Source organism: Pseudopipra pipra, chromosome 16, assembly GCF_036250125.1.
Source record: "Pseudopipra pipra isolate bDixPip1 chromosome 16, bDixPip1.hap1, whole genome shotgun sequence".
NCBI classification, from domain to species: Eukaryota; Metazoa; Chordata; class Aves; order Passeriformes; family Pipridae; genus Pseudopipra; species Pseudopipra pipra.
This window is the reverse complement of record NC_087564.1, coordinates 6,547,715-6,666,480: the sequence shown is the minus strand read 5'-3', so window position 1 is coordinate 6,666,480 and position 118,766 is coordinate 6,547,715. Positions and strand designations below refer to the sequence as shown.

The 118,766-nt window shown below is 40.6% G+C and overlaps 4 protein-coding genes and 2 long non-coding RNA genes across 17 annotated transcripts; 3 read left to right on the top strand and 3 right to left on the bottom strand.

The window, feature by feature from the left end:
- Positions 1–9,008: 9,008 nt before the first annotated feature.
- On the top strand, positions 9,009–35,545 carry ZC3H7A (zinc finger CCCH-type containing 7A). Of its 4 annotated transcripts, none has more exons than XM_064672824.1 (23): positions 9,101–9,220; positions 14,236–14,339; positions 15,526–15,565; positions 16,341–16,538; positions 17,046–17,204; positions 18,877–18,957; positions 19,041–19,082; positions 19,903–19,930; positions 20,449–20,729; positions 22,377–22,584; positions 23,482–23,546; positions 24,283–24,475; positions 26,100–26,261; positions 26,834–27,030; positions 27,262–27,359; positions 28,360–28,541; positions 29,101–29,177; positions 29,698–29,831; positions 30,212–30,317; positions 30,762–30,870; positions 31,705–31,838; positions 32,188–32,351; positions 33,507–35,545. In XM_064672824.1, exons 2-23 carry the CDS (start codon positions 14,272–14,274, stop codon positions 33,694–33,696), a joined length of 2,916 nt encoding a protein of 971 aa, XP_064528894.1. In that variant the 5' UTR covers positions 9,101–9,220; positions 14,236–14,271; the 3' UTR covers positions 33,697–35,545. The 4 variants fall into 4 exon arrangements, 3 of the variants coding, with proteins under 3 accessions (XP_064528891.1, XP_064528894.1, XP_064528892.1); XM_064672822.1 differs by lacking the exon at positions 9,101–9,220 and adding an exon at positions 9,520–9,876; XR_010434683.1 differs by lacking the exon at positions 14,236–14,339 and having other exon boundaries at positions 9,009–9,220; positions 31,689–31,838.
- Positions 35,546–35,816: 271 nt separating this feature from the next.
- TXNDC11 (thioredoxin domain containing 11) lies at positions 35,817–63,379 on the top strand. Of its 4 annotated transcripts, XM_064672828.1 has the most exons (13): positions 35,817–36,048; positions 39,969–40,043; positions 40,332–40,548; positions 41,250–41,347; positions 43,256–43,385; positions 49,788–49,881; positions 51,065–51,177; positions 52,385–52,585; positions 54,845–55,628; positions 58,133–58,278; positions 58,983–59,092; positions 60,447–60,527; positions 62,160–63,379. In XM_064672828.1, exons 1-13 carry the CDS (start codon positions 35,900–35,902, stop codon positions 62,785–62,787), a joined length of 2,826 nt encoding a protein of 941 aa, XP_064528898.1. In that variant the 5' UTR covers positions 35,817–35,899; the 3' UTR covers positions 62,788–63,379. The 4 variants fall into 4 exon arrangements, with proteins under 4 accessions (XP_064528898.1, XP_064528895.1, XP_064528896.1 ...); XM_064672825.1 differs by lacking the exon at positions 39,969–40,043 and having other exon boundaries at positions 35,818–36,048; XM_064672826.1 differs by lacking the exons at positions 35,817–36,048; positions 39,969–40,043 and adding an exon at positions 36,056–36,321.
- SNN (stannin) lies at positions 62,809–71,429 on the bottom strand. 2 transcript variants are annotated; one of them, XM_064672853.1, is made up of 3 exons: positions 71,284–71,429; positions 70,317–70,443; positions 62,809–65,531 (listed from the first exon to the last, which is right to left on the bottom strand). In XM_064672853.1, exon 3 carries the CDS (start codon positions 65,453–65,455, stop codon positions 65,192–65,194), a length of 264 nt encoding a protein of 87 aa, XP_064528923.1. In that variant the 5' UTR covers positions 65,456–65,531; positions 70,317–70,443; positions 71,284–71,429; the 3' UTR covers positions 62,809–65,191. The 2 variants fall into 2 exon arrangements, with proteins under 2 accessions (XP_064528923.1, XP_064528924.1); XM_064672854.1 differs by lacking the exon at positions 71,284–71,429 and adding an exon at positions 70,585–70,781.
- A 12,460-nt stretch (positions 71,430–83,889) lies between these two features.
- Positions 83,890–116,092, top strand: LITAF (lipopolysaccharide induced TNF factor). Of its 5 annotated transcripts, none has more exons than XM_064672847.1 (4): positions 83,890–83,914; positions 114,796–114,978; positions 115,379–115,535; positions 115,859–116,092. In XM_064672847.1, the coding sequence occupies exons 1-4, from the start codon at positions 83,905–83,907 to the stop codon at positions 115,965–115,967; spliced, it is 459 nt and encodes a 152-aa protein (XP_064528917.1). In that variant the 5' UTR covers positions 83,890–83,904; the 3' UTR covers positions 115,968–116,092. The 5 variants fall into 5 exon arrangements, with proteins under 5 accessions (XP_064528917.1, XP_064528919.1, XP_064528918.1 ...); XM_064672849.1 differs by lacking the exon at positions 83,890–83,914 and adding an exon at positions 102,515–102,577; XM_064672848.1 differs by lacking the exon at positions 83,890–83,914 and adding an exon at positions 106,602–106,724.
- Positions 89,704–93,656, bottom strand: LOC135423043 (uncharacterized). Its single transcript, XR_010434689.1, has 2 exons — positions 92,936–93,656; positions 89,704–90,635 (listed from the first exon to the last, which is right to left on the bottom strand). It is a non-coding gene; the product is annotated as an uncharacterized LOC135423043 (long non-coding RNA).
- On the bottom strand, positions 99,655–106,809 carry LOC135423044 (uncharacterized). The gene is made up of 4 exons (XR_010434690.1): positions 106,409–106,809; positions 101,568–103,493; positions 100,259–100,871; positions 99,655–99,716 (listed from the first exon to the last, which is right to left on the bottom strand). It is a non-coding gene; the product is annotated as an uncharacterized LOC135423044 (long non-coding RNA).
- Positions 116,093–118,766: the final 2,674 nt, after the last annotated feature.

Here is a 118,766-nt window from a genome sequence, read left to right as displayed (position 1 = left end):
GGGACAGCCTAACTAGGAGAGGATTTATTTAGAAGTGGTTGAGTTACAGTAAGATGGGACTATGCACATTTGAAGCGGGTCATATTTTTATAGTAAAAATAAAACTAATAAAGACAATTTTTTTCCCCTCAGAAAAAAGGTGGGTTATTAATTACAATATTTTTTTACTGGTAATGATTTGGAGAGCCTGTGAGAAAAGGAAGAAATGGCAGTAAGCTCAATACTTAAAATGTTTCAATTGACAGCCAGAGAAGGTTTAGTCTTGAGAAAACATAAATGAAGTGTAAACAATCCTTATTACAGGTTGGGATCTGACCTCAGTTAAACCAGTACATTCCTACTATCTCTAAAAGGTAACACAAAAAAATGTATAAAACTATCTAATATCTGAGATTCAGCACTCTGCAGAAGAAAACTACATTTTTATGTAAAAGAATAATCAGTGCAACAGCTGCACAAGTATAAAAACTTCAAGTTCCATTTTACAAATTTAAATAATGAGACCCAGGATAACTCTATGCAAAAGCCAGGGAAGCTCTATACAAAGTCAGTGGCAAGGTGGAGATTTGAATTTGGAAGAGCTGAGCTGCTTGCCATTTTCTGTGCTATAAAGTGTTATAAAGTGTGCTCGTGCTTATCCTCTCAGCAACAACAGTGCTGGAGTTTTAAAGAAAGGCTGACATGCCCAAACTACACGTATACAGAAAAACCTCAGGAAGAAGGCAACATTTCCTTTTAAAATTGCTTCTAACAATGCCTCAGTATAATTACACAGGCTCCAGACTGAGGTTTGGAAGAATGTTAACTCTCCTGTCAATTAAAAACCTCCTTTTGTATCCAGCCAGTGGGTGGGGTGCCACATTTTAGAGTACAGTGTTCAAGTCAAAACCCCAAAACCTCCATCCAAGGTTTGGTTTGAGTCCTGCAGCATAAACACAAACCACATGGTGTTAGAAACACAAAAATGGATTTATAAAACCGATTTTAAAAGCAGGAAATGAGTGAAAAGCTGATTGGAGCAAAGTGTGAGAAACAGCAGGACTCTGCCTGTTGTAGCAACTTCTACATTAATGGCAGTGCAATTCTGTTGCAATTGCAGTTGTTTCCTAAAATCATAACTCCATGTGCCCATATCCTCCCTGCAATACCTGTGTGCACTGGGATTGTTGTGAAAGGTCTTGCTGCTCCATCAGTGCCTTTATCTGTAATGGCCACTGTAAACTGCCTGCTCTGCTGGATTCTGTTCTGTCCTTCAGAACTGGAACTCCACAAAACCAAGGAGATTGTGTTAGTCTGTTAGTCCACTGTCATGGAACTCCCATCACTGCTGGAATTGCCCATGTTTGTAGGAGTACTTTGTGTACACCCAGATGCTGACAATGCAGCTCACAGCTGCAGTTATGTCAGCACTACTAAATTAGGCAGTAGTAACAGTAGTTCACGCTTGCTTCCCAGAATTCTTGAGCTGTGTGCTTACTGGGGAATACTGGCTCTTTCAGGGAAGAAGAAAATGTGCTTTCCTTATTTTTAGATATATTAATTTCTTCAGAATAATTCTCTGTGGAATCACTGACTCCCAACGATTGTGTTCCTTATATAGCAACTTCAGTGATAAATCAATCAAAGCCCTAAAATGTTACAATTTTATTATTTTAGAGTAAAACTTTTATAATTTCAGAGTTAGAACTCGAATACCAATGTATAATTCTTTAAAGAAAATACTCTCTTAGGGTGTCTGTGGCAGCATTCATGGGGGCATGGAATGGTTTGGGTTGGAAGGAACCTTAAAGATCATGTAGTTCCAAGCCCCCTGCCATGGGAAGGGACACCTTCCACTAGACCAGGTTGCTCAGAGCCCCATTAAAAGCATTCTCATGTTTTTCTGCTCTACTTCTATGAGTTCCTTAAAATGCTGATCCATCTTTTTTGACAAACAACAATTAAAAATCCTGTTTATCCTTTTTGTATTTTAAAACACTTTGTTGCCCACGAAAAGTCAAGAACTGAAATGAAGTTTGCCAGGAAGGAATGAAATGTGAATTCTACAAAGAAATTTTATCTGGAAAAGTGTGTAGGTGTTTTTGGAGGGTGGGAAAACTCTTTTCTCCCCTGGTCTCTGAAAAAGATGTATTTTAAATCCTGTATTTCACTAATGATTGTAAAGAAAACAAAAAACCCTCTCATCAGTTTGATGCTCAGCAATATGAAAACAGAAGTAAGCTACATCAAATGCATCAGTTAACTTCATTCACCTTTGTTTTTCTGTCGAAAGTTTTTTCTTTGAAAGACCCTAGTCAAGTCTGGCCGCTCCTTATTTAAAGTTTCATTTAAATTCAGAGTTATCCAATGTATGTATAAAATTGTTAGTTTTGTAACATGACTTTTGTTTCACTACATTTTAGGAGACATTATTCAAAATAATTTTTGTTTTCAGTATTTTCTCCAACACGAAGTAGAATGAGAGAAAGCAAAAAGTAAACACTACTGTAATGGACTGGAAATTCCAATTCCTTGCAGTGTGTCAGAGGTGAATCTGAAGAATTCCTTAAGTCTATTTTTATACTCAGCTTGAAAATACTGTGCCATTTTTGCTAGTGCTTGTAAACCTGAGTTTTGGATGAGTTCTTGACCTTTTGGAATAAGTATGACAGTTAAGATAAGCTGATGAATAAATGCTTATCCTGTTTGCAGGAATTAGGGTATTGGTCTCACACTGCTCTGTGTGAAGGGCCTGAGCTGCCCCTAATGTACATGGAGAGAGCTGAGAATTCCTAAGAGCCAATATGATGATCGGGGGATTTCTGTTTTAGCCACGTGGATATGATGAAGCAAGGCAGAGAGGTGTTAACATTTGGCCCCTTTGACCTAAGACTGCAGGGAAGCAGACTCAGAGCTGATGTGCTAATAGCTTTCAGGATATGAGAGATACAGTTTAGAGGCTTTGAAGATGTTTAACCTACTTAGCTCACCTACGAAAAGAATAATCTGATTGCCAGCTTCAGGAGGATTGTAAGCCACTTTAGCAGTCCTCTGCAAAACTTGCTTCAGAGAGATCATTCCTGCTACAAGCAATCCAACTCACCAAGTGTGTGATTTAGCACTTCATTTTGGCTCAAAATCCACATGTAGAGTGCTCTGGTTCACTTCACAGAGCCTCCTCAGAGCGTGGGATTCCTTTGGGGAAGGAGACAGGAAGGTGTGCTCCAACCACAGTGTTCCCCTGTGTGTTCAGACCAAAGCTGTTCCCCTGCAATGTGCTTTGTGCTGAGTATCTGACACCCACACAACGTTTGCCTTACAAAGGGGTGTCACTGGGATGGGTCTGCCTGCACACATCCACAGGCACAAGCGTGTCAGCACACACCTTCCTCCCGCCTCTCTCCTGGGCAACGTGGACTAAACACATGCTCCTAAAAGTCACACTAAGTTGCTTTTTACATGACTAAGAGACTGAGACCTCCTAGATCTTGGCAAAGCTAAAAAAAAAGGTTTTTTGCTATTCTGGCAGGAGACTCCGTATGTAGAGAGATATTCCTTTGCTCTGCTGTGTTATTTGCCAAAGCACAATTCCTTAACTGAATTAGATTACCAGCTGTTCTGCCCTCCCCCATCTTCTTTATGGGCAGGTTCAGACCTCGTGTATAACCTGTGATAGAAAAGAGATCAATTCACTTTACCCATATTCCATCATGATTGAATAACACACTTCCTGAGATTCATGCTGCCAAGGGATGCAGTAACATTCTCTATCTTCCAAAGGAAGTCATCAGACACACCTCAAGTTGCTAAATTAGTCAGTGCAGGCACAGTTACAGAAAAGCAAATGATAAAATTGAGACCTGATGTAAACAGCTGAAGCTCATGATAATGGGTTAGCTGGTGACAACAGTGATGTAAATATTCTATTAGCAAACAGGTCAGAAAATGGGTGTAATTTTCCTGAGCTTAATCTACAAGGGCTGTTTACTACATACAAATAAAACAGCACTTCTGAGAAAATGGAATAGAATAAAATAATCCAATAGCATAGAGCATAGATTGCTACATTTAATCCTTCTTAACCACAATAAATAATAAGGAAAAAAAGATTATTTTTTAAAGGACAGGAAAAGTTCTAGTATTTTTATTTTAGAGAAACTGTAAAGACTAACACAACATTAACAAATTAAAAGTGTCTCAGAAAGAAGAGAGTTGACAAACTAATAACTAATGATGTGCTTTCCTTGAATCCCTGAAGCATCTTGGTATATGTAAATCAGTATCTCATTTTTCAAGATAGATCCTGCACCCTCAGAAAGTGTCCTTAGCTCACTGGGCATGAAATGAAGTGCTGCCCACTCTCTTTTTTTTCTTCTTCTGGCTAACAGATGATCTCTCACCCATTTGAAAAATGATTATTTTTCTGTTCACACCCTCATCAGACCAGTCAGCCATGACTTTGTCACATTGTGGCGTGTTTTACTCATGATTCCCCTCTGAGGCTGCCCTGAGGCACGAAGCTCACGCTCGTGGTGGCTGGCAGGAACACATTCCAGCTCGCCCCACGTGGCTTCTGTGTGCTCCAGCACTGCGCTGAGATGGCTTGGCTTCTTTTTTTGTTTCATTTAAGAAATCCTTTCTAGTTTCGCACCTTCCAGCCCACAGGAATCGTTGTTCCCACCGCTGTGGGCCGGGTCAGACTCCCCCCGGGGGGACTCTGGCCCTCTGCTGCTGTTACAGCGTGACTGCTGCTGGGGGAAAATCCCCTTGGCCTGGGAGAGAATCCACGGGGAGGCCTTACAGGATATTCTCTGTTGTAAAGACCCGCGGGTGTTTCACTGGCTTCCACGATTTCCAACAAAATTTTAACAGGGAAGAAATCTTCAACTAACCTTAAAAACGCTCAGTAGTTTCCCAAGGAAACTTGAGAAAGGTTCAGAGGTAACATGGAGCTCATACCATAAAAGTTACAGTTTAACTTGCCCCTGGCTGTTCTCAAACACTGCTGCCCCTCCGCCACTGTCACTCTCTCAGCTCTAGCACGAACCACGCCTCTGCCCCGGCAAGAATTGCATGCAAAAAGCAAATTACCTCTATCTAAAACATGGTTGTTGGAGTGACAGGTCACAAACACAGCTTTGCAACGTGCCACTTGTGTTGCAGGAAGATATTGTTATGCTGTTTAGCTTAAGTCTGAGGGTAACTAAATTACAATATATAGATGTTTAAGAAAGAATAAACAAAAAAAGTCAAAAAAACCCCACCAAACCCCTCTTTATTTATATAATGATGTGTTGTCCATTATAGGATGTTCTGTTCTTACGTGGCTTTCAAAAAAAAAAATACAGATGTAGTTGCTGTTAAAAAAAAAATCATCCTATTTTCAAGGCTCAAGCCCATAATTTGACTAGAAAGTGCTGGAAATTACAGTGTACAATTTCATCAGCATTTGCAAAGGAAAAGCTTTTGCTGTTTCAGTGCTGCAGTGGGTCAGGGTTTTCAACAGCATGGTATGCACATGACAGAACAAATAAAACACCACAGGGAGCATAACTTCTATGAAATACTCGATGTTTTATCACAGAGATATTAAGAATCCATCCCTACCATGAAAAAAGCAGAGCCAAAAGCTAATATTGGCCATACCTTTGGTGGGAATCCTCCTCCATACGCTACCCAGCTACAAAAATGTGCCACAGAGCTTCCTGTTCTGGCCAGAGCAATGCTCCCTCACCTCTGGGGATCCTCAGCAAAATAAGGGTGTCAGGTAGTGGCAGCAAACTGAACAATAATAGTGTGGGCCCCCCCCTGCAAAACAACAAAAAAACCCCCACCAAATTGACTTTTAGAAATTATTACATTAAGATATATTCAATCTACATATGACTCTTCAAAATAAACAGCAGTATTTTGGTTAAGTCAATTGCCTTTGGAAGGGAATTGTTCATAATCTGACTTAGTTCAGTTTAGTTTTGCAGGTTTCTCTTCTCTTAAAGATCTAACATGGCTCAACTCTTTTGTTAATCCAAGTCAATGCTCCCTTTGCCTTCACCAAAGGAGTTCTCTATTTCACACTCCAGTTTTGTATAAAGCTCTGTCTTGGTGAAGTATTTATAGAACTCATGTGTACATTCCTTGTTATGAACCATTTCCTTGGGTAGCAGTGAAAACATATGTTCATGTCTGACCAAAACTGACTGTTTTTACAGAAGTTAAAAAAAAAAACAAAACAAAACAGAACAAAACATTTTTTGAAATTTCCTGTTTTAATTGTTCAAGGAGGTTTTTTTCCTTCCCTAAATGTATGCAGAGTTGGAATAACCATATATTCCATATGTAGTTACATTCCATAACCACTGTTTAAGGAAAAAGAGCATTGTCTTCATCCTTATGTATATTATAGAACTCTGGGTCTGGGAAAGATCAAGAACTTGATTCAAATGAAAAAAAACCACACACACACTCAAAAAAAACCCATCAGCAAAACCAAAACAGTTTTGAAGGGAGTACATTCCTGGAATTATGTCCACACATAAATAACTTATTCACGTCAGAAATTCCAGTGAACTTTAATCCTCATGTCAGCAAGTGTCGCATGATAAGGATTTCAGATGCTGCAGATAAAGAAAAAACTGAAAAAACTTTGTCTTCTGTTCATCTGGAACTATCATTCACAGCTATATAATTCTCTTGATCAGTGAGGTTTTGTTTCCTCTCCAAAAATTTGTTTAGAGTTCAAGACAAGTCCCTATGCTTGTTTGGCTTCATAAGCTTATTCAAGATTTCATAAGGATGTAAAAAAAAGAAGTCAGGAGTTTGCTCAACAACTTCCTAATTCTAACACAAAATTTACTTTGTTTTCTGAGAGTTCGATGGGCAGGGTATTTGTATAGACATTTTAGTAATTTAACTTTACCTGATGTGATTTTCAGGCTCACATTTGCAGTCTGTATTACATCTGAAGCATTCCCTAAGCAGTCAGCCCATCAGCAGAGCTCCCAACAGGCCATCCTCTTCAGGTGAATGGGATGCAGCCAATCCAAACAGCAGGCTTAGGAAAATCAGCAACATGATTTATGTAATACCTATAAATCAAATACCTATAAATCAAAAGGATTAACATCGTGCTACTACCAGCCAAAGGATTTTTCCTCAGTAGTGGTTTGCTGTTCTGGATGAAAATGATCATAGTGCTTGCTTTCTTAAGCTGCTTAGTGTTCAAACAACTGTAATTTGGAATTGGATAAGCCTTTCTCCCATTTTTATGGTGCATTTCATGGTTTATGATCTGCGGATGAAACTGTTCTTCCACGCCTGATCTTTTTTACTCTGTTTTTCTCATGTCCCTTTAGATCCTGCAGTAAGCAAAGGCCCAATTTCACACTGAGTCCTGTGGATCTTTTAAATGCCATTCTATCGACTTTAGCATTAACTATTTAACATCCAACTGCTACGATTGACTTGTCACGCTTAGTCTCTAGAATTGACCTGGCTGAGATCAGTGGGAGGTAACTCACCCTTTGGAGCTGGGAAAAGCCTCAAGGCAGAGTTTCAACAATTTATATTTACAGTCTCTCCACACTAATTAGGCTAGAACAGTGTTTAATACATTAATGTATTAATACGTTTAATAATTAATGTTTCATGCCACACCAGGTCAAGGAACTTTCCATCAGCATAACTTCAGCTGATAAGCTACAATTTGCCTGCATTCCTTCCAGTCATGATTAGTGGTATTTTAATTGTATAATATACTTGTTAAAACCTCCAAAGTTTTTCTCTCTGCAGTCCTACCACACAGGCCACACCAGTTACCACAGTATTTCTGGGACAAATGTATAAGGCTGGTCAGCTGCACTACTGACATTGTCATCACTAATGCTGCTGGAAAAAAGGAAATGCAATCACAGAATAGCCTAATTTGGAAGGGACTCACAAGGATCATTGAGTCCAACTCTTAGCCCTGCACAGGACACCCCAAAATCCCACCATGTGCCTGAGAGCGTTGTCCTAACACTTCCTGAGCTCTGTCAGGCTTGGTGTGTGACCGCTGCCCTGGGGAGCCCGTTCAGTGCCCGACCACCCTCTGGGGGAAGAACTTTTTCCTAATATCCAACCTAAACCTCCCCTGGCACAGCTTCGTGCCCTTTCCTCGAGTGCTGTCACTGGTCTCCACAGAGCAGAGCTCAGTGCCTGCCCCTCGTGAGGGAGCTGCAGACCACGGTGAGGTCCGACCTCAGTCTCTTCCCGGCTGGACAACCCGGGTGCCCTCAGCCGCTTCTTGCGGGGCTTTTCCTCCAGACCCTTCACCATGTTCATTGTCAGAACACCAACTGCGTCCACTGCCAGAGAACGGGAAACCCGACCCCTCTCATTCGGGAGAGCACTGCAGGGAGCTGCAAAGCGGCCGTTCCGTGGGCGCGGTGTGTGGGACACGCTGCCCGACCAGGGAAGGTGGTTATTGGGGGTCCCAGGGAAGGTGTCCCCGCCCGCACCTGCCGCTGAGAAGGGAATGACAGCACAGCGTCCCTTCTGCCGCCTGCTCGCTGAGGGGCTGTTACCGGGCAAAAGCGTTTTCATACACGTATTTTGTGAGTTCCAACATAAGGTTTTCGATGTCCCGGGCTCACAAACGCCCCTCACCGCTGAGCTCAGCCCTGGCCAGCCCTCAGCGCCCAGGGCTCCGCCCCCGCTCAGGGCCCCGCCCCCTCCGCCAGCTGCGTTACGTCACTGGGCGGGACGGCTCCCGCCAGCGCGCTGCCCATGTGAGGCGGCTTCCGGGAGAGTCAACAGGAGCCTTAAAGGGCCGCAGCGCCCCGCTGCCCGGAGCGGCGCCCCCGGCCGACGGGGGCTCGTTCGTCTTGCTGTCTGCACACCCGCCGGCACGGCACCGCCCGCACGGAGCGCCCTGAGGCGCTCTCCGGCCCGCTGGGGGCAAAGGGGCGGGGGGGCGGGGCCACAGGCAACCAGCCAATCAGCAGCAAAGCGCTTCCCAGCCGGCACCAATCAGAGGCGCCGATCCCCAAAGCGCGCGCGGAGGGCCAATGGGAAGCCCGCGCTGGCCGAGCCCAGGCCGGGCCCCCCTGGGCTGCACCCGCGGCCTCCCGCCAGCAGGGGGCGCGCGGGGACGGCGGCGGCGCGGGGGAGGCGCTCCCGCCGCTCTCGCCGTTCCCGCCGCCGCCGCTGTCGCGACCGCCCCGCCCGCCCCGCCTCCCGCTGCGCTGCCGCGGCCTCACAGCAGGTACGGGCGGGGGGACACACGGACACACACCTCACATACAGGCACCGCTGCCCTCGCGGGACTCTCCGCCCCGGCGAGCGCGCGGCCCCGCGCCGGGCGGGGGGAGCCGCTCCCGCCCGCCCCGTGCCCGCGGTGCCGCCGCGCCCCGCCGAGGTGCGGCCGCGGGTCGGGCCGTGTGTCCCCCCGGGCGGGGCCCGGGCCGGGCGGGCCCCGGGAGGGCCCCGCGGCGAACAAAGGCGGCGGGCGGGCCCCGTGCCCCGGGGGGAGCGAGACCGGCGGGGCGGGAGCGCTCCTGTTGCTCCGGGGCTGGAACCGACCCCGGCGGGGCCGAGCGCTGACAGCGGCCGGGCCCGGCCCGTGCCCGCGGCCCCCCGCGATGGCATCGTGCGGGTTTGGGCGCTAAAGCAGCAGCGCGGTGATTTCTGTCCCCCCCCGGGCCGGGGCAGCCGTGCCCCGCGCTCGGTGCTCGGGCGGCCCGGGGGGTTCTGGTGCGGAAAGTCAGAACGGTATTGCAGGAAGTGGAAAAAAAGGCCAAACCAAACCAACCCCAGAAACAAAACAGGCAGCGAAACTCAATTATTGTCGATTGCGGTCGTCAGAGTTGGTTAGCAAAGGTCATCTCGGTGTAAATCCTGGGGGTGGATCTGGATTTGTTGGTAAGATGCTCCTTCTTCGGCTTGTTTTTTGGATCTGTTCTGTATTAAAATATCTGAAGGAACTGTAAACCGAAGTCTTCCAGCCCTGCTCCTTAATTTTCCTGCTGGGGAAATGAAGTGACTTCACAAAGCGTCTTTGTTCTCTCTTGTTTCTTACGTGAATTTAAGAAAAAATGTAGCAAAGCAGTGAAAATTGAAAGCAAACCTCGAACAGTATCTTATTATTTTGTGGGTAGGGAGCGAGTGGGAGGAGATGCAACTAAATACTGAATGTAAATAAAGAGCGGGGAATGAATAGGTGTTAAACCATTGCTATATATTCAGTTCCATTTTATTCAGGTATTTCCTTTTGAGTACAGAAAAGTTCGTTTCTCTTTTCAGAAATAAAAACTGTGTTATTAAGTGGCTTTTTGAGCTGACATAACAGAGTGCTGTGATTGTGAGCAGAAGTATTAGATGAAGCAGAGGAGTTAACTGAGAGCTGTTGGAACGTGTGTTGTTTACTGTTTTTCCTGTTTCTCCCCCAGCATCTTGCATGCTTGAAGTCTCTTATATAACAGCCCAGTGATGCATGAACATGAACATAAAATCTTTTGTGCTTTTGCTGTCTGAGGAAGCTGTTTCTATAAAGATTTTGCGTTAAGATTTCTATTTGGCCTTCCTTATTTTGGTGCCAGTCCAAGTCTGGTGAGCAGTTTTCAATCTCTGTAAGGCATGCTTTAGTTTGCACTGTCGTTTATTATCTGTAATTACGTGTTCAAACTGTCAGAGGGTTAGGCTGGGCAATAAAATGGCTTTGACAAGTTCTGCTTTGGGTCAGGCTTATTCTGTTATGGGCAGGTGCTTGATGGGCAGGTGGATTCTTGGCTGGGTTGGAGCTGGTGGTAGTGGAGATGTTGGTCTCAGTGGCATCTCTCTAGGAAGCAGTTTGGGTGTAACTGCATTTGTGCCACTTCCCACTTGCCTCTGCCAAGGCACAGGCCTTCTTTCCTGTGCCCCTGGGGTGGGAATTACATGTAAATAGCTTTTGGATCCAGCTGCCTGAATGCATTATGCTTATTGCTGCTGCTGCTGGTGCAGGAGGTACCAGCAGAGAGAGGCGTTTACTTCTTATAGGTGAAAGGGATTTATACTGCCTGCCTTTTGGTCATGTATTTACTCCTGCTGTTCTGTTTCAATCTTACTCTTCTCTTTGCAGTGTCCCCTTTATTCTAGGACCCAGGGTGTAACTTCTCTCCTCTGGAGTGCAGTTTTCCTATATGGAAACATTGGTGAACTGTTTGTGGTTTTATTTTATACACAGGCTTCTGCTTTCACAGCTTCTTTCTGAAGTTTTGATCTAGGATGGTGTAGATAATTTCTGACTGAGTGGATTTAATATTTTGGGTTTGTTACCTTCTGAGTCTGTAGGAAAGGCTGATGTTACAGAAAGAGGTCTCTTTGTTCGCAGTGATTTCCACTAGACTTGCACCCCTGTCAGGGTTCATAATTCAGCTGAACCATTGAGGCTGATAGAGATCTATCAGCAGCAATCGTGATAAAAATTTCAATGTGCTTTGTACTGTACAAAGATCCAATTTGAGATTTCTGCAACCCAGTAATTGTGTTAATAGTGAACTCAGTGATGCATGGCAAGAGGATACTCTCCTCTATCTTAAAAGAACACATCTATACACTGCACTTGTTTTTGAAGTTTTAGCTCTGTGGAGAGGGAAGTGCAGCAAGGACCACTGGCTTCCAGTTGTCTTTAGCATTTAAGGTGCAGAGAATACTTGTTTGAAATATCTGTAATAGCTGGAGCCGTGAATGTCTCTAACAAACAATAACTGAGTTATTTGGTCAGCTGAAGGTTATTAATTCCCAGGGGTGGTAGTTCTGGTCCCTGAATGATGTTATGCATTTTTCTGCTGTTCTCAATTTATCTCCAAATAAGTGATCAGCTAAATGTGTGCAGCAGGAGAAAGGATCAGTCCTGCCCAGTTCTGTCCTTTGGGACTGAATTTTCAACTGGGGGAACTTGTGTGCATGGCAAACTGTAGATGCTTGTTCTCTGGACAAGCTTTACACAGTGTGACCTTGCTTTTTAGAATAACCAAGGCCTGTATTCTTTCTACAGAAAAACTCAGTTGTCTACATTCTGTTTGAATTTATTCATTTGTGTTCTACAGATCAGTCTTGGCTTTGCAAGATAATCTGGCAATTGTTGCATTCAAAGTCCTTGTGCCTGAATGTGGCACGTGGCACATGCTAAATATTGGGAATGTTCTTTAAAATGTATCTTGAATGCCTCAGAAGTGCCAAAATACAGAACACAAGGGAACTTTCTTGCCTTGTGCTGGGAGGAAAGCAAAGAACCGATGAGAGGCATAAGTGGCTTTGTGTCACAGAAGTGGAGGGATTCCTGTCCCCCCGAGCTGGCACAAACCTCTTCTCCTTCCCATCCCCTGGTTGTGTGGCTGGACCAGCATCTGTCACAGAAGCTGTCATTGGCTCCTGGCAATGGCCTTTCTGTCACTTGGCTTCTGTGAAACAGGATGAGTTGAAGCCTGTGATAAAGATGAAACAGTATAAATTGTTCTTTAACATGTTTGGATTTAGGCAGCTCTTTTTTTTATCTCTACTAGGTTTAGTTCTGCCTCTGACCTTAATTACTGATACATTAGTCTGCTTTCTTTTTTTTTTTTCCTTCAGCTCACATACTATTTTTTTCTTCCTTTAGCTTGTACCTTTCAGGGAATTGCACAAAGAGTAAAGCAACAGTACAGGTTTTGCTTTTCTGGTAATAGTTACAAGCTACAAAGCAGCATTTAGACTGTTTAAATGTATGTAAGTACATGTGTTTATTTGTTTTAAGTTCTGTCCCTGCAAATGGAGGAGAGCTGTTGCTAAGTAGGTGGTGTTTTTTATCTTGGAAAGTGGATGGATGACATTAAAAGTCAAAACATGATTGTTATTTGCCTTGTATATAACTGAGTCTAATGTGTTTCTGGTTGAGAGGATCTAAGGATAATTTGGGTGAAAGAGATACTGTCACAGGTGCTATCTTAAACAATTTTAAGTCTTCTGCAAAATCATCAAATATTGGGGCAATGTGACTGTCAAAGTATTTTAAGAAAAGATAAGTTTTGCCTGAATATCATTTGGATGCAAATGAGAAGGAAAAAAAATAGAAAACTGCTTCGAATAATAAATTTCAGCACTCACATATGTTCATCACTTGCTCGCTGTTCTTTTACTTGGGGTGCCAGTTTGTAACATTTCCATTAACTTTATTGTTGTGGAGAAATTGGATCTGCATGTTCTCAACTTCAGTATGTCATTCTTTAATGTTTATGCTAGAGGTGATAAATAAATGCAGTTGTTACAGTGTTGGACTTCTTTTATTTCTTCGCAAATTGGGGTGGAGTTTTGAGGTTGCTTGAAATTAGTAAAGCTGCTCTTAATACTTGTCCAGATTGAGTGGCAAGGTATTACATTGTCAGTTGTTAATTTAGAGGACTAATAGCTAACTACACAGCTCACATGCTGTGACAGCACACTTCAAATAGCCTTATCCTGAGGGTTATACAGATCATTTTAGCTTGTTTAACTTGGATATTTGTAAATCCAGCAAATTAAAGACACGAAGAAAAAAAAAAAAATCACCGTTTCAGACAAATTAAATTGAAGTGTCAAGCTGATGATGTGGAATTACATTGAATTAATTCAGTTTTTCAAGTGAAGTAGGTAGTTTTGCTACTGGTAAAGTGTCCAATGCTTTCACCTTGGTCAGCTGGTAAATATTATTAAAGCAGTAGTGTTTGCTTCTAATTACACTTGAGTGGTGGGGTCATGATGAGAGGCTCTAGAATTAGACTTACTGGTAGTTTTCTCATCAGTTTGAGTTTTATTAATAAATACACCAGGATCTCGAGATTATTTTTATTTCTACTTCAACAAGCAAATAAAAGAACTGTGAAGCTGTGAAGAGGGCCCAGTGTGGACCTCCAGCTGGGTGGAGCAGTAATGCATTCAAGCTGTGCCTGTAGTCTGGTAGAGCTTCACTGACATGACTCTGCCTCATCTGGAGTAGATAAGTGGAAACCAAAGATAAATTAGAAGCTGGAAGAAGGGTTTTCTGTAGGAATGTTGTGTAACTGGGCACTGACCAGAGTGTTGGTTCTGACCTGGGGTTTCTCCCTGGATCGCCAGGGGCACTTCAGTGTCCATCTGGGTTTTCTTGGATGTCTTCTCTGCAGCTGTGGTGGTGCAGTGTCATCTTTGTCTGATGGACTCAGTGTTGATGTGAGATTGGATCCTTCTGGGCCAAGTGCAAACTGTTACATATTATAACAGCCATTTATCTCTCTTCCTTTTGAGGAGTGGCATATCCGAAAAGTGGATGTTCAGGATAACATGTCCAATGTGTCGGAAGAGAGAAGCACTAGACAACAGGACATTAAGAAAGGACTCCAGTTTATAGAGTATGGTTTTGTGGTTTTTATTCTTGTATGCTTATTCAACCTCTATATACATATATATGAGATGGAAAGCTCTGGGAAGGTCCTTTTAGTGTAGCACCAGCAGAGACAGCAGAAGGACCTGTGTTTCTCCTCAGAATACTTGCAAACACTAACATGTTAAATGGGGAGCAGTCTTAAGAAAAGACAGAACCCCTCTTTGTTCCTAAACACAGCAGATTGAAGGTGGGAGGTTATTCCTTTTCTGTCTTTGAGAAAAATCAGCCTTTAATCTTTTTTTGTGAGTGGAAAATGTTGTTAGCCTGAAAATCCACCTTCCACTTAAGAATAGCTGCACTAAGACTAGGTTGCTACTGAAAGGGATGGGTTTGCTAACCACTACCTAAGTGTTTCAGCTCTCTGGAGCTGAAAAATAACCTAATGAAAAATCATCTTAGTAGTTAACTTTCATCTGTGTCAATGCCAAATTCTTTTGTAGATCCTGATTATGTTAAAATCATTGTGAAATTTCACACTAGTTCATTGTTCACATAAGGCATTCTTAGAGAAAGAAGGTAAAAAAAAAAGAAAAAAAGAAAACTGAGCATTTAAGAATTATTTAGAAACAGAATCTCACTTAACCTATATGGAAAAGGAAAAGGTTCCTATTTTTCTCCCTGAAAAGGTAGAAATAAATACCTCTTTTTTGTGCTAGAGAAAGTCTCTGTTGCATGTCATACAAAAGATCTCTTAAAATTCCTGTAGTGTCATTGGTATGACTTAATTAAAATTGATGTGTTCTTGTGACAGATAATTTGTCATTTTATAATACTTACAAGAAGATTGCAGTTCTCCTCATGTATAATCTGGTTCTGCACAGTGGAGGAGAGGAAGGAAATCGTTTTTAATCAAACAACACTGATGTCTAAAACTCTCAAATCATTCAGAGCCTTAATACATTTTGAACAGCAGAGTTCAGACTGAGTTTGTAACTTTAACAGAAAGTGAGTCTTTAGTAATAAGAAAGCACAGTTTTTTAATCAGAACTCATCCACAGCTCCCTTCCTTGTTCAGGGCAGGCTGTAGGCAAAATTTAGAGATTTGCCTGTTGGAGGAAGAGAGGCTGCTTTTAGTGAGACCCAGCATTCTCCAATGGGATTGTCTTTTAAGCAATATGTATAATAAATAAAGTTTGTGGTTTTTTTTCTAGATCTACTTTGCCCTATCCAGGGACGCAAGAACAATATGAGGTAATGAAATTACTTTAATTGCCAGAAGGGTTTTTAACATGGATCTATTTCAGTATAGTTACTCTTGGTTTTAGTCATCCTTTAATTAGTGATATAGTATGAGTGGTAATTTAGAAAGTCTTAGTATGGGAACTGGAAGACTACTAACATTATGATACAGGTATTCAGATATTTGGGGGTGCTGAATTCACTCATACAGAAGTTTAGATGAAGTCTTTCTCTCCTGGTGTTGGGAATAAATTTGGGACATTAATTGAATAAAACAGTGTGCTATTCTAAGTAAAGTTCAGAGTAGCACAGCAAAAGTGAGATTAAAGGACTTCACTCACATACACCTTCAGAACATGTTTTGTTTCTGTATGTCTTATGAGTTTGGCTTGTATTTTCAAACTCATCCTCTTAGTTCTTAATCCAGTGGTAGGTGGTTTCGTTGAATTTGAGAACATATTAGATAAAAATGCAATTGTTCACATTTTAGATTAAAAAATCCTTTTGCTGTGCAAAAGCAGCCCTTCTGCTTTGCCAGTTGCTATGGCTGCTGCTTGCTGAAAGAATGTATGGAACATATATATATATATATATATATATATAAAAACATCTTTGAGATTGTCTTGGGAACTGTCAGAAGAAAAATACCAATACGGACAAAAGTTCTGTGTTTCACTTTGATTCCGTGAGGCTACAGGTGTAATTTTTTTTATGTAAAAATTTATTTGGAAACGTGGAAGAAACCCAACAAACTGCTGCTGACGAGTGTTGCTTTTCTTTGTTCCAGTTATTTATACGAGACCTCGTTAGAAACCTTTTTAATGAAGGAAATGACGTGTACCGGGAGGGTGACTGGAGGGGATCACTGAGCCATTATACAGAAGCTATAAACATTGCTGATTATGCTAATTCTGAAGAAATCCACGTTTCTGATGATGTTTTAGAGAAGCTGCACGTGAACAGGATAGCGTGTTTTTCAAACATGGTAAGCTCCTGTCCAAACTGGCAGTGGGAAGACCCAGAAAGTTTAAAGAGTGAAAAACTCTTGGTGGTGCTTTGCAGATTGCCACGTTTCAAATCATCACGTTGGCACATTCTTTAAATTCTTCTTTTTAGAAGTATGATTGAGGTATTTTTAGTTACTAATACTAGAATATTAACATAAGAGTCATACTAGGCTTGGAATTTGATGGAACAGTGTTTTTATCTATTTATACTGCTGATTGCACCTGAGTCTGCTGCTTTCTCTGCAGAAAAAGATGGCTCTTCTGAAAAAGCTAAATTGTCTTTGTAACAGCTGGTGGATTTTACATAAATGATGGCCCTGCCTGTTTTTAGTTGCCTAAGTTGGTGACTGAGCAAAACTCATAAATGCAGCCTTGGTGAATGTCTTACAGTATTTCAATACCTTAATCTAATACAGATTAAATTCATTATTTCAATGATAATAGTTCTGATTAGTGGTGGTTTTTTTTCTTTTTCCCTCTCCTAGGGATTGCATGAAAAAGTTCTAGAAGACTGTGAGATAGCATTAAGATTGAATGAAAACAATTTCAGAGCTCTCTATAGGAAAGCAAAAGCTTTGAATGAGCTGGGAAGGTATAAGAAGGCTTATGATGCTGTAGCAAAATGTTCTCTTGCTGTGCCACAGGTGGGTAAATTATATATTGATGATTATTTTTTAAGGTTTGAAACAGATATTACATCATTTGAAACAGATATTCTTGAAACAGATAATATATCAAGACCACTGAAGTTCTTTCTGTTGGTTTGGGGTTTTTTTAATGGAGTAAAATATTTTTTATTCCTCCAAGCATTTTTTCTTGTGGAAATGAAAACTGAGAGCAGAGATTATAGTCCCCAAGCTCAGTTTGTTGTGTTAACTTTCAGCAAAAGAAATAAGTCACTTTGCAGTGGGGCTCAAGTGCCATGAATGTTTGCAACAAACACTAGAACCACTGAATTCTTCGTTTAAAATTCTCTATGATGTGAAGAGAAACCCCCCATAATTAGAATGTACTATATTGATTCTTTTGGTAACTGCATTTCAGCTTTCCAAGCCTTTAGTAACATTCTTGTGTTCCATGTGAATCCCTTGCTGTGCACCTCTGCTCTTGGGCTGGGGCTGTGTTAGCAGCAGTGTGTGGTGCAGGAGATGATCTGTAGACTGAAATCCTGGTCCTCTGAGGTCTGGTATCTGTGGTTGTTTGTGTGGTTGGGTTGGTTTTTTTTTGTTTTATTTGTTTGTTATTTTTTAAGAGTTGGGTTGCATCAAGACAATTCCTGCAGGACTTTCAATTTAGTGACATCCAAAACTTAATCTGCTGTGGCTCTCAGACCCTTCATGATGCAACCCGAAATGCTGCGAGTGGGGCTGCTGGAGAGGTTTCACTGCAGAAATGCATCCCTGATTTGAACTGAAATGCTGCTGGAAGCTTTGCATGCTCTGCTCAAAATAGAGTGATCACAGGACAGAATACTGACTTGCTGCTTTTTCACCTTTCCACATCAAAGTGACAGTGACATGAGCAGACAAACTGGGGAGCGTAGGTTTGCCTCTTGATATAGAGAAGGTTTCAGTTTTGTTTCCAGAGACACAAGCAGTTTATCTGAATGTGTAACTTTGGACTTTGGATCCTCACTTTGCACCTCCAGATCTGAATGTTTTTGCTTAAGGTTGATATGCCTTTATGTAAGTTTTATAAATAGCTTTTTCTAGCTGTGGGACATGATCTGAATACTAAATCTTAAAATAATTTCAGTGGATAGCTATTGTGACTATAGGACAAAGTGAAATATGCTTTTAACTCAGCTTTTCTGGTTGTGTGGTGCAATTACTCCCAAAATACAGAGTTCTCATTAAATATTCATCAGTGTCATGTAGTAGTTAATATGTTAATCAGAAATGTGTCCCTCAATTTGTGTTAAAATGATAAAATAAAACCCCATCCCCTCAAAGAACAAACACCCTCCTCAAATAAAAAGAAAAATACTCACCCACAAAAAAACCCCAACAAAACACTTCTCTGAATTTCTCTTGTTTTGGAAAAATCTTTATTTTAAATTCAGATAAATAGGGAAAAAGGATACTGTTCATTTTCTGTCCTTTTCTTTTTAAATTCCAAGTGTTGGAGTAACTTTTGCTTGAGGGTAGCTTTATTTTTCATGTTTAGGTTTTAGTCCCATGTGTTTGTGAAAGAATAAAGCTGCATAAAGAGACACCCTGCATGCAGGATCTTGCAGAATATAGACTGAGATGTAAACAGATGTCCTGGCTACATGACAGTACATGTAAATGATGACATTTTATTTATGTCTTTTAGGATGAAAGTGTGATTAAGCTTACCCAAGAACTAGCTCAAAAACTAGGGTTAAAAATAAGGAAAGCATATGTAAGAGCCAAGGTAAGATTTGAACATTTTACAGTAAGGTTTCCCTCTCTCTTAATGTCACAGTTGTGTTTAATGGAAGTATCTTTTCTTTGCAGCCACCCTCCTCAAATTCAGTTTCTAATGATTTATCAACTCAGGTAAGGTTTTACATGGTCCAGGGAAACTGTCCCTGTAAACTACAGGGAATAATTGTTTCATAATTTCACCATGATAATGGGAAAATGGTGCTATTGACATTTTATATGAGATGCTGTTATCTTGGTCTTTAGGGTTCTGTTGATCTTTGTGTTCAGTTTTGCTGTATATTATGGCAGACTGGGACATAATGTTATCATTCAAGTTATCTTTGTAGAATCAATGTTATCTAAAATATTAAATCCAGTGCAATGCATATATTTACTTTTAATGTGTTGAGGCAAGAGCATAGTTAATATGCTTATTTTTTATTTTACTTATTGACAATTATCAAAATGAAGGTTGCTGGGATAAAATCCCTTTTACTATATGGATTTGTCCAAATTTGACCTTCATTAGCAGCTAAACTTGCATTTGTCTTGCTCCTTGTAATGTGTCTGAATGGCAGGAATGAAGAGGAGTTAATTTTTGTCTTACAGACTTCTTTCACAGGAATATAGACAATTTAGCTGTAAATGAATGAGGAAACGTAGGAACAGCTCATTTAAGATACCCTTTAGACTCTTTCATTCCCTGAAGTATCATTCTTACTTTTGTTGGTTGGCTGCAAATTTTTAGTGATACTGTGAGTGGATTTCAGTCTGCAAATGGATGCTTTATCTAAAACATTATTTGACCCTTAAATTGCATTAGTTCATAAATTTCAGATTTTATGAATCCTGCATTTTAGACCTTACTTTCTTCATTGTAAATATGTATTTGAAAAGTTTAAATGGCTTTTGTGCAAAGTGCTGAGAGGTATTTTTTTTTTCTTGCTTACAGAATTCTTCTGTAGAAGATATTGAGTTAGGTGAGTCTGGTGTTACAGTACCAATGCTAGGAAGCTAAATATGCCATACATATCTCATTGTATTTGTTAGGAAACGTCTGAAGAAAATTCATCTTGTCATTTGAGAGTTCTGTGGTAAAAAGTCTGATCTGCTTATCTCTAAAACTGTATATTTAAGTGGCTGAGCAAATTTCCTTTTGGTCTCCTCAACTTAATAAGATTGTAGCTGCTCCTGTAGTGATCATTTCCATACTGTTCTTTTTAACTTGGAAGAACAGGGAGGGGAGAATATGCCACAGATGTAGTGAAGTATCAGATCTGTAACCTTTCCTGTTTTTCTTGGTTTGAGTGATAGATAAACACTGAGACATAGGTGCACATGAACTGGAAGCTGATGGCAGCTAAAAACATTTAATGTGGTTTTCCTTCTTCACATTTCTTCACTCCCTCACCCTCCACACTGTCAGGGTAAAAGTTATGCAAGATCTTTTCACATCTTTGAACAAAGGTTCCAGTCGTTCCCATCTTACCTTTTTCAGATTTATCTGACCAGAAGCAAGAGATGGTTTCTGCTGCTTCTTCATCAAACTTTGTTTCTGAAGTGTCTAAAGTATCACCAGTTCCTGTACCATCTCTATCTGCTGTTATGCCTCTTCAAATGGAAAAGGTCCCTTTGCCTTCTGCAGTGTTGGCAAATGGAGGGAATGTTTCTTTCCCTATGCCAGAAGCATGTTTAGATTGTGGAGATGGAGATATAATTATTGGGGAAGAACTTGATGAATTACTTGATTCTGTGCCTGATCCAGATGAAAGTGTAATGGTAAGACTTTTTTTTGTCTGTTTTCTTCTATGAGTGGGATCTTGTATTTTTATCAAGTGGGCAAGTGGTGAAGTGTGTGTTACCTTTCCTGGTTACATGGAGCTGTATTTGTACATACGTTGATTTTTTTATTTTTCAGATGTAGATTATTGTAAATGTGGCTGTAAAGATATCAGGACTAGTACTACTGCAGAAATACTATTAGCTACTAATAATACTACTTAGAGGAAGTACTGTGAAAAGTGAATTGAACATTTGAAGTCTGGGCTAGTGTGGTTTTTTTGGGTGTTTTTGTGCAAATAACCCCACTTAGAACATTAAGAGTGTGTTGGAGTGCTCACCCTGTAGCTGTAGAAACTATAGTTAAACAGAAGCAAATACCTTTGCAGGACAGAAGTACTTGGGCTGTGGCCTTCTGGGGCTCTCACTGGTATCTCTGCAATCAGAGCTCTGTCCAGATTCCACCTCCTGGCTAAACAGAAACAGTCCATCATGAGACTTTTTTATATTTTTAGAAGAGATATTACAGAAATTTAGTTATAGGAAATGTTGTTCCTAATTACACCATCATTCCAGCCCTGGAACAGAACAGTGTTCCTCAATTGTCAGTCAAAATGAGAGCTCTGATAGTTGAGCAGAGATGTCTGAACTTATTAGCAGGTTACTGGCTCCCTGCTGTGGCCCTGCCAGTCATTTGGAGTATTTATTTTGCATTGCACTAGTATTGCAGTGTTAAATGAAGCTGTGGCATATTCAGTTCTTTAATTAGTTGTGATTTTAATTCCTCAGTCACCTGTAAATCTTCAAATCAAAAATGCTCTGGCTTCTAATTTTCCGGTTTATGCACTTTGCGTTTCAGAAAGTATTTTGAAAACGTAGAAAGTAATTGTTTTTAGCACATCCTAGGAAGTTTGCCATAGTGAAATCCAGGAGGAAATGCAGTCTTCCAAGACAAACTCCAGGCTTGTGGAGTGTGGAATCTTGAGGGAGTTGTAGACTGATAAGTTGGGGAACAGAGGGAGTTTCCCATGGGCCAGACTCTGTGCAGACCTACTTGGTCAACCTCCAGGGATGGCAGGAGGAAGGGAGGGGAAACTTCCCCACTTGGCATGTCCTTCCTAAGGGTGTACAGAAGGATAAGTTATTTTTCATGGGGGGAAAGAAGATGACCTGGCCTTTGCAGAATGTGTTACCATTGGATTGTGTCTGGGGATTTATTTCAAAGCTAACTCTTGACTCTTTGCTGTAGTACAGTTTGAATTATGTCCTCTTTAGTTAGAAAAAAATAATGTTGATTTCTGTCTCTTCCTAGTCTTCACTTTGTGTTTTTAATGTAATTTGGAAATTCAACTCTGATCTGATGGATAAAAAAATCCAAATCTGTTAGTAAGTTAGTAAAGGTTTGGTAACTAAACCTTTGAAGTGATTGATCCATGGATAATGCCTTGCACCAGGGCATTGTTTAGGGTTTGGGTTCTCTTTTGGGTAGCTCTTGCAGTACAGTAGTGTGCCTTTCACTGATGTTTTTCAGTAGGTTTATAAAAATTTTGCAAAAACCTTACTAAAAGAAATACTGTGGCAGATTTGTGTTCTTGAGGGTTTTTTTGCTGGGTGTGAACACAATTCTTAAATTTATTTTTTTTCCAGCAAACTACAGGAGCCAGAGGACCTATTCCTGCAGGGAGTGTAGCTCCTAGTGTTCCTTTCTCTGCCTCCTTGCTGGGGACCCTGCCAGTTAGTGCAGGATTTGTTCCTTCACCTTCTCTTTCAGAAATCTTTTCACAGCCTTTGGCTTCTTCCCTGGAAAACTTTTGTTCACCTTTAAGCACCTTTTCAATCAGTGACCCAAAAAGAGGTAAGAAACAAGCCTTAATATTTAACCTTTTATGATGAGAGTTGTGCACGAGCCAACTGGCTTTTCTTTTTAACAAATGAGTTTTCACAACTATTCAGTAGTATTTAACACTTAACATTTCATCTCTGCTAACAGTTTTTGAGTGTTGGTTGTACACCAGAATTTATAAATAAAACTTTTGTTTCCTTGGGGTCTGTGTAAGCATGGTCAAAGCTCTCTCTGTTCAGTTTTTCTATATCTATTGTATAACTTTATTTGTTTCAGGTGAATGAGTTTAAAGAAGAAAGAGTATTCTTTCAAACATTTTTTTTTAAACAAAGATGTTCTTGCAGCTTAAACCTTTTGTCATGATTTGGCAATAAACAAGAGTTACAAAAAGGGTAATACAGCTATGTACTCTGAAAAGATACCAGATTCAAACCATAAGAACTATAATTATGTAGTGAAATCAGGTATGTGAAATAAGATATAAATAGTCAGTGAACTAGAAAAGATAAAATAGAGTTTTGTCTCTAATTACCAGTGTTACAGGATCATGTTGCCTTTAGAAAGAAGCCAGAGTTACAAAATAAAATTTAAAATAGAAGAATCCTCTTAACCCTCTTTCACCTCATTCTTTCATATCAGGTATTGCTTATCTCACTACCCTTTTTGTACTGCACAAGTATCTTCATATTGCTTCAGTATCTGCCTGCAAAGCTACTGCTGATAGTAATTTTTCAGCCCAGATGTTTACAAGGAACTTTTACATAATTGAAAAAAACTTATCATAGCAAAAAAACCCCAGCTTTGGTGTTTGTCAAAAAACCTTTGATGCTCCTCAGGAATGATAAATAATTTTTTGCATGGGATGTTCTGGGGAACTGGTATAATTAAAACTTCTTGATTTTCCTCTAGACATCTCAAGTTCAGCTTCTAGAGATGGAACACCAACACTTAGCAGCAATAATTCCCCATTGTTTGTACGTATATGTCATGTTTTCTTTCACATCAGTTCAAATGTTAACACCTTGGAGGCTTTGCATAGATCAGAATTTTTACAGTTGAAGTTTCTATTTTTAATAAAAAGGCACTTTTAGTGTTAAAATAGGATTCTGACTTGGAGATCAGTAGCACTGGAGCTCACAGCAGCAGTAACTAAACACAAGAAAAAATTTACAGAGGTTTGTTTTATATAGGCAGATTTTGAATACTGTCACAGCCCCTTTTCCCTTCTGAGGAAGTTGCTGTAAAATACTGTTGAGTTGTAAAATAACCAGTCTAAAATCTCTTCTGATCTGAGTGCCAAATAGTAGGAATCCTGAAGAACTGTCCTAGTACAGGAACAGAGCAGATACCACCTTGTGTCTGGAAATCTCTCTGCTCTGTATTCTGGTCGTGCTGTGTATTTTCAGTTGTGCTGCTGGCACTGATTACATGGGGAAGGGTGACACCCCTATGAGCCAGGATGGGCTAATAATTAGCCTGACAAGGGCTGTTCTCCCTGTACCTGCTTGGGTATTGTTTTATGCTTAGTCTGTGCTGTGTAAACAGCCTTTGTAAAATTTCCATGTCCCTTCTTAGACGTGTGTTTAAGTTTTTAGTACAGTCTTTTTGTGGTAGTCTTTTTATGCTTTGAAGAATAATTTTAGTAGGTTAAATTTGAATTGTAGATAACTAAATTATTTGGATCAAGTAAAATATACTTTCTTTCAACAGATAAATGGTCCTAATAGTTTGTTTGGGTCCGAAAATTACATGGGACTTGCAGGCCAAACTAGAAATGACTTTTCAAATGTTTTTAGCAGTACAACTGCTAATATACCTGTATCTTCAGCACTTGGGGGAAGAAACCCATTGGAAGGCACACATGAGCTAAGACAGGCCTGCCAGTTATGTTTTGTCAAAAAAGGTAAGGGCCTTTTGGACTCGATTGGTTTGATTTCTTTAAAATTAAAAAGCTGAAATGTTCATAATAAACCACCGTTGGCTTCTAAACCATGTTAATCCTGACTCGTTCTTTGCAGATGTAGCACTGTCTTGTGACTGCTAAAATATTTCAACCACTTTTATCTTCTTTCTTCTTGTCTTTCTTTCTTGTCCTAATAGATTCTTGATTCCTAAACCCACCCCACATCCCCACACGCTCTCCCCAGCCTGTGTGTGAGGTCATTCTCATCCTGTATTCGCTTTCCTCCCAAACCCCAGGGTACTGTGAAGAGTGACACCTTTGCTCAAAACTTGCAATACTCTCTCTGATTGGCAATGGGGAATTGAACTGCAGTTCAAAGTACCTGGTAACCTTCACATCCCATCTGTTTTATCGTTCTTTCAAACTAATTCTAAATGATAATCGTGAGGCTTCCAAACCTTTGTAATAATTAACTCCACTGTATTGACTCAAAGGAGCTTAACCAGTATTGGTCTTTAATACAACTAATCTTTTAGGCCTGAGCTGTTGCTGTTAAACAGAGCCATATTTTAAAGGCAATAGCTTTTATTAAGACTAATCTTAAATATAAGCATTGTGTTTATAGGCATAATTGATATTGATACACTAATAAAGAATTGCATCGAGACATTTAGGGGATGACTATTGTACCTTTAAGAACTTCTGTATTAGTTTAAAATTGTTTTTACAAGAAAAATCCATGAAGTGATGTTTGAAAAACCATAGGACACATTCTTATAAAAGCAGGAGCTATAAAATATTTGTGAAAATACTTAGCATGTTCCTAGCTTCACTTTTTGTGTCAACATATCTACTTCCTCTGTTTCTTTCCATCTCTATCAAAGCCTTTAAGTGTCTCCTGCTTTTACTACCTTTTGAAATTGTACTGTTCCATCATCATCTTGTCAGAGAAACTGGGTCATACTCAGGTTTTTTCAGTCTCATAAACAGCAAAATTCACTGAGCATTGCTCATCCTCAGACTCTCTCCCTGATGTCTTCATTTGGCATCGTCCTAAAGACAGAGTTTAAAGCTAGGCTTATTTTTGTTTCCAAAATCACAAAGTTCTGGGATTGGCATTTCTCTTTTTGGCATGTGTGTACTTCTTACAGAGTGTGTTTTGTCTCTGAACATAGTCCCTGTTCTAATAAAATAAAAGTTGAAGGTTAAGAGAGCCATTTGCTGATCATTGGAATTCATCTGCATTGACTTATTATAAGTAAGCAATTTAAGTTTTAAACTGGTGTTATGGGAATGTATACTTTGGAATTGGAAAAAAATGCAGCAATTTGCTGTCTCAAAGTAATCTTCAGGTTGTAACACAACATCCCTCCCCAAATATAGAATAACTTGTGAGTTTTTTCTTGCTGAGACTGGTCCTTTTGTAAGTATTCGGGGTTTTTTCTGTTCTGCTCAACATGATGGGTAATGACTTTTGGTTCTTCAGAGCTGCTGGTGCAAGTAGGAATTCTATTCAGTGTGTTCATGTACTTTGCTTTTGGGCTTCTGTGCCAGTGTGTGTATGGAAATGTTACCATTTGCTGCAATTTATGCAAATACAAGCAATTTTCTGTGATTGTTTCAGGTCCTAAATTATTGGATTACGCTTACCATCCCAATTTAGAACATAAATGTAAGAAGGATATTTTAATTGGCAGAATAAAAAACTCAGAAGATAAATCATGGAAAAAAATACGTCCAAGGCCAACAAAGACACAGTATGTGGGACCATATCATATATGTAAAGGTATGTGTTACAGAGAGCAAAATGTTAATGCCTCCACTCACAGTAATGTAGTTCAGCTTCTCCATAGTGAGGTATAGAATGAAGTTTTATTCTTGCTCGTGGGAGGTGGAGAAGGAAGTTCAGGGTTGTTTATAATATCAAAGGAGAGCCCTATTTTGGCTGTTAATGTGGTTATTTAGAGAACATGCACTGTACTCCTGTGTTGTTCTTCATCATGAATAATTTTGCTTTCAAGTGCCGGGCGATTACTCTTAAAAAGAGCAACAAAAAAGCCTTTTCTCTTAGACTTTTGCAGTATGAACCTCTACTTATGATGACTTGTGGATTAATGAACAGCTTAGTTTAAGCACAGGGCATTCTGGGTTTTCTGCATTGTTGCCTTAGACTGGTACAGGATAGTTGGTGGAGGTTTTACGTTTTCAGCAAGTCATTCAGCATCAGGTCTTGTGACCCATGTAAAACTGGGACTTCTTCATTAAAAACATTTGAAACGGAGGTGGTGGAAGCTTCAAGATGAATTTCCAATAAAAGTCTTTCCAAAAGCAGTGTCACAGTTGATGTTGGCATTTCAGATGTTGCTGCTGAAGAGGAGTGCAGGTACCCAGGTCACTGCACGTTTGCCTATTGCCAAGAGGAGATCGACGTGTGGACGCTGGAGCGCAAAGGAGCCTTCAGCAGAGAGGCTCTTTTTGGAGGAAGTGCAAAGATCAGCTTGACTGTGGCCCGGCTTCTTCAGGAACACCACGGATTATTTATGTTTCTTTGTGAGGTGCTGCCTGATTTCTAATAACACAATAAAAATTACGATAGATGCTAAAATTACCCAGACAGAAATGCTTTGGTTCATGCCTGTTTTGCAAATTTTGAAATGGATGTTCAGTAATAACCTGACTAGCTTTACATTAGAGACTAGATGAAGTATCTGTTAAAATCTTTGAGGTAAGGTATATTTTGAAATGTATGCAATACATACTGTATAATTATTTTTTTTGTATTCCAGAAATGTTTTGATCACAAACCCAGAATAATAAGCAAAAGGAACAAGGATAACTCATCTTCTTGTTCTCACCCTGCTATGCATGACTTTGAAGATAACAAGTATGTTTGAAATACCATCTCTATAAGTTTCAAATTAAAAGCAAAGGGTTTAGGGCAGTTTTGAATACTGACTTTCATTTCTTACCTGTTGATTGACTTCTCTTCTCTGCTAACTGCCTGTAATGCTTGGCAGCATAGGCAAGACAGACTTACAAAACAAGGGTTGACTCATGTAACTAAACTAAAGTGAACTGTTTCTTTATCAGTGATTCATGAGGGGCCCACCCTTGTCTTTGAATCTTATGGGTTTTGGTGTCAGTTTAATAGCTGGTGAGCTGCACTGATGTAAGTAGATGTATGATGTTAAATTAATATAGGAATTTACAAGTTTTCTCTTTCTTTGATCTACTTTGCTTATTTTGCTGCAGTTTTAACTCAGTTAAGAACAGATATACCTTGATTGCAATGAATGAAATAGACCACAGTCCTTATTAACTGTGTTGATTAAAAAAAAACAGTGTGAGGAAAGTGTCTTTAAAGAATAGTTTAAGTTAACAAAGCTCTTATTGTTGTAATAGTATTAAGTAAATTTTGGGGAATTAAGAGACATTTTTATATGAGGTATACATAAGTGGGAGCATTTGAATTGCTTTGTTTGCACTCCAGTTCCCTATATTGCAGCTCCAAGAGCTGGGCTGTTACTGCAGTGCATCACCTCTGTCTTTAATGGTGTTCTACAAAAGAATAAGTATTATGTTAGTAATTAGATGAGGATATGTACTTCAAAGTGGACCAAGATATGCTTCCCCTCTGGGAAACCAGTGATGCAGTTGGATTGAATTCAGTAATGCTTTGCAGAAGAGGGACCTCTGGATTTCACAGGAGCTGTTCCATGATGTTTGCTTACTTGGCCTAGAAATGACCCTTAGACGTGACCTCCTCCTGGAAACCGTTTTGACTTTCCCCTTTCAAATAAAAAGCGTTTAAAAGACGTTTGAATAATCTGTCATGAGGGATGGTCATTTTAAGAAATATCTAAAACTGGCTGTTTTCAAAACAGGTGCCTTGTCCACAGTTTGCGAGAAACTATGGTGAAATATTCCAAAATCCGCCCTTTCCAACTCCGGTGTCAGCTTGACCTGTGCAGACACGAGGTGCATTACGGCTGCTTGCGAGAGGATAAATGCTTTTATGCTCACAGTCTGGTGGAGCTTAAAGTCTGGATAATGCAAAAGGAAACAGGTGTGTTTTGCTTTACTCTTTATTGTCTTGCCACTCCTTCCTTGTCTCGACTCCCTGTGAAATCAGCAGCTTGGGATCAGGGCAGGAAGCAGGCAGGAGCAATCTGGTGTCTATCAGCTTGGGTTTTGGAGAGTTTTTCTGTGGTCCATAATACAATGCAGTTTTTATAATTACATGGTCACGACAGGTTTAGTATGTTATGTTTAAACGACTACTCAAAGATGCACCTTAACTTATGTGAGCAATCTGTAATTTAAAAAACTTGTCTGCTTCTCTGGGTGATGATACATACAATATTTCTGCTTTGGAGGCCCTCCTGATATCCTTAAGTGTATATATTTGTGTGTATGGATGAAATGTATATCCATGATATACACACATACACGAGTGTGTATATATTGTATATCCATGATATACACACATACACGAGTGTGTATATATTTATTCAATATATCAAAACAGATAAAAGCTTTGAGGCTGCAGTTGCATTCCAGTTTGAGTATGTCTGTAATGCTACAACAGTCATAAGTACTCAAGCATTTTCCCCCTTCCTTTTCAGGTATTTCACATGATACTATTGTTCAGGAATCAAAGAAATACTGGCAGAACATGGAAGCTAGTGCACATGGATCACAGGTATTTTCATTTTTCCATTCAACTGGTTCTGCAGTGACTCTGGTGATAATTCTTTTTTAATGTATGGAGCTTATTTTAGAAATTACTTTTTTTAATGATTTGCAGATAATCTCTTTCAGTGTAGACTTTCTTCAACTTGCTTCACTTAGACTAAAATGCCTGCTTTGCTGCTATGCAATTCCTTTTTTGCTTTGCTTATTCTGTAGTAGGTGGAACATAAATATAATTTCAAAGTCAGCTGCCATAGGGCAATTATCTTTTTCATATGGAGGACTTTTATGTGTATGGTTTGTGTGTATTACCAGAACTTCAGGGTACATGTACCTAAATCAGAAATAAGTTAAATAAAAAAATGCATGTGTTAAGAAATGTCTAGTTTGAAATGACAAGGCATGCAGTAATACCTGCTTCCCAACATGTGTTGTAAACTTGTGCTGTAGGGGGTAATTCATAATTATGTATGGATTTCTTTGCAGATGCAAAATACCTTTTACTGTTGTTGTTCTTTTTTTGGCTTAAGATTCTTGGGAACCAAATGAAATATGGATCACTTAATTTGAAGATGAAGTTTGTTTGTGGTCAGTGCTGGAGAAACGGTCAAGTTAATGAGCCAGACAGAAACAAAAAATATTGTAGTGCAAAGGCCAGACACCCGTAAGTAAGATCAAGCAGTGAAACTTCTGATTTTTCAGCCATTTAAAACCTCTTTTGGGAAACTTTTTTGCTTCTTAGAGTCATACAAGGAATTAAAAAACCAAAATATATTGAAGTAGAACAGTCATCTCTTTGTGGCATGTCAGTAATTGGTACAGAGAAACACTTTGGTGGCTACAAAAGTGTTTTGTCTTTGGGTTTTGGTTTTATTTTTGAATGATCCGTTTCAGCCAAGTTTCAGTAGAACTTAGTTAAATCTCAAATATACGGCGAAAGCTTTGTAAAGAACCTTTCTGAGCTCTCCTGGTTCTGCTTCTCTGCACACAGGGGGGGGCTTTTTTTAACTGTATTTTCTTTCCCTGAACATGTCTGGTTTTCAGGTGGACCAAAGATCGCCGTGTGGTGCTCGTAATGTCTAACGAACGGAAGAAGTGGATGACCATCCGTCCTCTTCCTGCAAAGAAACAAGTGCCTCTGCAATTTGATGTATGTTAACCTAAAACTAATGTTTTGGTTAAGAAAACAGAGTAATGGGGTGATTTCATCAGTTCTGCAGGAATTCCCGTGGGAGTTGGTGGGAATATGTACATGGTGTTTCTAAGTTCAGCCTCAGAAAACCCTGATCTCACATGTTACTACTGAAGCCCTTTCTCATGAGAGGAAGTAAATAATTCTGAAGTAATTTATATATCTCTGTGGTCTGATAATGTGATAGGAGGCAAAAAGCAGTCATAATACTTGTTTCCAGCAGTTTGTTTTTTCTAATTCCAAGAAATGACTTTTTTATAAAATAAATGATTTTATTTTTCGTGTTATATGAATGTCTGACTGGAAGGGGAAACACTAGCCAAGGCTGAAAAAAAAAAAATCTACTAGCATCCATTTTACTTTATATTCATAAGGATTTTTTTTTTTAAATTCATGTTCCAGTTGTGCAATCATATTGCTTCAGGCAAGAAATGTCAGTATGATGGAAACTGCTCATTTGCTCACAGTCCTGAGGAGAGAGAGATGTGGACCTATATGAAGGAGAACAGCAGTAAGTAGAAGAGTCCATTCTAACATGTAAATCTAACTGTTCTGCTTTTCATTCTTGTATTTACTTTCTCTCACTGTCTTGTAGTAAACCTTGCAAGTGCCCTTTTAATTTTAATAAACCCAGACTGGGTATTCAAAATCAGTATTAAATAAAAATAGCTGTATTGTATATTTGTTGCTTGATGTTGCTTGATTTTTTAACAATAGTTTCTATCACTTTTTTAGGTGTCTTAGAATAGTGTATTGATCCTTGCAGCAATATTGTTTGGGGTTTGTACTTTATATTGCCATGTGTGCACACATGGATTTTATTGAAAACATAGTGGGGAAAGCTCTTTGTGGAACAGCCCCCCCCCAGATGTATTTACTGGGAATTATCATTCACTTCCTGTTGCAGACTTGTTGTGCCATTAGTGTAACTGGGAGAAATCATTAAAAATCAGAAGTAAAAATGACATAAATGATCAGATCCTGTTCTGCAGGAAAGCAGACTAAATTTACCAAAAACTGTAGCACATGTTGTATTAGTACTTTGAAATTCAGGTATCGATACACAGTGGCACAGTTGTTATCTGTGCCTTGGGTCCCTGTTCAGAAACAGGTCTTGCTTTCCTCCCTATAGGCAGAGCAGGGGCTTGGTAAGTAGCCAGAGACTCCTGTTGCTCTTGGCTCTTAATCTCTGAACTGTGTAACTGTCTACATTTGTTTCCTTCCTTTTTTTCTTCTTACCATAGGTGGGGACTGAATTAAGCTTTGCAAACTCAGTCATTTATCTAGTGTTCTCAAACTCTTGCCTTAATTGCTAATTACTTATTTTAGCTTCTGCTCTCATTAGTTCAAGACTTGGAGCAGTTGTATGACATATGGCTAAAAAGTCAAAAACCAGAAAAAGGAGATGATACAGCTGCTCAGGCAAACAAAGAAAATGGGAAGCAGATTCACATGCCAACTGACTATGCTGAAGTCACGGTAAGTAATCAAAGCTATAATCCAAAATCCAAGCATGTGGGGTTTTTTTGGGTTTTTTGTTTGTTTTTTTTGCCCCAGTCAGTAACTTAATGTTGTTACCCTCATTTTCTTGGTGCTTCCTTAGTCCATTGCTAGCTACACTAAATGCAAACACTCACTGACACTGTGAGGCAGTTCTTCTAAAGCCAGTGGAGATCATAAACTTCAGGTGACTGTTTAAATAACTATATCTCTTCAGGTAAACAACAATTTGCTGACCAAGATAGAGCATTCAAAATGTATTAGGAGCATTTCTGTGCTTAAATCACTGAATTCTCAACGTTCTATTTTCAAATTCCTTGTAAAACAGGTGGATTTTCATTGTTGGATGTGTGGGAAGAACTGTAATAGTGAGAAGCAATGGCAGGGTCACATTTCTTCTGAAAAGCATAAAGAGAAGGTTTTCCACACTGAGGATGATCAAAACTGCTGGCAGTATCGCTTTCCAACTGGATATTTTAGCATTTGTGATAGGTATGTGGTTTTTAAGATGGCAAAAATGATGACAAATGACAGTTTAAATAATTAAGGCAGTTACTGGTTTTGACAAAGTTTCTAGTATTTGTGGCTTTGCATACATCTTTCAACAAGAAATTAAGTAATTAACAGTATTTTAACGTACTTGAGAACTCAGGGAGTGACAAGGTGCCTAATTGTGGAGTTGCAAGTTCATGGCAGCTGTGTGAAATGGATATTATTGGTATTATTACAAGTTTACTTAGGCAGCTGCATATTAATTACCTGTAGAGCACAGGAACAGTGCCTTGCTGGGCAGTGACACTGGAGCTCTAAGGCAAGTAGAAATGTTGGCATCAAACCGAATTTGTTAAAATCGAGTATTTGTTATTAGAAATCATTTATGAATGTGTTGAAGAGAACTTCTAAGACCTGTTGGTTTTCCCCAGCGTTGGTTGTATGTTGTGCTGCTCCCTTTAATTCTTAAATGCAGCCTGTTTACCTGCCTGCAGAGGACTTTTTTGTAAATCTGTTGAAAATTCTTTCCACCGTTGGAATCTTTTTGGAAGGCAAAAAGCTTTGGCATTCTGGAGTTAAAGGTTCAGTTTGCTGAACTGTTATTCAGTTTTGAGTGCCTTAGAGATCTTGAGAAATTGCACAGTTATTTTGCATTTGCAGTCTTTGCCTGGAAGCTCACACTCCCCTTTGCTCAATTTTTAAGTAATATTCTAAATGGATTTGATGTTTTGAACATAGCAGACCTCAAATATGCAGTTTAAAATGAATACAAACTGGCATGCCAAATTGTACCGAGTATTCTAAAATCACATTTAGTTAACAAGGATTAATTAGTTGGATTTTTTATCAATAGCAGTTCTTTAGCTTAGTGAGTTAAATGATAAGGTATTCATTAATATGAATTTGAAAGTTTCAAGCATTAAATGACTCAGTAAAGTAGGAACATGAAGAACAGAAAGAAAAGAGCTATGTCATGTCCTCTGTAAAATACAATCAAACGTAAACAGAGTTAGTATCACTTTAAAAGTAAATACTCTTCCAAGTGTTTTTTTGTCCTTAATATGTGTATTTGAAAAACATGATCTGAAGAAAATCTAGACAAAATAGTGATCACGATAATTCTGTGAAAACACTATTTAAAATGTGTCTTAACAGATATATCGCTGGTACTTGCACTGAAGGAAACAACTGTAAATTTGCCCATGGAAATGCTGAACTCCGTGAGTGGGAAGAACGAAGACAAGTTTTAAGAATGAAGCTCAGCAAAGCAAGAAAAGACCACTTGATTGCTCCCAGTGATAATGATTTTGGAAAATATAGTTTTTTGTTTAAAGATTTAAACTAATACAGAGATGACACATACATGTTATCAGCTGGAAGCATAAACCAGAAAATTTGACAATAATCAAAAGCATGTGACAGAAAAGCTGCAGGTTTTCTGCTTTTATTGGCATATATTGTTCCTCCTGAACAGCAAAGTATAGTAGATTTAGGGGGATTGAGCAGACCTGTCTATGCTCTCATGAAACAGAGTGGTGATTAAAAAAAAATCTGAAGTATTATGTGCTTACTCACCTTCTGTTGGACAGAAAGTTAGGAAATAGAAGGGGGGAAGAGTGGTTATAATATCTAGGAAGCCCCCTAGTCTCAGACCTTCAGTTGAAAAGCTTCAAGGTATCAAGGTATTGCAAAACAGAGTGTTATGAGCTAAGAAAATGATGGATGAAAATTCTTCAGATCTTTTAATGGAGAGGATTTGTTTAAAACAAAGTTTGCTACTTATCTATATGTAGGTTGCTAAAAAGGATTTTCTTATTAAAGATTTTAAACAAAATAACCATTTAACTACAATATATGTTGAATGGGTATTTTTTCTCTATTTGTATGTTTCAATATAATTTACTGAAAAAGGATCTTGGGAGGAAAAAAGTATTAATTTTTGAAAATGAAGTAGTTAAAATTCTGTTTCTTGGTCTTTGCTGTTTAAATGATGATTTTGAAAGATTACACTTGTATGTCAGTATTGTGTATTATTGTATGGACTAATGTTGCCTGTAATAAAGAGAACTTTACACAAAGCTGTTTTCTGCATGTAGCCTCTCAGGATTGAGATTTTTGTACAAACAAACAATGATTTGCCAGTTAGCAAAAGCTTGAGCACATGTAGCTAAAAGTTTACTCAGTTGGTATTTGTGTCGCTCGCTGCTTGTTTGCGGTTTTCTGTATCGTCATTAGCTCATGGCATCACTGCAGTAACAAAAATGGCCAATAACTTGCAATGTAGGCAAGCAGTTTGGAGCTATGTGGTGCTGGGACACGTTTTCAGTCCTTGGACGTGGGCACGAGCCACTACCTCAGCTGCAAGGTGGATGGTGCTTCCCATTGCCTTTCCTGCAGAGCATAGGACATGGAAAACCATTCAGGGGCTGAGGTGACTCCTGGCTGAAGAGCCTTTGGGCTTTACAGTAACTGGAGCTTCTGTTGTGTTTTGGCTTCTCTGCAGATAAACTGCTTTCAGCTTTCTTTGTGTGTTTGCTGAGTTCCTCCCCCCCCCCCCAACTAAGCTGTTTTCAGTCACTCATTCAAAATAGCTAAAGCTAGGTTTCTTTTTTTTTTTTTCCCCTCCCATAACTGGTTTCTCCCTCCTCTCAAGAGTATTTTTCTCTGTTCCTGGCTGACCTTATATAATTAGAAGAGCTTTAAGAATGACCTCAGTAGTTTGAATGTAGTCATTGAGCAGATATTGTGTATGTGTAAAACGTGTTGAACCAAAGTTCGGTGTTACCCATACACGACATGGATGCTGTGTCCCTTCACAGAAAGCACAACAACTATGAAACCAACACCTTGTGCTTCAGTCATGGCTTGGGGATCTTGGGAAGTGACTGCTCCTCACAGGCTGGGCTGCAGTGCATTGAGTACAGGATGCAGACAAACGAGCTCTCGGTGCTTGAAATACCACCCGCTGCAGTGCTGGTTTTTTTTACATTGTTTGTAATAAACTGAGCGTGAGACAAGAGTACTGTGGACACTGTTATTTGTGTGACAAAACCTGATTGTATCGTGTGCCTTTCTGAATTGTTTTTTCTCAATTTTATGCTTTCATTGTTTAATTGTATAAGTGCTCTGTAAATCATTGGAAGTAATTCTAGGAAAAAAAAAAAATACTAAAACATGAAACCCTCGTTCCGTAAGGCCGGTGTGAAATCTTTCATGGGGGCTGGTGGGGAGTAACTGCCGGGGGGGTCGGGGGTTATTCCCTCGGTGATCCCGGGACTCTTAGCGCAGCCCTGCGGGGAGCGGGAAGCGAGCAGAGCAATCCCACTCCCAGAGCAATTCCCGTGTTCCCGGGGCCGGGCGGGCCGGGCGCGCTCCCGGCGGGCCCCGCGCGGGCTCGGGGCGCGGACGTGGCGGCGGCGGGTTGGCGGGCGGAGGGGCCGCCCCGCCCGGCCCGGCGCTCACGGGCGGGCGGTGGGAGACGTGTGCGAGCGGGAGCGGCGCGGGCCCCGCCGCCCTGCCCGGCCCTGCCCGCCCCCCCTGGCCGGGCCATGTCGGTGTGCGGCGGCTCCGGCCCCGCCGCTGCGGCCCCGCGGCTGCGGCCCCGCGCGGCGCTGATGGCGCGGCGGCCCGAGGTGCTGTGCGGCGCGGCCATCGTGCTGGGCTGCGCCTTCCTCGTCGCCCTCAAAGTCACCTGCAGGTACCGCCGGGGAGCGGGCGGGGGGAGCGGAGGTTGGTGCTGCCCGGGGCCGGGGCAGGCCCCGCGGTGGCCCCGCGGTGCCGGGTCGGGCACGGCCGTGCCCGGGGTGGGCGGCGGGTCCTCCTGCCGGCCCCCGCCACACGCGGTCCCCATGGCAACCGCGGCCCGGCGCGTGTCCGGGGCCGCCGTGTCCCCCGGCGGGTCGGGCGGGGGGACGTGTGAGGGGAGGGAGCCGTGTGTGGAGGAGCGTCAGCCCCGGCGGGGGTGGCGGAGGTACGCGGGACACACGGTCTGGGGACGGTGTGAGTGTGAAGGGAGGGGTCAGAGGATGGACCGGGCTCTGCTCGGGGGTGCCCAGCAGTGGGACGAGAACTGGTCCAAATGGGCAGGAACTGATGCTCAGGAAGTTCCACCTGAACATGAGGAAGAACTTCTTCACTGTGCAGTGACTGAGCACTGGAACAGATTGTCCAGAGAGGGTGTGGAGTCTCCTCACTGGAGATATTCCAGAACTGTCTGGACACAATCCTGTGCCGTGTGCTCTGGGATGACCCTGCTGGAGCAGGGAGGTGGGACCAGATGCCCACTGTGGTCCCTTCCAGCCTGACCCTTTCTGTGATTCTGTGGCAGAGTGTGCTGCTGAGATAAAGCTTCTTTTGCTCATCTCCAGAGGTAACTGGACCCTGGCACTGCCACAGAGGGGCTGAGGGGGCTCGGGGCTGACCCTGCCCTCAGCACTCTCAGCATGGCCTGGGGGAACGGGTCTCTTCTGGCTCATGTGTTGGTGTTGTCACCCCCCTTTTCCCGCACGTGCTTCAGACAAAAGATTTTGCGGTTTCTCCCCAGTCTGGTGGTGCTCCTCTTGGGAGCTGGAACTTCCTTGTTTGCAGAAGCCTCTGTGGTTCCTGTTTGCCCCGAGCTGGGTACGTGGAAGCAGGCGATGTGTGCGCTGGAGGGGCTGGGCATGGGCTGCTCCCTTTGGGAGCCTGAAGTAGGATCTGAACCTTCCGGATGGGTTTTAGGTCAAGGTGACTGTTCTGTGATTCAGGTCACACTGTATTAATTTAAGAACATGTACTGCACTTGGGGTTTCATTTTGAGAGTGGGAAAAGGCTGCATATTCTACATGTGTGTCACTATTCTGCAGGATCTGCAGGTAACGCTTCTGAAAAATCCTAAGGCCTTCTTTTCTCAGCTGTGCACAGAGGGTGTATTATTTGAACCAGAGTGAATTTTAAGTCTATCAATGAGTGTCTCTGAGTAGCTGTGCCTCTGCTCCAGGAGTCTGTATCTCACAGTGACCAGATAATATAGATGAAAAATTGTAAAGCTTTTACTGTATTTCAGAATGTATGGTGAAGAATTTCTGAACATAATCACCTCCATGATTAACTGTCCATTACTAAAAAAAATTATGCTTTTTTTACATTTACAATGATTTTTCTATTTTCTTCTTGCTTTCCTTAAAACCTGCACTTTCCTTTCATTTTACTGCTGTCTTTGTTTGAAAGCTCACAAATGGAATGTGCTTCTTGACACTTGTACTTTGAACAGGACGTTTGATTAAAGGGGTTTGGCTTTTCAGTTTGTAGTTAAATAGAAAAGTATTCCCTGTTTGGTTGCTATCAGAAATATGGAAAATTCAATTGTAAAAATTCCATGTACAATTTGGAGGATGGGTGGTTGCATTTGTTAACTCTGAATACAGGACATAGTTTCTCACCACATCTCAGTGAGATTTACAAGCAAGACTCAGCACCACAGCAGAGTTACAATCACTAACTATTCTTACAATATATAACTTCGGCAGCCAGTGGATAAAAAGTATGGAAAGGGAAAATTCCTTTACTATAAGGCAATCCATTTTGGGGTTTGAGGTATTGCAGGTTTGTAGTGACTCAAGGAATAGCCAAATGAGACCTGACCTAGCATGGATTACTATGGGAAGCCTGTGGTTTAGAACCTGAGTTATTTCTGGCAAAATGCAAATATCTTTCAGACAGCTGCAGTCTAAGGACCTTGCAGTCAAAGGCTGGTCCTGCAGGCACTTGCATGGGCTTCCCTTTATTACCAGGGTGTTCTGTTGGAAAGACTTAAAGTTTCTGTAGGCTCTGAGCAGCAGGTAAATAACACAATCAGTGCTTTAATAAACAGTTTGTGATCATTGTGTCTGTGTAATCATTTCTTATGTAATCAGTTTATATGTGTATAATTTTTAGGGGTTCTCTTAGTAAAGCTGGGTATTATGTCAAGGTATTCTATTATGCATTTGGTATTGCAGAGGGAGACACTGCTGACCAGGTCACCTTAAACAGCTAGTAGCTATTGATTTATTATGTTTTGGTTTTTAATAAGTACTGGAGTATTTTCATATTTGAAGGTAATTGTTTATTTCCTGACGCATTCATGTCATGCGACTTCTGCTGATGTGTTTTATTTACACTTTCTTGCAATTTGGAGGCAGTTCAGTATCTCGTTTTTAAGGCTTATGCTGTAGCTCTTGAACTCTTTCAGTTTAATTCTGTAGAGGAAGCAGAGGTTTTAAACACACTGAGGTTGTCCATTTTCATTAAACAAGTTCAAGAGGAGAAATTCCAGTTGATGTCTCTGAAGAAGTAGGTGTGAGACCAGCCCTTGCTGCCATGCTGTGCTTCCAGCAGCTGATCAGTGTGTGACCTGTGAGCCACAGCTTACGGGGGAGCTGTGTCCTGTCCAGCTGGCAGGCAGAAAGCACGGAAGAAGCTGCCAGTTTGGATAGGCACAGGGTGCAGGAATGGGAGGGAAGCAGAGGTGTTGGTTGGGAGGTGATCTAAGAAGGGTTGGGGAAGGAGATGCTGGGTTGTTGGTTAGGAGGGACGGGAAGAAACAAAGGTAGAAGTCCATAGAATAAACCAGATTTTTGATCATCTGTGTGAAAACATAATGTTGTGAGTAGTGGAATTAATGAATTATAAACATTAGGAACCATTTTCAAAATTCTGGATTTTGGAGCAAATACTTTTCCTTACGTATGAATTAAGAATTTCCATAACTTCTAGAAAATATACTGAGGGCAATTCTAAAATGTTGAGCTTTAAGTGTATGCTTGGTAGCCTGGAAATGAGAGAAGAGTGTGGCTTTTTGCTGTATTATAGAAACGAAGGTGCTTCTTAAAAACCAGAAAGATCATTAAGTTTGTAAATGCAGCAGAGTTGTTAGGAGGTTGCCTAATATTTGAGTTGGACAGTGTTTGGGACTCAATAATTCTATCACAATTACTAAAAGGTTAACCTGAGAAGGATCAAATATCAGGTAATAAGATTTTTGTATTAGCTTTTTATTGCAGCACAAAGTAAAGAAGTGCACAACCTTTCCTAAAACTTCCTGTCACATTACAAACCATGGCAAAATTGGGCGTTACTGTGTGGGGATCCAGTTTTCAATCTGTCTTGCTCTAGTGTAAATATAGCTAGTGGAAAATTTTCAAATTAAGGGAATATAAAAAGGAAGTATGATCATTCACTTGCATTTGAGGCAGTCTGTACCATAGCAACTTCTGAACACCTTGGAAATGCTGAATTCCAGGTTATTTGATTGCTGGTTTGATAGCAAATTGTTTCCTGAGTATTTGCTTTATGTTCTTGGTATTACTAGTTAAACTAATTTCTCTGAAGAAACTTAATCTGTCATAATGTCTTTAAATTTAGACTATTTGTTGATTTTGTCCTTACATTGCAGAGAAAATGTTCCCTGAACAGTTTGCAGTTCCTGCTCTAATCAGTAAAATAAACTTAACACATATTTACAATTTTTTTCCAGACAAAATATGAAAGAACAGAAGTGTAGAATACTTTAAAACAAAGCATAAGGCAGGTACTAGTCTCTGTTTATATAAACATCACATCACAAAACTTTATGACCAACGTCTCTTTTCTTATCAGGGTGCTGTTACCTAAAGTACAAGTGTTAAAAGAGGATGAGGCCAGGGAAGAAATCCAAAGAAATCACTCTTCCTGGTAATTTTATACTCTGTGGCAGCCAGCTGTAATAGTGTGAGCTAATGTGCCCAGAGACATAGTTCATGGCATCCCAACGTGGCTTTGTAAAGCTCGGGCAGGGTGATCTTTAGATTTTGTGGTGTTTCCTGAACGTGACTCACGTGGCGCGAGTTGGAGTCGTTTGCACCAGGTTCCCAAGTTTTGTCGTCGCGTGACTTTTGCTAAGGACAGAAATTCTGGCTTCGGGCACACTTTTAACTGCTGCTCTACAGTCTCAGTAACCTCTCTCTTAATCTTTTCCTGCAGCCGAGCAAAAGACGTGACGATGCCAGCGAAGCTCCCCGTGAGTTTTTTCTCGGCGAGGTCTCCGGTGGTGGATCTGTTCCGGGGCCAGCTGGACTATGCGGAGCAGCTGCGGCAGGACTCGGAGATCGTGCTCTATTTCTTCTATGCCCCGTGGTGTGGGCAGTCCATCGCGGCAAGAGAAGAGATAGAACGTGTGGCCAGCAGGTTGTCAGACCAGGTACCTCCAGAGAAGATACCAATCTTAAACATGACCTGATAGCTTTTTGAGTGTCCCAGCTGATGCTGATTTCTGGCTTCCCATGGGAACCAGTAGGACTTGAATGCCCACATGTTTGAGTAACTCAGCCAGTGGTCTTAATTTTAATATAGCATACAGAGTGTTAGAATAAATGGAGGCAAGCTGTGATTCCTCCTCAGTTATTTCTGCTCCTGAATGGGGAACTCTACAAGTTTCTTGTTGTAAAGTGTTCTCAGATTTATTCACCTGCCTTCAGACAGAAATTCCATGGAGTTTGTTTCCAGTTCCAGGATCCTTGGAGACACTGGTAATCATATAAGATTGTAAGCTTTCTAGCAGTTATGTACCTGTGAACACTTCACAGGTACAGCTGTCTTAAACCTGCACTTGTTGAGCTCCACTGCAGAAAAACTAATTAATACGGATTACGACTAAATCAGTACATTTGAAGGATTTAGATGAAAAACCATAAAAACTAGAAAGAATAGCGCCCAAAAGGATTGCTGTTGCAAAATGACAAAAAAAGTCTTTTTGTGATAGAATTAAGAGCAACAGGTATGGAATGCTTAGTTGAAAAGGCCCTGAAAATAGCAGATGGAATAGATTGTAAAAAGTACAGCTGGGATTAAAAAGTCACAGTAGTGTACTTTGTTAGCTGTGAATTTTTACCTGCTTTGCAGGTGCTGTTTGTGGCTATAAATTGCTGGTGGAACCAGGGGAAATGCAGGAAGCAGAAGCATTTCTTTTATTTTCCTGTGATACATTTATACCATCGGAGGTAAGATTTCTTATGTATGGTCTGGGCTTTTTATTGCTGTTTTGGGGAACAGAGATATCATATAAAATGCTGCAGTTTGAAAATGTTACATTTATGGCTATAGTAAACAGCTGTAGAGGAGGAGACTCTGGGTGAAGCTCATCCTGTGTGCTACTCAGGTGCCAGGTAGGGCTGTAAATGTCAGTTAAATGACATGCTGGGCAATTCTTCATCCTTAAGGAAATTTTGTTTTGCCTGTGCATCTTCTGGAAGTTCTGCCTCCAATAAAAAGTAAAGAATTCAGAGTTATATATTAATTTCAGTTGACTACTTGCTCTGTAGATGGATTATATGGACTGGTCCTAATTTATTACAGCAATAAAGAATGTACTTGTTGAAGTGAGTGGAATTTAAGTGCATATTTAAATGGCACTGTGTACTGAAGACCTTCTTCTAAATTTGAACTCACTTTTTATGCTCCAGATGTTGAGATATCATTGTGTACAATTTTATATAATCTCGTTTTTATTTTTTAGTATTTGTATGTATTATCCTTTTTTTTTTTCTCTTTGTGTGGAGCAGAAGGTAAGGAAGCACACTTTCTAATGCTACATATGATAGTTTATCCCTTGCATTGTGCTTTTGTACTGTAGTCTTGAACTGCAGCTCTCTTTCATTACAGAGGCTGGTTATGGTTCCTGGTGGGGGGGATTTATGTATTAAAGAGGAACAGTCCTGGTCTTTGTTAGCTGAACTTGGAGTAGACACAGGTGACACTGGCATAATTCAAGCTGCAACACAAGAACCTTACAATCCCACTTGGATGTACATTGACTTAAACTTACTTGATCTTGAACTTACAACACAATAGATGGATGCACTTGGGTATTATCAGTAACATGAAGCAGAGTTGCAACAAGATGAGGTGTAATTCCATATTGATACTTCATAAAACCCCTCGTGCCTGAGGTATTAAATGTTGAATGTGGTGTCCTGGGCATGTGACATGTTGAAGCACTGTGTGTTGCTGTGAAGGAGAGGTTTGTAATAAACCAGTGTAGGATGTAGAATAATCTAGTGGGCTCTAGAAGAACTTCAAGGCACCTGAATAGAGGTACCTCAGTGTGAGTTTGATATTTTCCAATGTGTCTGTACAAACTATACAAACTATATTAAAAATGCATCACATTAAATTCTTCATTGGAAATGGACTAATTCTTTGTGCTTTTTGTGTTTGATTTCATTTTGGACAGTGATGCTTTGTCCAACCTAATGATAATAAATCAGATGCAGGATTTCAAGGGGATAAGGGGAACCTCTGGAAATCGTATCTGCAAGACCTAGCCCACCTTCTGTTTTAGCACTACCTAATGTGGTGTGAGCTGTTTTATCAGATGGCTGGGGGAACTCTAGATTTGCTTAGTTTGTTCATCAGCAGTGGGCCTGGATTTGTCCCTGCCTTACTGATTGCTTCCTGTAAAAGTCTGTGTAAAAATATTGCACCTTTCCAGGTTGATACTGTTTGAGATACTGAAAAATCAAGTGAAAATAGTGAGGTTTTTTCAGATCTGTACTTTTAAGTCACATGTATGTAAGTCACATTATTGGTCACGTGGACCAAGCACAAAGATGTGATCATATCATTTATACCTGCATTTTACCAACTTTAACGGGACTCAGAGGTGTTCTCCATCCCTCTGTCCTTACCAACACACTGCCCCTTTCCCACAGAGAGTGGCTGGGATTCCTGTGCTGTGCTTTCCTCTGGTAACACAACTCCCCATCAGTCACTGAAGCCTCTGGTAAACACGGAGAGCGATTCCCTAGAGGCTGAGCATGCTGTCTGTGTAACTCCTATCTGCCACCCCCAGGAAGGACTCTCTATTGTTAATTTAAGTCTTAATGTTCTATTATTTTTTTTGGTACTAGTTTTGGACCAATTGAATACAAAGGCCCAATGAGTGCTGTTTATATTGAAAAGTTTGTTCGCCGGGTGATGACACCACTACTCTACATCTCGTCTCGATCAAAATTACTAGATTTCCTCTCAAATTATGAGGTACTTATCTCTCTTCTCTAGCTTTACCACTGTGGTTCAGAAAGAGTTTGACTTGTCTAAGGATTAAATTTGATCTGCTCCAAAGTACTAGTTTATTTTCAGGATCCTGAAATCAGTGCCCTGTAAATTTGTTAAAATCATAAAAGTATTAAATGACAAATTCATAATGTTGGTTCCCTGTATAGTTATTCTTATGATTTAGTGATGCTCTTAATTTACAGTACTTTAGCATGTAGAGACAACAATCAAAGTTGTTACCTCACCAAAAAGTTACATATGAACAAGAAATGAGGAAGAAATCTTTTCACAAAAATCTTCAATCTAAGCTGGGACAGCATTTGAGAAATATACAATCATTACTTTAATCTTTAAAGGAATGTTAAGCCTTTCTAGTAGGATAAATCTGTTAAGTAAAAACAAATGTGAAATTAGTTGAAATAAGAGCTCTTAACCACATTGTATGGGGTAACTTCATGGTTTTAATCCACTGGGACATGGTGTTTTATTAATTTTCAGTCTGTTGTTTTCAGGGGTGCCAAGACTGGTAACAATACTGGTGGATTAATAACTTCCAATAAGACAACGTGTACTTAAACAGAACCATTTCCAGTCCCTTTATAACTGTTCATTTCTGTGGTGCACAGTGCAGAAATACCACAACCTTGCTGAACCCCGAGCTGACCAAATCCCTGCTGTAGTAGTGGGTACAACGTGTGAGGGACCCTCCAGTGTCCCAGAATGAAGCAGATCCTCTGGGAACTGGGGCATGTCCTAATGGCTGGTTCTGCTGCAGGATGGAGCAGTGTGTTAAGTGCCAGCGGCCACGTGAGGGGGCACACGCTGGTGGTCACCGTGGGCAGGGGCTGTGCTGTTCTGCCAGGAACTGTTAATGGCCTTGGCTTTCCAGTGTTTTAGGCCTGGAATGTGAGTCAGGAGTAGTGAGTTGTGTGCCTGTCTCTGGTGCTGATACTTTCTGTGATCACAAGCACTTCTGTTGTCCTCTCACTGCTTCGGTTTTGCCATTCTAAAATGTTTTTCTAAAACATTCTTCTGCCTCTTACAGAGATCTGAAAACAGCCATCCTTGGTTTTTGGTCTCTGTTACATGAATTATTTCTAGGTAGTCTGCAAAAGATAACTAATAAGCTTATTGTCATTGAGTTTGCTTTACAGTAAGAGGTGCAATTCCATTGGAAAAAGGTTAAGATAAAAGACAGGGGGAACAGAAAATATTTTTTAAACACTGCTTAGCAGTTGAACAGTTATTTTTGTTTCTGTGTTCAAACTTCCCCCATTCCTGCGCTTGAAATTCTGTGGCTGCAAATGCCAAATCTCTGTTTATGTTCAGCATTTGTTGGTTCTTTTTTTTTTCCCAAAATGGCCCAAGAGTAGAGTCTGATCTGTCATGTTGCCCTGCACTCATTAAGGCTGAGGTTGTACCAGAGCATGGCACTTGGTGCTCAGTACCTTGCCTCTGTAAAGTTAAGCAGGAAGGAGAGAAGGGGATACAAAAATAACAGATAAGGTGGAAGAAACAGAATTGTTTATGAAGGTGGATGGGAGGGAAACATAGTCAGACCCAAAGGAAAAGATAGTTTTAAACCAGAAATAAACAGGTAATTTCATAATTTTAAACAGAAATGTGAATGGTTTCTAATGATTTCCATGCAAATTGAAAAACTTTATACCATTTGTAGAAAACACAATCCAGGAGAGACTCCTGTGTTTAAGAAGTGAGGAAGTTTGGGGAATAAAGTAGACTGCAGGAAGTGCACGTATGGCACAAAGTAATTGCAATTTTAAGACCCTTGGCTAGTTGAAAAGCTGATTAACTTGAAGCTCAGAATTTCTGAAAGATTTATCATCGTCAGTATCTGATTTTCAGCCCTTTGTCCTGCCAGCGAATGGGTTCTGCAACCAAAAAGAAATGCTGGTGAACAGAATCCAGCTAAATGTAAGGACAAGTGGTGTTTGTTCCTTGGTGTTTTGTCCCGTCCCCGACCCGATCACGACTATCGTGACATGCTGTGCTGCTCTCACAAGAGGGCGCTCGAACCCCGTGAAAGAACTTCGGGTTGAAGACGCCGAAGTTCAAATCCGCGGGTTTTGATCCTGTTTAAGGTTATTTTTTGTGGTTGTGGAATGATACTAGTGCAAAACTAGAACTGGATCAGAATTGGAATTTAATTTTTGAGAGCCAGGAAAAACCCCATTTGGAAAGCAGTTAAAATCTTGGAGTGTATAGGAAGATGTAAGAGGAGAAAGATCTGCCTGTTCTGCCATAACTCAGGGTACCTCTGAGTACCTGTAGTCATTTTGTTTTCTCAGCTGCAGAGATGTAACAGTTCCACTTTAATCCTAACTGGCCTGGCTGATTCCTCACTGACTAACCCAGCTGCTAGAAATGCCCTTGTCCTCCTGAGGCACAGGGCAGGAAACATGAAGCCACTGTAGTTACAGCAAAAGCTTCACTCATTTATGAAAATTAAATGTGCCCAGGGAGCTCATCATTTTCAGGCTTCAGGAGAGCTGGTCTCTCTGGGAGGGAGCTGGTGTGTGTCTAAACGTGATGTCAGCTCTCTGCTCTGCTCTACGTGTGTGGAAATGCTCCCTGAGCATTACCCAGCTGGGTAGGATCTGACACAGAAGGGGATTCAGGTTACTTTTGTGTGGAGTACTGTGTTAAATGATGGTGTGAGAATTTGCTTTCAGTTCTGGATACCCAATATTTTTAATGTCCTTGGAAAATGAGCAGACTCTTACTGGTAAATTTAATTAATATCAATCAACAGTTTCTTTGCATTTCTACTGGCATGTAATATTGGTTTTTCTGTTCCCCAGAGAAAACACATTCCTTTCCTCTTGCTGTTTTCTTTCCTGTGCTCACAGATAAAATGAGGCAGGAATTGCCTGCCTGCACAAGTCTGAGATTCTGAAAAAAATCATCTCCCTTACTTCAGTGCAACACAGCCAAAACATTTTTTAAAAATTACAAATTGGGGTAGAAATAACTTGATTATTAAAAACGCCTGATTGTAAAAGCTAATCAGTAGCTGTGTTTTTTTCCTGTTCTCTGTTCCCATTATTTCGCATTTATTGGCCTTTAAATTACAGAGCTCTTTCATCGCAGTCATTCAGTACTGTCTTTCTGCAGCTCTTCCAGTCAGCTGTAGTTCCAGTGATTCCAAATAACCTTTGCAAATTTTGTTCCTCACCCTTCTCTCCCTTTTCTGAAGTCCTTTTGGGAATGTTGAACTACGTGAGTATCAGTACACATCCTTAACTCCATGAGTATCAGTACACAGCCTGACTGACTGCTGAGAAAAATTAACTTCTACCTCTAGTTTTTTGTCTTTTCTACTGATCTAGAAAAGGACCTTCCATGTTATTCCTTATCACCTTACTTTCTTCCAAGGTGCTTGGTAATGTCTTGTAGGCTTTGTGGAAGTACAGCATGCTGCATGGAGTAGATCAGGCATCTTCATGCTTGCTCATCCCTTCAAAGAACTGTGGTAGATTTGAGGCATGGTTCTGGAATAAAACCGTGGTGGCTGTTCTCCAATAAAAATTACTCATCTGAAGATCTCTGTTAATTCTAAAAGTTTCCATGAACTTGCTGTTTTGTAATTGTTGAGATTCTTGTCAAGTCTGTTACTCGATTTAATTGCATCACACACCACTTTCCATTCCTGTGGTGTAGAGGCCAAGCAAGAAATAGGCTCCACTACAATTAATGATTTTGTATTTCCATATATGAGTTTCCTTAGGAGATGGTACTAATAACTCTTCACTATTGACATCCTCAGGTTTGCTCCAAAGCCTTTCCTACAGACACTCTGAGACAGGGGTTGAAAATTGTTTCATGGGAAGAAAAGCTCCAGCAAGCTCTGTTCTAGCAACACCAACACTCCTAATGCTCCTTACAACCCCTGTGTCACATTCCAGTGTTTTATCCTCCTACTTGTATAGCAGGAAGTCTTATCCTCTTCCACTAATAATTCCTAACTCCTGCATGCAGGGGGTTACCCAGAGCTCCACAGAGATGTTGCCTGGAAGCAGCTGACCACCAGTAACAGCTTGTATGTAAAAAACTCATAAACTGTTTGCAGGCAGCTGTTGCTGCAGCACTTACTGAGTGTTTTGGAGGGTCTTACATGAAGTGGGAGTTGTTGCTGTCAAGCTGCTCGTGGCCTGCTTGCATTCCAAACTAAGAACCTCTTATTTGCATGGAGATCTTTCCTGTGAGACTTGAATCTCGCTTGTACAGAGCAAGAATTCTTGTTAGTTGCCATCCCCTGGAAGTGCTCAGCTTTGTTAAATGAGCAGAGCAGTGGGTGTGAGCAACTGAATCTCTTCGTTCTTATAGATGGGAACATTTTCATGGTACTTGAGAAGAAATACAGCATTTTAGTCACTGTCCTGCTGGGTATAATTGCAGCCTGTAACGGGGCAAAAATTCTGACTCCTCTGGGATGGTCATTAAAAGGCCATTAATTAACCAGATTACTGATTAGGCATACAGCATTAGTATATATTCTCCTACTACAATTTCTTTTTTAATTGAAGTCTTAAACTGCTGTTATTATAAAACAGAACTGGCAGTCAGAATCAGGATGTTACCTTTTTAAATATTTAACATAAATATTTCTACATCTGACTTTTGGCTTCTTGTCACATTTTACTGTCACTTTTGACTCTTCTTTCATTCACTGTTTGGTGCCATAAGTTTGCTCGGTACGGGATTAGTATTCAAAAATGGTCTTAGGAAATGGGATACTACAATTTTGATAATCTTATCTGTCTTCTTATTTTGGTTCACTTGAATGCTTTGAAAGTTTTTTATAAGGGATTGTTTCTTTTATTGTCTTAATTTGGAACTAGGAGAAAAAGATAAACATTAATTACTAGCCCATTTGTTGTTTAAAAAAGAACATTGCTGTATTTTTTCACTACTACTTCATTTATGTTTTTACTTCCTTCTTGGCAATTATTATTGCAGAAATTTCACTAACTGCTTGTATCTCATTTTTATTATTGATAATTTTATTGGGGTGCCTCATAAGGAATCTTTATGAACATGGGTCTTGTGTTTAGCATTCATTCATGGAAGAGAATTCCTTCCTGAAAAGAGCAGGTCATTAGCTGGAATGGGCAATGTTGTTATTGGAGAACATCCTGAGATCACTAATTCATAGTGAGTTAGGTCAGTTTGTATGGCTGAGATGAATATCTGAATTCATATTAACAATAAGAGGTAAAATGTATAGTCATGTTTTAAAACGAAATTTAAATTTTTATATGTAAAATTCAACAAAAAAAAAAAAATAAAGCAGGCTCTGACATACCAAATGAAGATACTTATGTGAGAATATATTTGCCACACAAATGGGTAATTGGTGAGTCTGGAATCTCTTGTTCCACAGCAATCCCTGGGCTGCTCTTGCTTTGTGTATCAAATGCTTTCTGTGTGCACTGGTGGAACTGGGAAACAAATAACACAAAATAACCAAATTCCATCACTTACTCTGTCCTGAAAGTTTATTAAGCCAACTTAAGTGATGCATTAAAAGCATAATTTAATAGTAACTTTTAATGGAATATATTTTTCAAAATTTAGAACCGAAACTTAACTGAAACCTTGGAACAAGAGAAGTCTAGACTATGCACCTCTCTGTTCCAAGACAGCTTCTCCCAGATTCTCTTCCTGAATTTCATATGAAGTCATTCACCTGGAAAAATCAATCAGCCTCTTTATTTAAGGATAAGTCTTTTAAATTGTCTCTTTGGCAATTTGAAGAACTTTGTGGATGTGCAGGTGGGATGTGGGGCTCTCCTTGTCTTTGTGCAGCTGGTCTGTCACTGATTCTTGCACTGGAAGGATTTAGTGACTGATACCTTAAAGATGGGATGATCACTGGGCTTAGCAGTTCAGATATTCACACACAAAGTGTGAATTCATATGTAGTTGCTAATTATGTGCAACATAATTATTGCTTAAGCTGTTTATACTGTGAAAAATCACATTTGACATTCCAATTCTAAAAGAAATCTTTATGATGCTTATGTTTCTTACCTTGGTGCTGGAACTGACTTACAGAATAGTTGCAAAGCAAATATGAATTGTTTTTGGTGAACTTTAATAGCTAACGTGGGCAATACACCATTAGAAACTCAGCATCCATAAACCCCTTTCTCATACATGACTTTTGAATGACAACTTTAGAACTGTTTTCTAGTCAGTCTTTAAATACTAAATTTTTCCTTGCAGTGTAAAGTGGCTGTTCTTCAGTAAACATTGTTGTCTTTTAAGAATTTGTTGTGGTTTACTGTAGGTGAATAATTGCTGTTCCCATATATTTATACTTGAAAATAGCTTAAATAGCTCTAATTCTTCTTATTTCAGCCTGGAGTTGTGGGGTATTTTGAGTTCAATGCTTCACCTCAACCGCCTGGTTATTTAACATTCTTCACATCAGCATTACATTCATTAAAGAAAGGTAAAAGCTTCGTTTTCATAATTTAAGGTATCTGTGAAATTAGTTATGTATATGTATATACATATATGTATATGTATATGTAGAGCTTTAGTAGTTTTTGGCAATATTTTGTAGCTTGGGAATTAATCCCTTCTGTGTGTTTTTGATGTTGATCTAATTATGAGACCATCTGATAGGATGCTTACATGAAAAGCTTATGATGTGATCAGCCATCATGGAATGAAGTGTATGACAGGCTGCTGTCCAAAAATACACCAGGATAGAGATTCCTCAAAACCCCCCACACAACCCATACAGAGCCATAATCAGATCCCACTACTTCATTTAAGTGGAATCCAAAAGTCTTTGGTCTTATGCAACGTGTGCAATGTCAGAGGCATTGGATGAATTTGACTTTGTCAGTACTAAGTAACTGAATTCAGCCAAGTGCTTTCCTGGATGGAGTCAGAGAGCTGGCACAAGGCAGCATGATGGGAGGGGCTTTCTCCCTCTTAATAATCTAAAATACAAAACCTCCTGGGTTTAAACATGCAGACTTTTTGTATGATTAATACCTGTTTTTCCATCCTTCTGAATGGAGCTTTCTTAAAGTTAGGATTATCACATTTCATGGATATTCCTGTCAGCAAACGAAGGAAATTAATACCATTATTCTTATATTTTACTGTGCCACTGGCTTGATATAGAGCCTGTTCTGTTTTGTTCTGTGATTTCATTTATATGTTGGGACAGTTCTTTGCCACATAAAGATGAGAGGCAATCTGTCTTTGTGTGTACACATATATAAATGTAGACTATGTATTTATAATATGTATTGAAATAATATGAATTTGCTATAAATATGCATCACTTAAACAGTCAGTGTTCATACATATGTATCATCTTGGCTTTTGAGATGCCATAAAACATAGCAAGGTGCATCTGTGATAGCAGATGCTATATTTAATAAGCAAATGAAGAAATTGGACCATTCAGGTTGACATTCTCTATTCCCTCCGTGCAGAAGAGGAACATGTTTGTTCTTGTCACCAACTTCTGCCTCAGTCACCAGCATTGGCAGCTGCTGTTCCCAGGTCCCTGTGCCTTCTCCCAGCAGTGCTCTGTGTTTTGGTCTGAAGGGGGTGCTCTGAGGCTTTCAGTGTGTGTGTAACTGGGTTTGAAGTCTGTCCATGTGCCCTTGCAGATTACCTTGGGACGATCCGCTTTGGGGTGATCACGGACAGACGCGTGGCACAGGAGCTGTCCCTGGAGCATTCGGGCAGCGTGTACTTGCACAGGCACGCCAACACATCCCTCGTGAGTGTTGCACTTCTCTCCTAGGGACCCTGGCACAGCACGGGGAGGTTGAAGCTCTGTCATACCACACCATGAATAAATGTTTCACAGAGCTTTAGGACACGGGATGTTTAAGAAGTATAATTTTGTGCAGTAATACACATGTTCATTCCACCCGTCAGCAGCTGTTTTGAACAGTAGCTGAGACCCCAGCTGATCAAAACCTAAAACCCCAAGCACTTCAGAAATCACTATACAAAGACCTTTTCCCAAAGCTTCTACATCTTTCAGTGGATCAGAATTAGAAGGCTGCTTGGGTGAGGATATGGACAAAGAGATTTTGTGGAAGGATTGTAGGAATAGTGAAAACTTGCATTTTGTTTTAAAGGTATGACATGACACTGATTAGAAGAATCACACAAACTAAATTAGCTGTATTTATAATAACTCTTACTCCATGTGCCTTATTTTTTTGGGGAAGCTAAGGCTGAAAATACTAACTTTCAGGTTTGCTGTTTGGCATAGAGACCTTCCCTACCCACACTGCTACCATGAGGGGAAACGCTGTGAAGATGGTATTGTGATGTGTATTTTATTTAATTGAGACTAGGGAAGATAGGGATTTTTCAGATGAAATAACAAAGTACATAAAAGACTATTGTCTGTGCAAATTATTTAAGGTAAACTTGCCTGAATTTATTAAAATTGATCCTAGAAGCTGTGAACACTTTTTATTATGCATTTCAGTAACTCAGTAGTTTTATGATGCATTCAGTAATAAGAAATACCAGTTTTAAATGCAGTCTTGATATTTGGGTCTTAGAAGGCTAATTTAAAATGAGTTAAAATGGTGAGTTAGTAGTAGGAAAAAATATTCTAATATTCTGTAAATCAAGGTATGTGATGATACCAACTTAGGGCTCTTTCAATTACAAAGAAAATCTGTACTATTGAGAAAAAGTCAAGATTATAAAGCTATAATAAAAGAAAGAGGAGCTTCCCTGGTAGAATCCTTTTGCTTGTGTGTGTTACTATAACCTGATGAGCATTTTGGAGGCTTTTCCAGAGGGAAAGAGTTTATGAAATGCTGAAGTTTGTTGACTGGTGTCTAATATCACATTTAGAAAGAGAGTTTTAGTCATTCCAGTAACAAAGCAGGCCATACTGGAGAACTGCACTCATTACTAAACCAAGTGAGGACAAAGAACTATTCTTTTCCCCCTTCAAGATCTATCCAAAAGACATCATGAACTACACTGCTGAGAACATCTGCAAGTGGGCCCTGGAAAACCGAGAGATGCTCATACGCTGGCTGAGACCACACGGTGGGAAAAGCCTTCTTCTGAACAATGAGCTGAAGAAAGGACCAGCACTTCTCATATTTATACCTTACAATCCCTTAGCAGAAATTCATCCTCTTTTAGATGAAGTAAGTGAAATAATTTATTTTTTTTTTACTTCAGAAATAGTAGAACTTGAGAGCTGTAGTCAGTGGTCTGAGCTTAATTTTAATTCATTTTATTTCGCTGTTCAAACTATCCAGTTTCATTTAAAAACACTTCCTCAAACCATATTATCACAACTCCCTTACAGTGGTTTGCATCCCACACAATGTACCTTTGTCTCATTCAACAATTGTTTAGAACAAGCATCTTGATCTTCCCTGCCCACCTCCTCGTGGTGGGTGCTGTGGGAGAGATGCAGATCTTTGCCAGCTGGAACAGAAGCCCTGTGTGTTTTGTCCTCCCCATTCTGTTTCTATTCTCCTACTGTCTTTCCAGAGGTGCTTGTGCAAGGAAGAACAGAGCTTTTGTAAAACCAGACAGTGTTATTTAAAATTATTTAAAATATAGCCCAATCAAAAAGCTACTCAGAACCACTCTGATTTTTATACCCCATGCATTCTTTAATCACCTTCCTTTTCTCTTCCTCTGCTATTATTTCCTTTCTGAACTGCCCAGGACAGGAGTTTGTGTAGCTGTGCAGAAATGAGGCAGGGAAACTAACTTGGCTGAAAAGCAGTTTTTTGTCCCTGGGCTATTTTTCAGCTGGAATCCATCATCCCATTTAGTATAACACAAAGCTGCACATCCCAGTGGTGATCCCACAGCACTGAGGACAGTGGGGAACAACAGACAAGCATCTGTGGGAGACAAGAAGCAGGGCTAAGTTTTGGTGATAGTGCTGACTTACATCCATGACATCTGTGTCCTGGAAAGTGTAGCCTTCCACATCAATATTGCAGTGTCTGTAGCAATAAGGAAAAAAGGAAAATAACTTAGGATACAATATTTAGCCAAAGTAGAAATAGACACAATGAAAGCTAAACTTGACTGCTACAAGGTAGGGTTGGGGCAATCTTTGCCTGGAAAAGAACTGCCATTACTCTTGTAGTAACCTGTCCTATTTTTGGCAGACTTAAATCAGTGATGCTTGTCACAGGTTAAACATTCTAGTAACAGGTACCCCTTATTTTAGATCAAATTAGTGCAAGCTAAGATGGTCTGTTTCAAATTTCATTCTGCTAAATAACAGTGTTTATCAAAATGTGAAATGAAATACAGAATATTCCAGTTGCTCTTGCATAGCTTCAGTTTGATAGAGTTATTATGCAGTTTGTTTACCATGGCAGGAGCTGTTTACTGCAGCCAGCCTGTGGGTTTCCTCAGGCAATGAACCCACTTGACTGTAAGGCAGTTGCAGGGAACAAAGCTCCCAAGTTTTATGTTGAAAGTTCTTGGAACAAAATTTGTTTTGTGATCATGGCTTGCTGAAATGAGCTCAACAGTGATGGTCCTGTGACACAACACCCCTCCTAGATGAGGCACTTCAGCATCTCTTTGATAATCACAATGACTTCTGTCGAAGTGTTCCTCTGAAAGCAGTGTGTGTGTGTTCTGGGTTTTGTTTAATGTGATAATGAGGATGAAAGGAAACTTCCTCTTTCGTTTTCCTTTCTTGTGTGTTCTGTTCTTTGTCTCCTAGAAAGGGAATTCCTTCTGTGGTCCATACACATGCCTTTTTCTCTGCTTGTTTACCCTTGGTTGTGAAAAGCAGAATGGTGATGGAGCACAGAAATGTTGGCACTGAGAGACAGGAGTTTTTTTCCTTTTTTCTTTCTTCTCCCAGTAAGTCACATTACTATATGCAAAATACACTTGCAGCATTGCAACTGTATATGCCCATGGTTGAGAGAATACTAACATTGCTTCAGCACTCTTAATGATTGTTACAAAATCTGTTACAAAATTTCTATTCCCTTTTCATATGGGAGCACTTTTATTTATTTCCTCCTCATATTGGAAAATAAGGGAAATTCAGGAGCTTGGACTCGTTAATGCTTCGTGTTAGTGGGATTTAACCATAAAATGTAGTGTTACTGCACTGCAATAAATGTGATGCAAAGAGGACCTTGAGATCAATGTGGACTGAATATTTTAAAGTGACTTTTTGTTTGTCTGTATATTTAATGTTTATATGCTAAAATATCGGAATATTTAATTTCGTTATCAAGTCAGAGCCCCCTATAATATTGTAAGAAAAAAGAAGATTAGTCAGCTTCATCTCTCTGAAATTCCATCTGTAATTGCATATATGTTGTTAAACCTGCAAGAGAGAGCTGCATTTGAGTGAACTATGTACCATTAATCCGGATTTTTTTCTTTCTTCCTTTTGTTCCCCCCCATAGATTACCAAAGTGGCCTTGGAATACCACAAGTGTAACAAAAGCCAGGCAGCTGAGCCAGATCTTCAGCACTTAGGAGACACTGATTCACCAGCTTTTGATTCCTCTGTGACAGATGCACACGTGAAGCTCTCAGAACCCTTGTCCATCTCCACGTACCCCTGCTGTAACACGGTGGTGCTGCCACAGTGGCATTCCATCTCCAGAACTCACAACGTCTGTGAGCTCTGCGTCAACCAGACTCTTGGTGTCAAACCAAACAAAGTCCACGTGCCACACTGTAACTTTTTAGAGATAGAAGCAGCTTTGGACTCTTTCTACCTCCAGGAACATACCTTTTTTCAAGTTATATCAAATACCATAGAGTGCAGCAATTTCTTAAGTTTCTATAGTCCCTTTAGCTATTACACTGCATGTTGCAGGACAGTAAACAGGCATTTTTTAAGTTTCATTAGTTCTGAGAAGACCATCTTTCAGACCCCCAAAGTAGCATTTTCTTCCCATGGGAAGAAAGATAACACCCAATTTTCTATTCCTCACATTGAGGATAGGAATTGTTTTATTCCTGACCTTAATATTAGTAGTATGAACATTACTGGTCTGAGCTGCAGGACCAACAAAACCTTGAATCTCTATCTACTGGATTCAAATCTTTTTTGGATATATGCAGAGAGACTAGGAGCATCAAGATCTACTCATCTTAAGGAATTTGCTGCCATTGTTGACATGAAAGAAGAAGTGCACTATGTCCTGGATCAAAATCAGTCACTTGTTGGACCTACCCTGGGTATGGTAACCACTATCCAAATACTTGAATTAAGAAAATTATGTTTCCAAATATGCCCAGTATTTCCAGGTATCTTAAAAAGTGAGACTACAGTCAGAATTGTAAATTGTAATTTATTCTGTTCTATTTAGTAGTTAACCAAGCAGTTATGAATTATTCTGTTGGCTAGAACAGAGTCATGTTCTGGGTGGCATAAAAACTAAGTTCCCTATACCAAAAGTAACTTGCTTTAAAAGAAGTGAACCTCAAAAGGTGTGTTTCTTGACTGTCTGATGCATTGAAGGAACTGGTAAAATCTAAATTAAATTGCTTGTGGAAAAAAAAATTATTATGCATCTAACATATTTGATATTACAGAAGACATTTGTGTATTAGTGGTGGTCTTGATGTTTACTCAGCTGTTCTGTGTACTAAAATATCCCAGAATTTTGTGAGATACTTCCCACTTACCAGCAGAGACTTCCCCATCCTCTTGACCTCTGGAACCAACTTAAATTATTGTAAATTGATTTTGAAAATTATGTCTGTTTTCAAGGTAGAGCTGTGAGGTGGTTGTGGCCAAATCTATCAATGCTCTTTTTTCCTGTCTGAATTGGAGAAGGAAACAAAGAACAAACAAAATAAAACAAACAAAATCATGAAAAATAACAGAGAAAAAAAAAGGGAAAAAAACCCAACCCAAGGATTGCAGTCCTGATATACTTACAAATTACTGAATCAAACAAAACATGCCTAACCATGTGCATTTGCCTGTCATTGCCATTGCATTTGCTGCTGTGCAAAACTGAGTCTGCCTCTGGAAAATATTGTTTTTTTTAATGTTATCTATGTAAGTAAACATGGAAGGAAATTCAGGTGAACATACTATTAAAATAAATTGTTCCAGAAGGTATGTCAGTGTAATTGTTACAGCACTAATTACATTCCCTTTTTGCCCTAAATCTCAGTACAAAAGGATGCACAGCACAGAACAAGTGGCCATGGTCTTATTAAGGATCACATCCCACCCTGTCTCTTGTCTCCATCCCAACCCCCCAGGAAAACACTCTGGAAAAACAAACAAGAACCTCAGTGGCCATAAACGGATGCTTAGGAAATATTAAGCTCAGAATGAGGAGATACAAGTTTCCTTCCCCTTTCTGCTCCCAGTACTTTCTGTCCCCAACATTTCTCAGGTCACAGGATTTCCTGAGCGTGACGGGGGTTTCTGTGCTGGAAGGCTCAGAGTATTTCTGGGCCGTCACTGGAACTCCCAGAAGACTTTTGCTTCTATGTATTTTGTCAGGGATTCAGTTGTGATTTATGCTTGGGTTGTGTGGCTTTTTAAAATTTTGTTTTACTTCCTTAAGCCTCTTAACTTTTAAAATTTTATAATAACAAAACGGAGCAGTGTTTAATACCTCTAACAGATCTCAGTCTTTACAGGTGGTTTGTAAAAATCCAGGAATATGTCTCAATTTCCCCCTTCCTTTCAGTTGCTACTTAACCATGCACAGATAGTCCAGATCTGGAGATCTAGAAAGAAAAAATCCTGTTTTGGCCTAGTGTAAGAATTTAATGAAATGCTGAATAGTAAATATAAAATTAAATGTCCTGCTGTTTGCATTTCAGAGATAAACTTGATGATCTGGTATTTTGTATGTCTGTACAAAAGTGCAGGTTTTACTTGGGTCTAGTTTTTGTACTGGAAATACAAGCACAAGCTGTTTCTATTTGATCCAGGAATTATTTTTATTGTTTTTCATATTATACCTTTTGTCTTGAACTTTTGTTCATATTGAATACTCCTTTTTTTTAATGCATGGAATAATATTTCTCCATCCAAATTGAGTAGAAGGATATCTTGCAGCAATTTAGAAAACATGGTGTAGGCTCAGTGTAGTGTAGCTGAAGGTAGTTGAGGACTTTGTAGCTTATTTTAATTTTTTACCAGTGACCAGCTACTTGTTAAATATCATAAAATTAAGGAGAAGGTTGAACAAAGAGGAAGGTGGTCACTGGTAGACAAAAGGGGCTGGTCAGATTGGCATGGGAATAGCAGGGTACTTAAAGGTCAAAAGAAAAGGACAATTGCAGAGAAAGGAATAAAAATGGAAGAATAAATGCAAATAATTGTGGACCTAAGCAGAGCCTTCAAGATATTGTATAAAGTAAAAAATGGAGAGAGGATACTATGATACTATAGCAGGTATGTGGTTAGATAGAAGCATGGAGAATAATTATTATAGTACATTGAATAGAGATGGAAGCAAGATTAGAGACTAGTGTGGCAAATGAAAAGACTGTAACAAAGAAAAAAAAAAAAACCCAGTGCAACTTTATCTTGTTTTCACATCAGTTGTGGTTACTCAAGTGTTGATACCAAACCGTCAGAAATTATTGACATGAAACCAGGTTTAAATTTGTATTTTCTCTGTGAGTTCTTCTGAATTAAAAGAGTAAAAACTGCCAAAATCACCTCTGTGAAACTGAAATAACTTTGCTGTGTATCCATTTCATTGCAGAAAACTTCATTAAAAATTTCAGTGTTCTCTACAGTCCCTTGAAAAGGCATCTTGTTGATGACCCTTCAGCCCATTTTCCAGAACATCGTGTGATCACAGAAGTGACTACTCACACCTTCCAGGAGACTGTGTTCTCCAGTGGAAAGGTACAACCTCCTTCCTCAAAGGGTTCTGGCGTATCATTGCACAGATTTTCAGGAGGGGATCTCAGTCTTACTTAATATCAGTGTGCTTTTCTTCCTTGTAACATGAAGTATGGTGTTTGTAAGAACTCAAAAGCTTTCCAGTTGCGTGCCATGACATTGCTTTACCTAAGATGCCATCCTGAACAGGAGTTAAATTACTTTGATTTTTTTAATATACTAAGGTTTAATATCCATTGTTGTTCAAGTGTGCAGTGAATGTCTGCATCTCCAGCTGGCTTCCAGCAGCCCTAACTCCTGCTTTGATAGTTAGAGGCAAAAAGCAGAAGTATAGACATCATCTTTTTTTTCTTTTTTTTTCCCACATGAAGTAGACAGCCACTGTTAGATACATGAGAATTTAAGATTGCAAAAGAATCTTGGCAAGTGTAGTAAAGTTTGGTGCATTTTCACTTAAAGGGAATGATCCTAAACTAAATAATCTTCTCTATTTTGTCATTATGGAAAGAGAATTCCCCAAGGATTTTTGTGTGTTAACTCAGTAGTCAGAGGACATCAGTAAATAGCTTGTAATAAAGTTTATTAATATTAGGATATAGTTTACTTTCACATTTTAAGGGTTCTGAGTTATAGATGTGAAAACCAGTCCTCCTTTCTGCAGGTTAACTCCAACAGATAATCAAACTCTTCTCCATTTCATTTTGCAGAATGTCTTGCTGCTCTATTATGCACAGTGGTGTGGATTCTGTGCTTCTCTTAATCACATCTTCATTCAACTTGCTCGGCTTTTGCCTCCAGATAATTTCACTGTGGCAAGGTAAAAAATTCTAATTTCATCTCTCCAGAATAATGTAAGATCATTGGGGTCATCAGCCTAGAAAATAATTACTTTTTTTTCTCTCTACAATCTTGAAATAGTAGATGTGAATGTCATCTGCTTCATTTCTCTTTGAACACAGTATTTTGTTTTCCTTTGTATAAATTTGGTGGTTTTCCATCTCACTGCAGTAGTTATCCAGTTTAATTAAAACTAATTTTTAAACAGTGCAATTAATCTTGAAGCTTCCTAATTTCAAAAAGTGAATCAGTAACTTTTCCCCCTGTATGATAATTTGTAGCAAATATTAATATGCTGTACTGCTCCGTGTGAGAAATTGTTTGAGAGGCAAAATGCATCTTCTTGTGGGTTTTTCCTGGTGGGCAGCCGAGCATCACTGCTGCCTGTGCACTTCCCATTTCCAGTGGGATGGGGAAGAGGGAGGAAGAAGAAAAGCAAGAAAACTTGGAGGTCATGTTTAACCCAAACATTCTTGCTCATGTATTTGATAAGATCAGTATTTACAACATCTGCTCTGCTTGCATCTTTGTTTTATTCTGATGGAACTTACTCCAGGAGGCAGCATGAGATGTACAGAAAAAACAAGTCAATTAAAAATCTGGGGTCTCATCACCTGTTTATAATTGCAGCTTTATTCCCACAGATGTGATGCTATTCTCAAGCCTACACCCCTTCTCCTTCCCAACTTTGAAGTTCCCTCATTTGCTCCATTATTTTCACTGCAGTATTACTGATGTGATCATCTGCTTTTTGTAATTAATAAGAATTTTATTTGTGATCAAAGAAACTCTGAAATGCAGAGAGAAATGTAACAAGCAGTTGAACAAGTGTTTCAGTCACAAAATCTTGTGTTCCTTTCTACACAGAGCTTTAGAAAAAAAATGTGCCATTAAGAATGTGCTTGTCCTTTGAAGAAGCAAAAGTAATTTACTCCCCAAACTACTCGAGGAAACAATATTAATGAAGTTGTACTTGAGGAACAGATTAATGAATAGAAATAACTTCAGTCTCCTGTTGAAACTGTTAGGGAAGTCTGTCTCAGGGAAGGAAGGTGTGTACACAGTGAGGGTGTGCACACAGTGAGCAACTGCAGTTTAACTGCTGGGTGAGAGTTGTTTTTTCTAGGGAGAAAAAACCCCCACAGATATTTGTCAAATTGAGATTCATCATCTTGAATATTAGTAGTTAATTCTGCTGACTCATTCACACATTTAGATTTAACTTTCACAGATACTTATATTTTGTTCTTCCCAATCCCTAAAATGGTGTTTTATAAGAAAATACAGACTGTTCATCTGCCTGTTGTCTTCACCAGTGTGTCTTTTCTTAACAGAATTGATGTAACTCGCAACGACCTTCCCTGGGAATTTATGACAGACCGTCTCCCAACCATTTTATTTTTTCCTCATCAGAGGTAATGTAATTCTTTTCCCTGTGGATTTTTAAATTTCATTGTACTAAGTTACAGTAATTAGCTGGTTACATGTCTTAATAAAGAAAAAAGCCAAACAGTAATCCATTTCCATGTATGCATTCTTACTTCATGCATGTTCTAATTCTAAAAAACCCCACCAACAAAGCAACAAAATAACCCAGCCAACAGTCACAGATTTCCACCCTTCTCCCTCAAGAACCTTAGCAAATGGTAATTCAGACTACTGGTGCTGTGTAGTTACCACAAAATTTTTAAACCCATGCCTTAAGTTTTGCAATTCTAAATTCACAGTTTAGTTCAGCACAGAAATAGTTTCATTTATATCAGTTCTGAGTCACCTCAAATTCAAACTGATCATTTCCCTATTTCCTTTCATAGGTACTCATTTTGTCTTGGTCTCTTTTAAAAAGCAGTTCCAGACTGTCTCTGGAGTGACAGACTGAATAGTGTAGTAAAATTGTTTTTTTAATGTTCCAATTGGTTTTGTAGAGGTCCCTTACCTCTAGTCATTGTTTTCACTCCTGCTTTTCCTCTCCAGTGTATTTTATATTTTACTGCATGTAGGTAATCAATAAAATTAAGTTCTGATAGTGTTTGTAGTATCCATAGCACTCCCAGAATAGTCATGTATTCCTTTTGGATATAAAGACACCCCATATTAAGGTTTTCTGTGCAGCAGCTTATCCATTTGCCTTATGAGACAATTTTTGCAAATTAACACTTCTCAATTTCTTTCCACCACATGCTGTTAATATTTGGTTTTGCTATTTGTTTTAAATAGCCTTTTAGCTTCTTTCATACAGACTGTGGTTTGGATCAGTAAGAAAGGAAGATGATGTAGTAAAATATCAGCACGGTGTAATGAGTCAGTTTTGATTTAGTGTAGACTATTTCTTGCCTAAATGATGTTATGATTCATTAAACTTGGAGGGGAGCTGATTGTCAGCTGAGAAGCTGCTGATGGTAATTAAAAGAGTAACTTGGTGGATCACCAGAAGTCTGCAGGGGAGGGAAAATCATGGTGCTTAATCTTTGAGAAACAGTTTAATTTTGATGAACAGGAGCCTCACGTGTTGAAAAGCAAACTGCTCCTTGCAATGCCTTTCAGATGCTGGAACACACTAAGCTCCTGTTTCCAGGATAACATCTATAGGGTCAGAGCAGTCATTTCCCAGCAGGTAGCTCTGTAGGTCTGGACTTCAATTCTAACAATACATGTAGAATTAGGAACACTTAAATGTTATCCTTCAACTTCCAAATATGAATTGTCAGTATGCTCTGATCACACCTGCCCAGCAGTAATGCTACCACATGTCCTTCAAGTTCTTAACCCTTGATGCCATGATTGGGATACTTTTTGTTTTTTACCAATCTAGGCAGAGATGTTTATGGCACCCAGACCAGAAGACAGGTAAAAGAGTTCATCAGAAGAAAATCTATGTGCTCTTATCCTTATTACATGAGTTTAGGTTTCTCTTAGCTGCCGTACCAATTATGCTTGATCAAAAAAACCCAAGATATCAAGTTGGAGTTGAACAGCAGATGCTTAGATAAAATTATCATTGCTTACCTATCTGAATGTTTTACTATGACTTGTTAATGTCTTTCTAGGAAGGAGCAAAGTGTGAAGTTCCCTGAAGACTTTTCAGTTAACCTTCCCAATCTCCTTAAATTTATTTTACATCACTCAAGTCTTTCTGCATCAGAGCCCTGTACCAAAGAGTGCCGACATAAAGAGTCAGTTCTGCAGCAAGGACACATCTCACACTTGGAGAGAGAAATTCAGAAGCTGAGATCAGAAATCAGTGCCCTCCACCAGGCCCATGACCAGCTGGAAGCACAGCTTTCTGAAGCTCGGAGGGAGGAACAGAGACTGCAGCAGCAAAAACACACACTGGAAAAGCAGCACAAGACTCTGCAGCTCCACAGTGAGCAGTTACAGGCCACATATGACCAGAAGAATCAAGAATTGTTAGAAATGGCTGAAAAGCTTCAAGAATTAGCTGATGCATCAGAAAACCTCCTTAAAGAGAATGCTTTACTGAGAATTCTGGTAGCATCGAGGGAAGGAAAGCTACAGAGCAGAGATGAACTTAAAGAATCCCTTCAGTCTGAGCAAACACTTCCTGAAGATAACGATATATCACCTTCAGCAGCTACTGCCATGTTAGAGGAAAAAAGGACTGATAACACTGATACCATAGAGACAGAGCACAGTAGTGGAAACAGGACAGAATGATTGCTTACATAAAGTCAAATGTTTGGGTAGGTATTTATGCAAATTTTATTGACATTCATTGTAAATAAAGACTTCTTCCCCCACATGATCTAGGAAAAAAACAATCAAATGGAATATTTTTGTATACTTGAACAACTTATTAGATACCCCAATCTTGAGAGAAGAGGATAATGGAAAACACTTTCTGCACTTTACTATTGCACTAACTTGCAAACACCTATCCATTTAATTTAAAGATGCTGATTTTTAGGGGCAGCAGTGTGAAGCACCTCTGACTAAGGACCAGTTATTTTTCACTGGCTTTCTCTTACAGCTGCTAGAAAAGAAATTACACCTTTGATTTATACTTTTCCATAATTTCTGAAGTTTGCCCTTGACACTGCATTCTCTTTGCTGAATTAAAATAGAGATACTTCATCTGTGTAATCAGTAAACTTGAATGGACAAAGTCATCCTGCTACAACTGTTCTGTTCTAGAACTTCAGCACTTTGTATCACTTTTGTATCCCAGTATTCTGACTGTCCTGAAACCCACAAGAGCCATGTGTGAACTGTTCTCTGCTGAAAACTAAAGAAAGTCTTACTGAATTAATCCTTTTCTCTCTGATTTACAAGAGGTCTGGAATACAGCAATTGAAGTGGACAGATCTGGCTACACATGCAAGTCTCAGGAGACCAGGATCTTAAAAAAGCATGTGTCAGGTTAAGAACATCTATCAGCTGTACCCCATATGTTGTACTCAAGAGGCAACAGCGGGAGCTTTTTGCTACTGACAGCATTCATTTTGCTTCAAATTACAGCCTTCAACTAAAAAAAGAAAAAAAAAGGGCAAATGTAGCACTAAAAATGCAATTCAACATCTTAGTGTAGAAGAGAGGACAAGACTTTTTGTCTAGGTCATTATTGTCTTGCATATAAAGTTCTCAAGCAAGCTTGCCAGACCTTAGTTACTCCATGTGTAGAGGTATAAGAAGCAAGTTGAATGCTTCCTCTAGAGCTGAATTAAGGCTAGACAATTAAGTGTTTAAAAATACCAGTATGCAAAGGAGGCCATGTATAAAGTAATAGAAAACAGGCCAGTGGCCTCAAAGCACGTGTGCCTACACTAAGAGTTTAGAACATGTAAGTTGCCATTCGTTGCTCAGTGTTGTCCCCCGTCCTCCCCCCAAAACTTTGAGGTCCAGAATGTCCCATTTAACACATTTTTACAGTACTGTAGCTGAACTCTAGCACAGAGCAGGAAATGTATGTTCTTATCTGGAAGGACTGGGCCCTTGGTAGCTAAAAAGTTCTACAAACTCACCACCAATTGCCCTTGCCTCTATTACCAAGAGTAGGAAAGACTGAAGCTTCTCTTGCAGAAGTACAGTTAAATCCAGGGAGTTATCTACAAGATACATTAATTGAATTCTATAGGTGACTGTTTGTGGATTAAAATGCCTTTTTATAACAGGCTGTTAACATACATCCTACCTGCTAAGTACACAAACCAGGGTTCTAGGAAAAATTCATACTGGTTGCACTTAAGCCTATTTTGATAAGGAACCACTTCTGCAGTTTCAGCACACAGACCTACAGAAGAGAAAAGCCTGCTCTACTGCCATTTCAGACTCCTGGAAACCTTCTGGACCATCCCTGAGGATTCAGTATCCATCATTAGTTCCCATTAGCATGGCAGTTTCTTTGCAGTAGGCTACATAGAGAACTCAGTTCTAGCAGCCAAAACTTAACCTAGATAGCTGCAGCTAAAGGAAATCCCTTCCTTTCTTGTAGCTTCTGTTTCCTCCCTCAGCACATTACTGAAGGCTTATCCCTTTTCAAAGTAAATACTCTGCACCAGTCCAATAAACTGTTAAAAGTAGGACTTCTGACTTTACAGCTGTGCACCCAATCTAGTAGCAGAAGCAAGGTTTAACTGCACATTTGGTTTTGAAGGTCTGGGATCCCATCCATGGTTGTGGTTCAGGAGACCCCTTGTGTATTATATACAGTTGCATCATATTATTCCCATATGCTACAGAACACAAAGCAAAAGTTTCTGGTGGCCTATTTACAATTCACAATTGTAAAGTAGTTCACATTACAGTAGTAGCTCCATCAAAATAGGCTCAGCTAAACATTCAAGTAAAAAAAAACTGGTAGTAGTCTCTTCACACCAGTATATCCCTGTGCCCATTGCCGGCAATGGACGTTATGCCAGGCGAGTCAGCTCCTGTCATAGAGGAATTAGGATACACAGTTGATGCAAAGTGCAACTTTTCAGTGCATGCAGTTGCAAACAAAGCTTATTTAGTTCTCATCAGGGTGTTTTCTGATGAGTGGTGTGCACGTGACCAGGTTCTTCACAGTATAGATTGTTGTGCTGGTTACACACGTCAGTCCATCGACGCGTGTTGCTCCAGGTTAGCTGTGAACTTCGGTGCCGTTGGGAGTCAGCTTAGCTTTCCTCTCCACACAGGGTCCTTTAGCAGAGTACTGCACCAGCAGGAAGGGCTCTTTGGTTTCTCCTTCGCCCACAATGCTTTCCTCATCCTCACACTGGCTGAGTTTCTGCAGCCTCAGGTAGCACCAGCAGCCCAGGATCAGGGCCCCCAGCGCCGCGATGGCGATCAGGATCACGATCACAGTCACCACGCCCGTGGAGGGGCTGTGATCTGTGATAGACATGGCCAGGAGCTCACTCTGCACGTCTTTAGGGAGATCCTTCTGTCCTCACTGTCAGTCTTGCTGCATCTTCAAAGTCCTGCAGTGGAAAAAATAACCAATGAAGTTGTGCAGTTTCACCGTACTCAGCAACATTATATTCATGGCTGGTATCCTTCACATGGCATGTGACCCCCCTGCATTCACTGCTTTGTGCTGCTCACACTCACAGAATCACAGGATCTTGTTTCACCTCTTGACGTGCCTGTCAAGATAGCACATGGTCAGCCTACTAAGAGGTAACAGTTTTTACTAGAAGATATGAGACAAGACATTGGTAAGGTATTTGTGAAGGGATTTGCAATGCTGATGCATTACTGTAAGTCTGTCCATAACACTGGTCTGCTTAGAAGGGCTGACTACATGGTAATTAATTGTTCATTGAGCTGATAAAAAACAACAGATGTTGCTTTATATACATTTTTCATAAGAAGCAGGTAGAGCTATATTTATTGAAGACTAACAAAACACAATGGGAAGATGATTATTTTAAGCTCATGTTCCTCTTAGGGGCTTTGAAACAACAAGAGCAAGGTGTTGTGTTAGGACTGCAGCTGAAATTGGAACAGAGGCAGCAGGCAGGAAAATGGGAGAGAAGAGCTACAAGACTTCCTTAGTCTGCTGTAGTTTTAGCAGGATAAAAATACATAGGTCATGTCATTTGCTACTTCCACTTCCAAATTTAAGGGGTCATGTGAGCCTTGTCTTCAGTGTCAAAGTTATTGTTTACAAAGCTGGCAGCTTCACTTCCTTCCCTTCAACTAGGACATACAACAAAGTCAGTCACTCATTACCTTTTCTTTCCTATACCCCAGCTCTTTAACAAAACAGAAAGACTTTAGTAGAGAAGAAAGGGAAGACTTTAGTAGAGACTGAAGCCAGTCCTCCCCAGGAGCATCTCTTACCTCTGTACTGCTGTACAAATCAGGTTAGGGCTCAACACTGCAATGTCAGGTACAACAGGAGGTTCTAAGGTCAGATGCAAGTGCACATCTGCATTTCACCTGACCTGTAGCCACTGACTGGCAGTGGAGTAACAGCTTCCAGCTGCTCTAAGTTCCAGTCTGTTGAGGGTAACATTTTTCCAGGAAAAGCTCTCCCTCACTGTTGCTGTTGCAGTCTCACTCACTGCAGCATCTTCATCCAAACCCCTCAGGAAAAGCCAGTCTTACCCAACCTTGAGCCAGAACCATTAGTTTATGGTGTTACCCACTGCACTAGAAGCCTCACCAGTGTTTCAACATGAGTCAAGGCAATTACAGTGCAGTACCTTACCAAGAGAGCTCAAGCTAGAGACTAAGTTTGTTCCCTGCTGTCTCATGGAATGAGAGACCCACGTGCATCACCATTTCAGCAAGGATACCTCCACTACAGACAAGTTTAGCATTAGGGTCCAGTGTCACATACTCTGGTTACATTTCCAGCCCTGTAAACTACAGCAGTCAATAGCTCACAGTGTACCTGACACAACCAACCAAGTTCTGCAGACCCGATTTTGCCCAAATAATAAAACCAAAACTGACCACACCACACCCCCTCAGCAGAGCTGTGCCCACTGCAGCCAGAGAGGTGTACGATTTGTCATAATCACCTTGCTTCTGCAATGCTTATTCAACACAGGGTGATCAGCTGAGGGTGATTAAGAGTGACTTTCATGTAGTTCATTTTCCTCGGGGCATGTCTGAACAGCAGCACTGTTTGATCAAGCCAAAACAGTACAGCAGCAGCATAAAAGAGAGTTTACTTTGCTTCCCATGCAGGCATGCACGGCCACATTAAGGTCTCTTCTGCAGCTTCCACCTTTGTTAGCAGCAAACCTACTGTTCCTCTACAGCAGTTTGGTGCAGCATATGTTATGTTGCAGTTACTGTCACCTAGAAAATAGCTTTTAGAAGTGGAAACTAGCATTGCAAATGCTACCCCTCTGCCAGTCTTCAAGTGAATAGACAGCATCAGCTATATAAATGATGAAACTTTGCACATCACCATCCTCTGTATCACCAGGATCTTTAGGTAGTTTCGGTTCAGGATGCATGAGACTGATTTATACTTACTGAACAATTTTTAGTCCAAATTTGAGTGCAACACAGCAACTTACACATTCCTCTTAAAGATCTTTCTTGGACAAATCCATAGGTTTTTAACCTTTAAAGTTCCAACTGTTTTTTATTTGATTAAAAACTCAAAGAATTTCACCTCTCAATGAGATAAAGTGTAGACATCGTTCCTTCTCTGCAGGCATATCCTTCTCTTCCCACTCAAGGACTTTAGAGTCAGCACCCTTTATAAAGTCATGTATTAAGCACCTGTACAGATTTCCAATGGCACAAACAACTAGCTAATAGGGCATGATAGTAGCTCTGAATTGCTGGAAAGCTACAGTGTTGTTGATAGCTCACACTGCTCTTCCTGGCTTTAGGTCACTGAAGCTCTCCTGCAGCCTTAGTGCTATCCTTGGCACAGAATATTTGCACGTTGTAACTACACTGGTAAGAGCTTCCAGAGAGGCCTTTGGTTTCTGTGTTGTTTTCTAGACACAGAACTCCAACCTTGCTACTCTTTCCACCAGCAACTGACTGAAATCCAGATTAAGCTGTCTCCATAGTCTGCTTCTTGATAGGAGAAACATTGCACTCTGCAGAATCCCCTTAAACTTATCCAGAGGAGATAAACAGTTTTCAGACTCACTTTCTCCTTAAAGCCTACCTGAGCTAAAACCCGTGACCGTACCAAGAGCGGCACTGACTTCCCTTATCACTTTTACTGTGAGATATTATGAGCTGTAAATTCCTCATCTTCAAAGGGATTGCCAACACCATCCATGTGTATTTGGTGGCACTTGTAGTGCTCTGTCCCTTCCCAGCACACTTGCTATCCAAACAAGCACCTAAGCATGTTTACTCATTAGCCAGATTAGTCAGATTCACTGCCGTGAACTCCAAATAGCCTATTTCAGTTCTTATACCAATCAAGCAGTGAAAACATCAGCTAGAAACCATTTTTCCATAAATAACTGCTTCCTTTCTCTTTTTGCTTAATAACCAGCTTCTACTCAGAAATTTCACTTATGAAGTTTTATTATCCAATTCAGAAGCTGTAACTAAAGGACAAACAGGCACAGCTTAAATTGCAGAAGGCTGTTAGGGGACAAATGCAATGCAAGGCTGGCATTAGTTTCTAAACCAGGTTTTTCATTATTCCAGGCATTGTGCTGCTAAGTTCACTAATTGTAATGCCTGCAGGCATGTTTCTAACAAGAAATACTCCTACTGTTCAAGGCAAAGCTATAGGAAAAGGCTTCAGATCTGCTGTAGTTCACCCAAATATACCAAAGTCCTCATCAAGCAGTTATGTTCAAGGTGCACATATTAAGTCTTTGGGCTTTAATTTTTTTGGGGAGGAGAGGTGAGGAGGTGGGAGCTGTTTTATTACAGTATTCCACCTTAAGTAAGTTGAATGGGGCAGGGCAAAGGAAATGAGAATAAAACTACCAGAGTGACCTTCAGCTTAAAAAATTAAAAAAAAAAAAAAAGAGGCTGCTTAGTTAAAAAGCCTCTATGTTAAGAGACAGAAAAACAACAGCTTGTAATCAACACCCTTCTAATAGTGAACAATGGTTTCTCCTGTATGTGCCAGTAAGATTGCTTTTGAGGAATGCTGCATACTCATCACAATAGCATCCTTACTGCCAAGGGAAGACAAGGGGAAAACCCACTGGGGAAATCTGAGCTGTACTTCTACCCCTGGCACACAAGTGTTTACAGCACCCACACTATCCAGCCACAGAGAGTGAGGCCTTTATGGTATAGGAGTGCTCTGACTTCACCACTTCCAAAAAGAAAAAGGGGGATCACTGTTATTCTTCATTAACTCCAGCTTATACCACCGCTTTCTGATAATGCCAAGTTACCTTGCACAAGCTGGAGCTTGGCCAGAGGCTATTTTAGAAGCAGGGAGCTGTTTAGTAGGTGCCTTCAGTGCAAATCATCTTTTCCCAACCCTTATTATACTTCTGATGAGGAATAAAAAAAGCAGGGAAGGCAGCTAAAAAAGTCTTTTTTGTGGCTAATCAGTTGTAGATAGTATTCCAAGAACGTGGCATTCAAGCAACTGCTAGAAAAACCCAGATACCTAACAGTGTTGACTGAACAGCAGTTCCCACATGAAGTGTAGTAGTACCTTAGACTTAATCAAGACTCACTTTCAAAGCTTTACACCAGAAGTTAGCATTTTACAGAAGACAGTAAGATGGAGAGATGAGAGAGCAGCAGTCTAAGATGTTCCTCAGACACAATGACAGTTTCAAGAGCAGACAGACCTCAGTAGCACAGCAAGGGGAGTAGGTTTGTGCTGTAACTGCCTGTCAGGCAAGTCAGCCGGTTAATGCAGAACTAGAAACAGGCTTCTCGTGTTAAAACCACATTTGCTCCAGAGGCAATTGCATGGCTGGGAAAACATCTGTCAGACTGCAGATTTGTATCTGTCAGCGTCACATGCACACGGAGCTCTAATGGAAGGTCTGTCCTGACACGATAACAGAGTCCCTTCCGACATTCCGTTACCAGCAGCACCGTGCCGTACACATCCCGTGGCGTGGCGTAATTCTGATATATTAGAAAACTGCTGAGATACCAACTTTGTTTGCTGATAAAAACCATTTTTCTATTTACATTCAACGTAGTTCTCCAAATGTGTGAGGTTTCTTTTTTCTATGGGCTCTATCTAACAGCAACTAGACAGCACCCATAGGTTTCTGACAGTCAGGCACTTGTTATACTCAGCTCAACTCTTCAGACAGCAAGTGCCCCAGAAGTTAATCACGTACCTGCAACAAGCAGCTCAGGAGCTCAGGGTAGGAGCTGTCTACACAGTTTCAGAATCACCTTATTAGAAAAGCGAAGGTCACACTGCTTTTGGATCTTGTCTGGCAAGTCTTCCTCCTCGCTCCTCCCCTGTGGAGAAGAATCACATTGGTCTCCAGCTGCTCCGCATCCCGAGTCCCTTTCACTCCTGGCTTTCCATTACATAATCGCGTCTAACCATCAGCTTTTGCTACAGGCGGTCAGGGAAAGATCCCTTACTGCTTCACCTACCTGCTAATCAAGGCAAGAGTTTCACAAGTGGTTTAGAGTTCTTCAGGTCTATTCAAAAGCAGCATCTACCAACAGATGCAGATGTCTCTACACCTGCATTCGTGTCGGGAAAAGGAACAGCGCGAGCCGGCACGGTACACTGCAGATGCTCAGAGCGAGCAACGAGACTCAGTCTGAACAATTTGCGCTGCCGTGAGCTCCAGGGTTATCCACCTAAGGGTCAGTCCAGACTGCAGCACACACCCAGCTCCTCGCACGGAGCGAGCAGGGACGAGCCTCCCCGGCCGGGAGGAGCCCGGCGCCCACCGCGAGCTGCCGCTGCCGAGCCTGAGGCATCGCCGTGTGACTGCAGCGCGGCCGCACAGCGCCGGGGCCGAGCCCGGGGCCAAGCCAAGCACGGGCGGCCGGGCCGGGGGAGCCCCGAGCCGCCCCCGGGGCCCACGCGGGGCCTGCGGGGCGCCCGGAGCGCGGCGGGGACCCGCCCGCGGACACAAAGAGCGGGCAGGGGCGGCCCAGGCCCCGCGGGGGGAACGCGGGCGGCCCCCGCCCGCCTCACCGACCCCCGCCCCGGCGGGTCCGCCCGAGCCCCGCACGGCGCCCAGCGCAGCCCAGTCCAGCCCAATCCAGCCCAGCCTATCCCCCCACCGCCCCCTCCGCTCGCCCCGCAGTCACGGTCCCGCACGGCCCCCGCGCACCTACCGGCCTCGCCGCGGCAGCTCCTTCCTTCCCTGCCCGCGCCGCCGCCTTTTACCGGGGAACGGGCGGCGCCGAGCGCGGCCCGGGCAGCAACAGCTGACGGCGGGGCCCGCTCGGCCCGGCCCTCCCTCCGTGACAGCGCCGGGCCCCGCCCCGCCCGGCTTGGAGCCGTGGGATTGAGGAGTCACAGCGTCGTGGGTCACAGATTCATGGAATCACAGACTCATGGAATCACAGATTCATGGAATCACAGGCTCCTGGAATCACAGGCTCCTGGAATCATAGACTCATGGAATCATCAAGGTTGGAAGAGGCGTTTAAGATCATCCAGTCCAACCACCAACCCAGCACTGCCACTGTGACCCCTAAACCACATCACCCAGTGCCAGATGCAGATGCCTCTTGAACACCTCCAGGAATGGTGACTCCACCACCTCCCTGGGCAACCTGTTCCCGTGCCTGACCACCTAAAGAATGAACATTTTTTTTCTAATATCTAATCTGAATCTCCCCTGTCTCAGCTTGAGGCAATTTCTTCTATTCCTCGCAATGGGGGCACGGCAGAAGAAACCGCCCCCCCTCACTGCAACCTCCTGTAGATGGGCTCCTCCCTGAGCCTCCACTTCTGAAGACTAAACGAACTCAGCTCCCTCAGCACCTCTGTGACCCTGCAAGAGGCCCCTTACTGGCTCTCCAGGCAGCAACAGGGCAGGACTACCATTACCACAGAGGCCACCCCAGACCACCGTGGTGTTTGGTAACACTGCTGGCCACCACCGACCCCAGCCAGTCTTCCTTCCGTGGGCTCTGAGCAGACAGCAGGACCAACCTTCCTGGCTCAGTGAGTGTGTCTGTCTCAAACATCCAGTAAGATCATTCCCAGTATGCCCATTATATTTAGTAATTCATGCTGTGTTGGGGCAGTAACTACAAAAATGCATTAGGAAATTGCCCAGTACAGGGTTTTGTCACCCTTCCACTGAAGTTGGTCCTTACTAGAGCGAAAAAGGAGTATTGCAACTTCTCTGATGTGGTATAGTTGCTGGTAAAACAGATCCCAACTTGTTTGAGGTTCACCTAAAGTCTTAAGAGGTTTCTGACAAAATGAGTTTTAAGGGAATGGACTGTGACAAATCAAGTTCAGAGGTTGCCATGACAGTCATTGTTTTATGTAAAATTAGTGGTTTATTTAAGCTTTGGAACTAAGTGTAGTGCAGCTTAATTTTCTACTGTCTTTATGCATCAACCACCACGGAAGAGATGATAAAATGCTACTAAACATACCCTTAAAAGTTCAGAATCTTTTTTGAAAGCAGTAGAAGAGCAAGCACAGGCACTGGGTTATTTTCACTGTTGATAGCTAATGGTCTGGACTGTCTGGCAAACCAATATTGGCCATGACAGCAACCTTCTGTAAAGTGAGCAGATGCAGAGGTAGCCTTTGGGCCAGGACTTTAATAAGACATCTAAGTCCCATTTAGATACTTGAACCTCTACTGAGATTCCTGTTTTACTTACATAACCATGGGTGGAGTCTCCCCTGCATGCAAGTGTCCCAATCCACTTCAGTGGGAAGGGTCGTGGCCTTTTGTACAAAAACCATGAATGCAATTACGACAGAGCGGACTGGTAAAAGCCATCCAGTAATAGCACAGGCCTGAAGAGAAGACCAGCAATCTCTTTTGTCATAATTTGAAAACTTTTTGCCTTTGAGAAACTTTTAATAGTGATTTTGTAGCCCATATTTAGTAAATGGTGCAGAGAACAAAGCAGGTTCATTCACTTCAGTTTTTTATCTTTGTAAATGGGCTGCTTGCTCTGTGCAGGCTTGTATGGGGAATTTTCAGTCTGCTGTGGAGAAAGCAGAAGACTGTTAATCCTTCAAAATTGCTTAAAAGCTTCTCTTGCTTTACCCCCTTCATCCATCCCCAGTTAATACTGAACAGGGGCAAGGCTTTAGTGACCTCAGATCCTCACAGCTGGGGAGCAGAAAGAACCTGCTTCATGCTTTGCCAGGAGCTGGTGAAGAACACTGGCATGTTCAGCTAAAGCAGCTGAGTAATGTGCTCTTCAACTGTGCTAGGGATGAAAAGGTGAGAGTTTTCTCTCATTTATTTGCTGTTGCTCCTTAGCTGTGCACTAATAATGTAAAACTGTGAACATGCAACATGCTAGTACAGGGGATAGTTTTCTCTTCCTTGAAAAAGAATGGCAGGTTTATCAGTAAGATTCTTCCTCAATATTCCTAACTTATATAAAGAGATTTGACAATTTTCTGGATTTATACTATCATTTGAAGCATACCCTCATGCTTTGATGTTTTCATCTCACAAGCACTCAACATTTTAAAACATTACATGTGCTTATGGAATTCACTGGGAATTATCTGCAGAAGAGTTCTGGGGTCCGTTGTAGCCACTGTCACAATCATCTGGCTCTGCTGGAGCCACTCTGACCCCCAGCATAGTTTCCAGCAATGTTGATTTTAAGTGTTACTAATTATAGAGATTCTTTGGTTTCTCTTCAGGGACTAGACCACTGCCAGAGAAATTCATGATCAGATTAGGATTTGCCTGTGATTTGTTTTGTTAGAAAAAAAATGTTTTCCATCATTGCAAATTCACATCACACTCTCCTTGTCTGCTAATGTGGCTATTTTAAATGTACTTATTTTTGGAGTTTCCTTCTGTCAGTCACACCCTGTGTCCTCTAAGTATATTCTTTGTATATCCATTACCTTTAAATTTTGAACAGCTACTGTCAATATTTGTTCCTTTAATTAGGGCCATATGTTGTGTTAGTTCCTTAATGGTGGCTAGTAAAATAAAACATGTACTTCCTCCATTCCCACTTGGAAAGACAATGAATATGTAACAGATGTTTATCACACATATAGTATCTGTTCAGTTTTCTGCTGCTTTGTAGCACTCCTTGGAGCAAACTGTGTTCAGGAATCATCTTTGCACTCTAGAAAGTTTATCAGGGAAACAGACTGCTTCTCACAGGACATTTTTCTGGAGGATGTTTTAGTTGTTCCTTAGAAACAGCTGGTTTACAGGCCCATGGGGGGATTGTTAAAGAGGACAAAATGCCACAGTCTCTGTTCGAGGAGGGTGAGTGACACCTTCACCTTTACTTGCAGGTCCACTGGAGAGCACACGCACAGAGAGAAGGGGACCAAGCAACTTGAGCAGGTTTTACCTTTTCTTATTTTGCCTGACAGAAAGGAATGAGAAATTATTAATCCAGCTCTATACATGAAGAGGAATGAAAGTATATGAAGAGTTTGTACAGGTCAAAGTTTAATTTTTAAATGTTTTGCAAAACCCACAGGGTTTAGTACCCACAGGTACTAAAACAAGACTTGCTTCCTCTACCAGGGTATGTTGTACATGCCCCAGAAGCTTTTCTAGCACTCCTCTGCTGAACCCAGTTTCCCATAGCCTTCTGTTTAAGAAAGCATCTGTTGGGTTTTGTACTCAGACATTTGTAATTGTGCAAATGACTGGCAAAGTGCAAAAGCACTTTTAAGATTAGTGTGAGAATGGACTCCCTTTATATCTGAATAGCAGAATCGATTCACATCAACATTAATGCTAAAAATACCCACCTTATCTATTTAAAAGGAAATCCTCAGAAGATGGTTTTTATGTGACAGCATAATTGAATGATGAGTTCTCTGATTCTGATTAGTGCTGTAAGTGGTACTTCATGATGACAGACTGTGAATCCAGGCCAGGGAAAATGGATTGTTCAAAACTCATTTGAGCATAAGCTTAAATTTAGGCTTCTGAAGGCTGTAGCCTAACCTGGGACAAGAGGTGCTTCTGCTGGCATGCCTTGCCTTCTGTCCTGAAAGAGCAGCTTTTATATGTAACTCTGCAGATGATAATTAGAAAGGTGAAAACAGTGCTATACATCATATTGACATAGAAAAGTATAATCTTTATTTATTATAGCTGAAGCTATCTCCTATTCACTTGTAGTGCTTCAAAAGAGGCAAATAGATACATTTAATGTCTTTTGCTGTGTTGAAACATTTTTGTCCCATGCTTTGGAGACTGATTTTGTACCTGAAGGCTGATGAGCAATGTACAAAGCATTTCCTTTCTGCAGCAGTTATTTTTAAAGCTCTATGCCAGAGTTAACAAGCCTACTGGGAGCCTAATGTGTTAGCTGGGGAAACCCAAAGGAAATCTCTTTAGATTGCTAATTTGCATGTTTAAAACAATTTTTTTTTTACCTTTTCAGCACACAGACTAGAAAAAGCTATTTGATCCATATGCTCCACGGTGTACTTGAGCTACATTCACATAGAATTACACATTCAGACTGGAGTAGTGTTGTTTTGAGACTGTGTAGTCAAATGTTTGGTAACTTCTTGACAGTCTTATTAGACTTCATCACCATAGTTCTGCTTTTTACAGCAAATACTTCCTGAAAGAGTGTAAGAGCAGTGACACAAACCATAGTGTACCCCAGGGCATTGCATTTATTGTGACAGATTGTGTTGCAGTGAAAGACCTCTCCAGATGAAGCCTAGTTTGAACCTTCCCTGCTGTAGCCAAGAGAAAAAGAAATCCCTTGTTATCTCAACATTTGTGCCAATTTATCTGATTTGCTTTGAATTTTAGAAGCACTCCTGAAAACAACTCACAGCTAACAGTTCAAACTGGAAGTGTCAGCCATTATAAAAACCAGAGAACACTAAATGGCTGATACCTATAAGCCATCCTAGCTTGGTGTCCACAGAAACTTCTGAGGAATTCACCTGTTTAAAGCTTTCAGGACACTAGATTATATACTATTACAGCTTGCAAAGAAGTAAAATAGATGCTACACAGTTCCAGTGATAATTATAATTTATATTTCTTTATAGCACGTTCATTAAATGGTGCAATTGAGGGGGTTTTTTGTTAAAATTAAACCCATTTGGATGAGAAGGCTTGATCCTACTCTGTTGCACTCTTTTCAGGGCAGACTACACATATTCATGTTCTAAATGTTTTTTTTCCCCTCTTTAATTTCCCAGTAAATTCTGAAGTGACTTAGTGGTGCCAATGAACCTAAGCCATTTTCATTCTTTGTAGATATTACATTTCCCCCTCCTCCCAGTGTTTGCTTCACCTTTCCCTTTCAATATGCAGAGAAGAGCCTATTTAAAAAAAGGGAAAGAGCTGCAATTAGGACACCAAATTACTAGATACACTTAATAACAGAATTAGAGATCAAGAACTTGGCAGGCACCTTAAATCCATCTTGGCTCTGCTTTTTTGGCTGTTGCTGAATCAGCTCAGGGCACAGTTTTAAAATTGAATCAGCAACCCTATTATTATAAATGGGAACTTTTGTTAAGCTCTTCAATTGATGTTCCCTCACACAAAGACCCCATCTCTTCTGGAAAATACCTTATAGTACACCTCTGTTTTCTGCTGTTGGTGTGTTCCTCATGCACAGTCAGAATGTGAGATGGAGGAGTCACATGAACTGTACCAATGGCTGGAACCACATTTCCAAAGCAATGCTGCCAAAACTCTTCAAATGCTCTTCAAATGCTATTTTCTCCTCACAGCATGAAAGACTCTGCATGATGTGACCCATACAAATATAGATGACAACCAGGCTTTTTACATGAAATAGCTTAACAGTGATTTCCTACTGCCACCTCCTAGAACAGTGAGCTTGCCTCTACTTTGTGCCAAGTGCTAGAGGTGTCCAAGCTTCTCTGGGAAAAGCTTTAGCACTTTGCTGCTAAAGGAATTTGAAATAACTCAGCTATTTCCAGCCATGTCTGCGTTTCACCAGTGTTTGGAGCGGTGACACATCCAGGAATGATGAGATTTGAGAGGAGAACCTGTCCCACACAGGACTGAATGCAGTGACTGGAGTTCCCTTTGGGATCCACCACTCCCATGGTTGGGAACTGTGAGAGTTCCCTCACTTCTCAGGTGTGTGAGCTGGGTAAATCTGGTTTCAAACCAAACCAAGTCATGTCTGCAACAGCGACAAGCTCTTGGTCTCATTCATTAGGTGGAATTCAGCTCCAGGATATGTGGGCACTCTTCATGACCCTTCCCATACATTCTGAGTCTCCTGTAAACTGGCTGTGGTGACTGTAACAGCACACACTCTGCTCTGATTTCAGTGAGAGAAGCCTCCAGTACCTGTGCTAAAGGTTCTGAGCTGGTTCCTGCTGACCTCTCCACAGGCAGGCTTCATTATACATGGAAATGATTCACGGGCTTTCAGCTTTATGGGGTCTTCTAGGTCTTGGATCTCTACCTAAAAATAGGCTGCAGCAGCACGATTTGTGGGGATGCATTAAAATCACTTGCAGACACAGATTACCAGAATACTTTCCACCTGCCTTTTTTTAAAAATGTGCTAAATTAGTTTTAGCTAATTGACAATTTTTTAATAAGAGTTTAAGAAAAAGTTAATCCAGCTATCTTGTTCTCATGAATTGTTAAACTCTCTAACCTAGGCAGAGGAGATTACTACAGGATCTCTAAACTGATTTTTATGGGAAATGAGGCTGTAACTCCATGATATTATTTTCTATAGAAAATGTTTAAATACATAGTGAGTATCTCTTGATATTTATATACTATGTGCTAGTTTGTCCAGACTTTCACTTTGCTAAATTAAGCCATTGCCTCTTTTTACCTCTTGCAAGCAAATTGGTTTTTTTTTCTCTGTTTCTACCACAGAGCATAAAAATAACACTAAACTCTCTCATATGCTCCTAAAAAGGATGAAAGAGAAGATTAAATTTATGGAAAGTAATTGGCTCCATAGGAAATGCATGCCTTGATTCCTGCAACAGGACAGGCCTGTATGCTTGCAGGATTAGGAAAGCAAACAGCAACACACACAGGAAAGAAATTCAAAATTAAGATCAGTATTTTGTGGAGGGGAGGGAAATACGATTATTGGTATTTTCTTTTTATTATTAATTTCTTTTTGCCACAGTTGCTCCAAACAAAATGGAAACACAAAGAAGCTGTGAAATTTGTTATTTCTAAAATGGGCAGTAGGACTCAAAGTGAATGGTGTCAGATTACTGTCAGAGGGAATGAACTTGTGTGCTCGGTGCCAACAGATGTGGTGGATTGCTGACATCAAGTGAAGGAACACGGTAAAAACACAGCACTTATGTGCTGGAGGAAAAATTATTAATTTACAGCTCTGCAGCTTTGAACGTCCTGACTCTTTGAACTGTCAGTTTTCAAAATGCTTTCCAGAGTGCCTCTTTTATTCAGGCTTCCCTCTCTGCACTGAGCAGAGTGCAGAAGTGCTTTGACTTTTCTCTGAAACGTGCACCTGATGGGAGGTGTGAGGACAAAAGAGAAGGAGAACTGTTCTATAGGGTCTGTACCACCTGGGGAAATGCCAGAAGGCCACTTCAGACAGCTCTGCAACCTCTTCATCCTGACAAGCCCAAGAAGAGAAGCCAGTTCAGGAACTTTAAATTCAAACTTTTCTATCTATCCTTCTCTTCATGTAAATAATTCTTCCTTTTTGCTGCTACCCATTAGTCTGAAGGCCAAATTAAGTGTATATTCCTTAAAAACCTTATTTTAAAATAACCTAATCCAGATAGTGGAACGATGCAGAGAGAATTTCTTCCATGTGACGACAGGCAAAATTATTTTTTCTCACCATTTGATGTCTACTACATAACAAAAGGACAGGTTTTAGAAAATTTATAATGTTTGGACGTGGTTTAGACTGAAGGTATTTTCAGATGAAAGCAGGAGAGCAGTTGGGCAGCTTCTAATGTCAGTTAAAATCCTCTATTTCTTTCCAGTTTCCCAGGCAGTGAAGCAGCAGGGACAGCTCTGCTCAGCCTCTCGTACCCCAGGGGCTGGAGCTGGCAGCTGTGCAGTCAGCTGGCTTGCAAGAGGCACAGGGATATCCCAGAGCTCCACACCTCCAGGAAAATACATGTTCCTGGCATCATAGCAGGATAATTGGAAACCCAAAAACCAGTTTATGTTAATTTTGGTGACAGGTCAGAGAGAGGGATTTTCATTATCATGCCACTGTATACTTCATTTATTTAGAGATTTGGTGCTTCAAGTACCAAAATTCCTGACTATTTGGCTCCAGGATAAAAAAAAAAAATCACTGCAACAAATATTTTAAACTTTGTACTATAATGTAGAGAAAGGAACATTGGATGAGAAGCTTGAAATGGGAAGTATCAAGTGAGGCTTTCATTTTAGCAGGATCCTTCTTAATGATTTTGTGATATCCCATTTTAACAATATTTTCTTTAAGCTAGAAAGAAAAAAATATTTACAGATTTTTTGAATAAAACTTTCTCTTTGCCATGTTTTAGGGCATCCTCAGTCACCTGTAAATGTAGCAGACAAACAGATGTGGCTTGTTTTTTCCTCTCTGCACAACCAATATTCTTTCAATGCCATCTTGAAGACTTCTGCTTTTCTAACTCACCTGTGAACTAATGTGGAATTGGGTTAAAATAACATTTGTGCTATATTCATAAGTAATACCAAGAAAAGGAGACTGTACTTCCTGGGTCTGAAGTATATTTTTATAGGTAGGTGAGTTATAAAACCTCTAAAATAGGAGGCTATTAGAATAGAAATGCTGACATAGATGTTCCTGGAATGACCTGACTGCGAGGAATTGAACTTAAAATTCTTTGAAAATAATGAGGAGTTTAAGTATTGCTACAGTAACACAATACTGGTATTTTAATTTTAAATGTTAGAAGTCAAGTAGCTGGATTTACTTGCTTTTCTCTGTACTGAATTTTGCTAAATCACTTAACCCCAATGATCCTGCCCTGGGTAGCAGAATATCTAAAGGGGCACCAGGCAGAGAACACATAGCATTTAACTCAGCACACAGGCTACTGCTTCTTCAGTTAAAAGGAACAGTTATATTATCTATGAAGTGAAGAAATTCACATATAAGAATAGAAAAATTGGTATCTGGAAGCTTCTCTAGAGACAGAAGGCACCCACCAACTCCTCGTGCATATTTCTGCAGCTGGTACCCTTTGAGGGTGGCATGGCAGCACTAACCATTTACCTCTGTGCTTTGGCACTGATCACACTGGTACCACTTTTTATCCCAAGGCTGAGCAGAAGCTGGTTGTGCAGCTTCATCATTCCAAATTATAATTACATGTAAATGGGCTATTTAATTTGAGGAAACACTAAGATCCTCATCTTGCACTGTTACTACCTGCATTGGTAACTACATAGAGGAGTGACTGTAACCAGGTTAAAAATTGTATTTGTCTCCTGATATTTCCAGAAACCTTTAAAGTGTCTGTTCTGTGCTGGATCAACAGTGTGCAGGGAGCCAGACAATCTCATGCCCCTGCAGTTGCAGTTCAGTGTCTGATCCTGTGCTTGCAAGAAAACTGCTCAAATAGGCATTCAGTTAATGTCAAAGAAATGCAGAACAGCAGGAGGATTTTCATACTCAGGGTGCCCTTTTTGAAAAAGGGTCTAAAATATTGCTGCTGGGAGAAAGGGAGATATGCTGACAGTTCCTAAGGAAGGATTATCATTCCCTTTCCTGTATCTGTGAGCCAGCTTTAGCTGACTTGCCCTTTTATTCTTTAGTATTTGCTTTTGCATTTTCACTGATGTTGAGCCCTCAGTGGGCAGAGACAGAGATTAAATTCTTCCCAAGGCTCTGAAGTGGGATATGGCAGTTGAAGGATGATAATTCAGTGAATGGCTGAGCACTTCAATGAGACAAGGGGCTATGTGGATATACTGTGGCAGCACTGTATGATACCCCAGAGTATCTCCACAATAAACAGAGCTGGTTTTTTCATCCCTTTATTGATGAGGCAGATATCCTAGTATTTTGATGACTACCAGAGCTTATTTAGTATTCACAGAAAAATTAACTGTAGGCGGAGAAAGTGCTTTTCTCATTCCTCTTCTAACTCCTGCTCTCCTTTGCCCAAAGCCTTCTTCCACATCTTCCTGCTTTAATCTCTAATACCCCTCCAGTAACCTATTCATAAGAAAAATTCTTTATATTCTTGTTTCCCTGCTGCATAAATATCTGCATTTTGTGGTACTCAGGCATTCCACATATGAAAGGCAAGAAAGATTTTCTTCAAAATTGCTGGCTGATCTATATGGTATGTCCTTGAGTTTTGAATATCTTCCAGGCTGGAGATTGCACAGCCTCAGTTTGCAATATGTTCCAGTGTTTCCCCCTCACTGTGAAGAATTCTTTTTAATGATTTAACAGAGATTTTCCTTGCTGCAACTTATGACTGTTGATTCTTGTGCATCTGTTGTTTTCAGCCACTCTCACAGTTGCACAAAGTGTTTTACCTCAGTAGCATGTTAGAGCTCCATACACAGTTCTGTGCAAGCCAATAACCTATCTCCAGTTAATATATCCACTGAAACCCCTTACATTTTGGTTAATCTTACTATGATCCTTTAAAAGAATGCAAACCTGCAGGGACTAATGGGCTCAATAGGCTTCCAGCAGTCTGCTAATTCATTTCAAGGAGTGGGTATTGCAGTTATTCTTTTGACAGATGTTTCCTTGTTTTGTCCTAGACTAATCATTTGATTGCTGATTTTTAAAGGTTCTCAAGTTAATAGTGTGCTGACAACCTCAAGGGAGGAAGTGAGAATCATGCTTTCTTTTCCTTTGGCAGGAAATAAGTCAAGGTTGAAATACTGGCAGCCCAATAAGGCACATGCTCTGCCTGAGTATTGCTGCTCATCACTGCTTGTCCTTTGCACTCCACATGTACACAAACATGATGTTCTCAATAATCCTGCAGTTATTACTAAGCATTTAACTGGTTTGGCTCCCTCTTTGGAAGCGAAATACACATTTATGTTCATAATTTGCAGGTTTGAACAACAGTTCAAACCATCAACTGTCTCTAGACTCAATTGTAAAGACAAAAGGAGAAATTGTTTTGAGATTCTGTTCAAAAGCAGGTCTTAGATCTAATGTTAACTCCTTCCATAAGAAGAAATAATAATGGGGTTATTCTGTCCAGCTAAATAATGTATGAAAAGTGGCACACATGGCTGTTTTCATTACAGTCTTTCCCAACAGCTTGAGGTTCACTACTTTTCTTAGCTTAGGGAAAGATCCTATGAATAGGAAAAGTAATGAGAAAACAGTCATAGTGTTATGAAGGTTGCAGAAGCTCTAAGTGGCATGAAATGGATTTTATTCTTCTGTTTGCACTTGACAAGTACTTCAGCTGGTCTTATTACAGCACAAATTTTTGCTTCATAATCATCTCTAAATTAAAGCATTTAAGGCTTTAATTTTATGTAGGAGTATTGGAAATGGTTGAAGTGTTTCATCAAAGAGACTATGTTGAGCAAAAGTATTGAGTTCTAAATTTAAAAAGCAGATATTGTTTAGATGGGGAAAAAACCACTTTTAAAAACAGATAATGTGTATCAGGAAACTGTTTCTGAAAATGAACAAGTCTTTGTTTTGAGGAGAGAGAGAATAGAAGTGTCCCCAGCTGATACACACTCACCAACCAACGAAGGTAGGAGAATCAGAAAGGGATCTTTCAAGCAGATTTTGACTGAATAGTTTAAAAACTACCAGAGTAAAAAGTGTTGTTGAAGAAAGTCGGTAGCATGATGAAGCTGAAGTAGCAGTTTTAATTATGCCCCTAATATATTAAAGGAAAAAACAAAAGTAAAGAAAAATTCAGTAAATAAATTAGGAAAAGTCCAGAATGTATTAAGACCATTCTGCATGGGAGGTTTTATAGTGCTTGTGTGCAAGGAGCTGGGCAAAGGAAGTGGGAGAAGTGCAAACGTTTGGATGAAGGTGATTTCAGTGTCATGGGTTTATCAGGAGAAACCGAACAGTGAGATAACTGCACGTCAGGATAACTCCAACAAACTGGGGAAGCTCCTGTAGCAACAAAATAACAGCTCAAAGCAGTTTAAAGGAGAATTGATTGCTCAGGAAAGAAAATCAATGTGCAGAAGTCAGTTCAAAAGAAGGACTGAGAGGGAAAAATTCACACATTCCTCTAGACCTCATTAATCAACTTCATTCTTTTCCTGATACCCATAAAGCATTAGGCAGTTTCTGGGGCTGTGGCAGTGCTGGCTGGAGGCAATCAAGGCAGTGTCTGGGTTTGAATGTCCCAGCAGTCGTGCTGGTGGATAAGGGAGTGTCGAGGAAAACTTGTTTACCACCATTTCATCTCCCTTTCCGTTACCTTTTTTTCCCCCCAGGAGGTAAATCGGTTTAAGTCTGACCTTTCTCCTCAGTGGTTAGTTACAGCCTGTTCTACTCCAAATTAGAACTGCTGGTTACTGCCAGCTCCACTGCAGGAGTGGGAGTGCCTTGATAACTTTCTGCTGAGTAATACCTAGAGATCTGATTAATATGTATCCAAAGCAACCTGATTAACATCTATCAAAATTAGCTACTTTTAACAACAAACAAATAATGGCTAATACAAAAGCATTCACTGCCAACAGCTATGATGTTCTCTTTGAAGCCAGAAGAATTTCCTCAGGATTTGATATTCATTAGTGACTTACTTCTTTTTGCTGAGCCAACTGGATTCAGTTTGTCGTGATCAAAGCTCTCTGGGTAAAAAGAGAATGAAAAATGAAGAAAAGTAAGCAAACACTTTTTCTTTCCAGAAAACTGCCCTGTGTATCTTATTTGTTTAATGTATCCTTCAAAAATGCTTATATGCTTTTTTCATTCCTCTCTGTAGAGGGTCTTTATTTCCTTCCATAAGCCTTTAGTTTTGCTCTCCTCCTGAAAGGCTTTGATCTCTTCATCAAAATTCCTCTTGGCTTTGCAGAAGGCTTTCAGGTCCTTCCTGAAGTCCCATTTCTCTTCTTCCAAAGTCCTGGAAAGCTGCTGCTTCCGGAATTTAGATGTGTTTGCCTGGAAGTTCTCACACTGTATCTTTGAGTAGTTGAAAGTAGGTATTTCAGAGCTCTGCAAGAAGAGATGAATTCTTTGCACAGGTGCTTAAATGTGCTTTGTCATTTTTGATCATTTTTTCAGGATTGATTTTGCATCTTTTCTGCTTTAGACTTTTGTCAGGTTTATGAATCAATGATTCAATGAAATAGAATATAAAATCAGGGGAATCCAGAGGTGCAGTAACATGGAATTTATGCTTTGGTTACTCATTTTTACACTGTGTTGTTGGCAAAGTGGAGTTGCCGCCCCCCCAGCCTCCTCACTGGCGAGGAGGTACGAGAAATGGAAAAGATATTGCTCCTGGCATAATGTTGGTAGAACATTGTAATCCTTCCTTGGGGCCTGAAATAAAAGCAAAACTTCTCTTCATTTGGATAGGGACTCGTTTGCACATTAGCCAATTAAATTATTCTGTTATTAAATATTTCCAGAAAGTATGACCTAAATGGGGCTTGTTCATAGACAAAAAAATCCAACTTTTGATCTATCCAGGAGATGTTTTAACTTGACTCCCTTACAGGTGTGGCAAATGGCAAGGAAACCCACTTTCCTTCTGCTGGAGGCATAGCTCTTGGCTCTTGTCTAATGCTGAGGCACAACAGGTTTTCTGATTTTGTTCCCAACACAATCTGTGTGTGACTGTCCATGTTTAAATCAGGGTGTCCATCAGTGTTCCTCTTTCCTGGAGTTATTGTGAGGTGTTAATAAACCAGTATGTTTATTTACATTGAAATAAGAAATGTGCAAAATACTCTATTAAAATATAGCATGTGTTTGTTTTCAAAGTTTCAGGTGAAAAGTACAAAGTATAGATTTACTACTTATTTTGTTTTGTCAATCCAGCAATGTAACAGAGGGATGAAATGTGAAGAGTGTATTCCTACTGCTTTACCAGTCATTTCAATAAACATGTGTCTGGTGTTCCTTCTGTATATTAAGAATACCTTGAAAATCAAATGCTGACTTCATAGGTATCATGAGGGGACATGCTTTTATGGCCACATAACATAAAATGGGAATAATCTAAATTATTGTAAGCTTCAAAACATTCTTACTCCTTAATGACCAGCAGACCTGAATAAATGCTTTATATTGACCAGCTCTTTGTTATTATAATCCTGCCTGCAGGAATTAAAACCCAGGGTGATTAGAGGAAAAATGGCATCCAAATAGTTGTGAAGATTAGTATTTCAGTCCTAAGTGCAGTGGATTTATATTTGCAACATTTTCTCCCTCATAATGCATCACTTTATTTGTTTTTAAGCCAATTGCATTTCAGTTTTGTCAGACTACTTGGTGCAAGAAGGGAACTGGCCTGGACTTGGAATCCAATAAATATTGAGCTGTGTTGTTCTAATGTGCTTTCTGGTTGTATTCCATCTACCCTGCACAGAGATGGGAGGTCAAACAGTATTGGCTGTACCAGCAGAGATATTGTGTTCAATAGCCCTTCATGCACTCAGCCAGTGGAGACACTTTTTAATTAAAACAGTCTATAATGATTCACTGGCATCTGGAAATTTGTGCATAATTAAAGATAAACTAGTAAAATAAAATGCAGATTTCCAATGTAGTTCTGTAGTTTTGCTAGCTCGTTTATCAAGAATGTATTTTAATTTCTTCTTTTACGTGCTATAATAATGACTTTGCCTTTTTAAACAACGTCTCAAAGATTAACTATTTTTCCCTTTCCTCTCTTTTCTACATAACGTTTAATTCCAAATGTAGATATTGCACAAAGAAGTCCAGATCAACAAGAACTTGTATGAGATCTACAATTCTGTAACTTCCAGAAAAGGAGCTACTTGCTTCCTAATGCTTAGATTTACCTCTGCTGTCATATTATCCTTCAGTTGTAAAGATTTATTTGGCCTGGGCCAGTTCCAAACTAAACCTTGATTTTGCAGTCTCAACAGATGCTGATATTTTCAAATTAAAATGATTCGTTTATATTAAACCTCGGTTGAATATCTCAGTTTATACATTTGAAAGGAAGACCATCTCTTGATGATAAATATCTAGAATATTGTACTAGATGAGGCAATTTATTTGCAAAGTACAGCTCTCAGTCACTCAGGTCAGATGAGAACTGTAAATCCAATCTGCATTAATACAGAGAAAGAGCAAATCTGAAATGTTATTTATCAGTCTGTGACTGAAGACAATCCTCACTGTCCTTAAACTTGATGGAGGGAACAGGAGGGTGGGAGAAAGGAGGGGGAAGGAGCGACATGGAGTCTACTGCAGACAAGTTATCCTTGTGATATATGAAAAAGTCTGATTTTCCATGGGATTCTTGGAAAATTTGGACTCAGCCATTGTAAATGAATTAGCTTTCCTATGAAAGACATTGCTTGCCAGATTAACCTTAAAATGTGCAGCAAAACCAAAAGAAATCACAAAAAATAGAGGTGTGGAAGAAGAAAAGATTTAATTTTCCTAATTTATCTTTAAGCCTGCTGTGTATCACTTTCGCCTTTCAAGGACTATGATAATAAAGCTATTTTTATTCTCTTCCCTCTCCTCATCCACTGCCTAAAATATCCCAGCCAGAGGAATGGATTTGCATTTTCTGCTCCACAGAACTTGATAAGAAAGTGTTGGGTCTGCAGAATGTGCCCAGAACTTGCCTGGCCCTGCTTCGTGCAGGAATCAGAAGTTTAGCACCAGAGGATTAGGCAGGAGAATCAAGATATTTATTCTATTTTTGCCATGCTACAAAGAAGTCTAGAATCTTTTAAACCAAGGAGAATGTTTGCAATATATTTTTGGTACTATCACTGCGTAGTTTCCTTTCTGTGGAAGGTAACATCAGCCCTGCTCTTTGCTTTCAGTGCCTAAAGGGACAATATCTTCATCTTTGCCTTTCTATTTATGGCATGATGGAGGATGGTACTTTAAATCAACTCGCCAAATTGTTTCTAAAGGTCACAAAATACCTGCTCAGCTTGTTGAAGTTTCATTTATGAGGTCTAATTTTTTGAGATGTGGAAGGAAAATTAAAATTAAGTCCACTGAATTATATCTACACCAAAGGAAGTTTTTTGGTAGATTTTCAATATTTTTTCCATTAAGAGGATTTTAGAGGTACCTTTTCATGCAAATGAGGCCTTCATTTTTAAGTGGTGTGCAGGGATCCATCATTTTAAAAAGTTAACTGTCAGTGTGAAGTCATGTTGAACTTGAGATTTCAGACAAAACTTTAATTAATTATGAATAGGTATCAAAACTGCTGGTATCAGTGGTACCTGCTGGTTTGACATTTGGAACACTTTTGCATCCAAACCCTCATAGCCAGGTTATTGTTCATAAGGTATGAATATGAACTATCTTGAAACAGGTGTACTGCTATAAATTTCCTCCCCAGATAACATGAAGAACCACAGCTCATTAAATGCAACAGATAAAAAGAAATTGATAATTCTTTATGGCTCCCAAGTGGCAGCTAATTTCAGCTGATGTAAAGCAGATAGTGACATCTCACTAAGGATGGGCAAAGGATATGAACATTTGCTTGCCCTTTTGAAGAGGATAACATTCACACTCACAGCTTAAAGAACTAACTTTTTGGCATTGTTTGCTTCAGTGCATGAACCTTTGTGGGAATGCAGCAGATCAAGTCATGTTGAAAGGCTCTATATTAGACACTTTCCACTATTATATGGAGTATGTAATTACAAGTAATGGCTCTGCTGCTGAGCATTTGAATCTTCTTCATATAAAGTGCATGTGCACACATTCTCTTGGGATAATTACTCATAACATTGTAAACACCCAGCTGCTTGAGGGATATTCTTCCATTTTCTGGGTCTGTACTCCATCTCCACCAAAAACTAAGCTAAATTCTGCTACAATCAGAGTGACAAATGCCACTTTGGTCATCTTGCACTGTGAAGAATATATTTCACTTGTTTGTTTTCATCCACTACTCTGTGGAGAAATATGTAAAACGAGGAAAAAACCCCAACATTAGCATTTGCATTTGAATAAAATACTTTTGCTTCCTTTGTGTATTGAAACCTGCTTTTCAGACTAAGTTAAACAATTGTCTTTCTTCCTAAATATCCTGAATTTATTGCAATAGTTCTTAATTTAAACTGCAATTGCTCTTCCTCGTCCTTTTTTAAGAGAAGGAATCCTGAGTAGGATTCAAGAGAAGGAATCCTGAGTAGCTTTGTGGCAGTGAAGTAATTTCTAAAGCATGAGAAACTAGCAACTGGTGTAATAATGTCTGTGCTCACAAGACTTTGTTAATCTCTTTAACATTGCATTAGCATTTTGTTGTACATATTTGGGTGGTTTTCACTGTGTGACAGCTTTCACTTGACACTTACTGAAAGGACTTTGTCAGAGTAAAACCAAACTAAAGAAGGGAGACATAAAGCTCTGTCAGCTTCACCTGCACTTATTAAGAAGCTTCTAAAACTTCTTGCATGGCACCAAATTAAAACATAAGGATAGGGTGATATCTAAGCATGTCAAACAGCAAAATGCAGGGAATTTGAGTTCTTCATTCATTTTTTCAAAGCATTTTGATGAAATTCTGTGGCAGGCTGTGTCTAATCCCATCTCTCTGCTAATACTCTTGCCATTATAGCATCAAGCTGAAGACCTGAGCAGTCTTGCAGGAGCTCATCAGGGAGAGCCAGTCAGGAGCTGCATTTCTCAGCCTCTCTCAAGCCTACCTTCAACAGGCAGCAAAGATTGAGGCCTCATTTAGTGCACATTGTCACTGACCTAAACTGCTGTTTTAGTATTGATTTCAGTGGAGCAAAACAAGGCCTTTGCAGTTCTAACTGCAGCTATAATATATGGAAACTGGATAGTTACAGCTGAGGGCAAAATTAACTCCAGTATTTGGAGAGAGGGAGAAAGTTGTACATTTGCAATTATGAGGAACCAAAAATATTTTGAATTAGTCACAGGACATTCAATGTCTTAATAGCACAATTTAAGATTCTAGCATAAATAAATTCTGTTCAGAAATTTGTATGCAAGACAGCAGCAAATAGGCTGAGCTAACAGTCCTCTAGAAATATTAGCATTCTCACTGGTTTCAAAGGGTAGGTCATGTACAATTATGTGTGTGATAAACCACTATTGAAAGCTGAATTGGAAAAATAAGGTAGAAGATTATTTCATTGCTAACACAGGACTAATTTTATATCCAAAGCTGAACATCTATTTTCTGTAAGTGCCTCAGGTATCACTGGTTCAGTTAGAAAGGCAGAGAAGCTGGACATTTTGAGCAAACCCTTAGTGGTATTCCATGACTGATTTCTGCTTTTGTCATACATTTTCAAACACAAGGTGTAAGAAATACTTCTGAATTCAAACCTACCCTTATCAGAAGAGAGCACTGTTTGTTCTATTCATCACTCAATTCATGTGTAAGGAGAAAACTCCTGCTACGGTTTTGCAGAGTTCCAAACACAACAATCTGAAAAAACTATTCCCAATGTCATGACCTTTTGCACAGAACTGATGTTTATTTATTTACTTTTATAAATTTGTATATGTTCAAGTTTTCTACAATCTTGAAATAGCTCCAGGCTATTTCTCCAATTTTTTAATCACAACCTCTACATTTAGGCACCAGTGCTTAATTGAGCATCTTGTGTTGGTACTCGAGCGATTTAAATGATGGCACACAGATTGTCACCGTGCTGCAACTGCTTTGAAATTCACTTCCCACAAACATTTTTGTTACTAAATAGAGTTCTTGGTCTTGCATCAGTACTCAAAGGGCATCCAATCTCCCTGTAGCCTGTGAGATAGAACTCCAGCTGGATAGTCACAGAATGATTTAAAAATAATTATTTAAGCAGTCCATTGTATGATGGAGCACAAAGTAGGATCAGATCAAGAACTGAATGTGCAGTTCCCCAGTGTCCTGAAAGCCCTTACTAACAGCAATTAGAAACTCTGGCAGCAGCAAATGGCAAATGTGATTAAACTTAAATGGAAACAATTTTATTAAACTGAAGATCTGATTAGCAACTGAACTGCACAATGCAGATTTTCCAGCAGGAGTTACAATACTACCACAGTCTATAATTTAATGCTGATACGAGGTAATTCATTTCCCCCTGTGAATGATGTGGCAAAGAATTTTTTTTTTTAAACCAGAGGTGTCCATCTTCAGAATAATTCCTAGTGGATTTATTGTTGCTATTCACTAGGCTGTGTTGGAAATGACAGACCATTAGCAAAGAAGGCAGGTGGCAGCTCATTCACACCAATGGCTTCTCTTGTTTAAGGAACTCCTGGGGTAGGTATAGCAATAGGTATTGCTGCCCTTCCATTCTCTGTGATGATATTACAAAATGTCCACAGTTTACTTCCAGTATTTTTCCTTCCAAATTGTCCAGCAGAACTAAAGGACAGTCCCTGTTTGAAAGCTGTAAGAAATTGAGAGAACACATGCAAAATTATTCCATAAATTCCTTGCTTGTTTGTTTTTAAGCTGTTTGCATGTTCTGAACTATCCAGTCAAGGTGTGACAGAGACAGAATATCTTAGCCAGTGTCTAGTACAGTCACTGCTTTTCTCAGCTCAGTCTGCACATCAGGCTCCTCCAGAGAATGTGATATACGTTCAACTCATGACACACCTGGAATCAAACTATTATGTAAGAAACCCCATGGATCTAAACCCACCATGCTCAGTTTTATGGAAGCAGTGAATGTAGGCACAGCTCATGGACATGGGAAGACCTTGGTCTACGTATAAAAACCATTAAGACAAGATAATTCCTTCATTTGTAATTTCTAGGGATGTTATTGCTCAACTGCTCTTTCCAGGGCCATGTTTTATATAGTTGAGGGAGAGCTCTACAAAGAAGAGATTTTACCATGGAAGTGGGAGTTCAGCTAACACAGCACACCAGTCTCTGTGGATGTCTGTGGGTGAGTGGAAACAAAGTCCTGTTCACCATTTTCTATAGGAAGTGAAATGCTTCTGCAATCCATCAACAACATAAAAGCTATATGCCTTTTGATGCTTCAAGGCTTGTTATCACAGTGCAGTGATGTAGACTTTGACATACTCTGCACTCTTCTTGTAGGGAATCCAATTTTTGGTTTGGGTTTGGGTGACAGTTGTTCGTTAGAATGGAATTTGAGAGGAAAGAATGGAGTATTGTGTGTGTGGTGTGGGGATGTCTGATCCTCACTCTGGGTCTGTGTCATTATAACTGACTCTTTTGTGAGGGAAACAATGTTCCTCTTCCACTGCCTTCCCAATTCCCCGGCCAGTGATGCAGTTCATGCAGTCCTTCTGCCACTGCTGCCTTGTGTCTGCTGCCTCTCCACTTCCCAGCATTTTCTATGGGAAAAGAATCTCGTTCCTCACTCGGAAAGCTGGGAACAAAGCTCATTAGGATCTTGGCAGCATGAATGAAGCTTGTCATTTAACATCAGATTTCACTACAGACGAACAGAAGATACAAATTGTCATAGGAAATCAAACTAGTGTACTCTATATTTAGTCATCTTTTTTCCCCCCAATTTTAGCATGCTTTTTGCATGTAAAGTAGAAGAGTTTAAAGCTCTCACTGAAGTGTTTTTGAAAATAATCCCGTTTCTTCTGGATCTCCAACTTTACTGTGCTGCCCTCTTTCTGCCAGACAATCCAAAGGTGCTTAAGGAAGTTAAATGCTAGGGATAAGATGCAAGAGTTGATGAATGGCAACTCCCTTAACAAGGGAAATAACTTATATATTTCAGTTATTACAAGGAATGAGATGTTTATGTTTGTTCATCTTGGGGTTTTTTTTGAGCATTTAGAATACAAGAAGTTATATGGATACCTATAGCTTAGAATAAATAGAATTTTGCAATTATTCAAATCACACTGAAATTAATCTTTTAAGAGTCTGAAGCAGCTTTTAATATTTAATTGTGAGTATCTGTAATAGTTGAGCTGCAATGAGACAATCTGCAGTAATGAGATTGGTATCCTTGAAGTGATTTTCACTGATTTAACTAGATTGGATATGACTCATTTTATTTCAACTGCAGTTTAAACTCTGTATTTTTCTTGTGTGAGCAAGGCCTCAGAATTTAAAGTACACCAGAATGCAGTCTCACTCAGCCCAGCACATTCAACATCACTTGTTTTCAAATTGCATCTTTTTTTCTTGTGGGGTGGGGAGGTGTTAAATAAGTGCCAAGTCACAACACAAAACCTGTGGTTGTCATCTCTACAGTCTGGCAGGAATGAACCTGGCAGTGTGATTCTAGTGGGAGAATCAATGCAAAAGTCCTCTCTCTTCCTTTGTTTCTTGACAGACACACAGATTTTTCTCTGGAGTTTCCTAGGAGTGAAGCAGACTGTGCTCTGAGCTTAAGGCCTGGGTGTGCTCTCTTTAGGGTACTTTGCACCTATGTTTTATTGGAGCACAGACTTCAAGTCCTTTCCAAACATACCAGTTTCATTGATGCAGTAAGTTGCAACTGCAAATAGTAGAACTGCTGTAGGAAAGCACAGCTTCGGTCCTTTATTAAACAAAACATGTAAGTACAAAGTGCGTTAAATCATCAGCTACAAAGCTGAGCACTTGCTAAAGAATGCTTGAGTTAAGCCTGTCTTTGGGCACCTCTTTTGTGCAGTCTGGGGGACTGTATTAACATTTCAGATGCTTTAGATGCCTGAAATCAAGTGGGATGAATAGAGGTCTAAAGCAGTTTCAGCTGATTACCTGCTTGGCTGCAGCTTCTGCAGCCAACAGTGCAGAAAAAGAACTGTAGCAAAGGCAGCCTGACCAATAAGCCAACGTTTGAGGCTTATGCCAAAAGAAGGGTCACTGCAATTTTCCCTGCACGCTGGATCATTGCCTGAGGTCCGAGAGCTGGTGCTGTGTGGCACTGCAGCAGGTTCTGCACTGTCAGGGCTGATTTGTGTGGAAGGAGAACAGAACAGTTGGTTCTGACTGAACAGGTACTTGAGCTGACTGAGAAGGGGAAGCAGAGATGTGCCATTTCCATTAGATTTTTGTTAGCAAATAAGTACAAGTACTTTATACGAGTGTCTGTACTTACATCAGAACTTTATACAATGGTGATTGTTGTGTGGATGAGGAATGACTTCAAAAAGGCTTAAGCCCAGCTTATGAAAAGCTTGAAATATTTCTGTAATGTAAAAAAATACACTCGGCCCATAATGCAACCTTGTGATTTTCTCACATGCCATGCTGCCTCGCTATTTTGGGTGGAAAATGCTTTCAGGTCATAACTAAGGAGTGTACTTATACAAATAACTTGATTTTTTTTAATAATTCCTGTAGGGCTTAAATTGATTTAGCTCATCTGTGGTCTGGGCTGTAGTTCTATCATCTGCTTTTGCTAGGGCATCACTGAAAAGGCCATGCAATTAATTTCCTACAGTCACCAAGCATTTAGAGTGGATAGCTTATTTGAAAAGGTTATTTAGCTATTTAGGCTTGGATACTGGAAGTGCAGCTCATCCTTTTGCCTTCAGATGTTTTGTTGGACTGTTTCACGGAGTATTATTATTCTCTAACTCCTATGGTTAGAAACTGCATATGAGAGCTTTCATTTTATGATTAAACATGTGGAAAGGGCAAAGTATTTACCTATATACAAGATCTTTGCAATTGTTTTGTTAAATTGAAAAGGCATTGTGGCTCACTGGAATTTCTAAGTCTAAAGAGGCTTTTAATACATAAAGCCTAGTTTTCATGTTATTGAAGGGTTTTAAATGTTATATAAAACATTGCTAAGCAATTATGTCCTAGATACAAACTCAGCTTCCATGAACTACAAAGCTCAGTGTGTGTCTGGGTGCTGCTGGCTGCAAGGCATTATCTGGGCATGTTTGATGGGGAATTACATGCCCTAGAAACAAAATTAATAAAGACATCTTCTTTCAACCTTAAATTTTCTCCCTAGTTCGTTCTGTGATTAAAAAGCACATTAATATATGCAATCCTAACACCTAAAATTACACAGCCCATTTTTTTTTTGTCGTGTCCAGGCCTTCAATAACTCAAGCAACTCAGGGGAGAGTTGTGGGAACCTCTGTATTATCTCTTCTTTTCCTGATGAGCTGGACCACAGTAAATAGGCTGTGTAGAGCTCTGAAAACCCAGCCTGTTTCAAAGGACCCTTTCAGCTGCAAGCCATTATGTCATCCCTTCTCAAGAGCTGCCCAGGCCTGCAGCTCTGTAAAAGCTCAGAGTGCTTGTCCTGGGTGGTTGGACAGAGTCCAGGCCTTGGCCATAGCTTGGGATGCAGGGTGAGTGGAACATGCACAGAGCAGCTGCAGGTGAGAACCAGGGGGGTGTGCTGGACTTACAAAAGAATTCCTCTTGGGAGGACTTGTCAGTAACACTGGAAAAGTGAGAGGGTGCTATGAAAAAAAGTATTTCTATCCCATCCTTTAAGAATCTAAGAAGATGTTTTTGTGCACCCATTCTCTGTGAAATTATGAGCAAATTCTCACAGGATGTTGCGTTCTCATCTCCTGACTCGGAGCATGTCTCCTGCAGTCCTTTGTTTGAGGGATCACCAGTGGAATGTAAAGCTTGCCTATAATAAGATCTGTGATGAAAAATTGCTTCCCCCACTTTGTTCACTGTGGCATGGCTTTGATAAACATCCATCTGTGTGTGATACACAAATTCTTTCCTAAATTGCAAAATCTGCAGAGGCAAAGTTAAGTATTTTTTGACCCTTAAGTTTCTTTACCCCTTTCTTATCTCTCCTTGAGTAAAACTTGCTTTTTTTTGATGAACATAGTTTATCATCTTCATTTAACTGGTGAATTTTATCTGCTATTGTAACTTGGTATCATCCATAATAATTTTAGGGTTCAAAATACTGGCAAAAATTTCTTTTTTCTGTGGGACAAAAGGCGTAGTTTATGAGAATGTGTATTTTTAGTATCCCTTTACAATAAAGTTTCTCTGAATTGCTGTATCTGTGGATGCAGTGTCCAGATTACCCTGTGGAATTTCCAAAGGGAAAGAAGGAGGAATAAGGTTTTGTACATGGTTTCAGGAGAATGTCAGTGAAAGCTGAATAACCTGAGACTGAATGTCATTGGTAAATGACTGAATTGCTACCTGTGTAAATCCACTTGTGACTATGTTATACCCCACTTTAAACTGTTTATTTTGTATCTACTGGAGATTAATCACTCAGTTAATGTTCAGTTACACATTGATCAAGGGGAAAGCAAGACTACAAATTAGCACCGAGATCAGCCGTGGTCAAATGGCATTTTGAATTATTGAGAGGCAGCTGCAACCACTTTCATTGCCTGGGAGGGTAACATTCTGCACTATTGCTGATCTGGAATGCCCTCCTGGTTTACTTTTTATTATTATTACTATTATTATAAATATTATTTCATGGTCTTAAAGCAGGTCTCAAACTTTGATGTATTTAGTGTTGCTTTGAGAGAGGATTGAGGAGCTGTCAGAGTAATTACCGTGCAGGAGCTGCACAGTAATTTTCTGCAAATAGGTTTTTTAACTCACAACCTGTGAAAATCCTGTTGACAGCAGGGATCCTTGAAAGTATAAATTCCCTTCTGAACACATATTTAATGGTTTGAAGAAACAACAGCACCTTGTGGAGCTTCAGGAAGGCCCTGCCTAATGGAAATAAATGAGTGGTGCTGGGAGATGAAGCAGAACAAGGTTGTAGGGCCAGAGTCTGTCCCTCCCATGGCCCTCCCACAGTGGACCCTGCAGCCAGCCAGGGTTGTATCCTGTGGGATGGAGCTCAGGAAGAGCTCCTGTGGTTCCAGAGATGGGATGGTATGGGAACACAAGGTGGAGGAGGAAAGATGACTGAAGGATCCACAGCTAGGGTAGGAATATCTCATGGATGATGGAAACAACAAAGTGGAATTAAGTTTAACTTTTATTGCCATGCCTCAGTTATTAGTAGATGTCATAGACTAGTATCTAATTAATAAAGGAGCTAAAGGGAAAGAGGGTGATGGTGGTTCTGCCATCCTGATGCAGATGGAAGGAAGAAAAAGAGAACTGAGTTCACATATAGGGAATAGTTTTAAGTAGTATATCCTGCAGCTTCCAAGGAGTCATTTGTATTTCCCAGTTTGCTTTTGCACAGCTGCTGAAAAAGCAGAATTCCAATTGCAGTGTTGTCAGCTACAGTCCTGACAGGGCTGTTATCACCCATCCAGCCTTCCCTGGATAATTGGGAATTCAATGCAGCTCTTGCTGAAGAAAGAGTTTTTTGAGTTGCACTGAGATTTCATGAATGCTTCAGAAAACCACAGCTAAAAGCATCCAGTGTGCTTGTACTGAAGCAAAGACAAGCAGGTTTCGTTCTTTCTTTTCAGGTCAGTGATCCCCAGAATAATAATGTATGGTTGAACACACAGCCTCAATTCCAGAAGGATGATACTGCAGTTTAAATGTTTAACATTACAGTATTACAAATTCTAGCCTCCACATAGGGCTGTTGTTACCCAATTAAAAAAGCCCAGCAGCAGCAAGTTAACACAGCAGTGTTTATTAATAAGTAAATTCAGTCCCTCCTACGAAAACAAAACTGATCAGTGCTTCCAAAAAAAAAGAGAAATGTTTGAATCTATGTAATATTTCATATCTGCATCCATTGTCTACCCATAGTGAGGGGGGGAAGTAAATGATGCCCGGTGAGTAGATTCTTCATGATCTGTGCCAGCTGCCTCCTGCTCTACAACATCGCTCCCTTCTGGCACACTAATCCTGCAAAACTCTGAATGTGCTGGAACTCAGCTTGGTGGGCAACTCCAAATCTGCCACAACCTTATTAGCCTGAATTTGGGAAATTAGTAAAAGTCTTTGGAGGAAATTCATACCTGTTATTAAATCAGGGAAATTGGATACTTTTTTTCCCTGTGATTTTTAAACTGCGACTTGCAGCATTGCAAGCTGACTGCTCCCTCTGACGGTTTCAACATGCTGTCAGGGCTTCTGAAATCAAAACCTGATGGGGAGAGGAAAGTAGTGTTTCATAATATCTATCCTTTTTTAATTCTATTCTTGGCCCAGAATACAATAGCTGACCGGCAGAGGGGTGTTGCACCACCAGCTGCAGTTGTATGTTTTTTCCTGGAACACTGGAATCAGCCTGTCCCTTTGAGCATTTCTAGAATGCTGAGTCTGGAACCTCCTGAACTCTGTGACTTTCAGGAATGTCTGTAATTGAGCTGTATGTGTACCAAGTGTTTGGAGATTCTTTATAATAATTCCCAAAGAATGAACCTTGTGCGATTTCTGAAATAATAATTCCAAATATACTGAGTTCTTGCACTCAGGTTATCAAATTAGAAAAAAAACCTCAAAGGCCTGAACCTGTGGCAACAATAAGACTTGGCAGACTTGCTAGGTAGACACAGATCTCTGATCCCAGTCTGATGTAGGGCTCTTTCTTCAGGGAATGCACAAAGTATAGTGGTATGGAAACACAATTCCCGCTGATTTAGTTTAAAAGACACTTCATTAATTTTCATTTTTCTCCACAATAACTAATTGACTCACATTAAATGGGACTCTTCCCATTACCTCCAAGAACAACAAACAATTCAGTCTGTAATTAAAGCTGACCTAAACCCACACTTTTATATAGCACTGCAAAAGATGTTCTGTGGGAACAGGCTTGAACCGGAATAAATGCAGTATTTGCTCTATGCCTTGCATGCAGAGTCTGCAAGTTGATTCATTACTATAATAAAAAGATATGCTGTCTTTTCTTAGAATGCTCATGGTAGGGCACTCAGGATAAAAATTAAATGTGCCAGCAGGAGTTTAACCAATTTGTCCATTTTAATTCATTTTCTTAGGTATATTTCACATTCATAACCGATTTGAAAAATATTGACAGGCTGACAGTGAATTAAAAAGTATGTTGCTCTGTCATTATTCCTTTACATGGGGCAATTAGATGCTGATTTCACACTGATTTAACATTGCTCTTCTAGGCTGCTCTCATAACTGACAGTTCTGCCTTTCCTTTGGGTATCCAAACCCAGCGTCTGAACTAATCAGGGATGGCTGCACATTGAACAGTTTGGGCATTCTGGAACAAAGTAGGCATATTCCAACTCAGAACTAAACAAAAAGGGAATGTGTTAACAGCATCACATAGAGTTATAGGTCCATACATACTGATTTATAGAAGATAAAATAAAATGCCTGGTTTTCTAGACCAACTTTTCATCTAATATTTCAAGTTCTCAGTATAGGCAGCATATTGATACTGTTGCCAACAGTTACCAGTAACTTCACGGAGCAGTATAACTTCAAAAAAGATGGAATACCAAAAGGAATTTTGTGTGCCTGAGTAAAAGATTTTTCTGATGGGCATTTCCATTGCACACTATGGAAATCTATGCTTGAAATGGAGACATTGCATGGATGTGTAACTCCCACTTTAGTGCTGGAATAATTAATGCAGATTATATTTTTTATATATGCCTGTATGTTATATAAGGTGTCTGGGAAGGTTGGAGGTAGGGTGAGTTTTTGGGGTTTTATTATTTTTAATGAACAATTCGTATAACTTCTACCTCTGCACCTGGGTGATTTTTAAATTGGTCTTTTTCCCGTCTGTTTTTTTTTTTTAATGAAACACTAATAAATAATGGACTGTCCATTCCATCTGCTCAGAACACAATCCCATAGTAATCATCTGCAACAGAAGAAATTCCATAGTCTCTTCTTATTGATTCACCTCCTCTTGCAGCTGTGGACTTGGCTTTCCCAGGTAGTTTGCTGGAGGTCACCTTTGTGGGCTCTGAGTAAGGGCAATTAATCTTAGTCAGTGGAATTACTTGCTCTGTTACAGAGCAATTCAGTAAAGGAATAGGAATCTAAGCTTGGATATCCTGACTGCCAATGTTTAATTCTACCAGCTGTCCCCTCATATAGCTTTCTTATTTTCAAGTACTTGGGTGGTTTCAGCTATTTTCTCCAAGTCTGTAAGAAGACCCGATCTATGTCTAAGAGAAATTACTACTGGAATAAAGCCCAGGGGTGCAAAGTAGAAGTTGGGGGAGTGATGGTTGTAAGCAATGTTACTGCTTCGCTCTCACAGAGCCCTAACCTTGTGTAAAATGAAATTTAGCCCGAATTTTCCACGGTCTCTTTAGTTTAAATGCCAAAAAGAGTGCCTTTAGCATATATCTGTTTCTCTGTAGCACTGCTGAGCACTTTCTCAAGTTCTGTAGAGCTGTTAACCTTAAAATAATTTTCTTCTAAGCGTCATTTCCTCTTCACACCTGCTACGAGCCGGTTCACAGCTCAGAGCACTGCCTGTTCACTAGTCCATTGGAGCTCACTGTGCTCAGGTGAGAGATGCCCTCGTTGGCATTACTTGAAAACTCTTCCTTTCACTCTCAGCAGCCTCATCACCCAGCTCATTTCTTCTCAAAGCTTCAGAAGCAGCACTGACACGGAGCAACCCTCGCCCTGCAGCACACGGGCCATTCTTGGCTCTCCTCTGTGAAAGGGTCAAGAGTGAACAGAACTGTGATGTCAGCACTAGAAAGGGCCCTTGTCTTGTGGGAGCAGTGCTGTGTATATCCCACCTGCTGTATTTGCCACACTTATAATTCTGTGGGGTTTAGCCACTTCCATTCACATTGCTGTGAGTGTCTCATGAGAGACACCTTTAACCCCTGGCTGGCCTCTGACATTTCTGTTAGGGTTGCCTGTTGTAGCAGGAATTCCTCAATCCCTTGGAAGTTTGTCTATAGCACAGAAACCAAACACATTTCATTTTTCTGAAGAGCCACCAATGATACTTAATTAGGGCAGCTTTTGCTGGGAAGCAGATGGGCAGGAAAACCTGTCCAATGGTCTTGGTTTAGGCTAATTCCAGTTTGCAGCGGCAAAAATGTCTATCTCCAGGGGGAGGGAAAAATGAGCATCGTGAGACTTTATTTTTAATCTGAACAGACTTGTAAGGGCTCTAAGAATTGGATGCTTTTTTGGTTATCAGGTATGTAAGGATAAATTCTTGTATACCCTTACAAATTTCACCTTCCTATGAAGCACTGCCATCTTCATTCTGAGTTTTTCTTTGGTCAGTCCTTTCAGAATTCTCAGCTCTTTCCCTTCCCACTGTCTGCTTCTTCCAGGCAGTAATCTAGAGACTGGTAAAAAACAGATGTCTGGTAAGGTTATAATCTTTCTCCCTGCAGTGCCTGTGCCTCTTGTGTATGACTTAACTTGGTTGCAGCCACCTGAAATCTCAAAGAGAAAAACTAGTTCCCCTGGATGACAGACATTATCTGTTTTCCACATGAACTGAAGTCTTTGCTCATCTCTGAGACAAGCAGATTTTTAGATCAAGAAAGTAATTACAGACAGGTTTTCTTCTGTGCTTGCCTAGAAGGATAAGGAAGTTAAGAAGGACAATTCCAAGGAAGGGTTTTTTTGTCCCACAGATGGTACTTTGCTGTCAGCCCCTTCTGGGTACAGTGCCTGCCATCTTGTGGACAAGTCACATTATGTCTGAGTCGTTGAGACAAATATTTTGATATTTTTCTGTGTTAGTTATTTGCACCTCAATGCAAACAATGTTTCTTCTTGGGTGCTTGTTTTTCAGTTGAAGTTACTTGAGTTTGCTTGGTTATGAATCACTTGTTACCAGCTGTAAAACAAAAAAATTGTAAAATTCTTTGCACTTTTCTTCTTAATTAAGTTTAATTCAATGTTCTTCTGGGAACAAATCGATCCTGAGAAACATCTGTCACTGCAGCATAATTGCTACAGGCCAACAATGAGAGGAAAATAATTTTAGAAATTCTCCTGCTTCGAGAATGAAAGCAAAAATATTCTTCTTATTACAGACATCAGCAACTGGTACAAATATCTTTATTTGAAATTAAGACATCTATACTCTTTACTGACCTATACTAGTTTGATTCTTTCTTGGTAGAATGCAAGTGACAACTCTTTAGACACTCTTTAGTGACTGAAAAGTCCTTTACAAATGCAATAAGGATTCATTTTACAAGGGAGGCTCTAAAATCCCAAATGTTTGTCAAAATATTATTCTTGCTGAATGAGATAATTTCCCTTTTGTAAAAGTCCTTCAGAGATAGCCCAATGCCTGTTCTTCTAAAATTTAAAATAAAGCAATCTTATGGTAAATGTTACCAAGAATAAGGACGTAAAAAGTAAAACAAATGGTGAAGTTTTTGCTTGAAACATGAAAAAGTTTCAAATAAGCTGATCTGACTTAAAACCTAATTTGAACTCGATTTTCTGTTAAAAAAAAATGAGGTTAATTTAAATTTTATTTAATTAATAAAAATTAATAAACAAATAAAGTATTGTCACTTACATGCTGATTAAAGAAACATTAAGGTTCACTGTGCCTATAGCTCTGTGTGGCCTACAGCTTTGGGGTAGATGTTCCTAATTGCTTATGTGGAGATACTGGAAATGTGACTGATTATCCAGCTTTCCCACCATCCAGGTACAACACATTTAGTACCACAGGCATGGAAACAGTAACAGATTTGTCAGGCAACTCTGACGACCTGCAAGCTCTCAAGGAAATGGCAAAGCAGCTGGGTCAGATACACAAATGTGGGTAACAAAAGCTGGTAAGAGAACTCATGACTTACTAAACAATCATCTGGGGCCAGACCCACGTGTTGCAATATGTGAAGATACTAAAATAGCCAACTCTAATGACAGTTAGTGAGGTTGTGCATAATGTGATAATCACAAGGAACAGTGTTTGCTGACCAATGCTGAAAAGCTATTTACAAGCTGGACTAAACTGAGCCATGAATTTGCAGAGAAGCAGTTTATTTTTAGTTACTGTAGACTCTGTTGTGGTTGTGTCACAGAACACGTGATTTTGCTGCAGGGCAAATTCAGGAGGAGCTGTGCATACAATCAAGATTTACAGAATCTGTGCATACAGCAGATGAGCCAGCTCTCACAATCCCACCTGAGGGTCTCTAGTTCTGTTATCTTTATTACTGATCTTTGTAAGCATATTCAATAGTTTATTGCTTGCTTTGCTTATCACAAAGGATTAGTCTGAAAAGACAACGGTTTCATTTCAACTAAGGAAGGCCCTAAACATTTGGCATCCAGTTTAACAAGCCACTCAAGGCTGCAAGCAGATTTGGAGAAGTGCTTTCTTAACGTGTAGCAATGGATGACAATATTGCATTTCACCATGATTAGTCATCCTTTTGGTAAATGGGTATTAATCCTCACATTGCTGTTGCTGTTTTAGATCTGTAGCTATGACACTAGTGCTGATTTGGTCCCCAGATGATAAGCTTCCTGGCTGACTGCTTCCTACAGACAACCAGTATCAAGTGACAAGATATGGTATGTAATGTCTGAGTTTCTGGAACAGGAACTGGCCCCTTCTGAGCCAAAACTGTTGGTGTTTAATTTGTATGTGGACTGGAGAGATTCACTGGAATGTCTTCAATGAAGGCAGTCCTGCCAGAGGTGGGGAAGTGAAATGCTAAACACCATGGCAAAGCTATTCTTAAATCATGATCTAAGTTAAAAAAACTACAGATTATAAAGCAATACAGAATTCAGTATCAATAACTTTGCAATTACCATAACTACTGTAAGCATTACTACTGCTAAGTTCAAATGTTTGTTGCATAAAGTGAGAGGAGCACAAGACAATAAATGCTTATTGGCATCCAGCTTTGCATATAATATGTGTCAGTGATGCTAGAAACAGGCTTTCAGAGAAGTGGATATTTGAGGCCCTAAGGAAAGCCTCATGAGATAACTATGAATTTTTAGTAATATGGTCTTAATCTCTATACATATTTCTTATTTCTTGCCTATATCCCAACTAGGTTGCAATAATTCTGGTGCCCAGATGACAGCTGTGTGAAAATTGTATCAGAATTATGCACAAGAAACTACTGCATTATTGCTTACTCGTTTTAGATCCACAGAATTGGATCAAAGCAGTTAATTAAAACACGTCTTGTGCTGCCTTAAGCAAAACAGCAGGAAGTTTGAACTTCAGATTTAGATCAGTGATTTCAGTGGTCAGATACAAGAAGAGCTGGCAAGGCTGATTTACAGCCAAGACTATACCACAGGTTGGCCAAGCAGCAGATCTGGCATTATTCTGCAGAAAGGGCAAAAAGATGGGATTTTTGCACCTCTTCATTCAGCAATGGCATCAGAGCAGTGGAAATCATGCTTCAGTTCTGTCTACAGGAAAAATAATCTGGCAGCTTTATTTTTAAAATCACATCCTTCCTGTACCCTGTCAAGGGAGTAGGAAGATGAATTCAAAGGGTAAATGGTTAGAGAATCATAATTTTTCCTCTCTGTTTTCTCATGTCATTAATAGATAATCTATCAAATAATGGATGACTTAATCAGGACAGATCTGCTGTTTTTAAATGTGAAGCTTTTCTGTCATTTCTTTCTGGTTGTTCATGCTAGGAGAACCATTACTGGCAGTGAATGGTTATTCTCCTTGTAATTCTTTACATGAAGTGCCAAATGTTCGGGGAAAAAGAAATCTATCATTACCTCTTTTGACACCACGCTGCTGTCTCGCTCTCTAGGGGAGATGATATGGTTTACATGCTTAAATATTTTGCTGTAGTGTGAAACAGTGCTTTGCAGTCTGGCAGCTGTTACTAGCTGTTATGATGATCAAATAACACTATGGGAGCTGGTAATTAAGAAGGAAGTAATACTAGAAGGACAGTAAAGCACTAATATTTAGGTTTGGATTAGTTTAGCAATTCTGTCAACCAATTGCAACCCTGGGGGACCATTTGCAGTTTTAGACTAGATATCTACTTCTGTTTCACATGGTAAATCCATTAATATTCCTGTCTTCCACAAGCATATTACCCCCCATACAACCAACCTGCAGATGAAAAAAAGAGGTCTCTTTTTCCTCAGTGATCATGCTAAGAAGGGCTTGTACAGTGAGGAGGGTGCACACTTGGGGTGGGAGATGTTTAGTATCAGGAGGAGCTGTTGTGATACCTTAAACTAAGAGCTGGCCTGCCTGGGAAGGGGACAGTCTGTGACCCTGCTCTGTGGAGGCAGGGAAGGACACCTTGTGTGTCTGTCTGGCACATGGTCAGCCTCTAGGGGAAGGAGTTCAGGTAAGTAAATGGGCAGCTGCAGCTCAACAGAGAGAACAGCAGCAGCCAGGAAACCTCAGCCCCACCAGAGAGCACAAGTGGCTGAGTGGCCGGTGGGGTGAAGACACTGTAAGAAAACGGGAACTGAGAAAGAAGAGGATTTTATGCAAGATAACGTGTCTGAGAGCTGACTTGAAGTCATCATTTCTCTACTGTGAGGGGGTTTTTTGTTGGGGTTTTTTTCCCCTACCAGTTCCATATTGGTGTGGAGCAATAGTGTAAGCCATGATGCTGTCAATCACGGGGCATTTATCTTCACAAAGTAGTTTCTGAAAGGGAGGGTGTACTTGTAGTCTCTCTAACCTCTTTCTCTTTTTTTCCCCCCCGTCCCCTCTGTCACACACAGAATTTATTTGGGGATAATTTCAGTTGAAGATATTAGCTCCCAAATGAACATTGCAAAGCCTCTATCGCAATTTGGTTTTTTTTTTTAAGCCAAGTGTTTGGGAACCAGGGTTCAAGGTAACCCGCTTCCTGGTAGTTTTGACCCCAGGCTCTGCTCTTGTTCACACAATCAAACTGCACCATACTTTCCCATGAATTTGGCACCTCTTGACGTCAGACTGTTTGACAACAGCATGTCAGTATATTTGTTTATATTGAACAGAGCTAGTGCTCACCCAAGCAGAAACAATACAGCAGTGTTACCTAGGCCTGCCTCTGCAAGCTTTTAATGATTGGGTTATTAGCTCTGAAGCATTTTGTGATCAGGAGTTTTGCAGTAATAGTACATGAGAGGAAGTATATTATGGCTGTGCTTATTTTTAATTATTGTAGATGCTTTTATGTGCACTCACTTAAAAGTAGCCTAGAGAACAAAACTGTACTGTCTGACAGTACAACCAAAGTGCTGAAGCTACTATAGAGTGGGTCTGGAAGGAAAAAAAGGTGACATTAAGGTTTACTTATTTTACACACTAAGGCCATATTGCAGTATGTAAAATATGACTAACAGGCTGTCAAATGTACATCAACTTCTGAACTTCATTTAGCTTCTTTGGTGGAAAGTTGCTGCTTCAGGAACAAAAGTGAATAAATCCAGCATTCATTTTTGGGGCTAAACTGACATCTGCTGGTGTTCTGTAATACAATATGTGCAATTAGCGTGATGACCAAACATACACTGTATTTTGTGTACTTTTCCCTTTCCATGGTGCTGTTGGCAGCCCCGGTGATGACTCAGGAGAGCTCAGAGAGGTGTAACAGTGGATGGAGCAGGTGGGGCTGCCCAGCCCATCCTGCCACGGGACTGGTGATGCAGCAGAGCTGCTCGTGGTTACCTGCACTCACACTTCAAGCTTATGAAATTGCCACGTGGCCTTTTTTTTCTTATATTTTTTAAAAAATAAGTAATTTTTATAATCTTCAGGTACACAGCTCATGGGGGCAGGGGGAGAGGTAAAAAAGATGTAGCAATTTCTAGCCAGGCTTCCTCATTCACGCCTTGAGCTGGCGCCGGCCGTGTCCCCACCCAGTCACCTGCTCTGCTGCAGGAAGAGAACTGCCCTGGGTTCCTACACGGGCAGCAGCTTTGGGGGAGCTGTGCTGCTTTGCTGGGGGAGCATCCTGCCTACCCTAGCCAGGCTGGCAGGCTGCAGGTCTATTCCATCAGAGTCTGAAATCCGGCAGAAAATAACCTCCTTTGCATTGGAGATCAGAGGGGCTGGAGGCAGCTGGGCTTAATTTCTGATTATTATCAATTTGGCATTGTAAGTCTGGTTGTGTTTAATAAGAATATTCACAATCACGGATTCACAAACAGTGCTGTTTTACTGAAGAAACAGCCCCACCCTTCACCCCAGACACCATTCAGTTTTTAAGCCTCACTCAAGGGAGGTGTAAGATAAGCAAGCGGCTCGACTCAGCCCCATGGATTTCTCCATAGCAAAGCTGCCATTTTTCCACAAACTTGCCACTGAAAATTGGGAATAAAACTCCTTAACACCGATGTGGTATTAAGAAGCAGGCATTACTTTATTACAGCTGTCAATACACGAGGGAAACTCTGCCTTACCTGCATGGTTGGCTCAAGATAACACACGTACTTATTAGCCAGGATATAAATATTCATCAGAAAAGTGTTACAATTTGTTACTTTGGGCGGCCACAGAGCCCCTAAAGTGGATTGGGCTGACTTGACTTGTTACTGAACTGTCACAGTTCCACTGACCATTACATAAGGTTCTGTTAACTGTGATGTCTGTGCTGTTTGCAGCAAGCTCCCAGATCCTGTGGTGACCTGGCCAACCACTGACTGACTTCTAAAAGTGATTCTTCTTTTGCCCAGTGCCATCCAGCAAAATGTCTGGAAAGGCAGGAACTGGACAATGGTGAGCTGAGTGGGAAGGAGGGTGGTTAGAGAGGGGAAATACACTCCTGTACTGGTACGTGGATGCTGACCGCCTGCTGTACTGGGACACTGGATGGAAACAGTGGTCAGGCAAAAAGGAGAAATGTTGCTGGGGTCCCCAAGGAGGAGCATGAGCCAGCCTCTGATTAGATGCAAGAAAAAACACGGGAGAGAGCATGGCAATTGGAGTAAGAAGGCTTCCAGCTGAAGGTCATGCCTTATTTTGTTCTGGGAGATGTGTTCAGTCATGGCATCCCTCTCCTCTGGCTTCTAAGCTGCTCATAGCCACCTTGAGAAGGGGATTTAGTTACTAAGAGAAAAATTATTCCATTTTTAGTTAATCCAGGGCACCAAAGCCAAAATTACTCATGTTCTGCTCCTGAGAAAAATAATATATAATGTGATTTCTTGGAAATGATGTAAATTTATTCACCTCTGTGTCTAGTTCTAATCCCACTGAATGCTGCTGAATCACAGTTTATACCTTCTCCCCGTTCCTCCTGAGTCAGGGAATGGGAGTATTCATGCCCTCAATACTCCAACATCGATGATATCCCCAAGCACCAGTACCTGCAGGTGATTCAGTAATTAATGTGACCTCAGAGCTTGATGTTGGGCTCACTGTCACTGGGATAAGAGTCCCTTTTGTCCCATGAAACCTGACTCCTTGCTCCAGGATGGGTTTGAACTGAAGCTTTGTGCATGTTACTTAGGGAGAGATCCAAGAAAGGTTTTCAATACAAAAATAGGACTTTAACCAATTTTAGATGCTTTCAGCCAAAAGGCCTAATGCACAATCCCTGCTGAGCCCACAGGGGTCATTGACTCCCTTCAGTCTGAGGTAGATTCACCCAAACTACAGCATATGAAGCCATCCCTGTTGAACCCCTTTCAGGGATTTGGCCAGTAATTCACTTTTTGTGTTATCTTGAAGCTGGATAGAGAAAAGAGTGACATACTCCATGTTTTCCAAAGACTGAATCCAACTTAATTGCTTGTAAAGGCACTAACTAAAATCACTGAATCTGTTGAAGGTTTTGTTGATCATTTTATGTGCTCTTGCACGTTGTCTGAAATAACTGATTTGGTAACCTACGGGACATCGTAGAATTAGGGGACGGTTTTTTTCCTCAAGTGTTACAGAACATGGAGCCTGGAAAGCTGAAGACCACTGGTTTGTCAATCTGTGAGCGAACTCTTGGCAAGAGCCGCGGAGTTCCCGGTCCCGGGGACTGCCAAGTGCGTCAGGAGTGACTGTCCTTCCACCCCGTTTTCCCGTTCCCGTTCCCCGCCGCCCGCGCCCAGACGCGCCTCTCCCGCTGCCGCTGGGTCCGCGGGAGCGCTCGGGCGAGGCGGCTCCTCCGACAGCCGCGGGAAGGGGAGGAGGAACCGCGGGTGGGGACGGGACGGGACAAGCCCTGCTGACGGGGGTGCTCCCGGCGAGAGGAGCGGAGCGGCGAGCAGAGCGAGGAGGGTCGGCGGGCACGGCCCGGAGGGGTAAGGGCTGTGCCCGGAGCCGGGCGCGGGCAGGGCAGGGCAGGGCAGAGCAAAGCAGAGCAGAGCAAAGCAAAGCAAAGCAGAGCAGAGCAAAGCAGAGCGGGGGGCTTTGCTCCCGGCCCCGAGCGCTGCCCTTCCCGGGCCGCTCCCGGAGCTCCGTCCGGGCCGGGGGAGCCCCCGGGGCACCGCGGGCTGGTTGGGGCTTGGGCACAGCGGAGACCCGGGCGGGCGGCCCCGGCCCCGGGACGGTCCGGACAGCGCAGGGAGCCCGCGGGCGGTGGCTCCTGCCCGGGGGGAGCGGGCTCGGGGCCGGCCAGGCAGGAGTTTCGTTTTCCCGAGCGTTTTGGGCGGCAGCCGGAACAGCCCCTTGGCTCAGGGAATGCGCTCGGGAACGGCTCGTTTGGGACGGGCCCTGCCCTGCCCCGGGGAGGGGGTGTCCGGCCCCAGCAGCACCCGGGGAGAAGCCGCTCGCAGGGTTATTCCGAGACTGTTGATTACTTGGTTTATTTCGGGGAGAACTCAGCCTGTGGTGCTATTTCTACTTTACCGGTATAAAATTCCGTGTGACCTCAGTGCCATTGTTTGTCTTACTAAAATAATAGTATGTCAAAGTCTTTTTTTTTTTTTTGTAATTATTACTGAATTTTATTCTCTCAAAAACGCCTGAGAAGTTTAAATGACTTTAAGATAATATTTCTCAGCAAGTTGGCCAACTAGGAAGTTGTTGTCCAGAATTCAGATAACCAGGGTGGTGGCCCAAGTGAGTGCTGTGTTAGGGCTTGCTGCCGTGAACCGGAAAAGTCCCCAGTACTCCAATAAACCTGTATATCCTGCTGGATTTTTAACAAAAATTCGCTTCAACCTGTGTTTCATTCCAGGTACTGATCGGTAGCTGTCTTAAACTCTGCTGTGCAGGGAGCCCCTCTAATTACACGTGGTGTTGGAGGGCAGCTTGGCATTTCTAGTGAAGAGAACTGTATAGAAATTGTTTAATTTAAGGATTAAATTGTGTTAATTCTTAGCAAGAGATTATGGGAAGGGCAACAACAGATTTGTTTGGCTAAACTGGGTTAGGAAAGCTGTATTTGTAAGCAGTTCTTTACTGGGTGGGTTGTTGGTTGGTTGGTTGATTGGTTTGTTTTTTGCATACCAAGCAGAGAGGTGAGTTATTACCTTCTTTTTCCCTTGTCCCCTGTGTAATATCCAAGTAGTGACCCCGATTGAGACACATGCTTGCACTGACTGTATGAAGTGATAGTTCAGTCTCTCAGTTCCCATTTAAAGCAGAAGGGACATTAGAAAAATAAAGTTGAAAAGCTGAAGTTGTGGTTACCTCCACATACTCAGTATTTTGAAGAGGTTTTTTGTAGTCCTGATGTCCTCTTGATCTTTATTAGGAGTTTTCGTTTTGATAGATAACTTACAGGGACTCATGTGCTTTTAGTTTTATACTATTCACTGTAGTACTTTGTAAATGTTATATGTATTACAGTTTTGAAACTTTAAAAAAAGACAGGCATAGGAGAGGTGGTTGCCACAAAGTGCTGTGAAGACCTGAGACCTGTTTGCATCTGTCTTCAGTAAAGGGGGAAAAAAAAAAAGTGCAGAAAAAGCACAGCAATCATTTTTAAATAGAAACAGTTGTTCAAAAGCAAGCAGTGGTAAGAAGTGAACATACAACATAATTTAAAAATTAGTATTGAAAGTTAAATATCGAGGCTAGAAGTGTTCACGTTGGAAGTTATGATCATGATCATTTTGAAATCTGTGAAAGGGTGTTGATTTCTTAGAACTCACCCTTCGGTGACGCAGAGCTGAGGATGGTCTTTGGGCAGAAGTAGCTGTGTTGTGGTTTAACCCCCTCCTGGCAACTGAGCACCAGCAGCTGCTCGCTCACTGCTCCCTCAGCAGGACCAGCTGAAGAGAACTGCAGGGAGTAAAGTGAGAAACCTCATGGGTTGAGATAAGAACTGTTTCATAATTCAAATAAAATAATAATAATAATAATAATAATAAAAGTTGTAATGAAAAGGAAAATTACAGAGAGAAATAAAACCCAGCAAGTGATGCAAATGAGAACGGCCTGAGCAGCATTTCCCTCCCAGCCACCCTCTTCCTAGATTTATTGCTGAGTGTGATGCTGTATGGTCTGGAATATCCCAGCTGGGGTCAGCTGTCTCAGCAGCATCCCTTCCCAGTTCCTAGTGCACCCCCAGCCAAAACCAGCCACTGTGACTGGGGGCGATAGATCCTGATTCAGCTCTGTAGTTTAGTCACAAGGGGAAAACTTTTCTAAAGAAAACAGAAGGTCAGTGGTTTTTAAAAGTATAGCTGTGGGATACTTGATAATACAAAAACTGTCACTAAAACTTACTCAGTTTAGACATCTTTGGCTGCTGCCTTGTTCCCTTGTCAGTCTGCCAAAGCTGCAGTGTGAGTGTGAGAATGGTGGGAAGGAGCAGTGCCTGTCCCCAGGGTTACCAAATTACTGTCCCTGCCTACACACTGTGCATGTAGCCACGTCTGTCCTTCTGCACAAGCTTCTGGTTACTTAGTTTGTCTGAGCTACTGTAAATCCCACACTTGACTGAGTACACAGTTCCCTTTCTAACAAACCTTTTCACGTTTCCGCTTAGTCTGCTGGGAAGACTGTTGGACTACTGAAATGTATAAACATTGGTGTTTGCTGATGTATCACCACGCCTCCAGTGCAGCAGATTAGCCCTGTGTAATCTGGAAGGGTGAACAAACTTGTGACAATGTCTCTGCAGAAGTGTTTACGTCACTGAAATCCTGATGAAAGCTGTGCTGCGTAAGGAAGGCAATCGCCGATATTCCAGAGACTTTTTCCATGCTCCAAGCATGGAAAGCAGAAAGGGGTGTCATTGTTGGGAACCCCGGATGGAGTGACTCCAGCCCTAATTGGATACTTAAGACTGAAATTCTTTTTCTTTGCACATTGACTTTTGTCCCTGCAAAGTTCTCTGTAGGCCGAAAGGGCTTTTTGACTTGAGAAGCATAGTCAGCTAAAGTGTAAAATTAAGAGGTGCTCCCTGGAGCCTGTTTTGAGAACTTTGAAGAATGACCATGGAAATGTGTACAGGAATGGGCTTGGTTGGAGAAGAGCAGACATGGATTGCAAGTGGATTTGGTTTTGTTGCTTAGAAATAACGCTTGCTTTGTTTTTGAGGTTTGCAGTCTGGAGATGTGTGTCCACAGAGCCTTATCCTTGTAGTTGTGGGTTTAAGGGGGAGATTTTTGGATGCTGAGTGAGGAAAGGCTGAATAAATAGCTACCAGAAGAGGAACCACCAAGAATTTTAGATTACTTTTTTTTTCTTTTTGATATGTGGACAGGTGGCACATATGATAAGAGGGATGAGGACTGGCTGCTGACTCAGCAGAGGAATTGGCTCACAGGGCTGATGAGGCACTGAGGGTGACTGGCTGCATAGCTGAGCTCTGCTTGTGCTGGCCTGCTGTGGTCAGAGTTGATTATTCCCAGGTGGAATGTGGAAGGAAAAGACAGCTGATCCTGGAGGGCAGCAGTGTCCACATGGACAGGTACAGACGTGAGTGGTGAGGAGGCAGCATGGACATTGTCAGACCAGCAGAGGGGATGAGTTAAGGTTAAAACTTACTACAAAGTTTGGAGCCATGATAGATGGGAGTTTTAGAGCATCTCACAAAAATGCAAGAAAATTGAACTTGTCTTATAATGGTCAGAAATCCATATGTTCTCAAATAGATGTATTTACATTATGTCTTGTGAAGTAAGGGGGAAAATAGTCACGAGCACTAATAAAACCCAGCTTCCTTTTGGTATCAAGATACTGATCCAGAGTCTGCATTGCACTAGGTGTACACCAGTATTTGGGGCAGTGGGAGTATTGAATAGTCATACAGTTCCTGTTGTTGCTGCCAGTCTGTACTTGAGATGAATTAGTGCTTCTGTGACCTGAACCAAGCTGGCAGCAGTGGAGGCAGTTCAGCAAGTGGCAGTGTTCTGGAGGATTGTCCTCAGTGAAGAATTCATTAAAGCAAATGAACTTGTTTGATTTCCATCATGAGTGGTATCTTTTGCATCAGTTTTGTCATAACTTAGTATTTAGTCTTTAGTGCTTGGATACAATCAGAACTAGACCTTTGTAACCTTTTTCTAGAAGAATAAACTAACTTCTGTTTCCTGGATTGTTACAGAGTAATTTAGGTTGGACAGGTGTTGTTTGGATCAGCCACCTGCTTAGGACCTACTTAGGTGACATTCTTCAAGGCCCTTGGACTTTGTATGCACTTTTACTTTCACTGTTATATCTTTTCATTCCAAAGTGTGTTTCCTACTTTTGTTCTTGTTATGGAATTATTTAGAGCCAGATAAGGTCCTGATGAGGAAATTCTGCATTATTATCTGGCTTGTTTACTACTCCTTTTGTTTGCTTCTGGTAAAAACTCCCTGGTTGTAGTTTCTGTTTCCTTCCAGCCAATCTGTTCTGTGCCCTTGTGTGTTTTGCCTACAGATTCTGCTGGTATTCCTAAGGGGTGTCTTCTCAGACCTAAAGATTAGGTACCAGAGTCATCTGTGGGCAGCAACTTTGTGCTGTGTGTAACGAAAGTGCAACAATCCAAGTAAATTTTCTTACTACCTGAGACTTTTTCCCCCCTTATTTCTCTCCCTGCCAAGTGCAGGCTGTGCTGTGCTCTGTACCACCTTGAGGCCTGCTAAGGTAAAGTCCTTCAAATTGAGGGCTACAGCTTCTTGGAATAAGCTTGGGCAGTGGGAGTATGTGAAGGATACCATATCCAGGAGAAGGTGAGCTGGGAATAGGGCAGCAGGAGTACAGAGCCTGGCAGGAGTTTCTGAGACAAGCTGTGAGCTCTTAGGTTTGGATGGCAGTGGCAGAGGGACAGTGGCTTGTCTCTTGTGCTCCTGGCAGCCACATGGATCTTCTGGTTTTGTTCTCAGTGGTGTCTGCTCCCTTGCTCAGCTGAAGTCCCTCACATGCTGTGCTGTTTGACAGCCTTCCTCTGGCCCCGTTTCTCCTGCCAGCTCCTCTGCTGTGCCCCCAGCAGGAGTTGTCAGCACTGTCTTCATCCTGGGCAGAAGCCAGGATGGCCCTGCCTGAGATCTGCTCTCTTGTACACAAACGTGAATAACCAAATTTACATACGTCTTGTTTCTTTTCATCCCCCAAACACACTATTCAGTAAAAGTCCCTGAGATAATGAAGGCTGCAAAGAAATCTAAGAAAACAACCAGTTGTTATGCCCTTATAAAAAGCATGCTTTGTTGGTGATATTGCCACCTCGTTCATCACTTGGGTAGCCAGATACAGACTTGCTTTATTTTCTTGTCCTTGCTTTATGTTGTGGTTTAACCCCATCCAGCAGCTCAATACCACAAAACTGCTCACCACTCTCCTGGTGGGGAGGAGAATCAGAAGAAAGCAGGATCTGTTGCTTGTTGGTCTCTGCAGCCAGCATAAGTAACTAATCTGCTTTCACTTCAGTAGAATGGTTTCTGAGTGCTGTACCTTTTCCCCCCCTTTAGGCCAGCTTGGTTCTGTATGCAGAGCAGTAGAACTGCAGAAAGGCATGGACTGGAGGGGTGCTTTGTCCCAGTGTTCTTCCAGTGTGTGCATATGTTCCAAATACAGATTGCCCTTCCCAGATAGTACTGAGTGAAAAGATTTGCATGAACACAAAGTGATTGTGCAACAACAGAATGGAATGTGGCTCTTGGAGAGCTGTCTGATGGTCCTTAAGAGGAGATGATGAAGTCAGCACTGATGTTCCACAGAAAATGGTGGGCAGAGTATAGGAAGTGCGTAGGTGGGAAGGAGGAGAGGAAGTCTGCAGTGAAACCACAGTTGTTTCTTTCCATTTTGGGAAAAAGCCATGGTCAGCATTCTTATAGTCTGGAATGAAATAAGAATTGGTAGAGGAGAGTTGCATTACAAACTCATTAAAACTTTGTTAAATGGCAAAAATGGCAACCTTAGATATCTTTGAGGGTCATAGAAGCTTTGAGTTGAGTTGGATATACTTAATTGTTTGGATTTCTTTTTCCTTCAATGTAAATATTTTTTATTTCAAGTCACAGCAGAGATAAATACTGTTTTTTAAATATTTGAGCTTCATTTCAAACACTCAGGCTCATGTTGGCTAGCAACTACCATGTGGCCTATTGTACTGTTTGATTTTTCAGGTGAACAAGAGGGATCAGAAATACTGTTCTTGGAGAATTAGGAGACTGCCAGATAGATTAGTGTACTAGTAAACACGCCCCACATCCCTGTTTTAGCATTTTTAACTTAGAAAGGGAGAACTGGTATTTACTGCCCTGTGAGAAGGAAGTGGGAAGTAGGCAACAACAACAATGAAATCAAGATCAACCTTTAATTCTGTCAGAAACAAATACCAGTCAATAGACTTTATGCTAGTAAAAGTCCATTTTAATCTAGTTATTTTCTTGCTTCTGAATTGAACCTAATTATTTACTACTTGCCCTTAATTAATAATGTCTTTTGTTACAATTTTCTCTCTATTATGTTTTAGATACCATGTCTGCTCCGAGTGTCAACCCTGTCCCATCTGCACCACCTTCTTATGAGGAAACTGTAGGAATCAATATGAACTACCCTCACCCTTATCCTGTTCCTGGCCCTGGAGTGAAGCCAGATATGAAGGGAATGAACCCTCCCCCATACATGGGACAGCCTCCACCAGCAAATAACCCCAGTAAGCCTCAAAAACTCTTCTGTACCTCAGGCTGAGGAGGTGTCAGGTGGCTGTGGGACAGGTGCTGTCAGAAGATGAAAGATCTGGTTCACAGGTGTTCACCACCTTCCAAAAAATACTTTTGAAGGGAATAACGTGAACCAATTCTCATGAATCCTTCAGGGTGCACTAACATCAATAACATCATTTGGCTTTCTGCAGTTCTTAGTGCACCCTTATTCTTAAGACAATGTATTTTGCATTAGCAAATGCCATGGTGGTTTCTCTTTGTCCCTGTGCATTTCATTGCTCTGAGTCCCTAATGTTTCAAAGTTATAGCTGGTTCTGGCTCAGGGGAAATTGCTTACTGTTCTTTTTTCCTTATTTGCTCACTGACTAAACAGCATATTTCTCTGCCCAGTTAGAGTTCAGACGGTGTATGTGCAGCAACCAGTGGTGTTTTATGACCGCCCAGTTCAGATGTGCTGCCCCTCCTGTAACCAGATGATAGTGACACGTCTCTCCTACGAGGCAGGAGCTCTGACTTGGCTGTCCTGTGGTGGCCTCTGCCTGCTGGGGTAGGTCAAGTCCAGTTTCCCCTCTTTTTACTTCTTACCTGACCTTTTATATTTCTAAAGAGTAACAGAGCTCTCAGCTTTGCTTTGTCTTTCTGTCTGAGGCCTGAGCCTTTGTGATTCAAACAGCCTACCTCTGCATTTATGTCCTGTAGGACCTTAAAGCAGGTCTGGAACACTATAGACTCCAGAGCCATGTGTGTTCTTCCTAAAGCTTCATGGCACCAGTTTTACTGATGGATTTCACAGGAAATATATTTTAACTTTTTGTGTATGGAACAAGTGGCAAATCAGTGTTTTTCTCTTTTTTTTTTTTTCCTTTGCAGGTGTATAGGAGGCTGCTGCTTGTTTCCATTCTGCATTAATGCTCTCAAGGACGTGGATCACACCTGTCCGAACTGCAATACTCTTCTTGGTGCTTACAAACGTTTCTAGGCAGTGTTAAAACATTGATTGATGAAGTTGGTTAGCACCTCTACAAGCCCTCTCTGAAGCTTAGTGGAGACTGCTCGTTTCTGTGCATCTTGTCACTGGAAACCAATAAAAAGTAATGTTTCTTACTAGGTTGTTTGAATACAAGTTTGCCTGAGGGGATTTTCACTTAGGTCTGTAAAAAGTCTGCATAATCTGTATGGGCCACTCAGTCCAGCAGCAGTTGAGAGCAAGGGAACATTTCCCTTTTTGCTTTATGCAAAACAGGTTGGTGATGTTCTGCAGGTAATCTTATCTCAATCATGTTGCACGTTGTTCTTGCTGCAGTCTCAGCACAGACCGAGAGGAGGATGCCTATGGAGAACTCTTTAGGCTCATGCTTGGTGTCAGTGCTTTGGCAACAGCACTGTTTACACACTGGCAGGGAGTTGCCTCAGAGACAGGTGCCCTACTTTGACAAAAGAAATTATTTGCTGGCATCTTTTCATGAGCACTAGAATTCACTTTAAAACTTGGAAGAGAACCAAACCTAAAGGCTTCTTCCTTCTTGGAGGTTGCTTTACCAAATGGACAACTCAGGTTATTGTGCATCAGTGGTGATTGAATCCAGTATCTGAATTTTCTTACCAGTTTCAAGTCTCTAATCTGCAGTAAAGGTGTTCACACAGGAATTTTTAAGAGATACTTGTCCAGTGTTTGGCTGGAGGTTTTTTTTACCATTGACTGCAAGTCTGTGAAGTGTTCTCTTCATCCCAGAGAGCCTTGGTTATAGTATTGGAAAACTTCTTTGTACATTTATATAAGTCAACTGATAGATCATGCATAAACCTCAGCCTTTTCTTAAGGCTTGAATTCTGCCTGAAAAACATTAGATAAAGGACCTGGGCTTCTAGCTGTTGATCTGCTTGTTAATTACTATTTCTTCATTAAGAAGGCTAAATGTTTGTTAACGAGTTTCTCTGACTTGTACTATGATTTTTTTAAAATGAAATAAAAGATAAATTTTGTTTTCAGATATGCTTATTAAAGAGAATAATCATAAAAAACTAGGGAATGAGGCTCTGAAGGTTGAAGTAATTTCCATGTCATAAGCAGCAGATTTGATGCATTTGAATGATACCTGTCCAGAAAAGGCAGACAGGTGTTTAAACAAGGCTATGATGGTAACACTGTGTTAACCTCTGTGAAAGTAAAAAACTAAAATAAATACAAATAAAAAATACTGCATTTACTGTTCTTGCCAAATGTGCCTTCTGTAAATACCTGCTATAAGTTAGTTTTTCAAAAGTCTTTCAACACTTCAGGTTTGAAATCCAGTAACTCTGTAGATCACATACAACCTCTAGGCCTCCTGTTAATTAGTTTCTGTAAACTGCTGCTGCTTGTGAGTCAGTCTGCAAGTGGTTTAAGAGCTTCCTTGTGCATTTGTAAAAGGTTTCTGGTCTCCCCATACCATAAGAATTTACATCAGTAGCTACTAACTGTCAAAAGAATGAAGGAGATAAAAAGCTGGTAGTTTTGTAGCTTTCCACGTTGATGTTGCAGTACCAGCCTGTGCTTTTGTCTGCTGGTGCTCCACCACAGTGCTCTCCGTGTTCTTGAGGGGCCTGGGTGATGCTGCATTGAATTTTCTGTTCTGGTGGCATAAGCAAGACAAAAGTGTGTTACTGGAAAGCAGCACAACCCCACTGGGTGTCACAGAAAATGTGCTGCTTGTCAGTTTATCACCAGAGCAAGGCAGGAGGAAGCAGTGAAGATTGCAGAGTTCCCAAACTTGGTATTTGCTTGCACTTGTTAGTACCTCTGTTAGTCAATCTGGTCTGGGTAATCCTCCCATACATTAATTTGGTAAGTTTTCTAGTTGTTATTCTCTGAGCTCCCTTTTTCTCTCCAGAGTGATGGTTGGAAAATCTGAGGTGGTGGCACCAGAATATAGAACACTGACCAAAACAAAAGTGTTTTTCTTTCTTTTATGTGCACAGTCCATTGCTTCTCTTTGAGTTCCCTGTATGGATTGAGAGTGGGACATACAATGTTGGCAGCTCTTCAGTCTAGTTCAGCATTCTGCAAAACTTTCTGCTGCCCCCTCTATACTTAAATTTCCTTAAATGCAAAGCCTGCGTTTGTTCTCTTGTGTATGGAATTATCTACAGAATGCACCACTTTGTTAAACTTATCTTGGAAAAACAAATGCAGGATATAACTTGCCTTGTGTGAAAGCACTTTGTGTTTATTATGTTGAAATTATTGTTTGGGTTTTCTTTTAAAACTGACTCTTTTTAAAATAAAAACTTTGTCTTTCCTATCAAGTGGTTGTAATTGGAAAATTGTAACACTTGGACTGTTTCCAAACATACGGAGAGCTGAAATGTTAAGAAATGTTATTACAGGAAGAAATTTTTCAGTGTCACTTGGGCCAAGTCTCTGATGAATGGCATTCTCTGCCCTGCAGACCAACTGTCACACACGGAGCCACATGGAAAATGTGTTGTTTTCCTGCATCTCAGGCACATTGAATAGTTTTTCAGTTAAAACACTTCTGGGTAAAACTTTCACCTGCAATACAACTAAACAAACACACATAAATATGGCTCCACACTCACATACCAGTAACCAGTGGAGAGAAAATAGATATCAAATATCACTGTATTTAGTTGGAAAGAATCCCTGTTAATCAGGTAAGAATACCCTGGGGTTTTTTTAATGTCTGAAGCACTTTTTTTTATGAGGTGCAGAAAATACAGGAAGGTGATTTTAATACCTCAAACAATTTTGTTCTAATGCATTGGGATTTATTTTATT

Coding starts and splice junctions, on each gene's coding strand:
- ZC3H7A (XM_064672821.1), top strand. CDS start 9,024: ATGGGAAGCCCGCGCTGGCCGAGCCCAGGCCGGGCCCCCCTGGGCTGC. Junction 26,262..26,833: donor ACCATATCATATATGTAAAG/GTATGTGTTACA, acceptor TTGGCATTTCAG/ATGTTGCTGCTGAAGAGGAG. Junction 29,178..29,697: donor CTAGTGCACATGGATCACAG/GTATTTTCATTT, acceptor TTTTGGCTTAAG/ATTCTTGGGAACCAAATGAA.
- TXNDC11 (XM_064672828.1), top strand. CDS start 35,900: ATGTCGGTGTGCGGCGGCTCCGGCCCCGCCGCTGCGGCCCCGCGGCTG. Junction 40,044..40,331: donor CAAAGAAATCACTCTTCCTG/GTAATTTTATAC, acceptor CTTTTCCTGCAG/CCGAGCAAAAGACGTGACGA. Junction 41,348..43,255: donor ATACATTTATACCATCGGAG/GTAAGATTTCTT, acceptor TTTTGGTACTAG/TTTTGGACCAATTGAATACA.
- SNN (XM_064672853.1), bottom strand. CDS start 65,455: ATGTCTATCACAGATCACAGCCCCTCCACGGGCGTGGTGACTGTGATC.
- LITAF (XM_064672846.1), top strand. CDS start 106,921: ATGGCAATTGGAGTAAGAAGGCTTCCAGCTGAAG. Junction 114,979..115,378: donor TCCACCAGCAAATAACCCCA/GTAAGCCTCAAA, acceptor TTCTCTGCCCAG/TTAGAGTTCAGACGGTGTAT. Junction 115,536..115,858: donor GGTGGCCTCTGCCTGCTGGG/GTAGGTCAAGTC, acceptor TTTCCTTTGCAG/GTGTATAGGAGGCTGCTGCT.